The 144179-nt window shown below is 36.1% G+C and overlaps 3 protein-coding genes across 3 annotated transcripts; all 3 read left to right on the top strand.

The window, feature by feature from the left end:
* The first annotated feature begins 13053 nt into the window (after nucleotides 1-13053).
* Nucleotides 13054-13632, top strand: LOC148956555 (uncharacterized). The gene has a single exon (XM_089091188.1). The coding sequence runs from the start codon at nucleotides 13054-13056 to the stop codon at nucleotides 13630-13632; it is 579 nt and encodes a 192-aa protein (XP_088947314.1).
* Nucleotides 13633-79257: 65625 nt separating this feature from the next.
* On the top strand, nucleotides 79258-122908 carry LOC148956554 (uncharacterized). Its single transcript, XM_089095820.1, has 3 exons — nucleotides 79258-79476; nucleotides 107623-107710; nucleotides 122821-122908. Exons 1-3 carry the CDS (start codon nucleotides 79282-79284, stop codon nucleotides 122880-122882), a joined length of 345 nt encoding a protein of 114 aa, XP_088951946.1. The 5' UTR covers nucleotides 79258-79281; the 3' UTR covers nucleotides 122883-122908.
* A 1757-nt stretch (nucleotides 122909-124665) lies between these two features.
* On the top strand, nucleotides 124666-139195 carry LOC148956553 (growth factor receptor-bound protein 14-like). Its single transcript, XM_089091162.1, has 4 exons — nucleotides 124666-124768; nucleotides 129314-129482; nucleotides 133362-133455; nucleotides 138957-139195. The coding sequence occupies exons 1-4, from the start codon at nucleotides 124666-124668 to the stop codon at nucleotides 139128-139130; spliced, it is 540 nt and encodes a 179-aa protein (XP_088947288.1). The 3' UTR covers nucleotides 139131-139195.
* The last annotated feature ends 4984 nt before the right edge of the window (nucleotides 139196-144179 follow it).

Below are 144179 nucleotides of genomic sequence, written 5' to 3'. Positions count from 1 at the left end.
TTCAGCCGTATCGCTTGTTTTTTTATTGTTTTTTTTATTACACATATTCTATTACACATATGAGGGGGCTCTCCCCTTATTCAATACCACGTTCTTTACGCTAAAGTTAAAAATTTTTCTTAAATCACAAACTCCTGACTCGAAAAGGTTGTTTATTGAGAATAGATAGCTCTTTTGAAAGCACTATAAAAAACTGTAGCGTAAGGAGCGAGGTATTGACTTGGGGATGATCCCACTCATATACGTAATAATTTCTGTTCGTTTTAAGTTCTTATGTTGCTTCTTACTTTCAGTTGAAAAAACTTGTTTTTTTAAATTTAATTTCTGATCGTTTTTAAATAATGCTGGAAATCCGGCGCCCCTTCATAGAAATGTCCCTTACCCCAAGGAAACATCTGCCACGGAAAAATTTTCCCGAGTAACCCCTCCTCCTGCACCCCCCCACCAAAAAAAATCCTTTATGAAAATGTCTGTAAACTTCATAATAACCAAAAAATATCTAAACAATGGGCAAAGTTCATAAATTGCAGCCCTTCTCCTGGGAACAGTGGGGAATTCAGTCATCTTCAAAGACATATTTATTAGATATTCGACTATGTTGAACAAAATGGCTATTTCAGAATTTTAATTGGGTAACTTCGGGGAAAAAATGAGCCTGGGAGGGGCCAAGTTGCCCTCCAATTTTTTTGGTCACTTCAAAAGGGCACTAGAACTTTTAATTTCCATTCAAATTAGCCCACTTATGATATTCTAGGATTACAGGATTGATACGATCACCCCTGGGGAAATAAAAAAAATAAAATAAAATAAAAACGCAACCGTGATCTTTCTTATGACAAAAAATATAAAATTTCACATTTTTGAAGATAGGAGATTGAAACTTCTACAGTAGGGTTCTCTGATACGCAAAATCCCATGGTGCAATTTTCATTAAAGTTCTTTTACTTTTAAGGGTGTTTCCCTCTTTGTTCTTAAATAAGTCAAATTTTCTCAGGCACATAGATTTTAATGGGTAAGACTAAACTCGATGAAAGTTATATATCTTAAATCACTATAAAGGTTCGATTTATTTTACATATCTCGGGGCATCAAAATTCAGTTTTTTGGAGTTTTGGTTACTATTGAGCCAGGTCACTCATTTCTTACAATTCGTAACCACAAACTGTTTGAAAGAAAATACAAATGATTGCGGTTTTTCAGTTTAATATACATGTGCTAATAGTTATTCCTAAAAATGTTAGTAGTATCTGGTCGGCAGTCTCTGATATCATCATCTATGATTTTTTACTTGTGTCGACTTTTACCTTAGCAAAGAAAAAATGCTACAAACCTTGGAGCAAAGTCAAACGCTAACCAAAAGTTTCGTTTTAACATATGAATTGAAAGGAAAACTTTTCAACTCAAGCAAATTGAAAGAGTTTGCCGTCATAATTTGCGTAATTGGCTAATTTGGGATGGCCACGGCGTTTTTGAACCATAACTCAACATTTGATAATAAGCAGCTCTTACTAGTCTATCTTCATTACACCTAATGAGCTTCAACAAAAATATAAGCATCACAATAAACCTACGTAGTTTTAAAGAAAATAGGCCCATATCACCTTTCAGAATCTGTGAATGTGTTGTTTAAAAAAAAGCATATGCTATGCTTTACCCCCACCCCCTCCCCTAAAATATAAAAAAATAGACCAATTTTTTTTATAAACTAATATATAATTAAAAAATTAAATAAAAGAATTTACAACTTCTGATATTCCAAATTCTGAGGTAAAAACAAATTTTGACTTGCTTATAAAATATGTTGCTCGTTTTAGTTCTAGATTACAAAAGAATATTTTCACAGCCTTTGTCTGTGAAAGAAAAGGTTACAACGATACACCCTAGAGGCAATAAGCTAATCGATGCCAGAAGTTCGAAAACTCATGGAAACACAGTTATATAATTTTCGCTGAAGTTTCGAAACAGGTCTTACAGATCTTGATAATTAGTGTTTGAAACCTGGGTTTTAAACAATAAACAACTTTAGTTCAAAAAGCGAGGCGTTGAGGAGGGGACAGCCCCTTTTATATACGGAACAGTTTCTGTTCGTTTTAAGTTTTAACGTGGTTCCTTATCCTCAGTTAAAAAGCTTGTTTTTTTTTATTTATTTATTTAGGGACAGGTGAAATAATTCCCTAAGCCTAAAGGCACATTTCTATTGAGCTAGCAAAATATGCCACAAATACGTCTGGACATTCGAAGCTGTCCGCTAAATTTACCCCCCCCCTTGGAAAATACCCCCATCCCTCGGTGAAAAATATCCCCAGAAAATACCCCCTTCCCCGTAAGTAACCCACGGAAAAAGACCCCCCCCCCTCTATGGAAAAATAAGTCTTTCAAAATTTGGGAATTTTATATGACTTTTGTTTTTTATTTTCCGTGGGGGGAAGAAAATTTGGTACTTGTGTATTATACGCCACTAAATAAAGTCTACGCTCCCTAAAACATTTAAACTTGTAAAACTGTGTAAAATATGAATCGTAAACTTGAGTAAGTGGCGTATAGTACACGACGTTAACGATGTGTGAAACTCGAGAACTAACCAATTTCTTCTTGAGTTTCTTTGCTACTTTAGAAACAAATTTGGGTTATATATTTGCACATTAAGCGGGGGAGGGATAAAGTATAGCGGGTCTGCCTGTAAAATGTGTTAGGTATAATTATTCTGCATATTATGAAGCAAGGATTGTTTTCTGACTTCAAACTGTCCAAATACTTTACCCACCCCCTTTTTTGCAAATATATAGCCAAAATTTTATATAGTTCCCATCTATTCTGTCACTAGCCTCACGCTAAATTGAAAGAAATGAACTAAGAAACCAATTTGTTTTGGAGTTTTACAAAGTGTTAATTTGAGCGAGTGGCCTATATTATATAAGAAACAAAATTACTTTCCCCTAGGGAAAATTAAAAAACAAAACCAAAATAAAAATATCCAATTTGGAAAGTCTTATTTTCCACTCGGGGTATTTCGTCGGGGGAGGGGGTATTTTATTGGGGATATTTTCTAGTGAAGTATTTTCCACGGGAGTCTTTTTCATAGAGGGGGTAGAACTATCTTCTGTAGGGGGTATTTTTAGGGTTGTAAATGCTGGGAAGAAGGCGGGGGGATAAACACCTAGAACCAGGTGAACCAAGTGAAACATAATAAGTCTTCGACACCTGGGTTTTAAACAATAAAAAACTTTATCGCAAAGAGCGAGGCGTTGAGGAGGGGACAGCCCCTTTTATATACGGAATAGTTTCTGTTCGTTTTAAGTTTTAACATCGTTCCTTATTCTCAGTTAAAAAAACTTGTTTTTTTTATTTATTTATTTAGGGACAGGTGAAATAATTCCCTAAGCCTAAAGGCACATTGCAATTGAGCTAGCAAAATATGCCACAAATACGTCTGGACATTCGAAGCTCTCCGCTAAATTTACCCCCCTTGGAAAATACCCCCATCCCCCGGTGAAAAATATCCCCCAGAAAACACCCCCCTCCCCGTAAGTAACCCGCGGAAAAAGACCCCCCCCCCCTCTGTGGAAAAAAAGTCTTTCAAAATTTGGGAATTTTATGACTTTTGTTTTTTATTTTCCGTGGGGGGAAGAAATTTTGGTACTTGCACAAATGCATCTGGACATTCGAAGCTGTCCGCTAAATTTACCCCCCCTGGAAAATACCCTCATCCCCAGGAGAAAAATATCTCCCAGAAAATACCCCCCACAGAAAACACCCCCCTCCCCGTAAGTGATCAGCGGAAAAAGACCCCCCCCCTCTGTGGAAAAATAAGTCTTTCAAAATTTGGGAATTTTATATGACTTTTGTTTTTTATTTTCCATGGGGGGAAGAAATTTTGGTACTTGTGTATTATACGCCACTAAAAAAAGTTTTCACTCCCTAAAACATTTAAACTTGTAAAACTGTGTAAAATGTGAATCGTAAACTTGAGTAAGTGGCGTATAGTACACAACGTTAACGATGTGTGAAACTCGAGAACAAACCAATTTCTTCTTGAGTTTCTTTGCTACTTTAGAAACAAATTTGGGCTATATATTTGCACATTAAGCGGGGGAGGGATAAAGTAAAGCGGTTCTGCCTGAAAAATGTGTTAGGTATAATTATTCTGCATATTATGAAGCAAAGATTGTTTTCTGACTTCAAACTGTCATATACTTTACCCACCCTCTTTTTTGCAAATATATAGCCAAATTTTTATATTGTTCCCATCTATTATGTCACTTGTCTTTGTCTTGTCTCACGCTAAGTTGAAAGAAATGAACTTAGAAACCAATTTGTTTTCAAGTTTTACAAAGCGTTAATTTGAGTGAGTGGCCTATAATACACAAGAAACAAAATTGCTTTCCGCTAGGGAAAATAAAAAACAAAACCAAAATAAAAATATCAAATTTGGAAAGTCTTATTTCCCACTGGGGGTATTTTCTGGAGGGGGGGTATTTTCTTAGGGATATTTTCCACAGGGGTATTTTCCACGGGGCTATTTTCCGTGGAGGGGGGAGAACTATTTTCTTGAGGGGGTATTTTTTAGGGCAGTAAATGCTGGGAGGAGGGGGGGGGGTAAACTCCTTGAAACGTGGTAACCAAGTTTACTCTATCAAGGAAAAATTATAGTTATAATCAAACATTTAAAATTAATTTAATTTATTTTTACACATGTTTGGCTCAATGGAGCTCTTTAATTTTCTTTGAAAAATTTGTTTTGTGGAAAAAGTCTTTAAAATTAATTTGTGTTCGTTCTTTATTGACATTAAATAAAAAAACTTTTTTCACAAAATAATCTTTCAAAGGAAGGCCTCTCGATTACTTGGACTATCTGTCTTGGTTTTTCTCTGTCTACAATCACCCAGCGTCTTGATGCAACCTATGCAACATATTGCAAAATACTTGATAACTTCACTTCAAAATAAAAAAACTAGAAATGAACTTCGTTAAACTAAATATGAGCGAAATATAATCAAATGATCGGCCAAGCATAAAATTACTACCAATCATCCTCATTAAATAAATCAAATCCGAAACGAACCGAAATTAAAATAAATAGCCAAGTCAGAGTCAAAACGAGCAGAAATTAACATGAGTAGGGCTCAAAACCCAGGGCCGTAATTTGATGTGGGGCATGGAGGGCAACTACCTCTTCAGAACCAAAGCCCTCCCTCGACCTCAGTCTGCCCCTCACTCAAGCAGAAATGTAGATTCTGCAAAAAATCTTGTCAAAACTAAGATAAGCCTGCATAATTCAAGTATCCTGAGAAACGTCAACGGGAATCGGATATATAATAATTTTCTTCTCCACATTACTGAGAGAGGGGGAAACTGCCTCCACCAGGCCCCATCAAACGAAGCCCCTGGGAGAACCCCCTCTATATAAAACTAATATATGTTCGTATTGAGTTATAACGTTGCTCCTTGCTTTCAGTTGAAAAAAACTATTTTTAAATTTAATTTCTGATTGTTTTTCAAATAATGATGGTAAATGCTCTCCCTGCATGATAAAATTATATCCTTTTGCAGTAAAATCAACCGTAGAAAGGTTTTCCCTCAGAAAATACCCCCACTCCCTGCCGCAGCTCATTGGTCTACAATCCCTTTCGACTTATGAAAAAAAGGTACTTGAACTCTAAATTTCCGATCTAATGAGCACCCTCTGAAGCTTTTGCGACCATGAGGCAAAGGTTTGGATGAGGAAGGGATAGTCCTTTCCTATACGGAATAAATTCTGCTCATTTTAGGGTTTAATGTTACTCTTTAATTTCATAGCAACAGCTTACACCAGAAGTTTTCTCAGAAATCATTAGGGTTTAAATATAGATTTTGCATTTTTGTTTTTTTTCGTTTCCGTTGCACTCCCCCCCCCCCCCAAAAAAAAAAATATTCACTGTTATTTTCAATTAATGTGTATAAATTGGCTCCAGCTTTACCACCACCACCCCCCCCCCCCCTTCCCAGGATTTTGATAAATTACGGCACTGTCGAAACCCCGATGCATTCCAAAGGCCAAAACATATTTTGCACTTTACTAAAATTAAATTTAAAAAGAACAAGTTTTTTTTTACTGAAAGTAAGGAACGACGTTAAAACTTAAAATGAACAGAAATTACTCCGTATATGAAAGGGGCTGTGCCCTCCTCAACGCCTCGCTCTTTACGCTAAAGTTTGCTATTGTTTAAAAAAAATAAAGATCAGAGAAAGTCAAACTTTAGCGTAAAAAGCGAGGCGTTGAGGAGGGCACAGCCCCTTTCATATACGGAATAATTTCTGTTCGTTTTAAGTTTTAACATCGTTCCTTTCTTTCAGTTAAAAAATTGTTTTTTTTCATTTTTGAACGTTTTTGAATTTATGTAGGTTTTGATTTTGGCTCACCGTACATGAATAATAAAAAAAAAATGGCATATTAATTTTAATTTTTTCTATTAAATGGCTTTTTCAAAACTTGTTTGATTTTATTTACGAACGTTTTGATTAGTAATAAATATATGTAACTTACGAATTAACTTACGTCACGAACTTCTGTATACATTCATTTTAATACGTATATTGGGGGTTCGCCCCCTACTCAAGACCTTGCCCTTTAAGCTAAAGTTCAAATTTTGTTAAAATTCTTTAAAAATGACTCCTTAATCTTACAATCCGTCAATTAGAATAAATAGCTCTTTTGAAAGTTCTAAAATTCTTTGCCTTAAATAACAAGACCTGGACTAGAGTTTAAAATAAATCATATAAGTAATCTTTTCGGTCTGTTTTAAGTATTGATGGTGCTCCCTACTTTTATTTGAAAAACTTGTTTTTTTTTAAATATACTTTCTGATATTTTTCTTTAATAATGCTTGGAAATGCGGCACCCCCCACATAGCAATGTCACTTCCCCAATGAAAACTTACTTCATGGAAATATCCTCCCATATAACCCCCGACCCCCCCCCCCCCCCTTCCCACCTACCAGAAAAAATCCCCCTGAAAACGTCTGTATACTTACCAATAACCAATACTATATGTTAACATTTGGTAAATTTCATAACTTTCAGCCCTCTCCCCAGGGATTCCGGGGGATTAAGTCATCCTAAAAGACATAGTTATCATATTTTTGACCATGCTGAACAAAATGGCTATCTCAAAATTTTGATCAGGTGACTTTGGGAAAAAATGAGCCTGGGAGGGGGCCTAGTTGCCCTCCATTTTTTGTCACTTAAGAGGTTAATAGAACTTTTAATTTTCGTTCGAATGAGCCCTCCCTCGATATTCTAGGACCAATGGGTCGATACGATCACCCCTGGGAAAAAAATAAAATATAATAAAAATAAACACGCATCCGTGATCTTTCTTCTGGCAAAAAATGCAAAATTCCACATTTTTGTAGATAGGTGCTTGAAACCTCTACAGTAGGGTGTCTAGAACGCTGAATATGATGTTGTGATTTTTATTAAGCTTCTATAGCTTTTAGGGGGTCTTTCTGCCTTTTTTCAAAAATCAGCCAAATTTTCTCAGACGCTTAACTTTTGATGGGTAAAACTAAACTTGATGGAACTTATATACTTGAAATCAGAATTAAAATTTGATTCTTTTGATGTATCTATTGGTATCAAAAATCCGTTTTTTAGAGTTTCGGTTATAATTGAGCCGGGTCGCTCCTTACTTACAGTTCGTTACAACGAACTGTTTGATATATTTTTTGGGTTAAGAGACTAGGGTTAAGAGAATAAGAGATCCGAGTCTCATATGACATCTTCAATTCAAAGTAAAAATTCTATAACTCGTAATTAACAGACCCATATATACGATGGATATGTATTTTTATCTTTGGCAAAAGCCAAAACAAGAGATATTGAAGTTTTGTTATAAAAACCAGTTTTTTGACATGATGCCTATACAGCCCATATTTTGATAGAGTCGTTGTTGGTTTAGAATTGCCATGTCATCACCTTCGTATTAGCTTAAGAAACAAAACAAGTCTTGTGACGTCAGCTCTTAAACATGCCCCTTTTCGACAATAATTCATTTTTGTTTCTATGCGGCATGGCAGCATAGACACCTGTTTCAAACATGCCACAAAGCGGCTGATCCTGTTTTCGACCGACCCGAAAAAAGAGAAATTTTTCGGAATTCTTGAAAAAGTAAGTGCTTTAAATTATCTTTAAAAATCTGAATTTGAGGAAGAAGCTATGATTCTTGAAATTTTAAAACTCTAGTAATAAGATATGAAAATTCAAAGTGTTAGAAAAAGAAAATGTGAATTATCAAAACAAAACATATTGGAAAGTGATTTTGTCTAAAATCGTAATAAGAACATTAATATATGACACTTTAATAATAATAAATGAAAATTCAAAGGGTCAGAACTTGGAAATTATTAAGAAATTCAATTTTTTTAAATAAAAGGGTTTCAATTTTTAAGTTCAGAAATAAGAAGCGTAAATTATTGTTTTTTTTTAAACAACAAAGACCTTGCAGACGGAAAGACATTCTTAAATCGATGATTAGGAGCAAACTTGAGTGAACACCAAGAAAAACCTCTTTAATAGACTCATTAAAAGTATCAAATAAATGATAACAATCAAAATTAATTTAAGAATTGTCCTATAAAGACCTAATTCCATCTCATAAAACATAAAGAATATTTTATTGGGCCCATAAGTTCTGACAATAGTGGTATTATCAAAATATTAGTTAGATTAAACTTGAAGTGGTCAGATATTTTTAGTGTCAGTAGATGTAGTTTTTTTTTCTTTGACACGTGGAAGAGTGTTGTATATATCAAGCAAATGATACTTAAGTAAAAAAAGAGAATTAAATTTGATTCTCTAAAAAAGGGAGGGGTTTTAAACTTTTTTTCAAATCAAAATTTATTTCAACGCTCTATGATGATTAATAGTCGAGCAATAGTTCATAGAAGAAAAGATACTTAATTTATGAATTGCTTAGCCTAAGGTATTTTTCCATCTCCTTGGGTTGGGGGGGGGTACAGTTTTTAGGATAAGAACTGTCCACTCTTCCGTCAAAATCTGTTTTTGGGAGCAAATGCTTTCCATTGCCTTTGTGTACCTGTTGTTATATAGCTTAAAAGAATTTTATGGCCTGTTGATTGCGGTTATTAGTTTTTTAATTATTACTCTTCGAATTTGGAGAAAATAAAAATTCTGAATTGAATTGAATTGACAGGGTTTTTCATAAAATTTTACACATTTATGGGTGAAGTTTGAAAAGATTTGTTAGTCAGAAAAAGCTTTATTCTTAAGATTCTACTTAACGTGTGGGGCTGATCATTGCTGGGTGTTAAAGAATGCTTTAATATCTCAAGAGCAAAATTTGAAAGAACAAACTAGTCTTCAAAAAGTTTTTAAATAAAAAAAGAGCTGATCAAATTGTAGCAGGGGCGTGTGCAGATCTATGCGCTTGTTGCTAGGATTTTCTTCGATTACTACGTATTTAATTAAAAAACAAACTCAAATGAAAGGTAAAATTACCCTCGAAAGAAAATATACAAAAAATTATAAGGTAATTAGGTTGTAGCATGGGTTTGCGCAGATCTTACTCGCATTTTGCTAAGAGTAATTTTTTTGCAGTGAAATTAAAATCAAACTCAAAAACAGATAAAATCGGTCTTGAAATAAAATATAAACAAATAAGTGGTTATTCGATCGTATCAGGGATGTGCGGAGATCTTTCACGCATGTTGGTAGTTTTATGATAATCTACCAACTATTGTCAGAAAGTTCTGACAATAGTCGTATTATCAAAATATTAGTCAGAGTAAGCTGGAAGTAGTCAGATATTGTAAATTATCAATTTATGATAATCTGTTGAAATATGAACCAATAGTCAATACGGGAATTAAGATTTTAAGTAATCACCAGGGGACAATATTACCTACCAGACCAAAACGATTTGCTTCAGTAATAGCCAACAAGAGGATTATTTTGCAACATAATATTTTACCTTAATTGCAATTTCTTCTATTTTTACCTCAGATGCTTTGGTGTTCTCATCGAAGTAACTCTAATAGCTTCTTTTCCCTACGTGAATAAGTTGCGCCAATCGTATTTTATTGGTAGTGGTTTTATTTGTTTTAGTTTTAATTTGGTTTTTTATCTTGTGTTTCTCTTGTCACGAAGACGCCTAGTTTGATACAGGCAGGATATCCACATTATTTTAGTTTTTCATTTTTTTTTTCTCTACTCGCCGCAGTCTCGTTTGTCTTTTTTTCTATCTCTGTTAATTTCTTATCAAGAACGATTAGCAATATAAATAACAAGTTTTTTTTCTGTATTTGTTCAGTTCCCAATCCACAGGGTAAAAAGTGTGAGACCCATGTCACCTGTACAAGCTATGGGAAAGGAAAGTAAAGCAATGGAAACCAAGAAATTATCTGTTGCTGACAAGAAAACGCCTGGAGCTTGACTCTAAGATTAACAATTAAGAGTCAATATCAAAGGCTATTTAGACATTATTTTAGATTAAGGTAGTAATTCAGGAACATTGTCAAGATAAAAGAGGTGTAAAAATCTCCGGTTTGGGATTGGCAAATAAATATAAAAACAAAATGAAATTACTTATGCAATGGGCAATTAAATATAAAAAACAGCTACTAAAATAGGACTGGAAAATATTGTCTCGCAAACAAACAAAATATCCCCATGCCTCATAAATAAACAATTTAAGGCTCTGTGAGTTCTTTTATCATTCTTAGTTACTTTATAGTCCCTACCCTAAGCACCGTTTTGTTGTTATTAATTTTAAGGGAGTAACTATAGTACATATTAGGTTTCCTTCAGTTTTTGGATAGAAATATCTGATTTTCTCATGTTATTTTTTTAATTTTTGTTTCCTTTTTCCAATTTTTCTTTAAATCTTCATGCCTTTACTCCGCTTCATTAGTTTTTGGTTGTTTCTTTTCCCATTCTGTTTGGTTTTCATCTCTGCTGAAGACGCCTTATTTGATACTTGGAGAATGTTCCTGTTTTTTTTTTCTTTTTTCTTGTCTTCTTTACTGGCCTTAGGCCCAATGATTACATAATGGGTATTTTTTATTTATTTCGCATTCTACCTACTAGAAGGAAATTACCAATCAGAGTAGACTAGACAATGTATAGAAGAAGAATTAGAGCGTCTATACTCTTTTTTTTGTATATTAGAAGGATTTAAGCAGTCATCGCAATATGTTTCAATAATGTTCAATGACTCGTTTCAAATATTATGGCCCTTACGCTCGAACGGCTAAACAAATTGATATTGTTCTAAACAAATGAATTAAATGTTTCTTTCTGAAATGTAAAGTTTTGAAGGTTTTAATTAAATAGGATTTTCTATTTTGCAAGTCCAAGTTTTTGATGGTAGTAAATTAGAGTAAAGCTAAAACATTAATTAAAAATATATGTTGAGAAGAAAGTTAATGCAGCTGAGCTATCGTTCATCAAAAGGTACCATCTAACATCTAATAAAAACGAAATTATTAAGTTTTAGTTGATAATACAGCTTTGTTCTGTCATCTGTGAAGCAGCTCATGGCAAAAAAAGTAAGTAAGAAGGGACTTGTGCTAATAACAACCAAAAACTCTAAGAAAGTGAGCTTTAAAACAAATACATGCATCAAAAGAATTGGCTTTTATAGGTGATTCTAAATGAGTTCGAATAAATTTAAAGTTGTCCACTAAAAGTCACGAGCCTTAGAGGTTATCTCAAGTTTTCCAACAATGGAGAAAACACCCTCAAAAAGGGGATTGACTTTGATGAAATTACATCGTCAAATTCGGCCCATCAAAAAGCTCTCTTACATATGAGTTATCACATCTGACTACTGGTGTCAGAATATTCAAAGAGAGCTTAGTTGGATGAAATTTGAGAGATCTATTCACTCTTTAAATAGCACAAGAGGCTTAGCCATTTAAAGTAGTGATTTATGCAGTTTTGTGGCAAACAAAAAGCTACTTTGGCCGAAGGAAAGCCGAATTGGAACAGAATGAAAATTCTAGAATAACCAAACCTATTCGGAAATATCAAAACCATCTGTTGAGCTTTTGAAATTCACGGGATAAAATATCATACAGTGGTGAATATGCTCCTAAGAGATACAAGTAGTCCAGAAAAAATGAAATGGTTAACATAGACAATCAAAGCCGTAAATTAAAAGCTCTAGTGCTATTTTAAAGGTTCAATAGGGATTAGACGCAATTCCTACGCCCTTTTACGCTACATCTATCCCAAAGACACTAGACAAATTGTTTTAGATACATATTTAAGTGCCTTCTAAGTACCCGCTGAGTTACCTTCTTAGTAGGGGCCTACTCCAGGTCACTTAACGCGTCCTCAGGTGGCCGAAAGGGGAACATCCGACAAATATGTTAGGTACCTCCACTAGGAGATATAAAACCAAGGAAGGACCTAGTCTCTGAGGCTCCGTAATAGAAAATTTGGCACCTTCACCTAGGGGCCGTCAATACAGGCGGAGGACGTAGAAGGCCTCTCTAATGTACACTTGGCAGGGTCCACCGATGGACACGTCCCGTGAATTACAAATCTTCTCCCAGCAATGGTTTAAATTGCATAGTGAGGCAAAACACCATCGTGGGAGGATTCTCTACAGGGAGAAAACTGTAGCAGGGTGTAGGATCCATATTTATGGACAACGGCCCCTGAACGAGGTGAGTGGAGTTCGTCTGGCATGAGCCCGATTTTATCGGCTGACCAAATGCCTCTGGATACGGGATTTTCTCTGGCTAAGCGCTCCTTTACAAAAATCACCTCAACCTCATGAGATGGGTGAAGCCCACCTCAAGGACTTCAGTATCTAGTTTTCAACTAGCTCTAATCAAATCCTAATCCTAAATTGATTACATTGAAAATCAGAGTATCTGCCTTGGATGACTAACTTTTTTTAAACCCCAAGACCTTTGCCTGTCCTGGCACTGACAAAAGATGATCGTTTGAATCTCCTTGACCAAGGTGGCCTTTGTATTACCACCTGGAATATTTTGACGTTGAATTACCCCAGATCAAAGTAACTTTTGGAACTTAAATGTTTCCGGATGTTTTTTGCCAGAAAAATAGGAACCCATGTAGCTGGGGATAGATCTGAATCCATTGGCGAGGGATATTACCTTCTCTGGTCTGGTCAGCAAAATACCGGGAGGAGTGGGATATGGCAAGCACTTGATGGCAAGTCTAAGAAGTGTCTATTGCCATTCTGTCCTATCTCAGATAGAATTGCCTGGGCTAGTCTCATTTACAAGCAAGCTGATACGACAGTTCTTATCTGTTATGCTCCAACAAATATATTTGAAACTAAAACAAAAGATAATTTCTGTTTGGCCAATGAAATGTATAAAGTCTTACACAATGATGTTGTCATCAAGCCGGGCAACATCAATACCACCGTGTGCGATAGTCACAAGTGGTGGCCGCAAGTTATCGGACTTGCTACTACGGACCATCTAAATGACAACGGACTAAGACTCCTACAACTATGCAGCATTCACAACCTTGTCATCTCAAACATCCTGTTTTTCAAGAAAGACATCCACAAATATAAGTGGTACAGTAGTGATGACCGTACCAAAAAAGATGAATTATATCATCATCTCTCAGATATGGCGATCATGCATTAGCAATTGCAGCACTTACAGGGCACCGGATATCGGTAACACTGATTATCGCCTATTAGTCACAAATGTCCGTCTACGGCTCAAAGTGCTGCGCACAGAGCCTAGACCCCTAAAAATCTATGTTCTAAGGCTCTACAAAACTGAAGTATGCTCCAGATACGCTATTGATAGCTCGCACCGTTTTGACGCCCTCATACCATTTGTTGACTCAGAAGAGGCATGGTGTTTATTTTAAAGCAATATCTCTGAGTCAGCAACATGAATTTTTTGATAAAAGAAGCGTGGGAACAAGCCGTGGATCCAGGCGGACACAACCGGAATCATAGACCAGAGACAACAGACCAGGCTGCTTGGATTCCAATATTATCTTACTCCTCTAAATGCTGTTGAATAGATTTTTACAGTGCGGCAGTTGATGGAAAGGACAAACAAACTCCGTAGAAAAGCTTACACAACCGCTCTGGACTTTAAGGCTGCCTTCGATTTAGCCGACCGTAAATATCTATGGCTTATAGTCCACTCCCTCAGACTTCCATCCAAATACTGTATTACTCCTCAAAAAGCTATAAGAAGAAACTGAGAGTTCCATCCAAGAGAACAGTAAGTGAAGCGCGTCATTTACCATCAAAACTGGTGTGTGACAAGGGTGTGCTGTCGTCCCAGAATTTTTTAAGTGCGTCATAGACCACGTCATGAACTCGAATAACCGATCGATTGCCCTTTGGCCTCCAGTTTGGAGATCCAGTCCAGACCGACATTGACTTCGCAAACGACCTTGCACTCGTTACTTACACTATGCAACAGCTGATAGACACTCTGACTGTCCTACAAAAAGAGACTGCAAAAGTCAGGCTTAATGTAAATTGGCAAAAACAAAAATAATGGCAGTCGAGCCACTTGTCGCAGTTATGCCTTCAAAATTCATTACGGTTTGTGAACCCCGCGTTGAAGTTGTTACTAGCGTGACAAAGCTTGGCTCCAGATTTCGAATGATGGCTCCAGGGATGTTGAACTAGGCAGCCCAATTACGAATACTTCTTCTGTGGTCAGAAGACTCAATACCATCTGGAGATCGCCCCATATCTCTAGACACACAAAAATGAGCATATATAACTCATCAGTGAGCTCAGTCCTGCCATACGTGGCTTATGCATGACCTCTCAAATCCACCATCTTGAGCATGATAGACGCCTGCCAGACAAAACAACTCCGTCGATTCTAGGAGCTCCAATGGGATGATTTTGTGAGTTATGAAAGGCTCCCCCACTCATAGCAATAGATTGGTCCACCTGGGGGAGCAAAATTGGAATGCTCTCTACGCCACATATCATGCAGCAGGCACCAAGTCAAGTCAAGCCATTTTGTTCAAAGCAGTACAAAGGTCAAATAACTATGCCTCCAGTGTCGAAATAACTCCAGACAACCCCTAGGACAAGGGCTGTATGTTATGCAAGTTTCTAAATACCACCACTACTACTAACGACTCGCCGAAGCAAACTGAAGCACATTTTTCTTACAGCCTACTGTTTAAAATACGGTCAGTCAGCCGAATACCCAGAACAATCGTACGCAATTTCTCTGGAAAACATCTAGCAAATATCTGAAGCCCAAGCTTCAAAGCCATATTTGAATGCTATCATCACGGTAGCTTCCATTATTTTATCTTTTGGTTTTCAGACTTTTCTTCCTATCCATCCAAATTTTTTTTCAACTGTAAGAAAACACCCTGCGCTTTGGCTATTCAATTTTTAGCCTGATTAATCTTTTCGCTTTTCATCTTCACTTTATTACTGGCATTAGCGACTTAGCCTTCTTAACATTAACTTTGAAACGTATTCTAGCACACTGAACTCGCAAAGCCTCAAAAAGTTCATTTATGTTGCCCACACTTTCATTTTGGATGCTTAAATCATCAACCAGTATACTTAAATCATAAAGTCCATGAAACTTTTTCCTCCTGAATTAATTTTGTGTTCTCTTATTGACTTTCCTGTGCTTCTTAACTCAAAGTCCATCAAAGTGATCGGTCTAAAGGGGGATAGAACATAACCCTGTATACCTCCTGATTCAATCCGAAACTAGCTGTTAGCTTCATTTCCTACTTTAACTGCAGCACTGTTATCCTCGTATATAGTGGTAATCACTTTAATTTATTTGTTTGGTATACCCACAGTTTATATAATTATCCAGTCAGCTTATCGCAGATCATTTCTGGTCTTCGTTCTCGGTGCGAACAAAATGCTCCTCCCACTTCTTCGTGCAATTATGGATCAGTGTGTTTGCGTCTATCAATGAGAAATGGTTACTAAGTGCATTATTCGTAATAGCGGGTTTCCACTTGTTTCCGATTGTTTCGCGCCTGACTTGTCTACCCGTGAAAAGATCTGATGCCGCCTATGTTTCTTTGTTCTCTGGAGCACTCGCACCCCGTTCCGGGTTTTTATAATGGGTGAGACAGGGAATGATCATGCTGGATAATTATATAAACTGTGGGTATACTGTGCTAAGATAAAACGTTTTCTATACTTCTTCTATCAACAGAATAAACGCTTGCTTATAATCTATCAAACTTAGGACATATAGGTGTTTGATAACTCAGGCACTTCTCAATTATTAACCTAAGAGTGAAAATTTGGTTGACAAATCCTTTACTCTTTCTAAAACCACACTGTTTTTCTCTTATAATTTTGTTTACAGCATCTCTTAGTCTCATACTACTAAACAAATGTCATATTACTAAGTAATTTGCTACCTACAGAGAAAAGGCTAATGCCTCTATAATAACCACACTCACTCTTATCATCTTTCTTATACATGGGTTTAATTAGAGTTTTCCCAAAACCACTAGGCACTTCTTCTTTTTCAAAAATTATATTCATAGTCTTCAGTAGCTTATTTCTAACCTCAGTGCCACCCTAATTATGTATCTCATTTACCACGCTATCATTATCTGGGGCCCTATAATTTTTTTAATCTTTTAGTACTGTTGGTAACTCCTCCTTACAAAACAGCTCTTCCTTCACATCCAAGGAATCACGAGCTTTTTCATTTTCCTCTATTTTTTTCTGTTAAGTATTTCTCTTTAATTCTTTCCTTATCCCTAATTTATAACCCGTTCCTATCTTTAATGGAGACAAGTCCAGATTGACTACTCCCTCTCAGTTGTATTAGCATGCCAGTAAGATATTTTATTATTATGCCGTCTAGCTGCATCTCCCCTATCTAGAAGATGCTCAGATAATTCTTGTATCGACCCTCCTCCTTATTCTCTAACATAAAGCATTTTGACTAATATTTCAAGCTGCGTTCCTAACTTTCTTTTGTAACACACCGTCAGCAACTTCACAAACAATTTTCCTAAAATTATTCTATCCATATTTTAAAAATGTCAAATATTAAACTCTCAAGTTCCGATTTCTGTTCCTGGAAAATGTTCCGGAACTGTTCCTGGAAAGTTTCTCTCAATTCTTATCCTAGAGTCCACCAACGTCACAGCTTCCTGGAAGGTAGCTAACCCTCCTAAATTTCAGCTTTAAATTGACTTTAGACACTACTAGATGGTGATATTCAATTTTAACATCAATAACAGAATCCAAGTTATCCAAAGAGCGTGTCAACGGTCTTTAATGACGGTTCATTTCATATTAACTGCATATCTGTTAGCGACGAATGGTGAACCGTGCACCAATATGGTCACTGAAGCTATGATAGTTCTCGGTCGCTAAGATAGTTCTTTGAATTTTTTTTTTCGATGCACTTTGCAACCATTAGGGCCAAAGCCACTTGTTTGCTGTCGAAAATGTAAGAATTCTCGTCACTTGGTGTCTTTTGTTACTTAAAGGGAGCACTAGACCTATACATTTTCATTCGAATGAATCCTATTAGATAATCTAAGAACTAATGGGTCGGCACGGTTACTCCTGGGAAAAGGACAAACTTACATGCGTGACTTTCTTTCTCTGGAAAAATAAGAACTTATTATGTAGAACGTGATTTTAGGATTCTGATGCCTTTTTAATATTAGCGAACAGTTTTTCGTCTAATCGACACTGCTTTTCTGACATAACATGGGCCTCTTTTTTGTAATCGCTTAGAATTTGCATTTAATTGAAGTTTTGGATCAGAGGCTTCAAAATGAATAAGCATCGCATAACTAAATAGAGCAAAAACAACTTTGCTATTGTATATATTATAATCAAAACCCTGCTTTATAGAGGCTCGGGTCTACTGAAAAGGGTCACTTTATAGTAAAAGTGTGTTACACGAACTTCTACATTCAATGCTGTTATGCATTCTCAAGTTCAAGTTGATTTTCGTATAACTGTGTGTCTAAATAAATAATGAAAAATAATCAAGAATAAAGAATTCCCATGAAAGAGGATCAAATAATCCCCTTCAAGTATTACTGAAGAGGGTCGGGAATTTTAAGTTTAATTTGAGGGTCATCTTTTTCTCTTTTTTAAAGGAATTTTTCTGAACAAACATTTTTAAAGCTATTTCTACATAGGTATCAACAAGGATCAACAAGACCTACTTTCCCTAGGGAGAAACAGGAAAACAAAGATTTGTAAAGTGAAGAAGATCAGAGATATTTTTATTTTCATCTTGTTAAAAACAAAGCTCCAACTAGGAATTGCCCCCTCCCCCCGCTCCTGAAACATTTATGTGGTGGTCATGAGACCTTCCACCTCTACTTTTTTGTGTAGGTAAGTATGTGAGTGTAATCTCTTATGTTATGCTTAAGATATTTTTACAGAAGGAGGGTAGCTATCCCCCCACGTCACTATATTACAGGCTTTGTTCAAAAATATTTCTTAATATAAAGGGAGATTAGAGATTAAGTTATACCCTTCCAATATGTTTATCTGCTTGCCGCCTAAAACAATTTAAAATTAGTGCATAAAAACACAACGTTTTATGCTCTATAAAATTCTCAACCTTCTAGACCCACATACACAAAATACAATGACCCTCTTCTATAATCTCAACTCCACATTCCAAGCTTAAACTTAATGTCCCAACTGTTTTTTATATATTTCAAACATGTCCTTTTTATAACCTGGGTGCAAATATTTTCTTTTGGCTTATTCCAACATCCTCATCAATGGTCCCTGAAAATTTCAAATCGAGTGATATTAAAGTTGCAGGTGGCTGAAGAAGTCATAACAGGTAGTCCCAGTCTCAAGTAGTTGCAGTCCCAGTCACAAGTTGGCGTATTTCGCAGTACTTATTTGCAAGAATTCGCAAGTAGTTATAGTCGCATGAAGAGTCACAAGTAGTCTGGAGCTGCAATAGTAGTAGCAGTAGTGCATTTGAAAGTTACAAGTTATTGCTCTTAATCATTCCTAAGATATTGCAGATACGCTCTTTGGATAACTTGGATGCTGTTATTGATGTTAAAATTGAATATCACCATCTAGTAGTGTCTAAAGTCAATTTAAAGCTGAAATTTAGGAGGGTTAGCTACCTTCCAGGAAGCTGTGATGTTGGTAGACTCTAGGATAAGAATTGAGAGAAACTTTCCAGGAACAGTTCCGGAACAGTTTCCAGGAACAGAAACCGAAACTTGAGAGTTTAAGATTTGACATTTTAAAAGATGGATAGAACAATTTTAGGAAAACTGTTTGTGAAGTTGCTGACGGTGTGTTACAAAAGAAAGTTTGGAACGCAGGTTGAAAAATTAGTCAAAATGCTTTATGTTTGAGAATGAGGAGGAGGATCGATACAAGAATTATCTGAGCATCCTCCAGATAGGCAAGATGCAGCTAGACGGCACAATAATAAAATAACTTACTGGCATGCTAATACAACTGAGAGGGAGTAGTCAATCTGGACTTGTCTCCATTAAAGATAGGAACGGGTTATAAATTAGGGATAAGGAAAGAATTAAAGAGAAATACTTAACAGAAAAAAATAGAGGAAAATGAAAAAGCTTGTGATTCCTTGGATGTGAAGGAAGAGCTGTTTTGTAAGGAGGAGTTACCAACAGTACTAAAAGATTAAAAAAATTATAGGGCCCCAGATAATGATAGCGTGGTAAATGAGATACATAATTAGGGTGGCTATGAGGTTAGAAATAAGTTACTGAAGATTATAAATATAATTTTTGAAAAAGGAGAAGTACGTAGCGATTTTAGGGAAACTTTAATTAAACCAATGTATAAGAAAGATGATAAGAGCGAGCGTGGTCATTATCGAGGCATTAGCCTTTTATTTGTAGGTAGCAAATTACTTAGTAATATGAGATTTGTTTAGTAATATGAGACTAAGAGATGCTGTAAACAAAATTATAAGAGAAGAACAGTGTGGTTTTAGAGAGGGTAGAGGATTTGTCAACCAAATTTTCACTCTTAGGTTAATAATTGAGAAGTGCCTGAGTTATCAAACACCTATATGTCCTAAGTTTTATAGATTATGAGCAAGCGTTTATTCTGTTGATAGAAAAAGTATAGAAAAGGTCTTATCTTAGTACGGTATACCCACAGTTTATATAATTATCCAGTAGGATAAAACAATCTGTTGGTCAGCACCCTATTAAATAGTGTGTATTATGTGAAAATATAAAATAATTATTTTATTTAATACATATATATAATACACACTATTTAATAGGGTGCTTACCAACAGATTATTTTATAGGGATATAAAGTTTTTATATCCGATAGTTTCAAGCATTCTCTAAGAGGTACTTCAGACGAAAAAGATCATCGTTGAGGTTCATTACCCTTGACATTTCTGTTCGTCAACAAATGAAACAAATGTCTTTTCAACAAATGAAAAGACAACTTTTTTCAACTGAAAGTAAAGAGCAAGGTTTAAACTTAAAATGATCAGAAGTTTTTCCGTTACAGTCGCATTCTCAATTCTCGCTCTTTACTCTAATTAAATAAAAAAAACAAGTTTTTTAAACTGAAAGTAAGGAGCGACATTAAAACTTAAAACGAACAGAAATTATTCCGCATATGAAAGGGGCTGTGCCCTCCTCAACGCCTCGCTCTTCACGCTAAAGTTTGACTTTCTCACAACTCTTTTTTTTAAACAATAAAAACTGTAGCGTAAAGAGCGAGGTGTTGAGGAGGGCACAGCCCCTTTCATATACGGAATAATTTCTGTTCGTTTTAAGTTTCAATGTCACTCCTTTCTTTCAGTTTAAAAAACTTGTTTTTTTATTGAATTTCTGATCGTTTTTTAGTTAATGCAGCTTTTATTTTGGCTCGCCGACATTGAATAAGTAAGCAAAATTTGCATAAGAAATTTACTCTTCTTTTGCTAAATGGCTCTCTAAATTTGGTTCTGACGTAATTTACAAATTAACTTACGTAACGAACTTCTATATTCGTATATTTTTCCTCTGGCAAAAAATACACAGTTGCAGATTTTTGCAGATATGAGCTTGAAACCTATGTTATAGGGTTTTCTGATACGCTGAATCTAACGGTGTGATTTTCATTAATTTTCTTTCTCTTTTAGGGGATGTTTCCCCCCTCTTTAGAAAATCAGGTAAATTTTCTCAGGCTCGTAGCCTTTGATGAGTAATACTAAACTTAATAAAATTCATATATTTAGAATCAGCATTATAAGCCCATTTTTTATACATTTATTGACATCAAAGTTCCGTTTTTAAAGTTTTGATTACTATTGAGCCGTATCACTTGTTTTTTTTTTTTTTTTTTTTTTTTATTAAGTATATTTTATTAAGTATATTATTGGGTTATACCCTTATTCAATACCACGCTCTTTGAGTTAAAAGTTAAAAATTTTTTAATTCACAAATCCCTTAATCACAAAGTCCGTTTAATTAGAATAGATAGCCCCTCCTCCAGCCCCCCCCCACCAGAAAAAAATTAGGCCGGAAAATGTCTGTATAATTCCCCATAACCAAAACAATAGGTAATCAATGGGCAAAGGTCATAACTTGCAGCCCTTCCCCGGGGAACTGTGGGGGATCACGTCATCGTAAAAGACATATTTATTAGATTTTCGACTATGCTGGACAAAATGGCTATCTCAAAATTTTAATTGGGTGACTTTGAGAAAAAAATGAGCGTGGGAAGGGGCCTAGATGCCCTCCCATTTTTTTGGTCACTTAAAAAGGGAACTAGAACTTTTAATTTCCATTCCAATGAGCCCTCTTACGATATTCTAGGGCCACTGGGTCAATACGATTACCCCTGGGGGAAAAAAACAAATAAACACGCACCCGTGATCTTTCTTCTGGCAAAAAATGGAAAATTCCACATTTTTGTAGATAGGAGTTTGAAACCTCTACAGTAGGGTTCTCTGATACGCTGAATATGATGGTTTGATTTTAATTAAGGTCCCATAACTTTTAGGGGGTCTGTCCCCCTTTTTTCGAAAATGAGTCAAATTTTCTCAGGCACGTAACTTTTGATGGGTAATAGTAAACTTGATGAACCATATATTTGAAATTAAAATTAAAGTTTGATTCTTTTGATGTATCTATTGGTACCAAATTCCGATTTTTAGAGTTTCGGTTACCATTGAGCCGGGTCGCTCCTTACTTACAGTTCGTTACCACGAACTGTTTGAAAAGCAAGTTATTTAAAATACTTCAAATTCAACAGCCCTTGTGTTTTATGACTCATTCCTAAAGGAACGAGTCATAGAACGATAACGAAAACTGACTAGCTTAAAGAGCAAGGGTTGAGAAAGGAGCCGCTCCACTCATATTTAAAATGGCTCTTGTTTCTCTTAAGCTTAAAACTTGGTTTTATAAATGGATTTTCTGATTGTTTTTCAAAATTTGACAAGAAATCCTTTCCTGCTTTCTGTGTAAAATTTGCCACAGAAATTTCCCTGAATCTTACCATGGAAAATTATTCCCCCGGAAGGGCTTTATACCACTCAAGGACCCCCTTCCCACCAAAAAATACCACTTCCCATTATAATTTTTTCCTATTCTGCAATGAGAAATACTATATGTGAACGGTGGGCAACCTGCGTAACTTTTAGTTCCTTCTTCTTGGACTATAAGGGATTATTTCCTCCCCAAAGATAAATTATTGGACCTTTCTACTGTTTAAATCAAATTAATAATGCCAAATTTTGATATGTCATTATATGGGTAAAAAGAGGCGTGGGACAATTGCTAGCTACCCTCCAATCTTTGGTTATTCTCAAAGGTCAGTAATATTTGTGATTCACGATCAAATAAGCCCTCTTCTAATCTTCTAGGTTTGGTTTGCTACAATTGGGCATGGGGAACGAAACATATAAACCCGTATCTCTTCTAGTAAAAAGTACAAAATTCAAGATTTTAGATAGAAAATAGGAGTTAAAAACTTCTACACTTAGGCTCTCTAATATGCTGAATATTAACGTGCTTTACATTTCGATGCTGTTTCCTCCTTTGTCAAAAATCAGGTGAATTTCAACAGTCCCGTAGATTTTGAGGAATAAATTTTATTTTTATTTTGATTGTTGTTGGACCGAGTCGCTCTTTCCCTACAGATCACTAAAACGAAATAATTGATATTTAAATACGCTCTAAGATCACACAGGCTAAACATGACATATGGAACTCAGAGAGGAAAGAAAATAATAAAATAAAAAATAAAATCAAAACAGGTGAGAAAACAAGGATTTTGTCAGCCAGTGGCAAACCATTATGACAAAGAAACAAGCAAATATTTCTACAAGGACCTCCCTCAAGTTGTCCTCAGTGCTAAACAAAAAAGAAAGAAGAAAAAAAACAACGAAAATTTAACCTTTCGAAGTTTACCCGACAACGACAAAACAGACACTCAAAGTGTCTATGGATTTGATAGTGGAAGAAGACACAACCATGTATTTTATAAAATAATCTCTTATTTAAAATAAATTATTTATCGATTCAACGCTTCTTGTAATTTTTTTTCTATATGAATGAATACTAGATAGGAATGACACTAAAGGCTAAGTAGAAACAGAGTTGAAGGCATAGAGTGAAAGGATATAAGGATAAAACAATAGCTCCAGAGGGAGCTATTTAGAGGGTTAGAATCACCCCTTTCCAGTGAACATGGCCATTTAAATCCATTTTAACAAGAGTCCCACTTGATATGAAACCAGTGATAAACAATATTTCTTATTTGAACTAAAACCATCAAAAATTTTTAACTAAATGTTTTATAAAATCTCCTTCCAAAAATATAATTTATACATAAAGGAAACAAATATATTTGCAAATAAAATGTCTACTTTTATTTTTGTACATTCTACACCTTAGAAGTAGGTATTTATAAATCCTAAGTTGAAAAGACATCCCTTTTTTAAAAAAGGGTTTATCTCTCACTGCCATCTTTATTTCAAAGTACTTACTCTACCACTGAATTCCAGCAAACCCTTAATTATTCAATGCAAATGAACTTTTGCCATTGGTTTCATATTAGCTTATAGAACAAAAACCAGTTTTTTGACATGATGCCTATACGTGCCACATTTCGATAGAGTCGTTTTTGGTTTAGAATTGGCATGCCATCACCTTCGTATTAGCTTAAGAAACAAAACAAGTCTTGTGATGTCAGCTCTTAAACAAGCCCCATTTCGACAAGAATTCATTTTAGTTTCTATGCGGCCCTGCCACATCAAACCTGTTTCAAACATGCCCCAACGCGGCTGATCCTATTCTCAACCGACCCGAAAAAAGAGGAATTTTTCTGAATTCTTGAAAAAGCAAGTGCTTTAAATTATCGTTAAAAGCCTGAATTTGAGAAAAAAGCTATGATTATTTAAATTTGAAAACTCTGGTAATAAGATATGAAAATTCAAAGTGTTAGAAAAAAGAAAACGTGAATTATTAAAAAAAAACATATTGGAAAGTGTTTTTGTTTAAAATCTTAATAAGAACATTAATATATGACACTTTAATAATAATAAATGAAAATTCAAAGGGTCAGAACTTGGAAATTATTAAGAAATTCAATTTTTTTAAATAAAAGGGTTTCAATTTTTAAGTTCAGAAATAAGAAGCGTAAATTATTATTTTTTTTAACAATAAAGACCTTGCAGACGGAAAGACATTCTTAAATCGATGATTAGGGGCAAACTTGAGTGAACACCAAGAAAAACCTCTTTAATTGACTCATTAAAAGTATCAAATAAATGATAACAATTTTAATTAATTTAAAAATTGTCCTATAAAGACTGTTTTTGGGAGCAAATGCTTTCCATTGCCTTTGTGTACTTGTTGTTATATAGCTTAAAAGAATTTTATGGCCTGTTGATTGCGGTTATTATTTTTTTAATTATTACTCTTCGTATTGGGAGAAAATAAAAAGTTTGAATTGAATTGAATTGACAGGGTTTTTCATAAAATTTTACACATTTATGGGTGAAGTTTGAAGAGATTTGTTAGTCAGAAAAAGCTTTATTCTTAAGATTCTACTTAACGTGTGGGGCTGATCATTGCTGGGTGTTAAAGAATGCTTTAATATCTCAAGAGCAAAATTTGAAAGAACAAACTAGTCTTCAAAAAGTTTTTAAATAAAAAAAGAGCTGATCAAATCGTAGCAGGGACATGTGCAGATCTATGCGCTTGTTGCTAGGATTCTCTTCGATTAGTATTTAATTAAAAAACAAACTCAAATGAAAGGTAAAATTACCCTCGAAAGAAAATATACAAAAAATTATAAGGTAATTAGGTTGTAGCATGGGTTTACGCAGATCTTCCTCGCATTTTGCTAAGAGTCATTTTTTTTTTGCAGTGAAATAAAAATCAAACTCAAAAACAGATAAAATCAGTCTTGAAATAAAAAAATAAACAAATAATTGTATCAGGGATGTGCAGAGATCTTTCACGCATGTTGGTAGTTTTATGATAATCTACCAACTATTGTCAGAAAGTTCTGACAATAGTCGTATTATCAAAATATTAGTCAGAGTAAGCTGGAAGTAGTCAGATATTGTAAATTATCAATTTATGATATTCTGTTGAAATGTGAACCAATAGTCAATACGGGAATTAAGATTTTAAGTAATCACCTGGGGACAATATTACCTACCAGGCCAAAACGATTCGCTTCAGTAATAGCCAACAAGAGGATTATTTTGCAACATAATATTTTACCTTAATTTCAATTTGTTCTATTTTTACCTCAGATGCTTTGGTGTTCTCATCGAAGTAACTCTAATAGCTTCTTTTCCCTACGTGAATAAGTTGCGCCAATCGTATTTTATTGGTAGTGGTTTTATTTGTTTTATTTTTAATTTGGTTTTTTATCTTGTGTTTCTCTTGTCATGAAGACGCCTAGTTTGATACAGGCGAAATATCCGCATTGTTTTAGATTTTCATCTTTTTTCTCTACTCGCCGCAGTCTCGTTTGTCTTTTTTTCTATCTCTGTTAATTTCTTATCAAGAACGATAAGCAATATAAATAACAAGGTTTTTTTCTAGATTTGATCAGTTCCCAATCCAAGGGATAAAAAATGTGAGTCCCATGTCACATGTACAAGCTATGGGAAAGAAAACTGAGCAATGGAAACCAAGAAATTATCTGTTGCTGACAAGAAAACGCCTGGAGCTTGACTCTAAGATTAACAATTAAGAGTCAATATCAAAGGCTATTTAGACATTATTTTAGATTAAGGTAGTAATTCAGGAACATTGTCAAGATAAAAGAGGTGTAAAAATCTCCGGTTTGGGATTGGTAAATAAAATATAAAAACAAAATGAAATTACTTATGCTATGGGCAATTAAATATAAAAAACAGCTACTAAAATAGGACTGGAAAATATTGTCTCGCAAACAAACAAAATATCCCCATGCCTCTTAAATAAACAATTTAAGGCTCTGTGAGTTCCTTTATCATTCTTAGTTACTTTATAGTCCCTACCCTAAGCACCGTTTTGTTGTTATTAATTTTAAGGGAGTAACTATAGTACATATTAGGTTTCCTTCAGTTTTTGGATAGAAATATCTGATTTGCTCATGTTATGTTTTTAATTTTTGTTTCCTTTTTCCAATTTTTCTTTAAATCTTCATGCCTTTACTCCGCTTCATTAGTTTTTGGTTGTTTCTTTTCCCATTCTGGTTGGTTTTCATCTCTGCTGAAGACGCCTTATATGATACTTAGAGAATGTTCCTGTTTTTTTTTCTTTTTTCTTGTCTTCTTTACTGGCCTTAGGCCCAATGATTACATAATGGGTATTTTTTATTTATTTCGCATTCTACCTACTAGAAGGAAATTACCAATCAGAGTAGACTAGACAATGTATAAAAGAAGAATTAAAGCTTTTATACTCTTTTTTTTGTATATTAGAAGGATTTAAGCAGTCATCGCAATATGTTTCAATAATGTTCAATGACTCGTTTCAAATATTATGGCCCTTACGCTCGAACGGCTAAACAAATTGATATTATTCTAAACAAATGAATTAAATGTCTCCTTCTGAAATGTAAAGTTTCGAAGGTTTTAATTAAATAAAATTTCCTATTTTTGCAAGTCCACGTTTTTGATGGTAGTATATTAGAGTAAAGCTAAAACATTAATTAAAAATATATGTTGAGAAGAAAGTTAGTACAGCTGAGCTATCGTTCATCAAAAGGTACCATCTAACATCTAATAAAAACGAAATTATTAAGTTTTAGTTGATAATACAGCTTTGTTCTGTCATCTGTGTATCAACTCATGGCAAAAAAAGTAAGTAAGAAGAGACTTGTGCTAGTAACAACCAAAACTCTAAGAAAGTGAGCTTCAAAACAAATACATACATCAAAGAATTGGCTTTTATTGGTGATTCTAAATGAGTTCGAATAAATTTAAAGTAGTCAACTAAAAGTCAAGAGCCTTAGAGGTTATCTCAAGTTTTCCAACAATGGAGAAAACATCCTCAAAAAGGGAATTGACCTTGATGAAATTACATCGTCAAATTCAGCCCATCAAAAAGCTCTCTTACATACGAGTTATCAAATCTGACCATTGGTGTCAGAATATTCAGAGAGCTTAGTCGGATGAAATTTGAGAGATCTATTCACTCTGTAAGTAGCACAAGAGGCCAATAAAAGTAGTGATTTATGCCGTTTTATGGCAAAAAAAGCTACTTTGGCCGAAGGAACGCCGAATTGGAACAGAATGAAAATTCTAGAATAACCAAACCTATACAGAAACATCAAAATCATCTGTTGAGCTTTTGAAATTCACGGGATAAAATATCATACAGTAGTGAATATGCTCCTAAGAGATACAAGTAGTCCAGAAAAAATGAAATGGTTAACATAGACAATCAAAGCCGTAAATTAAAAGCTCTAGTGCTATTTTAAAGGTTCAATAGGGATTAGACGCAATTCCTACGCCCTTTTACGCTACATCTATCCCGAAGACACTAGACAAATTGTTTTAGATACATATTTAAGTGCCTTCTAAGTACCCGCTGAGTTACCTTCTCAGTAGGGGCCTACTCCAGGTCACTTAACGCGTCCTCAGGTGGTCGACAGGGGTACATCCGACAAATATGTTAGGTACCTCCACTAGGACATATAAGACCAAGGAAGGACCTAGTCTCTGGGGATCCGTAATAGAAAATTTGGCACCTTCATCTGGGGGCCGTAAATACAGGTGGAGGAGGTAGAAGGCCTCTCTAATGTACACTTGGCAGGGTCCACCGACGTGTGGACGCGTCTCGTGAGTTACAAACCTTCCCCCAGCAATGGTTTAAATTTCATGGTGAGGCAAAACACCATCGTGGGAGGATTCTCTACAGGGAGAAAATTGTAGCAGGGTGTAGGATCCATATTTATGGAAAACGGCCCCTGAACGAGGTGAGTGGAGTTCGTCTGGCACGAGCCCGATTTTATCGGCTGACCAAATGCCTCTGGATACGGGATTTTATCTGACTAAGCGCTCCTTTACAAGGATCACCTCAACCTCATGAGATGGGTGAAGCCCACCCCAAGGACTTCAGTATCTAGTTTTCAACTAGCTCTAATCAAATCCTAATCCTAAATTGATTACATTGAAAATCAGAGTATCTCCCTTGGATGACTAACTTTTCTTAAGCCCCAAGACCCTTGCCTGTCCTGGCGCCAAAAATCGATGATCGTTTGAATCTCCTTGACCAAGGTGGCCTCTGTATTGCCACCTGGAATATTTTGACGTTGAATTACTCCAGAGCAAAGTAACTTTTGGAACTGAAATATTTCCGGATGTGCATTGCCAGAATAATAGGAACCCATGTAGCTGGGGATAGATCTGAATCCATTGGCGAGGGATATTACCTTCTCTGGTCTGGTCAGCAAAATGCCAGGAGGAGTGGGATATAGCAAGCACTTGATGGCAAGTCTAAGAAGTGTATACTGTCATTCTGTCCTATCTCATATAAAATCGCCAGCACTCGTCTCAGTCATAAACAAGGCAAAGCGAAAGTTCTTATCTGTTATGCTCCAACGAATGTATCTGAAACTGAAACAAAAGATAATTTCTATTTGGCCAATGAACTGTATAAAGTCTTACACAATGATGTTGTCATCAAGCTGGGCAACATCAATACCATCGTTTGCGATAGTCACAAGTGGTGGCCGCAAGTTATAGGACCTGCTGCTCCAGACCATCTAAATGACAACGGACTAAGACTCCTACAACTTTGCAGCATTCACAACGTTGTCATCTCGAACACCCTGTTTTTCAGGGAAGACATACACAAATACACGTGGTACAGCGTACCAGTGATGACCATACCAAAAAAGATGAATTATATCATCATCTCTCAGATATGGCGATCATGCCTGAGCAATTGCAGCACTTACAGGGCACCGGATATCGGCAACACTGATTATCACCTATTATTCGCAAATGTCCGTCTACGGCTCAAAATACAGCGCACAGAGCCTAGATCCCTAAAAATCTATGTTCTAAGGCTCTACAAAACTGAAGTATGCTCCAGATACGCTATTGACAGCTCGCACCGTTTTGACGCCCTCATACCATTTGTTGACTCAGAAGAGGCATGGTGTTTATTTTGAAGCAATATCTCTGAGTCAGCAACATGAATTTTTTGATAAAAGAAGCGTGGGAACAAGCCGTGGATCCAGGCGGACACAACCGGAATCATAGACCAGAGACGCCAGACCAGGCTGCTTGGCGACATGCCAACCTACAGAAGACTCAGCGGTATCCGCAATAGGTTGATCCAGAGAGATATGAAACTCATTTTAGAAAAAAAGACAAGTGATCTGGAGGAAGCTGCCATTTTAGGGTGATGTTGGGAGTCTCTATAAACATTTTCGTGATCTTACAGGGCATTAAGCTACTTCGCTTGTACCATTTCTGTCTGTAGACAACCAGCAGCTCATAAAGCTGCTCAGTTAAATCTATGGAGGGACCACTTCTCTAGTTTCCTAAATGCCGATTTTGTCGTGCAGCCTATCAAGGACTTTGCAAGCTACGGAAAAGACAAAAAAACTCCGTAGAAAAGCTTACACAACCTTCATGGACTTTAAGGCTGCCTTCGATTTAGCCGACCGTAAATATCTATGGCTTATAGTCCCATCCCTCAGATTTCCAGCCCAATATTATCTTCCTCCTCTAAATGCTGTTGAATAGATTTTTACAGTGCGGCAGTTGATGGAAAGGACAAACAAACTCCGTAGAAAAGCTTACACAACTGCTCTGGACTTTAAGGCTGCCTTCGATTTAGCTGACCGTAAATATCTATGGCTTATAGTCCACTCCCTCGGATTTCCAGCCAAATACAGTCTTACTCCTCAAAAATCTATATGAAGAAACTGAGAGCTCCATGCAAGAGAACAGTATGCAAAGAGTGTCGTTGAACATCAAAACTGGTGTGTGACAAGGGTGTGCTGTCGTCGCAGAATTGTTTAGGTGCGTCATAGACCACGTCATGAACTCGAATAACCGATCGATTGCCCTTTGGCCTCCAGTTTGGAGATCCAGTCCAGACCGATGTTGACTTCGCAAACGACCTTGCACTCGTTACTGACACCATGCAACAGCTGATAGACACTCTCACTGTCCTATAAAAGGAGGCTGCAAAAGTCGGACTTAATGTAAATTGGCAAAAACAAAAATAATGACAGTCGAGCCACCTGCACCAGTTATGCCTTCAAAATCCATTACGGTTCGTGAACCCCGCGTTGAAGTCGTTACTAACTTGACAAAGCTTGGCTCCGAGATTTCGAATGATGGCTCCAGGGACGTTGAACTAGGCAGCCCAATTACGAATACTTCTTATGTGGTCAGAAGACTCAATACCATCTGGAGATCGCCCCATATCTCTAGACACACAAAAATGAGCATATATAACTCATCAGTGAGCTCAGTCCTGCCATACGTGGCTTATGCATGACCTCTCAAATCCACCATCTTGAGCATGATAGACGCCTACCAGACAAAACAACTCCGTCGATTCTAGGGGCACCGATGGGATGATTTTGTGAGTTATGAAAGGCTCCCCCACTCATAGCAATAGATTGGTCCACCTGGGGGAGCAAAATTGGAATGCTCTCTACGCCACATATCTTGCAGCAGGAACCAAGTCAAGTCAAGCCATTTTGTTCAAAGCAGTACAAAGGTCAAATAACTATGCTTCCAGTGTCGACATAACTCCAGACAACCCCTAGAACAAAGGCTGTATGTTATGCAGGTTTCCAAATACTACCACTACTACTAAAGACTCGCCGCAGCAAACTGAAGCACATTTTTCGTACAGCCTACTGTTTAAAATACGGTCAGTCAGCCGGATACCCAGAATAATCCAAAGGCCATTTCTCTGGAAAACATCTAGCAAATATCTGAAGCCCAAGCTTCAAAACCATATTTGAATGCTGTCATCACGGTAGCTTCCAATATTCTAATCTTTTGGTTTTCAGACTTTTCTTCCTATCCATCCAAATTTTTTTTCAACTGTAAGAAAACACCCTGCGCTTTGGCTATTCAATTTTTAGCCTGATTAATCTTTTCGCTTTTCATCTTCACTTTATTCCTGGCATTAGCGACTTAGCCTTCTTAACATTAACTTTGAAACGTATTCTAGCACACTGAACTCGCAAAGCCTCAAAAAGTTCATTTATGTTGCCCACACTTTCATTTTGGATGCTTAAATCATCAACCAGTATACTTAAATCATAAAGTCCATGAAACTTTTTCCTCCTGAATTAATTTTGTGTTCTCTTATTGAATTTCCTGTGCTTCTTAACTCAAAGTCCACCAAAATGATCCGTATAAAGGGGGATAGAACATAACCCTGTATAACTCCTGATTCAATCCGAAACTAGCTGTTAGCTTCATTTCCTACTTTAACTGCAGCACTGTTATCCTCGTATAACACCACAGTTACCCACAGTTTATATAATTATCCAGTCAGCTTATCGCAGATCATTTCTGGTCTTCGTTCTCGGTGCGAACAAAAAGCTTCTCCCACTTCTTTGTGCAATTATGGATCAGTTTGTTTGCGTCTATCAATGAGAAATGGTTACTAAGTGCATTATTCGTAATAGCGGGTTTCCACTTGTCTCCGATTGTTTCGCGTCTGACTTGTCTATCAGTGAGAAGATCTGATGCCGCCTAATGGGTGAGATAGGGAATGATCATACTGGATAATTATATAAACTGTGGGTATACTGTGCTAAGATAAAACGTTTTCTATACTTCTTCCATCAACGGAATAAACGCTTGCTCATAATTTATTAAACTTAGGACATATAGGTGTTTGATAACTCAGGCACTTCTCAATTATTAACCTAAGAGTGAAAATTTGGTTGACAAATCCTTTACTCTTTCTAAAACCACACTGTTTTTCTCTTATAATTTTGTTTACAGCATCTCTTAGTCTCATACTACTAAACAAATCTCATATTACTAAGTAATTTGCTACCTACAAATAAAAGGCTAATGCCTCGATAATAACCACGCTCACTCTTATTATCTTTCTTATACATTGGTTTAATTAAAGTTTCCCTAAAATCGCTACGTACTTCTCCTTTTTCAAAAATTATATTTATAATCTTCAGTAACTTATTTCTAACCTCAGAGCCACCCTACTTAAGTAGCTTATTTACCACACTATCGTTACCTGGGGCCCTATAATTTTTTTAAACCTTTAGTACTGTTGGTAACTCCTCCTTACAAAACAGCTCTTCCTTCACATCCAAGGAATCACGAGCTGTTTCATTTTCCTCTATTTTTTTCTGTTAAGTATTTCTCTTTAATTCTTTCCTTATCCCTAATTTATAACCCGTTCCTATCTTTAATGGAGACAAGTCCAGATTGACTACTCCCTCTCAGTTGTATTAGCATGCCAGTAAGATATTTTATTATTATGCCGTCTAGCTGCATCTTCCCTATCTAGAAGATGCTCAGATAATTCTTGTATCGATCCTCCTCCTTATTCTCTAACATAAAGCATTTTGACTAATATTTCAACCTGCGTTCCTAACTTTCTTTTGTAACACACCGTCAGCAACTTCACAAACAATTTTCCTAAAATTATTCTATCCATAATTTAAAAATGTCACATCTTAAACTCTCAAGTTCCGGTTTCTGTTCCTGGAAACTGTTCCGGAACTGTTCCTGGAAAGTTTCTCTCAATTCTTATCCTAGAGTCCACTAACGTCACAGCTTCCTGGAAGGTAGCTAACCCTCCTAAATTTCAGCTTTAAATTGACTTTAGACACTACTAGATGGTGATATTCAATTTTAACATCAATAACAGCATCCAAGTTATCCAAAGAGCGTGTCAACGGTCTTTAATGACGGTTCATTTCATATTAAGTGCATATCTGTTAGCGACGAATGGTGAACCGTGCACCAATATGGTCACTGAAACTATGATAGCTCTCGGTCGCTAAGATAGTTCTTTGAATTTTTTTTTTCGATGCACTTGGCAACCGTTAGGGCCAAAGCCACTTGTTTGCTGTCGAAAATGTAAGAATTCTTGTCACTTGGTGTCTTTTGTTACTTAAAGGGAGCACTAGACCTATACATTTTCATTCGAATGAATCCTCTTAGATAATCTAAGAACTAAGTGGTCGGCACGGTTACTCCTGGGAAAAGGAAAAAACTTACATGCGTGACTTTCTTTCTCTGGAAAAATAAGAACTTATTATCTAGAACGTGATTTTAGGGTTCTGATGTCTTTTGAATATTAGCGAACAGTTTTTCGTCTAATCGACACTGCTTTTCTGACATAACATGGGCCTCTTTTTTGTAATCGCTTAGAATTTGCATTTAATTGAAGTTTTGGATCAGAGGCTTCAAAATGAATAAGCATCACATAACTAAATAGAGCAAAAACAACTTTGCTATTGTATATATTGTAATCAAAACCCTGCTTTATAGAGGCTCGGGTCTACTGAAAAGGGTCAATACTAAAAGTGCGTTACACGAACTCTTACATTCAATGCTGTTATGCATTCTCAAGTTCAAGTTGATTTTCGTACAACTGTGTGTCTAAATAAATAATGAAAAATAATCAAGAAAAAAGAATTCCAATGAAAGAGGATCAAATATTACTGTATTTTATACTGTATTAATTCAAGTATTACTGAAGAGGGTCGGGAATTTTAAGTTGAATTTGAGGGTCATCTTTTTCTCTTTTTCAAAGGAATTTTTCTAAACAAACATTTTTAAAGCTATTTCTACGTAGGTATCAACAAGGATCAACAAGACCTACTTTCCCTAGGGAGAAACAGGAAAACAAAGATTTGTAAAGTTAAGAAGATCAGAGATGTTTTTATTTTCATCTTGTTAAAAACAAAGCCCCAACTAGGAATTGCCCCCTCCCCCCGCTCCTGAAACATTTCGGTGGTGCTCATGAGACCTTCCACCTCTACTTTTTTGTGTAAGTAAGTATGTGAGTGTAATCTCTTATATTAAGTTTAAGATATTTTTACAGAAGGAGGCGAGCTATCCCCCCACGTCACTATATTACAGGCTTTGTTCAAAAATATTTCTTAATATAAAGGGAGATTAGAGATTAAGTTATACCCTTCCAATATGTTTATCTGCTTCTCGCCTAAAACAATTTAAAATTAGTGCATAAAAACACAACGTTTTATGCTCTATAAAATTCTCCACTTTCTAGACCCACATGCACAAAATACAATGACCCTCTTCTATAATCTCAACTCCACATTCCAAGCTTAAACTTAATGTCCCAACTGTTTTTTATATATTTCAAACATGTCCTTTTGATAACCTGGGTGCAAATATTTTCTTTTGGCTTATTCCAACATCCTCATCAATGGTCCCTGAAAATTTCAAATCGAGTGATATTGAAGTTGCAAGTGGCTGAAGAAGTCATAACAGGTAGTCCCAGTCTCAAGTAGTTGCAGTCCCAGTCACAAGTTGGCGTATTTCTTAGTACTTATTTGCAAGAATTCGCCAGTAGTTATAGTCGCATGAAGAGTCACAAGTAGTCTGGAGCTGCAATAGTAGTAGCAGTTGTGCATCTGAAAGTTACAAGTTATTGCTCTTAATCATTCCTAAGATATTGCAGATACGCTCTTTGGATAACTTGGATGCTGTTATTGATGTTAAAATTGAATATCACCATCTAGTAGTGTCTAAAGTCAATTTAAAGCTGAAATTTAGGAGGGTTAGCTACCTTCCAGGAAGCTGTGACGTTGGTAGACTCTAGGATAAGAATTGAGAGAAACTTTCCAGGAACAGTTCCGGAACAGTTTCCAGGAACAGAAACCGAAACTTGAGAGTTTAAGATTTGACATTTTTAAAAGATAGATAGAACAAGTTTAGGAAAATTGCTTGTGAAGTTGCTGACGGTGTGTTACAAAAGAAAGTTAGGAACACAGGTTGAAAAATTAGTCAAAATGCTTTATGTTTGAGAATGAGGAGGAGGATCGATACAAGAATTATCTGAGCATCTTCCAGATAAGGAAGATGTAGCTAGACGGCACAATAATGAAATATCTTACTGGCATGCTAATACAACTGAGAGGGAGTAGTCAATCTGGACTTGTCTCCATTAAAGATAGGAACGGGTTATAAATTAGGGATAAGGAAAGAATTAAAGAGAAATACTTAACAGAAAAAAATAGAGGAAAATGAAAAAGCTTGTGATTCCTTGGATGTGAAGGAAGAGCTGTTTTGTAAGGAGGAGTTACCGACAGTACTAAAAGATTAAAAAAATTATAGGGCCCCAGATAATGATAGTGTGGTAAATGAGCTACTTAAGTAGGGTGGCTCTGAGGTTAGAAATAAGTTACTGAAGATTATAAATATAATTTTTGAAAAAGGAGAAGTACGTAGCGATTTTAGGGAAACTTTAATTAAACCAATGTATAAGAAAGATGATAAGAGCGAGCGTGGTCATTATCGAGGCATTAGCCTTTTATTTGTAGGTAGCAAATTACTTAGTAATATGAGATTTGTTTAGTAATATGAGATTAAGAGATGCTGTAAACAAAATTATAAGAGAAGAACAGTGTGGTTTTAGAAAGAGTAAATTATTTGTCAACCAAATTTTCACTCTTAGGTTAATAATTGAGAAGTGCCTGAGTTATCAAACACCTATATGTCCTAAGTTTTATAGATTATGAGCAAGCGTTTATTTTGTTGATAGAAAAAGTATAGAAAACGTTTTATCTTAGTACGGTATACCCACAGTTTATATAATTATCCAGTAGGATAAAACAATCTGTTGGTCAGCACCCTATTAAATAGTGTGTATTATGTGAAACTATACATTCATTATTTTATTGAAGAAATATATATAATACACACTATTTAATAGGGTGCTGACCAACAGATTATTTTATAGGGGTATAAAGTTTTTATATCCGATAGTTTCAAGCATTCTCCAAGAGGTACTTCAGATGAAAAAGATCGTCGTTGAGGTTCATAACCGTTGACATTTCAATTTCGTTGATCCATTTTGTTTTGGGAATCTTGTTAATGTCTATTTGATTTTATTGATTTTTAATGTGATTCTAATTTAATCTTTAAATCTTATTACAATCCTGTATAGTATGATATTTGCAAGATAAATAATGATATTCCGAGACAAAAGCCTATTAGTTAAATAAATATAGGCAGTAATAATCAGTAATTAAAAAAAAGTACTATGTAGTAATTTATAAATGCGTAAATAGGATAAAAATGAATAATTCTTACAACAATATTGACTCCTGGCAGATTAAATCCTTTAGTGCGATCAGTTAGAAGTTCTTCTCCAGGGATAAATCTAAAAATTTCTTCATATCCTTTGTACCATTTAAGTGAATACAGAGCCTCATCATCCAAGTCATACTGACATTCAAGAAGAGCATCTTTTCCATTTAAAACGATAGAAGGGACTATAATATCCACTAGCAATTTCATAGCATTTGTCAAAAGAACTGAAAAGTAAAGTAGGCTTGAGGATTTCTGTTGATAGTTCATCTATCACTTTCTTTTTTTTTAGCAAATGAAGTCGTTCATCGTAAAAATAAATAGTACAAAATTGATAATTTTGATAAGACTGTCGAAGGGACTACAGTTTCCATCAGCAATTTTACAGCTTTTGTGGAAATATATAATACTGATTAAAAATAAAAATTCCAAAAAAGACAAAATTAATCAACCTAAACAGTCTTTTTTGACAAACAGTGACAATCAACTTCTAATATCAACTTGCAATTACATAGCATTCACGAAAAAAAAAACTAAAAAAAGCAGTAATAAGGGTGTCTTTTAATTTTTTCCATAAAAGTGACATATTCAGCATAGTCTCTTATTGACCGGTATTCCAGAACATACAATTTGCTCAGGGCAACAAAAACAGTAACATTAGAGCAAACATCGTGGATAGAGACAATAACAGTAAAAATAAGGTAATTTTGATAAACAAACCGATAATTTTCATAAAACAATTAAAGGAAAAAAAAAAAAACACTAGAAATTTCTTAGCATCCAAGAAAAAGACTGAAAAAGAACAAAAGTATTAGGGATTCTGTAACATTCTGAATTTAAGAGATATATTAATCAATCAATTTAATCAATTAATAAACACAACAAAATACACTTCAATATAAACTCCCCCGTAAGGCTCTATGGCCAGGAAAAAAAAACAGGGGAGAAACAAAAATGAAACAAACACAAGTATTTTCAATATAATGTATTGCATTTCAACCTTTCAAAGACAACCTTTCAAACACACACATCTGTGTGTGTTTCGTATCTGTGTGACGTCTTTTTGTGTTTGTCGTCTCTATGTGTGTTTGTCATTTCTGTGTGTGTGTTTCGTCTCTCTGTGTGTGTTGACTCTGTGTGTGTGTATCGTCTCTGTGCATGTGTCGTCTCTATGTGTCGTTTCTGTGTGCGTTGTCCTCTCTGTGTGTGATTTGTCTCTTTGTGTCTGTCGTCTCTGTGTGTTTGTCCTCTCTGTGTGTGAGTGGACTCTGTGTTTGTGTCTCTCGTCTCTGTGTATGTGTCGTCTCCGTGGGTGTTTTGTATCTTTGTGTATGTTGTCTCTGTGTGTTTGCCGTCTCTCTGTGCGTGTCCTCTCTATGTGTTGTCGTCTCTGTGTGTGTGGGTGTCGTCTCTGTGTCTGTTTTGTCTCTATGTGTGTGTTGTCTCTGTGTGTGTGTGTTTCGTTTCTGTGTGTTAGGTTGTCTCTGTGTGTGTGTGTCGTCTCTATGTGTAAGTCATCGTTTTGAGTGTGTTGTCTCTGTGTGTGTGTCGTTTCTGTGTATGCGTATCGTCTCTGTGTGGATGTTGTCTCTGTATGTGTGTGTGTGTTGTCTCTATGTGTGTGTCGTCTCTATGTGTGTTTTGTATCTGTGTGTGTGTGATGTCTCTTTGTGTGTTTCATTTCTATGTGCGTTTGTCATTTCTGTGTGTGTGTCTCGTCTCTCTGTGTGTGTTGACTCTGTGTGTGTGTAGAATCTCTGTGCATATGTCGTCTCTATGTGTCGTTTCTGTGTGTTTGTCCTCTCTGTGTGTGATTCGTCTCTTTGTGTCTTTCGTCTCTGTGTGTTTGTCCCCTCTGTGTTTGAGCGGACTCTGTGTGTATGTGTGTCGTCTCTGTGCATGCGTCGTCTCTGTGGGTGTTTTATATCTGTGTGTGTGTTGTCTCTGTGTGTTTGTCGTCTCTGTGTGCGTGTCGTCTCTCTATGTGTTGTCGTCTGTGTGTGTGTGTGTGTCGTGTCTGTGTCTATGTTGCCTCTATGTGTGTGTCGTCTCTGTGTGTGTGTGTCGTTTCTGTGTGTCTGTCGTCTCTGTGTGTGTGTCATCTCTATGTGTAAGTCGTCGCTTTGAGTGAGTCATCTCTGTGTGTGTGTCGTCTCTGTGTGGATGTTGTCTATGTGTGTGTGTTGTCTCTATGTGTGTGTCGTCTCTATGTGTGTTTCATATCTCTGTGTGTGTGTGACGTCTCTTTGTGTGTGTCGTATCTATGTGTGTTTGTCCTTTCTGTGTGTGTGTCTCGTCTCTCTGTGTGTGTTGGACTCTGTGTGTGTATAGTCTCTGTGCATGTGTCGTCTCTATATGTCGTTTTCTGTGTGTTTGTCCTCTCTGTGTGTGATTCGTCTCTTTGTGTCTGTCGTCTCTGTGTGTTTTTTAAATTTTTGGGTCACCTGCCGGAGACTCTGGGCGGGTGGGCACCCCCAAATATTGTCCCAAATTCCTCTATCAATTTAGCACTTGTTCAAGGATGCGTCTCCAATCACTTTCCCAATTGTATCTATTCATTGTCTCAGCTCAGTTTAGAAAATCTGAGCCAATTTCCACTTTTTCAAATTTAGGGTCACTTGCCTGAGACTCTGAGCAGGTGAGGTGGGCACCTCCAAAAATTTGTCCCAACTTCTACTCTCGCCTTACAACTTATTCACGGATACCTGAAACCGTCAACGGCTAGACCGTTGCCCTAACGGTAACCATGCCATGCTCTACACACATACCAACAATATAATTTTGTTTTTTGTTTTGCATTATTAAAATGGAGTCCCAATCTAGCTCATGTCCATTGCTTAGCATTCAGGCCTTGACAAATCAAGCCCAAATAGTCGGACCCTAACGCTCCAATCTGAACACTGACTAAGACCCCAATTCTGAGCTAGTGAATTTCAACCGTTCAGGCAGGTGGACTAAGACCCCAATCCTGAGCTAGTGAATTTCCACCATTGAGGCTGGTGGACTAAGACCCCAATTCTAAGCTAGGGAATTTCCACCATTCAGGCTGGTGGACTGAAACCCCAATACTGAGCAAGTGGATTTTCACCATTCAGGCTGGTGGACTGAGACCCCAATACTGAGCTAGTGGATTTCCACCATTCAGGCTGGTGGACTAAGACCCCAATTCTGAGCTAGTGAATTTTCACCATTCAGGCTGGTTGACTGGGATCCCAAGTCTCAGCTAGTGGATTTAAACCATTCAAACTAGTGGACTAAGACCCCACTTCTGAGCTAGTGGATTTCAACCATTTTGGCTGGTGGACTGAGACCCCACATCTGAGCTAGTGGATTTCATCCATTCTGACACTTTGACTTTTCATTCCCAATTAAATTGAAAAATAAGCATTTTGAAGTAGAAATAAGGAGCATCGTTAAAAACTAAGATCTATCCCGTATATGAGGTGAGCTACCCCCTCCGAAATACCTTGTTCTTTATCTTAGAATTTGACTTTTCATTCCCAATTAAATTAAAAAAATAAGCATTTTCAACTAGAAATAAGGAGCATCGTTAAAAACTAAGACGAATGGAAATTATCCCGTATACGAAGATAGCTATACCCTCCAAAATACTTTGTTCTTTGTGTTAGAATTTGACTTTTCATTCCCAATTAAATTAAAAAATAAGCATTTTCAACTAGAAATAAGGAGCATCTTTAAAAACTAAGACGAATGGAAATTATCCCGTATATGAAGTTAGCTACCCCCTCCGAAATACCTTGTTCTTTATGTTAGACTTTGAATTTTCATTCCCAACTAAATTAAAAAAATAAGCATTTTCAACTAGAAATAAGGAGCATCGTTAAAAACTAAGACGAATGGAAATTACCCCGTAAATGAAGTTAGCTACCCCCTCCAAAATACCTTGTTCTTTATGTTAGACTTTGACTTTTCATTCCCAATTAAATTAAAAAAATAAGCATTTTCAACTAGAAATAAGGAGCATCGTTAAAAACTAAGACGAATGGAAATTATCCCGTAGATGAAGTTAGCTACCCCCTCCGAAATACCTTGTTCTTTATGTTAGACTTTGACTTTTCATTCCCAATTAAATTAAGAAATAAGCATTTTCAACTAGAAATAAGGAGCATCGTTAAAAACTAAGACGAATGGAAATTATCCCGTATATGAAGTTAACTACCCACTCCAGAATACCTTGTTCTTTATGTTAGAGTTTGACTTTTCATTCCCAATTAAATTAAAAAATAAGCATTTTCAACTAGAAATAAGAAGCATCGTTAAAAAACTAAGACGAATGGAAATTATCTTCGATTCTAAGCATTTTGTTTCCCCTCCAAAATTGACCCTCCCTCCCTTGCCCTCAGAAATGGGGGAAGGAGGGGCCTCTGAGCCTTGCCCTTGAGGCAGATCCTGTTTATTTTGGATTCTGAGTATTTTTGGTTTTCCCGCCAAAATTGACCCCCCTCCCCTGCCCTCAAAAATGGAGGAAGGAGGGGCCTCTGAGCCTTCCCCTTGAGGCTGATCCCATTTATTTTCGATTCTGAGTATTTTTGATTTTCCCCCCAAAATTGCCCCCCCCCCTCCCCTGTGCTCAGAAATGGGGGAACGAAGGGCCTCTGGGCCTTCTCCTTGAGGCAGATCCCATTTATTTTCAATTCTGAGTATTTTTAGTTTTCCCTCCAAAATTGACCCCCCCCTCCATCCCCTGCCCTCAGAAATGGGGGAACGAAGGGTCTATGAGCCTTCCCCTTGAGGCAGATCATGCTGTATTTTTGATTCTGAGAATTTTTTTTTTCCCCCCAAAAGTGACCCCCCCCCCTCCCCTGCCCTCAGAAATGGGGTAACGAGGGGCCTCTGAGCCTTCCCCTTGAGGCAGATCCCATTTATTTTTGATTCTGAGCATTTTTGATTTTCCCTCCAAAATTCACCCCCCCCCCTCCCCTGCTGTCAGAAATGGGGGAAGGAGGGGGCACTGAGCCTTCCCCTTGAGGCTGATCACGCTGTATTTTCGATTCTGAGCGTGTTTTTTTCCCTCCAAAATTGACCCCCCCCCCCTCCCCTGCCCTCAGAAATGGGGGAACGAAGGGCCTCTGAGACTTCCCCTTGAGGCAGATCCCATTTATTTTCTATTCTGAGTATTTTTGGTTTTCCCTCCAAAATTGACCCCCCTCCCTTGCCCTCAGAAATGGGGCAACAAAGGGCCTCTGAGCATTCCCCTTGAGGCAGATCCCATTTATTTTCGATTCTGAGTATTTTTGGTTTTACCTCCAAAATTAACCCCCCCCCTCCCCTGCCCTCAGAAATGGGGGAAGGAGGGAACGTTAAACTATTTTAAATTGACAACACTGTTCAACATCACTTGTGTATTATATAGTACACAATCAACCCATCTCCCCCAAAAAATATTTCATTCAGAGATTTCATGTTAAAAAATTATCCAATCACTAATTAGAATCAATCACACTCCTATTATTCAAAACATTAATTAATATCGTTCATAGTGTCCAATTTGCGAATTCCTAATCCCTTTTTGCAAAAAATTCAATCAAAACAATTACTAAATATGCAATTTGATAATCTCTAGTATTCGATTTAAAAAAAAAACAGCGGGGAATCCCCGCTCGTAATTGCTAATCCCCTTAACCCTTTTTCTCCATCGTCAAGTACATGCTCCAAAAATATTTTATTCAGAGATTTCATGTTAAAGAATTATCCTATCACTAATTACCCCTTTTTTGCAAATGTCAATCAAACGCCAAGGATCGTAATTTCCCCGAACACATCAAACTGTTTCCAGGGCAGATTATCTTTTTCAAATGTTCACGCGTAAGTGTAATGTCTCACATCTGTTTACATGTATGTATGAATTGTAATGAAAATCAGTCCTTTTATTCAAATCCCAACCACAAATCAAGTTATCGTATATGAAGTAACCTCCGCTCTCTGATTGGCTCCTAGGAAACGGATGTTGCCTCAAAAACCGGTTCGGTTGAGTTATATAATTACGAGCATACTCTCAAAACATGTTTGACTACATTAGACCTTACCAACTAACCAGTCAGGTAATCTACCTTGGAATTGTGCCATGGAACGTGCTGTATGCAAATAACATGGGAATTCCTATTGCTGTACGCAAATCCAGACGAAGCATTCTACTTTTGTATAAAACCAATTGTTTAATAATATCGAGGAAAGGGCTCATTCTAATGGAAATTAAAATTTCTAGTGCTTTTTCAAAGAGATAAGAAAATGGGGTGATTTTCTCCGAAGTTGCCCGATATAATTTTGAGATAGCGATTTTGTTTAGCCTAGTTGAAAGGTCCAATAACTATACCTTTGGAGAAAATATAACCCCCGCGAATTTTCTGAAATTCCTGCACGAAATTCTTTTTTTTTCGTCATACTCTCTCTTTGCCGACTCAATTTTACATCTGGAAATGTTAAAAATTATGTCCAGAGTAAATTTTCACCAGGATTGAATAATCTAGAGAATCTTTCCATGGGCAAAGGGGGGGGGGATATTTTTTGGTGAAGGGGTTGAAAAGTTTCTCGGAATTCTTTAAAAAAAGGTCAGTATTTCTATTTCTTGCACAAATCGCTTACGATTCTAAAGATAAGAGAAAAAACAGACAAATCTAAAAGACTTAAGAACAGGGTTTAGAAAAATAAGCTGTGTATTTACAGACATAATGAAGTAACTGGTAAGATTCTGGATATCTAAAATCATCCAGAGGATTGGTACACTGAAAGAATATAATATATTCATTCACTACAATAGCTGGAGCTAACATGAGCATGTCATGACACAAAGAAAGAAGACACAAAAGAAAGATCAGAGACAAAAGCAAATAAATAGCAACCCAAAAAATTAAAGCAGCAACTGCTGCTTTAAGGTCAATAAATTGAAATTAGTCATAAATAAAATTAATATATGTCAAGAGTCAGTTTTCACGTTTAAAATAGTGACCGTTTATACAGAATATATCAGAAGAAAAAAAATATAAATGGTTTGTGCATTCAAAAACAGTTACAGGTAAATACCTGAAATAAACTGCATCAAACATTAAATATTTGTCAAGGTAATATTATTAAAATACCGAGTAAAATAAAGGACAAATGAACTGTAATATTTCTTAGTAATAGAGGCTGTTTAAGTCCTTAACTGTAAACAATTATTTTTTATTTGTCGGAGTCTAGTGACTGGTCCTTCAGTAGGGGGGCTCTCAAGCTTGGATAGTAGAACACGATGAGTTGGGGAATTCAAACAATCTAGCCCAAATCAATATGTCAACTAATGTGTACGACTATCAAGTGAATTCAAGTTGACTTGTTTCAGTGCATCATCATATGTTGAGTAGTTGTGTCCAAGTATAATTTTTACAGCTCTTTTTTGTATCATCTCAATTCTATCTAATTGACCTTTCGTCAAGACCAGATGTCAAGCTAGACATGCATACCTAAAAAAAAGGCCAGCGTATCTTAAGAATACAGACTTTAAAACTTCAGTTGACATACCAAATCTCTTCAGGTTGAAAAATGAATATAACAGTAAGGCGCCTCTTTAGTCAGATAGTCAACGTGCGAGTTCCATCTTATGCTTCGTTGAGTTAAAAACTTAGTTCCAAAGGAAATTGTTAGATTACTTTATTTTGCTATTTTTTACCCGTATTTGTTCTATATTTTTTGCTCTGTGTGGGCAGGTAATTTAGTGTCATGTTAAAAAAAAAAAAATCCGAAAATTGAGCATATTTAGTTGCTTGTGGTGGACCACCAAATTTATCCAAAAATTCAGATGGCTCATGATCAGGGAGTTCGACACACTGATATCTTTTAAACCGAAAATTTTTGATCCCCCTTGCCCTATTAATTAAAATTGGAGCAGCCCCGTTTCATATATGACTGGTGAGTATTTCTAAGTCTATGTCATGGAAGATCTTAGCCCTCTTAATAACTTTTCAGAAAATTGGACCTCTTCTAGGGCTAATTATAACCCAATTTACAAGCTCCTTTTTTTTAAGGTTGTTTTTTCTCACTTGGCGGAGGTCCTTGCTGCTTATTCCGTATTTCTATCTCACTGGTTGAGATTTATCCTTGGCATTGCTCTGTCCTTTTGTTTTTTTCGTTTTTACTTCTTCATTTTTCATATTTTCCCTTACCTTGACAGAAGTGCGGATGGAAGACCGTGAACTTCCTAAAGAAAAATCAGCTAAGAAGTACACTATGGGCATTCTGGATGAAATATACATTATATTATTGAAAGCAGAACTCTTTGAAGTCTTCCAAGAAAATGTTTCGAAATAAAGCAGACTCCTCTTTCTGCTACTTTTAACAACTTCTTGCAAAAAAAAAGATAATAAGCCGTGTCCGTTTCATGGCTTGATTTGCCCAAAGCGTCACGATTCCTTGAGAAAGAAGGGCTCGCGATAGGCGGATTTGGAAAACAGGGCCCAGAGTTTCTAATCACGGCTTTATAAACTGCGACATAAATACCTATCTAAAACGAATAACAATTACTAGTACTAGAAACTTTACTAGCAAATAAACAGTAAGCTTTTATATATTTTAAGCACAATTTTGCCAGTCAAAGAATCAAATTTATCGATTCCAATCTGAAACAAAAGCAGACCGAATATTCGCCCTCGTGAAGATATGTATTTTTTCATTGAACGACGTGAAAATTGACTGCTTGCCTTCTGTCAAGACCTAGTGTAAGTACCAGAAGCAATAAAATTTTATCATATAGAACAAATGCAGATAGAGTTTATTTTGAGAGTGCTCAAAGTAGGCTAAGAATCTTCAGGTAAAAATTTCTAGCTTTACTCTTCAACCTTTGTCTACTTTGGATGGGATGCTGGGAATTTAGCGCAATTTTAATCACTTTTTTATAATGAGAGCGATGCACGATACAAAAAATTGTTCTGTGAAAAACAGACGCTGAAGAAAATAGTGCGCACTGTAAAAGACCTACTACTTGAAAGGTGCGAGCGGTTAGTATTCCAAGTGCGTTTGGAGCTTGTACTTTAATTGAGCTACAGTCAACTTCAAGCGTTTTACCCTCGTTGTTACAGCTATTCTGCTCGTTTTACTCTCGAACTCTAATTGACTTTTCATAACGCCCGTCACTAAGTAGAGTCAGAGCGTGGTCACTGACTACGCTCTGGAAGCTAGGAAGCTGAAAATTCCGCTTATGGGTTTCATTATTTTCAACATAAGTTGTCTTAGTATATTTAAAAGGACTCAATTTCAGTTCATCCGAGAATTTTGCCTGCATATCTAGCAATTGTCTTACTGGCAAAGAAATCAAAAATTCAAAGTTCGGATCTTGTCGAAACTACAGTCAGAACTACGGTTGGACTGACTTAAGTCAAGTCGACTACAGTAAACCACCGTAGTTATTGGTGGTAAAGCATTAAACTCACTTAATGAGTATTCATCAGCGAACAAAGGATTAAATCCAAGTCTTTATGTGGAGCGATAAAAATCACTCTAACACTGCTCCAACATGAGATATATTAGAAATAAAAGTTCCTAAATACTCAACTCTCAAATTTTATTAAAGAAAATCCAAACAAATAAAGATTCCATCAAACTTGAAAACCAATGCATAAAGATTTCTTTCAGAAATATATAATTAGAAGAATGAGAAAAACTAAAACAGGAATGCAGCCAACGAAAAAAATTGTCATGTCCCGATCTCTTCTCTTTTTTATTAATATAATTACGGTAGACCCCATTCCAATGGAATAGGCAGCATCTAGGGCACTTCCCTTGATCCCTGCAAAATTATAGGTTTCTAATAAAATCAAAAGAGTACAACTGCAATCTAGAATAACGATGAAATTTGCCACTAATTGAAAGATAGCGCTGATAGGATTACGGGGATGGGTTGAATTTCCTGGCATGATTATATTTTTATTAGATCTATTTCCTTTTCAGGAGAGGGAGGAGGTAGTTTATCTTAAATTGTACAAACTTTCTTATGAAAATTGTTTTATTTTGGTGTAACCCAATCTTAACTAGTATTTATACATTTGGCATAATCGTGAGACATGACCTCCCCAAGCGTCCTTTTCTAAGTTCAGCATATTATTCAACCAGCATCGCTTTCACGTAACCTCACGAGTCAAATGGTTCGTGTGTAAGTAAGGAGCGACTCGTACTAATAATCCTTTAAGTTTAAAGCTACCCACCAAAAGTTGTAACTTATTCCCCCCTGAAAAAATCCTTTTGTACCCCCCCTCCCCATAAAGATCCTAGATACGACCCTTGGCATAGAACAAGCGGAAAAGGCTCATTTAAAAAGAAAAAATTCTAGTTCCTCTTAAGCAGCAAAAAATATTGTGCCACAGCAAATTGCTGTTTTGTGGTGCAAAACTGCAATTTTACCCCAAAGAGAGAGGTCAAGCTTTTGAGTGAGAATGCTGAGACAGCCAATCTATTTTAAACTATTGAAAAGTTATTTACTGACAATTTATTTCTATTCTCAGCTAGTTCTAGAAGTGTGGTCTCACTTTGTTGCTTGCAAATGCAATTTAAGCTTCAGCCACAAAAACTGTGTAAGTTGCTCAGAAGCTTCTGCTAAGTTTCTGTCACCGTTAAGAATAATACTTAAATGTGTATGGTTCTCGACGTAGAAGGGACTATAAAAAAAAGGGTGGAGTTCAGAAAGTAGAGATTTTTGGATATAATCAGTCAAATACTTCTAAATAATTTTCCGATAACAAATACTACTCAGGTCCGCTCTATTAAACATATATATATTTGAAACTTGCACATCTACGTTAAAAGATAATTTTATTTTGTTGCAAGTTTATATCGCAGAGCAGTCTGAAAAACGGGGAGTACTCATAAGCCAGGGCTCCGGTTAACCTTAGTTGCTATTACTTGCGAGATACCAGTAAATCTTAGACCTTAGTTCCTCCAGGGTCAGGTGTGGCACATAGCCTCGCCATCAACGAAGCCTCGCCAGACGTCCCGGAGTGGAGCAACAGCCGTGACGTCCTCCCACTGTGGTTGTAACGACAGCTCAGCACTCCGCAGGTCTCGGTCGTACTGTCATCAGAGGGTGTGTTTCAGTCACCCCTTTTTCACCCACCCACGGGTTGCCACTCCTAGACGACATTCAGAAGATGGTCTCCTGACATTCGAATGACATGACCAAGATGGGTTCATCTTCTCTGCTTCAAAAGATCAGTGACTGGTGGTTGACCTGTTCGTCTGTAAACCACTACGTGACCCTGTCCTGCCACAAAACGTTCAGGATTCTTTTGAGGTAGACACTTTCAAATGCTAGGATACATTTTTCCAGCCGGACATTCAGCTTCCAGCCTTCACTTGAATGAAGGAGAACGGACATTTCGTTGCTATTCAATAGCAATAGCAATGTTCGGATGTTTTTCCGTTGCACATAAGGATCAAAGGTGAGTTGGATGTGGCCATGCTCTTTGATCTACGTACGTTTACTATTAGTCCCACTTTATCAGCCTTGTCCGTTATGGTGTCAAGTAGTAGCTGCAAACGTTGCTTCACCTCTTCTAGAAGTACTACGTCGTCTGCAAATTCTAAGTCTGTAAGCTGCTCACCACTGACTTTTAGACCAAAACCTGATGTTTGCCATAAGACATAATGCATTACTAGGACAAATAGGAACGGGAATAATGCACGTACTTATTTCACCCCAGAGAGAATCTTGAAAGATCGCGTCTCCCCATATTTCGTTCGGACACAACATTTGCTCTCTTCATAGAGGGCCATTATTATATGGACTTCTTTATTGGGTACTCTATAAAATTTCAAAATCTTTCATAAAACATCAGGATCGATGAAGTCGAACGCTTTTTTGAAATCAATGAAGAGCAGATGAAGATGGGCAGACAACTGATACTAGATACCAATTATTTTCAGGAGCATTTTGCTATGATAAGTCGTTGTTGAATTACTCAGCACTATTACTTGGTAATTAAGTCATGAGATACTATGAGGCACTTCCTCATTTGTGAATATTTGTATTTTCGATAAGCATTGAAATTTCCAAATTTGAACCTTGTTGTTAAAATTTACAGAAAAAGACAATATTGCTTTTGGCAACTTTGGCACCAGTTTCAAATACAAGGGTCATTAAAAAATTAAAAGGCTTTTTTGATAGACATGTTTGGTAAAGACTGTCCATATAAAACGTTTGTGCTGAAACTACCAGCGAAACTTATTCGTCTATATTGATTCGATTATCAAAGATTAAGATAGAACAATTTAGCAGTACTTAAGCATCATATGCATTTTTAATCTTCTTTATAATTTTGTTTAGATGATTTTGTCCTTATACTTAATGAAAGCAGAACCATGAAACATTTTTTTTTATCCCATCGTGCGGTTTATTATGACTGAGGAAAAGATCATTAAAAAAATTTTCTTTCTATAAATATTTTTTTTAGTTTCTCCTTATCACACAGACAGGAAGATACAAAAGGAACGATAAAACTCAGTTAGTTATAAGAATAATTTCCTAGTAATACATAGTTTAAATTGATCTCAGGTGGTTCCTCTGAAATTTTCAAAACACCCCAAAAACCGTGAATATTCTTAAAATCCAACTAGGCATAAGTTTGGTGGAAAGAGGGCAAATATTTTTTCAATTTTTCACAAAAAGGCATACGCCACGTCTTATTTTCCAACAAGCTATTTTAATAGATATTGACTTTATTTTGCGCAATTCCTTAAAAATAAATTTATTTTTTTGTTGAAATTTTAAGCGACTCGGTTATCGCACAGTAGTCTTAAAAAAAGAGAAAAAACTCCATTTCGATTAATATAGGAATTGAGTGTTTCCTACTAGGTATAACTGGGTATTGTACCTAGTTGTTTATACGAAATAGGTATAATTTTCATATTTTGTAGGTTTTAGCACCTAAGCATTAGAATCACTATTGACTTTATACAGTCATAAGGATATTCTCTAAAAATAAGGATTAATGCCCAAAAAGGACAAAAAACTTTTTACCTTTTAATAATAAACCCTTTTTTCACGAGCCGAATTCGATCAACTCCATCTAAAAAGCACTTACGAACATTCTCGATATCAAACAAATAACCACAAATTCTAGATATTGGTTTTGTTATTTGAAATCAGTTTTTGAAATTCTAGTAAACATAGATTTTGGGTGTCCCAGTCCAAGAAGGATGAAATATAATCTTCCCCTATATGTCTATTTCTTACACAAATTGCTTACGATTCTAAAGATAAGAGAAAAAACACACAAATCTAAAAGACTTAGGAACAGGGTTTAGAAAAATAAGCTGTGTATTTACAGACATATTTAAGTAACAGGTAAGACTCTGGACATCTAAAATCATCCAGAGGATTGGTAAACAGAAAGAATAGAATATAATATATTCATTCAATACAATAGCTGGAGCTAACATGAGCATGTCATGACACAAAGAAAGAAAACACAAAACGAAGATCAGAGACAAAAGCAAATAAATAGCAACCCAAAAAATTAAAGCAGCAACTGCTGATTCAAGGTCAATAAATTGAAATTAGTCATAAATAAAATTAATATATGTCAAGAGTCAGTTTTCTGCTGACCTTGAAGCAGCAACTGCTGATTCAAGGTCAATAAATTGAAATGAGTCATTAATATATGTCAAGAATCAATTGTCACGGTTAAAATAGTGACCGCTTATACAGAATACATCAGAATATAAAAAATATAAATGATTTGTGCATTCAAACATACTAACAGGTAAATAACAGAAATAAACTGCATCAAACATTAAATGTTTGTCAATGTAATATCATTAAAATACCGACTAAAATAAGGGACAAATGAACTGCAATATTTCTCGGTAATAGAGGCTGTTTAAGTCCTTAACTGTAATTAATTCTTTTTTATTTGTCAGAGTCTAGTGACTGGTCCTTCAGAAGGGGGGCTCTCAAGGCCGGGTAGTAGACCACGATGAGTTGGGGAATTCAAACAATTTAGTACAAATCGATATGTCAACTCATATCTACGACTATCAAGTGAATTTAAGTTTAGTTGCTTCAGTGCATCATCATATGTTGAGTAGTTGCGTAAAAATATAATTTTTACAGGTCCTTTTTGCATCATCTCAATCCTATCTGACTGATTTTCCGTCAAACCCAGAGGTCAAGCTGGACATACATACCTAAAAGAAGGGATAACGTAGCTTCAGTATACAAACTTTAAAACTTCAGTTGACAAACCAAATCTCTTCAGGTTGAAAAATGAATATAAAAGTAAGGCGCCTCTTTAGTAGGATAGTCAACGTGCGAGTTCCATCTTATGCTTCGTCGAGTTAAAAACTTAGTTCCAAAGAAAATTGTTAGATTACTTTATTTTGCTATTTTTTACCCGTATTTGCTCTATATATTTTGCTCTATATGGGCAGGTAATTTAGTGTCATGTTATAAAAAAAAAAATCAGAAAATTGAGCATATTTAGTTGCTTGTGGTGGACCACCAAATATATTCAAAAATTCAGATGGCTCATGATCAGGGAGTTGGACCCACCGATATCTTTTAAACAGAAAATTTTTGATCCCCCTTGCCCTATTAATTAAAATTGGAGCAGCCCCGTTTCATATATGACTGGTGAGTATTTCTAAGTCTATGTCATGGAAGATCTTAGCCCTCTAAATAACTTTTCAAAAAATTGGACTTCTTCTAGGGCTAATTATAACCCAATTTACAAGCTCCTTTTTTATCCTTGTCAGAGCAATTATTGGAGGGCTAGGAAGGATCAGCCAATCCAATCTCCGCCTAATTATAGCTTTTTTCCTCTATTAGACATTTATCCTGGCTTGTGATTAATACAACCAGATTTTTTCTAGTATCAACTTATTACGTCACTTACTTAATTATTCTTTATCTTTTAGTAGACCTATTACAACAGAAGGTTTTGTTTTCTCTACATCACATCAGTGATAAAAATAGACTTACCGATAAGAATTCAATTTAAGTTGGCCTAATCTATGTATCAGTACTCTCCCATTTCCTAGTGTTTTTAATAAAATTAGTCTATATAGACCACAATTTAAACAAACTTTATTATATATTCTCGGGTTTAAACTGCATGTCTCTCAGTCTATTTTTATTTCAAGATTGCTATGAGCTCTCTTTTGTTTTCCTCAGAAATAAAATCTAAAAACATAGATACTTCCCCTGTTATTTCTGTAAAGCTTTAAGTTAACTAAACTACCAGCCTTCAAAGCCGGAAATAAGAGATTCTTAAGCTTCAATTCTTTTGCGTCTTGCCCAGACGAGGGTATTATCTACATAAATACAGTATCAACGTAATCCTTTTTATCAGGCACCTCGTCCCTATATTTATTAGATACGAAATGTAAATTCCTCTTTAGGAATCAAAATCCTCCGTTCACAAAACACCTATATATTTGCATTTATGTCTTACTGTTTAATAAGAATTGAAAAATCAAAACTATTAAGCCTAAGGATTGACCATCTTAAGATGTGCAATCTTACTTTTTTAAACTACTAATCACGGAAATAATTATAGTAAAAGGAAGTTTTCTTAACTAAATTTACAATTTAGCACCTTTTATCGGACACCTTACTTATGCAACGGTGATTTTATTCTACAGATCACAAAGATATATCGGAACTTTATACTTTATTTTCGGAGCTTGAGCAGGGATAGTGGGGACTTCTTTAAGCATACTTATCCGGGCGGAAATGGGTAAACCCGGCTCCCTAATCGGAGATGAGCAGGTTCATAATTTCATTGTGACGGCTCCTTCATTTATTATAATCTTTTTCATAGTTATGTCTATCCTGATTGGAGGATTTGTTAACTGACTAGTACTTGTTATATTAGGGGCCCCTGATATAGCTTTTCCCTGTCTAAACAACTTGAGATTTTGAATACTCCCACCTTCCCTAACTCTCCTTTTAGCTAGATCTATGGTTGAAAGAGGAGCTGGAACCGGATGAACAGTCTACCCTCTCCTATCCTCCGTCATTGCCCATGCCAGACCTTTTTTAGATTTAGCTATCTTCTCCCTACACTTAGCTGGGGCCTCAATCTTAGGAGCTGTAAACTTCATTACTACTATTATCAATATACGACCTCAGTTAATATCTATTGACCGTATGCCGCTCTTGGTATGGGCCGTAGGAATCACAGCCGTCCTCTTACTTTTATCCCTGCCTGTACTGGCAGGAGCTATTACCATGTTGTTGACTGATCGTAATTTAAAAACTTCTTTCTTTGATCCTAGCAGGTGGTGGAGATCCCATTCTTTATCAACATCTATTTTGGTTCTTTGGTCACCCTGAAGTATATATTCTAATCTTAACCGGATTTGGTATGGTATCTCATATTATTAGTCAAGAAAGAGGGAAAAAGGAAGCATTTGGCTCGTTAAGTATAATTTATGCTATACTTGCTATCGGGATTCTTGGTTTTGTTGTCTGAGCCCACCATATATTTACTGTAGGTATAGATGTGGATACTCGAGCCTATTTCACTGCTGCAACCATAATTATTGCAATCCTTACTGGAACTAATGTTTTTAGATGGATCAGGTCTCTCCCTGGAACACGACTCACTATAACCCCTTCTATACTATGGGCCCTGGGGTTTGTCTTCTTATTTACTATGGGGGGTCTTACTTGGGTTGTCCCTTCGAACTCTAGAATTGATATCGTACTCCATGATACTTACTACGTTGTTGCTCACTTCCACTACGTCTTGTCAATAGGAACTGTATTTGCTGTTATAGGGGGATTCATACATTGATTCCCTCTTATAACCGGGCTAAGAATGAATCAGTTCCTTCTTAAGGTTCATTTTTTATTATATTTTTAGGGGTAAACTTAACCTTTTTCCCACAACATTTTTCATGTCTCGCAGGGATACCGCGCCGCTATGCAGATTATTCCGACACATATACCTCATGGAATGTAGTTTCTTCATTAGGAAGAATTATATCTATAGTTGCCACACTTATATTTATTTTTTGCATCTGGGAAGCTATGGTTACCAAACGAATTAATCTTTTTTCACTAAACTTAAGATCAAGTGTAGAGTGGAATCACCCCCACCCACCTGCTGACCACTCTTACGAAGAGATTACTATAATTTCTACATTTTAAAGTGGCAGAAATGCATATGCATTGGATTTAAGCTCCAAAGATGGGGGACCCCTTTAAAAATGTCTCAATGGTTTCAACTGGGTCTGCAAAACAGAACTTCACCTCTCATATAACAACTTAGTTTTTTTCATGATAATGCCTTGTTTGTAGTAAGTCTTATGACCTCACTCGTTGGGTTTTTATTAGCCGCATTATTTTCAAATAAGTTTATTAATCGTTATCTCCTTGACGGACAATCAATCGAAACAGATTGAACTGTTACCCCTGCTGTTATTCTACTAGCTATTGCCCTCCCCTCTATTCGTCTTCTTTACTTAATTGATGAAATTCATAACCCCGCCTTAACTATTAAAGTAACGGGACACCAATGGTATTGATCTTATGAGTACTCTGATTTTGATGATATTCAATTTGACTCCTACATAATCCCTTCAAATGAGCTCTCTTCTGGTATATACCGTCTGCTTGATATGGATAACCGCCTCCCTGTTCCCTATAATCAAGCTATTCGTATGATAATTACCTCAGATGATATCCTTCATTCCTGAGCTGTACCATCCGTAGGCATTAAAATAAATGCAATCCCGGGACGACTTAATCAATCTAAACTCTTAGTAAATATACTCGGGGTCTTTTACGGACAGTGCTGTGAGATTTGCGGCTCTGGACATAGTTTTATGCCTATCGTAATTGAGGCTCTTAGAGAAAGAGATTTCCTGAAATGACTTGAATTAGAAATGTCTCAGGATGGCTGAAATTTAAGCGGTAGCCTTGTAAGCTTTCTTATGGTAATTACCCCTTATGAAAATAGAGATTTAGTTTAATGATAAATATAAGGTTGTCAACTTTAAGAAGCCAATGGCAGTCTCTCATCCCCCAAATACTCCCACTTACTAGAATTATAATCTTTTTTGCCTCCATGCTCCTCCAATGAACTCTTGTAGATCTGGTCTTTTTCCTCTATCAGCCGCAACCGATATATCCTACTAGGACGCTATTAAATAAATTTGTTTACCCGAATTGAAAATAATAACGAATCTATTCTCAGTATTTGATCCGACTTCCTCTTTTTTATCTAATTGATTGAGAGTGCTCACCCCACTTTTATTTATAGCGATGGCTTTTTGATTAGTCCCCTCACGAGCTCACTTTTTGGCTAGAAGAATCTTAAATGGGTTAAACCGAGAAATGTCCCTGCTTATAGGGACAGCTAAAATCGGAGCCAACATTCTAGTAATTGCTCTTTTTTTGTTTATTCTATTAAATAATTTTGTCGGCTTGTTTCCGTATATTGTTACTGCTACCAGACATTTAGCAGTTACCTTAAGATTGGCGGTACCCCTGTGGGCCACTTTTGTTATTTACGCTTGGTTTAAGGAGACTCTAAGTGCCTTGGCCCACCTTGTCCCCCTAAGGACACCGGCACCCCTCATGCTCTTTATGGTACTAATTGAAATTATTAGAAACCTAGTTCGGCCTATTACTCTCTCAGTGCGACTCGCAGCCAACATAATTGCCGACCACCTCCTTCTAACTCTTCTAGGAAGCCAGGGAACCATAGAAAATATTTATGTCACTGTGGTCGTTGTCCTTGCGCAAATTGTTCTTGTAGTACTATAACTTTCTTTCGCTGTCATCCAATCCTATGTCTTTATGAATTTAATAACTTTCTATGCAAGAGAAGAATGAATTAATCAAATCATCCCTATCATTTAGTTAATGTTAGACCATGGCCCTTGTTAGACCTATCATTTCTGAGGTTTTCTTTTTTGTATCCTTCTTTTGAGCGTTTTTTCATAGAAGTTTGTAACCGAATATTAAAGTTGGAGCTCTATGGCCACCAATTGGGGTAGAAAGATTTAACCCATTTCAAGTACCTTTGCTTAATACAAGAATTCTTTTAGCTTCAGGAGTGACGGTAACTTAAGCCCACCATGCACTCATGGAAAAAAATTTTGATCAATGTCTCCAATGGATTTTGGTTACTGTTCTTCTGGTAGTATACCTCTCGTTTATACAGGTGTAAGAGTACATAGAATCCTCTGTCACTATTGCAGATATACTTTACGGATCTCCGTTTTTTCTAGAAAAAGTCGGTCATGTACTTCATTTACTTATTTTCTTATAGTTTGTGCAATGCGTCATGCTAAGTGTTATTTCTCCCCTCAGCCTCAAGTTGTTATTGTAGCTGAGTACTGTTACAGACTGTTTGGAGATGTATTGTGATTGGGCCTCTCTATCTCTATCGAATGGTGGGGGGACTAGTATATTTATAGCATCTATATTATAAACTACTTCAAATCAAGAGAAAATTATCGGGACAGATAATTGTTTTAGTTTGATTGACAATTTTAATTATTATTTTTGTCATGTTAGTCCTAGGAGTCCTAGTAAATAAAAAAACCTCTCTTGATCGTGAAAAGAACTCTCCTTTTGAATGTAGATTTGACCCGTTAAATTCTTCTCGCACCCCCTTTTCCATTTGATTCTTCGTAATTACCTTAGTTTTTCTTATTTTTGATGTAGAAATTACCCTTCTTCTGCCCGTAGTATTTCTAAATGTCTCAATTATAGGAACCTACCTAGTTGTTTTCTTTTCTTTTGTCCTCACCATCGGACTGCTTTATGAAGGAAAAGAAGGAGCCTTAGATGAATTAAATAAGTAATGGCCCTATGAGACTCCCCTATAAGGAGAATAGTTTAGGTAGAACATTGGGTTTGCACTCTAAAAGAGGATATTCCTTCTCTCGGAGTAAGAATTGATATATAACGGCCATGGTTAACAAGTCTTGATTACTAGTGGCCTCACTATTTATCATAATAGTAAGTCGCTATAGGCAGGTTGAAGGAAGATCATAGTATGATAACAGAGACGTGTATAGACGAGGTACGGGAGATACTAACTAGTCAACTTAGTCGTTGGATTAGCATCGCTGCCTCTTTATATAGTATAGATACTACAATACATTTTCAATGTATAGACAGACATATGTCTTTAAAATAATTACCTTATATGCAGAGGATGACAAGAATGAAAAAAGACATGACCCCCACAATCTATTCTCATAAACTAGGGATGGGCCTATTTCTTCTACCCACCCCTGGTCCCCCTTATAGAAAAGAAGTTCCCCCACACGCAAGGGGGTTTAACTCATGTATCCTGTGATGAATGGCAAAAAAATATGCTCCCTAGACAATATCTTAAATTGAAACTGTATAATTTAATAAGTAAGGTAATATGACTCCCACCCCTACGAAAGATAAAAGTATAATTTTTTCAAATCCCCCTAAAATAGTTCTTATGTACCCTAAAAACCCCCAATAAAACAAATAACCCCCTACAACGGCCACCCCCCAATAAAGAATAAAGAGAGGGATTAAACAATCCCCCTCTTAATCCCTGTATTGACAACTCAGATTGTAATTATGTGAGCAAAGACATATTAGGGCAATTCGAGATGAAAAAACTCTTGTCAAGAGACATGAAATTAGTATAAGGATACTGGGAATAATTATGAATGATTCTTCTGAAGATTTAATGATTAAGTACTTTGAGAAAAGCCTGATAAGAACGGGAATCCTATTAGTCTTAAAGAGCATACCAAGATAATATGGCTTGTGTATCAAATTATTTTAGAACCCCTCCCCCCCATCCGACATATGTCCTGTACACCTAATGAATGAATTGCCACCTTGAAAAACACAAAGAGAAGGCCCTTGAAGAGTGCTTGAGCAAATATATGAAAATAACAGAATAATGTTAGCCCCAACCGTAGCGAGAATATCATCACCCCTAAATTGACTCAACGTAGATAATACAATTACTCGTTTTAAATCATTCTCCCCAAATGCAGCCAGTCCCGAAAAAAATGAAGTCACGGCTCCTGCAATGATAAGCAAGAGACATCCACCTCTTTCGAACGAAGGTGATTGACAGATTGTTAAGTAAATCCCAGCGGTTACTAATGTAGAGGAATGAACCAACAAGGAAACGGGTGTAGGAGCTGCCGTGGCTGCAGGTAATCATGCAGAAAAGGGAAGCTGAGCTCTCTTAGTAAAAGAAGACACAATAAAAAAACTATGATTGATGAAGAAAAGTATCTTAAAAATATATATTCCCTACTTTTTGAATAAAATATTAACCCCAATGATCATAAAATTAATACGTCTCCTACCCGGTTTCTTAGAACTCTGATTATTCCTTTAGAAGAGGAAGCATAATTTTTGTAAAATATAATTAGAAGGGAAGAAGTAATACCAAGCCCGTCCCAACCTAGTATTAATCTCAGTCCGTCCGATGAAACAACCAACAAAATCATGGATAAAATAAATCCTAACAATATATATATAAAACGACCTATAAAAACCTCCTCGTTCATATAATAAGACGAATGAATTACTACTTGAGAAGAAATAAGGAGCACTAAAAAGATGAATGATATACCCAATCAGTCTGAACACATTTGGTAATCTAAATATAATAAAGATATCTTTAATAGATAGACCTCATCTAATGTGAATAATGCAAATGAACAACACATAGCCGCCGCTCTAATAACAAGTAACATTTAACCTAATTCAGAATATAGCAATACTCTCATAAACGCTCTCTCTTAGCTCCACAAACTAATATTCTTTTATACTATATCAGTAAAGAAACATCATTCCCAATAAGGGAATGAAATGAGCTCTTCTGATTAAATATTCTCGTAAACTATAATCTAACCAGCTAGAAATATAAAGACTCTCTCCGTGGCTGGTACTCGAGTAAAGGTAAATGAAATAGAAATAAGAAAAAAAACATAGAATTCCGGATAAAGCCACTATCAACCAATCTAAACTAAAAACGCCAATAAAGAAATATATTTCGGAAAAAAAATTACCCAACGGGGGAGTCCCATGTTGAAGAATCTGAGACCGAGCCACCAAAAACATAAATACGAAAGGAGTGAAATTGTACTACGAGTCAACAATAAACTACGACGTCAAATGCGTGTATAGAATAAATAACTAAAAAAAAACCCAGAAAAACAGATCCCGTGAGAAACCATCATTAAAATTGATCTAGTATTAAGGTGGTAACCAGATGTTAATATGGCTGAAATAACAAATGACAAATGAGCTACGGAAGAATAAGAAATTAAGGATTTAACATAAGATTGTCGAAGACAAATTAAACAGCCATAAATTCCCCCTAACATGCAAATTCTTATTACTACGCTTTCACTGTGTACGTTTAATCCTTGAATTAAGTAAAGATCTTAACCACCTAATTTCAAAGGGATAGCAGCTAACACCATAGAGCCAGTAACGGGTGCCTCCACATGAGCCCTAGGCAGTCAAATATGAGTAAAATAAATAGGGAGCTTGACCAAGAATGACAGAATTACTAGCAAAAAAATTGAATTATCTCTAAAGTCCCCCCAGAATTGCAAAATAGATGATGAGTAAACACTTGTGTGGGTAACTTTTTTTCCCAGTCGGCTAATTTTTTTCCGAAATATATTTCTTTATTGGCATTTTTAGTTTAGATTGGTTGATGGTGGCTTTATCCGGAATTCTATGTTTTTTATCATCTTGCGAGTTAATTTGCCATGACTAGCTCGATATCAACGGTGAGATTATATATATTTATAAATTATTAGAGTGTAGCTTGTAATAATATCTCATACGAAGAGCCCACTACATCAACGGCGTGTGACTGGTGTTCTTCTAATGACATATTATAAAAGAACATTAGTTTGTGGAGCTAAAGGAGAGCGTTTCTGACAGTATTGTTATATTTTGTATTAGGTTACATATTACTAAGCATTAGAGCGGTGGCTATATGTTGTTCATTTGCGCTATTTACATTAGATGAGGTCTATTTATTAAAGATATCTTTATTATATTTAGATTACCAAATGTGTTCAGACTGATTGGGTATATCATTCATCTTTTTAGTGCTCCTTATTTCTTCTCAAGTAGTAATTTATTCTTCCTATTATATGAATGAGGAGGTTTTTATAGGTCGTTTCATATATATATATATATATATATATATATATATATATATATATATATATATATATATATATATATATATATATATATATATATATATTGTTTGGATTTATTTTATCCGTGATTTTGTTTATTGTTTCATCCGAAGGACTGAGATTAATACTAGGTTGGGATGGGCTTGGTATTACTTCTTCCCTTCTAATTATATTTTACAAAAATTATGCTTCCTCTTCTAAAGGAATAATCAGAGTTCTAAGAAACCGGGTAGGAGACGTATTAATTTTATGTTCATTGGGGTTAATATTTTATTCAAAAAGTTGGGACTATGTATTTTTGAGATACTTTTCTTCACCAATCATAGTTTTTTTATTGTGTCTTCCTTTAACAAGAGAACTCAGCTTCCCTCTCCTGCATGATTACCTGCAGCCACGGCAGCTCCTACACCCATTTCCTCGTTGGTTCATTCCTCTACATTAGTAGCCGCTGGGATTTACTTAATAATCCGTCTATCACCTTCGTTCGAGAGAGTGGGATGTCTCTTGCTTCTCAGTGCAGGAGCTGTGACCTCATTTTTTTCGGGACTGGCTGCATTTGGGGAGAATGATTTAAAACGAGCAATTGAATTATCTACGCTAAGTCAATTAGGGGTGATGATATTCTCTCTAGGGTTGGGGCTAACATTGTTCTGTTACTTCCATATATTTGCTCACGCACTTTTCAAGGCTCTTCTTTTATATATGTTCGGGGGTAGTAATTCATTCATTAGGCGTACAGGATATGCGTCGGATGGGGAGGGGGGTTCTAAAATAATTCCATATACAAGTCATACTACCTTGGTATGCTCTTTAAGACTAATAGGATTCCCGTTCTTATCAGGCTTTTTCTCAAAGGACTTAATCATTCAATCTTCAGAAAAATCATTCATAATTATTCCCAGTATTCTGATACTAATTTCATGTCTTTTGACGAGAGTTTATTCGTCTCGAATTGCCCTAATATGTCTTTGTTCATATAATTACAATCTGAATTGTCAATATAGGGATTAAGAGGGGGATTGTTTAATCCCCCTCTTTATTCTTTATTGGGGGCCGTTATAGGGGGTTATTTGTTTTACTGGGTGTTTTTAGGGTACATAAGACTTATTTTAGGGGGATTTGAAAAATTATACTTTTATCTTTCGTAGGGGTGGGAGTCATATTACCTTGACTTATCGAATTACACAGTTTCAATTTAAGATATTGTCTAGGAAGCATATTTTTTTTGCCACTCATTACAGGATATATGAGTTCAACTCTCTTGCGTGTGGGGGAACTTCTTTTCTATAGGGAAGACCAAGGGTGGGTAGAAGAAATAGGTCCATCCCTAGTTTATGAGAATAGATTGTGGGGGTCATCTCTATTTTCATTCTTGTCATCCTCTGCATATAAGGTAATTATTTTAGGTTCTTTGCTGTCTTTACTAGTCATCTATTTCCATAGCTTAGCAAGAGCACAACACTGAAGATGTTGAGGTGGATTATTCCTGGAAATATTTAAAAGACATATGTCTGTCTATACATTGAAAATGTATTGTATTATCTATACTACATAAATAGGCAACGAGTAGAATTTAACTACCCGGTCGGAGAGTTCGCAGCAGTAGAGATGCCTCATTGACTCCGACGATTCTCCCCTGCTGCCACCTGCAACTTTTTTTACATAATTTATGTCTGTTTGTTGTCACTGAGAATGAAAAAACAGTATTTTTCTCACTTGGAAAAACAGGACTTTTCTCACTTTTATGGATGTTTTTATGGTTTTTGTCAGTGAGAATGAAAAAACAGGAACTTTCTCATATTTATGTCTGTTTTATGGTTTTTGTCAGTGAGAATGGAAAAAAAGTATTTTTGTCACTTTCATGGATTATTGAGTCTAATATCACCGGTGCTGTCAGTCATTAATCAAATTGTCTCCGGGGAAGTTAATTAATGTCTGAAAGATGACGTCAAGTTAATTAATGTCTTTGGAGTTCGACCAGAATTGTTTCCGAGGCAAAGTTTAGATCACACCTGACAGATGATGTCATGATTGATTGATTTGACATGAAAGGGGAATTAATTTGTTTTTCTAAGGGACATTATTGATTCAAGAAAGGGGAATTGATTTGTTGTTTCTAAAGAGAATCGTTTCCGAGCGAATGTTTTGATCTTAGCGATGAAGTGATTAGCGTGCGAAAGAATTTAATTGTAATTTGAAATGTGTCAGTACAGAGATGCCAAAAACAAAAGGATGCTGAAATTACGTTTATGGATTATTTGGGTGAAACTGTTTTAGACATTCTATGGAATTATTTTGGTGAAACAGTTAGACACATTTTAAAAGATGATTTTAGAAAAGGTTTTAGAAGAGAATTTGAGGGTAAAACTCTGTGGTCATTATAATACACAAGTTGTATTTTAACAGTGTCGTGAGGTCCTCTACCCCAACCCCAAAGGGTTTCGATCCCCCTACCCAAACCCCAAAGGGTTCCAATCCTATTACCCCAACCCCGAAGGAATCCCTCGGTCTTCAAAGGTTTCCCAAGCTCCCAAAGGGCCCCCGGACCCCCAAAGGCCCTTACCCGGTTCCCAAAGGTCCACCAGGCTCCCAAAGGACAAATCGGCGCTCAAGAGCCCCCCAGACCCCCAAAGGCCCTCCCCCGGTCCTCGAAGGTCCCCGAGGCTCCCAAAGGGCCCCCAGACCTCCAAATGCCCTCCCCCGGTCCCCAAAGTTCCACCAGGCTCGCAAAGGACCAATTGGCACTCAAGAGCCCCCCAGACCCCCAAAGGCCCTCCCTGGGCCCCCAAAGGCCCTCTCCCGGTCCCCAAAGGTCCCCCGGGCTCCCAAAGGACCACCCAGCCTTCAAGGGCCCCCAGATCCCAAAACACCCTCCCAAGGCCCCCAAAAGAGTCCCCTCTCCATTTTTAATACTTTTTTGTGGCTTTATTATACCTTTTCAGAGCAATTTACTCTCTTAATGTTCATCCTAAACCCATTTTTCAACTTGAAGTACTTATCTTTTTCACCCACAACTATACTTTACAGCTTTTTGGATACCTCAACACCAAGAAATACTTTTCAAAGACCATTTCAGAGCAAGTTACTTTCATACTGACCATCCTAAACCCATTTTCAAACTTGAAGTACTTATCTTTTTCACCCACAACTATACTTTACAGCTTTTTGGATGCCTCAACACCAAGAAATACTTTTTCAAAGACCATTTCAGAGCAAGTTACTTTCTTAGTGTCCCTCCTAAACCAATTTTCCTACTTTAAGTACTTATCGTTGCCGCCCACAACTCTACGCTACAGCATTTTGGATACCTCAACCCCAAGAAATACTTTTCAACGCCAATTTCAGAACAAACTGGTTTCTTAATATCCCACCTAAACCCAGTTTCCACCTTGAAGTACTAATCTTTTTCACCACAACTATACTTTACAGCTTTTTGGATACCTCAACACCAAGAAATACTTTTCAACGACCATTTCAGAGCAAGTTTCTTTCTTAATGTCCCTCCTAAACCCATTTTCCAACTTGAAGTACTTATCTTTTTCACTCACAACTATACTTTACAGCTTTTAGGATACCTCAACACCAAGAAATACTTTTCAAAGACCATTTCAGAGCAAGTTACTTTCTTAATGACCATCCTAAACCCATTTTCCAACTTGAAGTACTTATCTTTTTCACCCACAACCATACTCTACAGCTTTTTGGATGCCTCAACATCAAGAAATACTTTTCAAAGACCATTTCAGAGCACGTTACTTTCTTAATGTCACTCCCAAATCCATTTTCCAACTTGAAGTACTTATCTTTTTTACTCAAAACTATACTTTACAGCTTTTTGGATACCTCAACACAAAGAAATACTTTTCAAAGACCATTTCAGAGCAAGTTACTTTCTTAATGTCCCTCCTAAACCTATTTTCCAACTTGAAGTACTTATCTTTTTCACCCACAACTATACTTTACAGATTTTGAGATACCTCAACACAAAGAAATACATTTCAAAGACCATTTCAGAGCAAGTTACTTTCTGAATGTCTCTTCTAGACCCATTTTCCAACTTGAAGTACTTATCTTTTTCACCCACAACTATACTTTACAGCTTTTTGGATACCTCAACACCAAGAAATACTTTTCAAAGACCATTTCAGAGCAAGTTACTTTCTTAATGTCCCTCCTAAACCAGTTTTACAACTTGAAGTACTTATCTTTTTCACTCACAACTATACTTTACAGCTTTATGGATACCTCAACACCAAGAAATACTTTTCAAAGGCCATTTCAGAGCAAGTTACTTTCTTAATGACCATCCTAAACCCATTTTCCAACTTTAAGTAATTACCTTGGTCTCACAAAACTATACTCTACATATTTTTGGATAACTCAGCACCAAGAAATACATTTCAAAGACTATTTCAGAGAATGTTAATTTCTTAATATCCCTACTAAATTCTTTTTCCAACTTGAAGTAGTTATCTTTTCAGTCATAGCTATGCTTTACAGCTTTTTAGATACCTCAACACCAAGAAATACTTTTCAAAGACCATTTCAGAGCAAGTTACAATCTTAATGTCCCTCCTAAAACCATTTTCAAACTTAAAGTAATTATGTTTTTCTCCCTACAATATAAATCACATCTTTTTGTATCCCTCAAAACCAATAAATACTTTTCAAGGACCATTTCTCAGCGTGTTAATTTCTTATTTTCCCTAATAAAATCATTTTACAACTTGAAGTACTTATGTTTTTCACCACAACTATACTTTACAGCTTTTTGGATACCTCAACACCAAGAAATAGAACTTTTTATCTTCCGTGAAAATATTCACAAGTATGGTATTGCTTTTTCTATCTTCCACCGAAAAATTTAGAATTATACTTTAAATTTCTTTATGTCTTTGTGAAATATAGAACTTAAGTGGAGGATTTTTATTTTCTCTGGAGAAATTAGAGTTGTATTGTGTTCTTTAGTAAAATTCAGTAGAGAACTTGAACTTTTCTTCACTTCATTGAGAAAATTTAAAATTGAACTAGAACTTTTTATTTTCCGTGAAAATATTCACAAGTATGGTATTACTTTTTTTATCTTCAATCGAAAAATTAGAATTGAACTTTAAATTTCTTTATGTCTTTGTGAAATAAGGAACTGAAGTGGAAGATTTTTGTTTTCTCTGGAGAAATTAGAATTGAAGTGTGTTCTTTGGTAAAGTTCAGAAGAGAACTTGAACTTTTCTTCACTTCGTTGAGAAAATTTTAAATTGAACTAGAAACTTTTATCTTCCATGAAAATATTAAGAAGTATGGTATTACTTTTTCTATCTTCCACCGAAAAATTAGAATTGAACTTAAAATTTCTTTATGTCTTAGTGAAATAAAGAACTGAAGTGGAAGATTTTGTTTTCTATGGAGAAATTAGAATTGAAGCGTGTTCTTTGGTAAATTTCAGAAGAGAACTTGAACTTTTCTATCTTCTATGAAAAATTTGGAACATTATTTAAAATTTTTTCATCCCTTTGAGAAAAATCTGAACCGAAGTGGAAAATTTTTATATTATTTGGAAAAATAGAATTGATTAAAAACTAATTTCTTTTTCATTGAGAAAGTGGCAGTTGAAAAAAAAAACTGCCTAGTGGAAACAGATTGCCATCTGACACAGGAATGGTAATTATTATTTCGATTCGTCATAATAGTAAAAGTTTAATGCGAAAAGAAATTTATAGTAATTTCAAAAAAAAGCCTCAACCTCCTCGAAAAAGGTGTCAGATCAAAATGAAAAATATAACATTAGAATCAGTAAGGTCGAAAACCTTGTACAGGAAAATTACAGTCCCCCTCCTTGAACAACAAGGAAAATCACTTTTTTGCATCGGTAGCACTGATGCACTTTGGATTGCACATCGGTAGCACTTTTTGTGCCTGTCTCCCATTTTTTTTCAACAGGCCTAGCGGGCTACCAGAACATCATAGAGAGATGCTTAATGGGTCATTCGAAACCTATTTCTCATATATACGTCCTTGTTATAAATTACCCCATCTGCAAGTACCATATGACACTAAAATAACACTTTTTGTGCCATTTCTCAAGGGATGGCACTAGCAGGCTGCCGTAATATCATAGACTGATCTTTTACAGCTCATATAAAAGATATTGCTCATATCTACGTCATTTATATCAATTTCACCATCAGTAAGTTCCAGATGGCAGTAAAAACGGTACTTTTGGTGTCGTGTCTCAAGTGGAAAAGCTGGGGTTATTGAGCTAGCAGAACTTATAAGAATGATATTTAATGGCTCATTTAAAAGCTATTGCTCATATATACATGTTTTTTTTTTTTTTTTTTTTTTTTTTTTTTGTTTTTTTTTTACCTATTTTACTATTCGTAAATGGAACATAGCTCTGAAAACAACACTTTTGGCTCCATTTCTTCAGTGGATAAGATCTGAAGTACAAAATAGGTACTATTGTAATAGCTAGGTTCCACAACCCTTAACTGGAGGTTTACAAAACCTCTCATACACCCCCCTCCCAGCCCCCTTAGTATGTTTCATAAATCGTCTACTCATCAGTAAGCTACTGAAACCTTAGCAGGCTACAACACCATCATAGATAGATGTTTAATGGCTCAATTAAAAGCCGTTGCTTTTATTTACTAGGTTTTTAAAAATTCTATCATCTATTAGATCTCACATATTTCAATGTTAACTAGTTTCTGAGGAGAATTTTCAATGAACTCGTTGTCATGGTTGGAGCATTAGCTGCAACCTAGTAAAGAGCAAACCACAGCCCATAGTAACTAAAAGTTAAAAAATGTCAAAACTTTAGTTTCATCCAGGCCTAGCAGGTTACTAAAACATCAGAGAGAGAGAGATGCTTAAGAGCTCATTCAAAAACTATGTCTCGTATGTACAAGGTTTATATAAATTACGCCCTTTGCAAGTGCCATATGGCACGAAATAAGGCATAGTTTATGCTGTTTCTCGAGGGGTGGGGCTAGCGGGATACCAGAATATCTTAGATAGATTTTTGATAGCTCATAAAAAAAATATTGCTCATATCTACGTTCTTCCTATAAATTCCACCATTCGCAAATTTCAAATGGCACTTAAAACGGCACTTTTGGTGCCATTTCTCAAGTGAAAAAGCTGGGGCTAGTGGGCTACCAGTACTTTTTAGAGTGTCGTTTAAGGGCTCATTTGAAAACTTCTTGTCATATCTACCTGCTTTTCTTCAATTCTACCACTCTTAAGTGAGATATAGCACTGAAAACAACACTTCCGATGCCACTTCTTAAGTGGAAAATCTTGAAAGAATAAAACGGTTGGAGTGTAATAATTATGGTCCAAACCCATAACTGAAGGTTTGCAAGAACACCTACCACAAATCCCTCCTCCAGGCCCCCTTAATAAGCTACGTAATTAAAGTCCTGCAAACACCAATGTATTAAAATACATTACTAGAGGCGTGGTTTTGTTGGTACAGCGCTGGACTTCAAATTAGACTATCATGCTGTCGATTTCAGCTTAGATTTTTTTTTGTTAATCGCAGTTTTTCCCTTCTTATGATTACTATTCAGATAATTTTTGCAAATATGATGTACTCATTTTTTAAAGCATACCCTGGGAAGGCTCATTTTAAAGCTATTACTCATATCTACGCGCTTTTTATCAATTTTACCATTCAAAAGTGCCACAGCACTAAAAACGGTGCTTTTGATACCACTTATTAAGTGGAAGAGTTTGGAAGCATAAAACGGTACCGTTGCAATAATTACGGTCCAGTCTTTAACTGGAGGTTTATAAAACCCCTCATATATACTCCCCTCCCTACCCCTCTTAGTAAGTTTCATAAATCGCCCGTTCATCTTAAAAGTAAAAGGAAATTGCAAAAAAAATAAACTAAAATTAAAACTTTTCAACTGAAAATCTACCAAAAATTAAGCTTGAATGATGAACAGTTTGAATTGAACCTTCAAACTTCACTCTTCGATGAAGCCTGTATTCTATTTCTAACGGCGGTAATTGAGGGGAAGGAACGTCCTTGCCCCCTTAGTTTGTTGCTCCTGCCTAGGTTTTGAAAAGCACCTTTTTTGGTCATTTCATTGGAAAAGGCACTTTTTTTATTAAAAAAAGGGGGAAAACAACCGAAAGTGCAGTTTGTGGGAATGTGGTTGTCAAATTTTTAAAAAGCGATTTGGTATAAATATAAGCTTTTAAATGAACCATTAAGCAGCTCTCTTTTGTTACAGTAGTCTTCTAGTTTCTGCTAGGTAGTAGGTGATATATATAGCCCTGTCTTCATTATGGCTCATTCAGGGGAAGTCGGCCGAGTACAACAGTTTTTGCTCATCAAAAAACAAACGTTCCTGAAAAACATGTATTGTTTTGTAAAGCATGGATAATGAACTTTATGATATAGACTGAAAGTTTATCGTAGCTGTCAAGGTTGTTTGGAGTATTTTCTAGAGGTGTCTTATCTCCCCTAGATCGGTGATAATAAGAAATTATATCAAAAATAAGTTTTCAACTGAAACTAAGGAGTGGCAATAAAACTTAAAACGAACATACATTATTCCGTATAAATAAAAAAGATCATGGCGGCGTTGTTTCTACATTAAATTTTAATTAAAAGCGAACAAAGATTAATTTAAAAAACAAAGTTTTTCCGAGGGAAGTAAAGAGCGAAGTTGAAACTTAAAACGGACAAAAATTATTACTTCACAGCCTATCTAGTATATATCAATACAACTAGTAAAAATAAACCAACCAAGTATGTTTCCCTGCGCTTTTAGGATTATAAAAACTAGCACTTTACTGAAAACACAAAATAATATAGGATTTTTGGTACAGCAAAAGCAAACCAATTAAGGGCATTTTTTACATAATAACAATATTATCAATCCCTTTTAGGATCAATCCCTTTTAAGATAAAGTAACAATCCAATTTAGGATCGTTCCTTTTTTTACGTTTAATATGGGATTACTTCGTCACAATGATTCTTGTGAGTAATTGTGATTCACCTCGCTCTTTACGCTAAAGTTTGAATTTCTCACAACTATTATTTTTTTTAAACAATAAAAACTTTAGCGTAAAGAGCGAAGCGTTGAGGAGGGGACAGCCCCTTTCATATACGGAATAATTTCTGTTCGTTTTAAGTTTTAACGTCGTTCCTTACTTTCAGTTAAAAAAAAACTTGTTTTTTATTTAATTTTTTAACGTTTTTGAATTAATGCAGGTTTTGATATTGGCTCACCGTACATGAATAATTAAAACAAAATTTGCATATTAGTCTTACTTTTATTTGGTTAAATAGCTTTCTCGAAACTTGTTTAATTTTATTTACGAACGTTTTTATTAGTAATAAGTATACGTAGCTTACGAATTAACTTACGTAACGAACTTCTATGTTCATAGATTTTTAATACGTATATTAGGGGGGTTCGCCCCCTAGTCAATACCTTGCTCTTAAAGCTAAAGTTTGAATTTTGTTCCATTTCTTTAAAAATGACCCCTTAATCACAAAGGCCTTGAGTTAGAATAAACTTATGAAAGTACTAAAAAAATCTTTGGCTTAAAGAGCGAGGTATTGACTAGGGGGGTGAACCCAATCATATACGTAATAATTCCTGTTCGTTTTTAGTTTTCATGTTGCTCCATACTTTCATTTGAAAAATTTGTTTTTATATTTAATTTCTGATCTTTTTCTTTAATAATGATGAGAAATCCGGCGTCCCTTACATAGCAGTGTCCCTTTCCCCACAAAAACTTTCTTCATAGAAAAATCCTCCCATATAACCCCCCCCCCCCCCACCTACCAGAAGAAATCCCCACTGAAAACGTCTGTATGCTTCCCAATAACCAATACTATATGTTAACATTGGGTAAAGTTCATGACTTTTAGCCCTCCCCCGGGGACTTTGGGGGATTAAGTCATCCTATAAGACATAGTTATAATATTTTCGACCATGCTGAACAAAATGGCTATCTCAAAATTTTGATCGGGTGACTTTGGGAAAAAAATGAATGTGGGAGGGGGCCTAGTTGCCCTCCATTTTTTGGGTCACTTAAAAAGGACACTAGAACTTTTAATTTCCGTTCCAATGAGCCCTCTCACGATATTCTAGGACCACTGGGTCAATATGGTCACCCCTGGGAAAATAAAACAAACAAAAAAACAAATAAACACGCATCCGTGATCATTCTTCTGGCCAAAAATACAAAATTCCACATTTTTGTAGATAGGTGATTGATACCCCAACAGTAGGGTTCTCTTATACGCTGAATATGATGGTGTGATTTTCATTAAGGTTCTATAAATTTTAGGGGGTCTTTTGCTCTTTTTTCGAAAACCAGCCAAATTTTGTCAGGTGCATAAATTTTGAAGGGTAAAACTAAACTCGAATAAACTTATATATTTGAAATCAGTATTAAAATCTGATTCTTTAGATGTATCTATTGGTATCAAAGCTCTGTTTTTTAGAGTTTCGGTTACCATTGAGCCGGGTCGCTCCTTACTTACAGTTCATTACGACGAACAGTTTGATATAAGTAATACAAAATATTTATCAGTTTTATTTCCGGAGCTGATCTGAGAGAAGTTAATTACTTCTATATTGACACGTGATTTAGTAGAAATATGGTTTTCTATTTTACCAAAACCATATATTAAATATAGTTTTGGGCATGAATATTAAATGCTGCATCTGTTTTTGTTTTTGTTTTTTTTGTTGGTTTTGTTGTGATTATTCGGGCATTATAAAGATTGTGCGAGACCAGCTTAGGTCGTTATCAAATGAAAATTCAAGTATATTTAGCGCTGCATCTTAGCTCAGGCAATTTCACTTGTCTACGATATCTTCAAATGGAAAGTTGCCGGAGATCCAGTGCTAAAGGTACACTCTTGTCTCTTAAAACAATATTATGGGCATATAATGTAGAACTGATTAATCCCTTTTCACTGTAATTGGAAGAAAATTTACGAAAAATATAGGATCTGTTAAAAAAAGAAAAAAAAAGATTGAATCCGTCACGTATGTTGGAATTTATTCCTAGGGTGGATGGGGGATTCGTCAAAACAGCAAACTTCATAAGTATCAGATCTTTTTTAAAATTGAGACTTCAGGGGCCATGCCCAGAAGGGAGGGGAGGATTAAATTAATAAAAAGTGAAAAAATAGGTGAATTGTTAAATCAATTTTTCTTTTTTTAATCACATGGCCTTGAAAGAGACTCGCCCAGGCCCTCTCCTAACACCCGTACTATATACGTGCATGATTTAAACATATAAATTACTTTAGTGATTTCGTGCGAAGAAACTAATATTCTAACCAATTATGTGTGGTTCTATGTGTGTTTGTCTATGATTGCAGATGTTTTCTAATTATTTGGATGCACTTGTCGTGGTTTCTTTACAGCTGTAGGACTTGTCATTTGATTGGTTACTGTCGTAAACTATATCAAGTTTAATTTTGGTATTAAATCAAAGTAGATATTGTATAATCGTAATGACAATGCAAAGGGGTAAGTATGGAGTAAACCACAGTTGTAAATATATATAGCTATGGAAGCTTTTTTTTCTCAATCAAAAGATTTTTGGACACAATGAAGCCTTTATTATTGTATTTGAAAGGAGAACGTATTCTTGACTCCGCCTTCGCACGCTGGCAATAATGAATTTTTTTGTGAATGGCTGTCGCATATGCGTCAATCCAACTATTTTCGCTCCAACCACCTCCCTCTATGGCGCTAATAGTGCCGTGTGCCATTTTCAAAACTTGAACATCAGCTAGCAAACTGCTTGATGATTCGCTAAATAAAAGTATTTCTCAAAAAAACTAAATGGATTGCCTCGAAATTTACCCATGCTTGTTTAAAAATTTTGACTTGGCATCCATTTCTTACATGTTTTAATGGAATTTTGTTAAAAGGATAAGTTTTGACCAAAAGTGTATCCTTTTAATATAGCTAACATTGACAGTTAAATTGACAGTCAAAAATATATTTTTTTTTAGAAATATTTCTTCCCTCTGATTTTCTTCTTTTTCATTGCTGAAGTGTGGGCAAACTAAAACCATAATGTCCCAAATATATGTCGTCCATCAGAGCGCAAATAAAAAATCAAGTTTTTTTGAGGGATTGTGAGAGGGGTAGCCCTGTTTTTATTAATAATCCCTAATTGTAATTTTATTATTTTGTTTTGTTGTTTTTACTACTGCTACTACTAACAACAAAGTCACCACAGCACCTAACTTAGTTTCTGCCTTTAGGTTTGAATACGGCACTCTACTTCTCTTTGAAAATATTTTTTTTTACAAAACGGTAAAAAAATAGCGATGCCGAAACTGTTAAAAAAAAGGAATCCAAATTTTAACCAAGAAAGTCAGTCAATGATGTATATTTTTTAATTTTTTTCCAACTCATAACAGTTGTTTCGTTGTCATTCCCGTTCAGAAGATACGATCATGTTTCCTTCTAACTTCCTCTGCCTCATGGCACTGAAGAAAAGGTAATTGTCGTACCGAAATATTTGTTTTCCTCATCCAGAATTTCATTGACCTTTAAAAACTCCATTCCCGATCTCCATTTCTTTTATTTTCTTTTGTTATGGCAGACCAATATCATTTACGAAATTATTTTCACGCACACCATGATTTTCTTTTTTTATCTGTGCCCAAATATTTGCTATAACCAAGATTGTTCATAGTGTTGGTACATTCTGGACAAAATTGACATTGTTGGGTCAGTTGCGGGGTTTGTCAATTGCATTGAGGTCAGGGTTGGGTCAGTTTTTTTTGGGGGGGGGGGGGGGTTGCCCCTTCCTCAATACCTTCGCTCTTTACGCTAAAGTTTTCTTTAGAACTTTTAAAAAGGCTTATTATCCTAATTAAACGGCCCTTGTGTTTCAGGAGTCGTTGTTAAAGAATTGGGACAAACCGTGAAACTTTAGCGTGAAGACCGAGGTACTGAGGAGGGGGTAACCCCTTCATAGGGGGAATAATTTCTGCTCGTTTTGAGTTTTAATTTTGGTCCTTTTTTTCCTCTCTCGTGGTGGCAGTTCTGACCTCTCTTGTGCCCGGGCCAAAACCTTGAATAGCCCCCCCCCCCTACCTCCCAAAAATTTTCAGTCCAAATTATATTGGAATTTCTATTTATTAAGCAAATTTTCATTTATTAACACAATTTGAATGCAAAACATGAAAAAAAACATCAAAATTAATTAAAGTCGGTCTACTTAGTTTTATTTTCAAGGAAGAGTGACGCAGCTATTGAAAAATGAAAGGTACATTTCTGTTAAACGAAACACTCAAGAATTACGCTGTGTAAGATCTGACAGAAACTGGTTTCCTAGCTGGGATCGGTTATGATTTGCTTATTTTGAGTGAGAACAACTACAATTTATGTATAAATTAATTAAATATTTAATAGATAGAGGTGGTTAGGGGTTAGGTTATGTTAAATTAGGTTAGGTATTTAATATAATGCGTTCTGTACCACCTGCTTTCCATAATTCTTTGTCGTAGTTTCCATAATTTTGTTTCTACAGCATTAGGTACTTGTCTAGAATCCGGTAAGCACGTGAGAAGTCAAGTTTCGTTAATTCTAATCAAATAAAACAATATTCTTTTCGGCCAACCGTCTAGGGCTAAACGGAAAGCAGGTCGTCCTCGTCTGGGGTGGGAGGACGTCATAAAGAAAGATTTAAAGGAAATGGGAGTTTCGTGGGCGGGTATAAAAAGGGGTTGCTTTGAATAGATTTCGGTGGAGGAGGAGCGTGCGTAGCTGTGTTGGCCTCAGGCGGCTTGGTGCTGCGGTGAGTTGTTAGTGGTAGAAGTAGTATAATAGTTTATGAACAAATTTGGGCTATGTATTTGCACTTAAGGGGGGGGATTAAAGCATAGCATATGTTAAAGATGCAACCTAACCTAACCCAACCTAGGTACCTTTTAGTCCCCCCTAAACCCCAAAAAATTAAAGATTAAACCGTTGTCACGGAGTAAGCAACACCTCACAAGGCATAGAAAACCTGTTTTTCATGTAGCACCTCGGTCTTTCTGATTGCGGTCTTTCTCGCGTGTGTACCGTATTCTAGACAAGTACCCATCATTATATTATCATCACGTTTGGTATATTTCATTAGGATTAATCAAACTTCACTTCTTAAGTGTGTTTTGTTTAACAGACCAATACCAAATGAAAATTTCTGATTCAATTTGCTTATACATACTGCCAACTTCTAGTTTATTTAAAAAAAAAAAACATTTCAAAATTATAAAATGATTATAACCCTTACATTATTTTTTTGAAATTTTGCGCCCCTAAAATTTTTGCGCCAGGGGCAATTGCCCCCTCTCTAAAACTGCCTCGACAGGGCAATTGCCCCTTCCCTAAAACTGCCTCTGGTCTCTCAATCTATTTTTGGGAAGTTGCAATTTTATTGTAAATATAGATAATATTTATTTCCCAGTTCAAGTCTTATTAACTAGGTTCAGCTCAACAAATTTTGCAAAAAACAGAAATCCAAGACGAGTCGCATGTGCACAAGATGAGTCACATGGAGTGGATCTCACGAAAAAAGTCCGTAGTTTTATTTCAGTTCAGTGGCTGATCTGAGAGATATTACCTTAAATTACCTTACCTTAAATCGCACTTGCCAGCGATAAGGACGAATCCTGTAGAAGCCGGTCAATGATGATGGTGGCTCAGCTCATCGGGCGCATCCCAAACTGTGCGCCATGGCTTGCTGCACCAATCTCTGTCAACAGCTGACTTGAAGGCTTCAGTGTTAGGGGACATGACTGCATTCTGGCTAAGGGAATTCCATAAGCCAACCACACGCTTGGAGAAAAATTTATTTCGCAGCCTGGCATTGGCGCGTTTCCGGTAGAGCTTTAGGGGGTGCCCTCTTGTTCTTGACTCACTATCTAACTGGAATAAGTCAGGGATGATATCGTGGTTGCAGATCAATTTGAATGTCATCAATACATCTCCTCGCTTACGTCAGTATGTGAGAGATGGTATTTTGAGCCTCTGGAGTCTGGTAGAATATGGCAAATTTTGAAAACCCCTTATGCATTTCGTTGCTCTCCGCTGCACCGATTCCAGAATCGATTGGTCAAGCTTGTTAACTGGCGTGGCAATGGACACCCCAAATTCTAATTTTGGTCGGATCAGGCCCTTTAGGAGCTTAGTAATCACTGCTGGAGATCTACTGCAGAACGTTTTCTTTATTATACCGAGAGTTTGGTTGGCTTTGGCTACTGCGGACTGCGTGTGTAAGTTGAATTTGAGCTTGTTATCAATCAAGACTCCCAGATCTTTTTACAGTGACTGGTTGTAAGTGGCTGTTTAGAACCACAATTGGATTCCATAAAATACTGGCTGAGAGGGTTGTTTGCTCCAAAGTGTATGACCTTGCATTTCTGGATACTAAATTCTAGTCGCCAGGTTTTCGCCCACGTTGAGAGTGCGTCGAGATCTGCTTGGATGTTTTTGGTAGTTTGGGGGTCATAAATCAGACCTATTATTTTGGAATCATCAGCACATAAGCAAATCTTATTCTTTATGATTGAAGATGCATCATTAATATAGATGTTGAATAGAGTTGGGCCCAAAACCGTGCATTGGGGTACTCTGCTTTCCACATCTGCTGATTCTGAGAAGAAAATTGATCCACCATCCCCAAATACTCTTACCACCTGCTTCCTGTTGGTAAGAAATTGCATCGTCTAATTTATGACTTCATCGTGGAGGCCTATTGCGTGGAGTTTAGAATTTAGCCTCCTATGACATACTTTATCAAACGCTTTCGCTAAGTCTAATAATATCATATCAACTGGGGATCCCGTGTCCATAAGTTCTGCGACATACTCGTAAGCATCAATGAGGTTAGTTTCAACTGATCGACTGGGGCGGAAGCCATGCTGGCTAGGAGATAGTAGCTTGTTCGCATTTAGATGTTCAATAATGGCTGAATTAACTATGCCTTCAAGAAGTTTTCCCCCTCCCGAGGTGAGACTAAATGGTCGATAGTTGCTGGCTTCATCTCTGCTGCTTCCTTTATGAACAGGTGTAATGTAAGCTTCCTTCCAGTCTTGTGGAATAGATTTAGTATTTATGGACTTTTGGAATAGTAGGGTGAAAGGATGTGATAGTACTGCATACGTCTCCTTTAAGAGCCGAGGGGGCACTCCGTCAGGTCCTGTTGATCTATTTGGGTTAATCTTCTTTAGTCGAGTCTCTACATCTACTTTAGTAATATTAATGGGCGGCATACTTTTTTGAATATCGTACTGTGGGGGGTCTGGAAATGGGGCATTATCTGCAACTGTGAATACTGAAATAAACTGCTTATTTAATGCATTAGCCATCTCCCTTGGGTCGCAGATTTTAGATTCATCTTGTACAAGTTAAGCGACAGAATGCCTTCCAGGCTTACCCGATGACGCATACCTCCAAAATTTCCTAGGGTTAGTTTTTGTTGCAGCTGCCGCTAATTCCACATACTTCTCGGTGATATTTCTAGAGAGACTTCTAAGCTGGTTACGCGCCTGCTTATATTTTGTGTAATAGTCAGCCTGGCTTTGATTCTTTGTGTACAGCTTCCAGTATTTCTTTTTTCTGTTCCTAGCCGTTTTTATTTCTTTTGTAATATATGGGAGGGCTTTTGGTTTCCTTTTCCATTTTGTAGAAGAGTGATTTTCAATAGCCTTCAGTAATATTCTTTTCGTAGTTGTCCATGACTCTTCCACATCTGTATTCTCAATGAAAGACCAATCACATTGAGTCAGTTCCTGACGAATTAAACTGTAATCAGTGTACACTTTTTTTGTAAATTCTAGTCTTTGGGGATACAGTCTAAAACTGCAACTTATGACAATGTGGTCACTAGCTCCAAATGATGGTAGGGGCGCGACGCTTATTATAGACTCTTGGTCTTTTGCTAGTTGTAGATCAAGTAGCGAAGGGTTCTGGCTATTTCTATATCTTGTCGGGAAGTTAACTGCTTGGTACAAAGAATGAATAAATAGGCACTCCAGGAATGGTCTTATTAAACTATTTTCAGAAAAACTGAATCCGTTGACCCATTGAATATTTGGGAGATTGAAATCACCAACAATAATTATGTTTCCTCGTAGCTTCATTTTAATATCAATTGAAGTACTCATAGCAAGTAAGAGGATTCAAGGCTAGGGGAACTGGGGCTTCTATACATGCAACCAATGTTAAATGGCCCACAAGGCAGGAGGACAGATATCCACACTTGTTCAATATATGGTTCATAATTTTTATTAATATCTATGCTTCCTACCTTCACAGAGTTTCGGATGTACACGGCTATTCCTCTTCCTCCTTCTCTAGATAAGTTGGTGACCAAGGTATAGTCGGGTATCTGGATTTGGGTATCTCCAAGAGGAGTGTTGGTCCATTTAGATTTAATCTCGCAAAAAGCGTAAACGTCTGCTTTTTCCGTCGAAACGGCATATTTTATCTCATGGAGCTTTGACGTTAAACAATCTACGTTACAGAAGACAACTTTCAGACCATTGTTCATCCAATGCGTGCAACTTTTATTCAGGCTATTATCCAGATCATTACATTCCCCAAACTCTATGCTGCTGTGGTTTGAAACATAACGCATGAAAACAGTCTGCTCGGAAAGAATACAGCTTACTGATCTCGCACTGTAAAAAGATTCACTTGATTCATCAATAGTACTTATTTCAACATTAGAAGACACAGGGCTATTTACACTACTATCTATATTTCTTTGAGAATCATCTAGTTCGTGTCCATTGCAGCTGGTGCTGCGGAGGTGGGCACGTTTTTTGGAACAATTCTGTTGCCTCGAATGACTAGGTTTTCTTCACCATTAGCTTGTCGCGCATGAAGTACTTCATACAGCTTTGTTCTCTTTATACGGTCGGCTTTTGAAACATCATTTCTAAACTGAATTTGGCTTGTTCCTTTTCTCTCATATGACTTTTGGAGGATCACTTTCTTAATTTTTAATTCATCAACCGAAAAAATAATGGAGCTCGCCTTACGCGAATCATTTTCATTCCTGGAGTTATTGGGAATGACGAGGCGGCAAACATTTTTTACAGCTATCCGTTGTAGGCCGTATTCGTTATGTAAGAAGTCACGAATGAATGTCTCATCATTGGGTTGCGGCCATACTCCGAATGCTAGGATATTTAATTTGCGTCTTTGTTTGTCTCTATCTTCAGCAATCAATTTTTTCACGTGGCTCTCGAGTTGCTGGTTAATTTCATCTTTAAGAGATTCTTCTTGAGATTTGATTAGCTTTTGTAATAGATCAGGATTACTAGCAGCCCCCAGTGCTTGCTCAAACGAAGTAATACGAGTCTCAACATCCTTGAACTTGGCATCAATGTATTTCTTGAACTCTTTTTTAAATTCACTAAATGACTGTTTAACTGCATTCTTTATTTTAATATCTAGGTCCTGTTTAGCAGTTATTGCAGGTTCAAGTGGTTCAAGCATTTTGTTAACTATGGTTTGTACTTCAGCTGCACTAGCACCACTGTGGGCGTTACCTTTACAAACAGGACACTTCCATTCGCAGCCTAATCTCCTTGTCATTTTTGTCAGAAGATTATACTCGGGTCTGCTAATTTCAAGGCAATCGATGCAAAGCAGTTGTTTACAAATGTTACTGTTCATTGCACTAGATTCTTCATCCAGACTCTCATTACAAGCAGTGCAAATGTCTTTGCCTTTTTTAGGGCTTTCTCGAAGTCTTTTTGGTGGCATTCTGCAACTCTCAAGCACTGACATCAAAGCGACACCAAATAAAACGCAACTCAGGTAACAGGTAATATAACACAACTTGGATAACTAAATGCAACCAGGAACATGAGAATGCAGCGCCGCTAGGTAGCGTTAGTGTAAAGTCTAAACTTTAGGATAAATTAGTGACAAAAATCGAAATAAACTTGACACAATTTGCTGCAAATGATTTGGTCTTGGACGAATTACTCTCGGCAGATACCACTAGAGCACTTGCCACAGTTACTTTCGCCTCTTCTGCTAGCTTTTCCTCTCCTGGCGCTCAAATGATAGTATTGTATCTCGTCGATGCTCAGAACGCTAAATTTATTGCCTTGACAATTTTCAAGGTAGAGAGAATATGGGAAGTGTAAAACTCAAATCACCTATTCCCAGCAGTTTAAGGATTAAAATCCCGCTGGTACCTATTTGGCCTCTTGCTTGTTTGCTATTGCTCCCTTTTGCACAAATTATCCACCGAAAATACGCAAAAACAGACGAGCCAACGTAATCAATGGTGTTTTTAGTGTTTAGCATTTGCCAACTGCGTATTATTGCTGGCTGCAAATTCGGAAGAAACAGAAGGATTGACAGTTGACGTGGTTTGATTCAAATATGGTTTTATCTGACAGTGAATATAGATTAGCTGTCAGGTGTCAGATGCATGATATGAAAATTCGACAACTTTTATACTATAGAAAAAAAGTCACTACTTTTTATAAGCAATGTGGAGTTGACCGAGAAATACAATATCTTCTGAGGTCATGGACTAGAGAACAGGATTATAACAATTTCATTATTCATCATCCAGTAAGTACTTAATCAATTTTATACACATGTACACCTACACCCTAGAAAATTAATAATTGGGGTGAGAGGATAGACAAATGAACCTTTCCCTTCTCCTCCAAGGCTGCAAATTTAGAAGAAATTTGGATGACTTTTAATTCTAGAAACACAAATTTGGTTCTTAAAAGTTTTTTTTCTGTTGATAGATCCATGTTTGTCAAAAAAACAAAAAAAATAAGTTTAATAATGTATTTAGCTGCAGAAACAATTTTAATGTTAAGGCTTTAGTTTTCATAACTTTGAAAGTGACTGAGTCTATGTCATAATTGCTGCAAGATTTGGTTTATTCTCTTTTAAACAGGGTAAAAGACCAGTTTCCGGATGAGCAAAATTATGTTAAACTAAAACCCTCGCATCTTGTTTCCAAAGAGGAATTGAGAAGAATTGTATATATCAATGAATAGCTATGAATCTAAGCTCTGCATTGATATAGTTATTACTAAAATTATTCTAAATTGTATTTTTATTCTTCTAAAAGAATAAAAATTCTAAAATTATTCTAAAAACGCTTGAAATTATTAGTTTACTGACTTACCTCCAAGAACCTCTTTTTGGAAATACCAATTATCCTATTTTGATGTATATATCCTTTCAGTGTTTAAGTTTTTTTTACATATTAGCATAATCCTGATTATCTTCTGATTCTAAAAATATAACTTTTATTTCTTTATATTGGCTCTATAAATCTCAAATATTATATATAATTTTTCCTTTTTAATTTCATGTCAAAGCAGACCACATCCACATTTCGAATTATGACAACAAATTTCTCCCACTAGGTTGAACCAAGAAGGTAGTTATGTCCTTCCACCCCCTGAGTAGGTGGCTGACAAAAGCTCCCTAAAGACATAAAATAAAAAGTATTCTTTCCCCATGAAAAATAAAGGATTTCCGGTAATTATGTTGACAAACATTTATGTAACAGGAAGTAATGCATAACATACTAGCTACCCTCTTCATTTATTGATTTTTCTCTTGTCTTGTGATGCTGAAGACACTCATTTCAATTACATTAATATATTACAGGGCAGGTTAGAGTTGAGATAAACAGGCCAGACAGCATTTAGATCTATACAGTATATTCAGTTTTAGCCATAAGTAGAATAATCATTCAGATAGACCAAATACAGGTAAATATTATTTGAAAATTAATAGGCTATAACGATTATAAGAAATTATCTTAAAATAAGATATTATAACGTAGGTAATTCAATATTTAAATACAGGGGGGGGGGCACTCTCTTCCTGAAATCTGGAAGCCCCTGACAGGTCAGTCAACACCAGAAAAGATGGTAGATTTGGTAGTCTGTCTGCCAGTACGGCTAAGCTAAAGCAGAGTTTCTAGTTTTGCCTTTAAAAAGAATGAGAGGTTGTGGATACTCCCCTTTTGCATTAAAACAATGGAGGAGTTTGACCCCACTTTTTTTGTTATTTGCCTGAAGGTAGACAACTTGGCTACCTTTTTTAGCAAGCACTCTGGTTTTTTTGGCGGCATCAGGGTTAAAATATAACATGGTTTTGTCTAAGTTAAACCACTGACTTGGGTTATCAAACACTTCTCAGGGAAGTACACCTTTCAATTGCAATTTGGCATTTACATGCCAATTCCTTAAATTTGACTCGCTCACAGCAGTTGCACCAGCATGAATTATTTCGATGGATCTTTCAGAAATAGTCTGGCTGTGCCTTTTCTTGAACCACCAAGCCCACGTTTGGCTTGGGATTCCGCAGTTCGAAAATCTGGCTGATACATCAGTACCAGCCATACTAGCAAGCCAAGTGGCAGTCTTCTGTAAGTTTAGTGTAGTTATTGCAAACCCCCTTACCTGGCTTGAATGAATGAAGTTTATAAGAGCTTCTTCGATTTCTACTCCCAGTGCTGGATGAGGCCCTTTGTTTTGAGCCTCCAGGGGTGCCAGGTGATAAGCATCATATAATGTTGATTTTGGGATCCCATATTTGATGGATGTTGCTTTAATGGTTTGGCCTTGGCGTATCTCCGCCATAGCTTGCTCCTTTTGCAAAGGATTCATAATGAAAAAAAGAAAAGAATAAATTTCTGCTATAAAGACTAAACTGAAATGAAAAAAGACACTGTCTTTACATTAATTAGATTAATTATGTGCAGTAATGGCAATTTTACACTAAATTGTATACCCTTTTACAGTAGTTTAATGCTAAGAAATTCAAAGTTTTGGAAAGAAGTGTGTCCCTAACATACTCAACCAAGCCAACGATTCTTGTTTAGGGAGGGGAAGGGGTACTAAGATTTTTTTTAAGTTCGGGTGAAGTTTTGAGAATTTTTGACCCATTAATTACTTGGCATAGTGTTTTCTGAAAACCCTTCTCCAGCTCTACAAATAAATTTTGCACTACATTATTTACCCTTTAGTTTATAATGCAGGGTTTTTAAAAAGCCTGCAATGGGAACAAGAAAACTGCTTATTATATTTGAGTGATTTTTTTTCACATCATAGACCGCTAAAATCTCAGTTTGAAAAAATGATTTGTTTTCTGTTTACAAACTGTTAGTTTAATAAACAATGTTATTGACTGGAAACAGTTTAGCTACCAAGGCTGTGTTACTTGTGAATGGAAGTGGCCTAAACATTGATTTTTGGTCAGACACGTGTCTAGACATGACATTTTAGCTAGATATGCATGTTAATGCCATTTGATAGTAACCAAAGCTCTAATAAAAATAAGTTTTGATTGAAATATATACATAAAAGATCTAGTTTTATGTCAACGCTAATATATAAAAGTCAGTAAGTTTAAGGTTGCATGTCGAAAATAATGATCCTCATAAAATTTGCTTTATTTACTGGAAAAGGGAAAACATCACTAAGTATATAAGATTAATGAAAAAAAAAAACCAGATCATATTCAGCTCATCAGAGAACCTTGATTGGGGAATTTCAAGTTCTCATCTACCATAATACCAAATTTTGCATTATTTTTCTTGACTTTTTGAGAAGACAATTTATAAGAGTATGCATTCGTTTTTATTTTTATCCCAGAGCCTATCGCAATAAACCACTGGTCTTAGAAAATTAAGAAAAGGTTCATCTGAATAGAAAACAAAAGTTCTAGTATCTTTCTAAGTATACCTAGTTTAGGCAAAAAGATTGTACCTCAGTAAATTGGCGTGTTATGTCTTTTTTTTGTACCGAACTAAACATTTGTCCCAAATAGGGAAAAGGTGATACTAGAGGTCCCAGATGCTTTAGTCCTTATACCGTTTGGTCTAAACACCTTCTTCTTCCATTTTACAGCAGGCGGGCTTTTCAGTAACACTCTTTAGCCCTTTTCCTTTTGCTTCACTCTGTGGGCTACAGAGCTACTGACTTGATTGCCTCATATTTATTAGATATATTCAGATATCTTTAAGCAGATCTTTTGACTCTAGGAGTTCAAATATAAGATGATAGATGTCGATTTCTATGCTCTGTGTGCAGGTATAGTTGGCTAGGCTCTTGGCTGATAGTGGGATTTTGTGGTGTTTGAAGCACTTTAACAGTTTAGAAAGCAAGGTATGTTGTGCAGACGTCAGCATATTACATTCAAATAGGCAATGGTCAATTGTTTCATTATTCATATTACAATGCCTGCAAAGAGGGGACAGGGGAATTGATCCACTTGAATTAGAAAACTTATATGAGAATGCAAGGAAATTTAGTCCATTTGTTCCAGAACGAATTCTATGATAAATTTTAGAAAGATATTTATTGGGAAAGGGGGACAGGATAGGATTAATCTTATTAAAATTAATATCTGATAGCCTCCATCGGTAAATATCTCTAATTGGGATTGGTCTCCCACTTGGCTGGTCAATATTTATAGCATTTTTTGCTATTTCATCAACCTGATGATTACCACTTATGCCAGAGTGGCTAGGAATGTACTGAAAGTAAGTTTTTACGCCACTAGAAGCAAGATTATCAATAATACTGAGACAATGATAGGTGTCAATGTCCAACTTATATTGAGGAGCTGAGGCCAGCAACTCAAGGCTTGATAAAGAGTCGGAATAGATGATCATATTATTCAAATTTTCAATCAAAGATTGGTTTTGCTTAAGGTGTTCTAATCCCATGATTATGGCATTTAACTCAGCAGACATTATAGATAAATTATTAAATAACCTCTCGCCCATTGCAATTTTCAGGTGAGGAAGGAAAACACCACTTGCAACCTTCTCATTCCTTTTTGACCCATCAACAAACACTTGGAAGTGATTTTTATAGGTAATTGTATTAAACTCTGCAAATTTTTTCTGGACAAAAGCAATGGGGGTTAAATCTTTATTCCATTTTGAAAATTCAGTATTTATTATAGGAGATGACCAATTCCATGGAGGGGATTGGGGGAAAGTAGGTGCAATAGACTTTGATGGTACAGGGAACTTCTTTTGAATATTGGCATACTCATCTGCAATACCTCTATACATGGCTGGATTTCTTAACCAATTATGTAATGTGTGTGAGCTATTTGATTCAATTTTTGTAAGATATTTTATCAAGAGAAACCTACGTCTCTCCCTTATTGTTGTTAATCCACTCTCCATAAGCAGAAACTTGGTGCTTGTGGGTTTCCTAAGACCAAATATGAGACGCATTATATCATTTTGTGTTTTTTCAATTTTTTGCATCTGGGTCTTTGCACATGCACCATAGACAATGAGCCCATAGTCAATATGGGGTCTTATATGTGATTTATAAAACTGGAATAAGGTTTTCAGCTTACAACCCCAGGGTGTGGAAAGAAGTCTTTTTAGTATATTTGCTTTTCTATAACATTTTGTTATTGTGTTTGAAATGTGGAGGTGGAAATTAAAATTTTGGTCAAGCATGAGACCTAGGTAATTAAAATTATTATCTTCTGGAATAGTTGTTTTATTTAGAGATAGTTTTGCATTAACATGGTTTCGCTTCCTGTGAAATTGGATTATTTTTGACTTGGTGGGTGCAATGGGTAAATCTGAATGTTGAGAGAATTTTTCAAACTGGAAAAGTGACTTTTGCAGATTTGACTGTGCTATCTGAAAGGTTTTGCCAGATGACTATAGCACCAGATCATCAGCATATTGTAGATTCGTGTGGGGTAGGTTCATGTCCCAGAGATATAGAGCAAATAGGAGGCAACTGAGGACTGCTCCCTGAGGTAGGCCTTTGGATATTGTCTTTTGGGGTGAAGAGGCTGAACCAACACAAACAATGAAACTTCGCACTTCTATGAAGGATTTAATAAAGGATACTAGCTTAGGAGGTACTCCAATGTTTGCAAGTTTATTTAAAAGGATTTGGTGGTTCACATTGTCATATGCTCCTTTAAAATCAAGGAAAGCTGCCACTAGGATCTTATTTTTTGAGAAAGATTCATTTATTGCATTTGTTAGCAAAATGAAAGCACCTGTTGAGGAGTGGTATTTCCTGAATCCAGTTTGAGTGTGTGGGATCATGTTATTTTTCTCAACAAACCAGAGGAGTCTGTGATAAATCATTTTCTCCATTATTTTCCCCATCACAGGTGTAATCATTATGGGCCTATAAGACTCAGGGTTATTACACCTATTACACCTATTGTTACACCTATTACAATATAAGGAATGGAAGCTTCTCAACAATTGACCTACAAATAGGACCAGCATATCTACTTCCACATGTAACAATACGCAATGTACAGCACCTACAGACAGATCATTTGGCAATTCTGACCACAATAAATGATACGAGCTGTGAAACTGTGCCACCTACCTTTAGATTTAATCATAAGAAAGCTGATTGGCAAAGGTTCAAATATATCTTAAGTAATACAAATTATGAAACAGTTTTTCAAGCTCTGGGGGTTGACCAAAAGGCTGAAATCCTAACAGGTGTTCAAAAAAAGCTGCTTTAGAATCCATTCCAAGATCCTCCAACCACCATATACTACGCCATCCTAAAAAGTCAAACAAAATGTGGTGGAATGATGATTGTAAAAAGGTTGTTAATGAAAAACAGGAACTTAGAAACAGGTTTAAGAAATTCCCCAGCACTGAAAATGTTATACATCTCCGTAGAGCCGAAACTAAAGTAAAAAAAGTAGCCCTAAATGCAAAGAGATCAATATGAAAAATTTTCTCAAATAAAATAGACTTGAATAGCCCACTGTCAAATGTCCATAGCTTCATCAATTGATTGGTGGGAAAAACCCCAAAAATGGTGTTATACCGACATTGCAGCATAACAGCATTCTCCTTACCAGTAACCAACAAACAGCGGAAGCCTTTTCCAAATATTTCGAACATCAAGCCCCCACTACATTTCCTCATCTAACCCCACATGTCTGCATACTCTACAACAAAGCAAAGGCCAAGGAGGAACTCCTGGAACTATTTACAGAGCAAGAGCTTCTCGAAGTTCTGGAGGAAGTGAATGTGGACTCAGCATCTGGAGAGGAGGAAATAAGTTACTTGATATTAACCAATTCAGAGCCAAGATTAAGAAAAGCTCTAATTAATGTATATAACGAATTGTGGAAGCAAAGTACCTTTCCCAAAATTTGGAAGAAGTCAATAATTACTCCTGTGAATAAACCAAACAAACCACCAGAAAGGCTGTCTTCTTACAGGCCTATATCACTCTTACCCGTCCTTGGAAAAATTATTGAAAAGATAATAAAGAAAAGGCATGAATGGTTTTGGGAATATAATGGCCTTTTTTTGCAAAAGCAGTGTGGTTTTAGGAAAGGTTTCAACCCAATTGATTGTATTCTCATGCTGGAGGAGGCTGTTAAAAATGCTAAAAGTCAAAAGAAGGTCCTCGTAGCAGCATTTGTTGACTTCGAATCTGCTTTTGACAAAATATTAGAGAAGAAACTATGTCAGATTTTAAAAACAGTGGACTTCCCAGATAAATTCATCTATTTCATCTCTGATTTCCTTAATAATAGAACATTCAAAGTGAAGATCAATGAAGCTACATCCCCTACTCGTAGACTACATCAGGGTTTACCGTAAGGATTGCCACTTGCCCACTTTTTTTCCTCCTCTTTCTATCCGAGCTCTAATTTTCAAATAAGACTTTAGGGCTAGCAGTCTTTGCAGATGACATCACCAGTTGAGAAGTAGGATACAGCAACAATGAAGCAATTGGGAAGTTAAACGCTGCTCTGAATGAATTAGTTCGATTCTCCAAAGCATTTGGAATGAGTGTATCAGCCCAAAAACAAAAGCGATGATGTTCAATAACAAAAACATTTCCACTCCAATGGCTCAAATAAGTATTGGAGGACAGAGACTTGATCTAGTCAAAGAATGCAGATTACTGGGATTAACAATCGACCATCAATGAATTTGGAATAAACAAGCAGATGCGACGAAAGAGGTCTGCCTGAAAAGGATTGCAATTCTAAAAAGACTTGCCTCTACCAAATGGGGAAACTCACCAACTGTATTAGGAACTTTTTACAAACAATATATAAGGCCAAAAATGGAGTATGGGATAGTTGCTTATGGCCATACAAATAAAAAAAACATGATGAAACTGGAAACTATCCAGAACATGGCACTGCGACTGGCTCTTGGCTTGCACCCACACACTTCTAGTGATTGCACTAGGAAACTAGCAGGAGTTGTCCCTATAAGCGAGAGAATAGCCAAAGCCACTGTTAAATATTATACCAGGATCCAAGCCTATGGGGAGCGGCACCCCATTTTCACTCTTTGTCTTGGGAGTGCTAGGTAGCAGAATAAAATCAGGATTGCATCATGGCAAGCTTTTTCAGCACTCTGTCCAAACTGGTCATTGATAAAATTCAGGTTGATTCTTTTAAATTTCCTCCTCCATGGAAGTTTTGCCAACCAAACGTCAGCCTAAAGCTTATACAAGACAAAAAGGAGAATACCCCACACCAACTAATTAGGGCTGTATTTTTAAGAAAAAAGGCTACAGAGTTTAAAGATGATCTGCACATTTATACTGATGGATCCCTAGTAGGGAATAAATCTACTACAGCAGCAGTAATTCCACAGACCTCTGTCCATTCAAAAGCATCTCCCACTGAACTCCTCAGTTTTGACGGCTGAACTGGCAGCAATAGTTGAATCACTAGAGGCGGTCAAAAATATTCCTCTCCATTTCAGCAAAGTAGCAATCTTCTCGGATTCTCAGACTGCTCTTAAACTAATCCAAACCTGGAACGCAAAGGACACTGATTTGCAGGAGATAAGAGAACAGCTTGATTCTCTATACAAGATTGACAAAGCAGTGGCTTTCCAGCATATTCCTAGCCATGTAGGGATCTATTATAACGAAAAAGTGGAAATTCTTGCCACAGAGACTGCAAAGTCGATCAACCCACAGCTCGCTCAAAATTATGCAATCGCACTTAGAGATGCAATTAGAAACCGCCATCCTTATAGAAAGCCTCCTCCTGCTTTGGCTCCAATTTTCAAAGAGCCTGAATTAAATTGTGCGTACTTTAAAATTAAAAGCTTAGCAGTAATACTTAAAAGAGAAGAATTCAGATGGAAGCAGTTTAGTGACCCAAATTGTAGACTCTGCAACCTGACTGAAGAAACTTTTCAACATCTTTTCTTTGAATGCTCTGCAAATACTCCTGGAATTTATAAACTTCTTACTCTATCTCAAAATTTTTAACGTCCACTAAATATTAACCTGATTGTGGATGCTTCCTTGCCAGCCTCTATTGAAAAGAAGTTTTACAGAGAGGCAATTGATGTTTTAATGAATTTAGATGTTCTTTGACCTAGTAATATCTTCCGAAGTATCGTAACTTTTAATGATGAGGGGTCGACAAGCAGAAGAAGGGGAGGGTCCTGTCGCAAGAGCCGTAGAGGTACCTGCCGAGTTTTCTCTTAAATTGCGGGGAAATGGTAGCAGGACCCTACGCTTCCCTTGTTTGGCCCTTATGAAAATGTCAATTTAGTTTCCCCCCCCCTTGGAAGATTTTAAACTTAATGATGTGGAGGAGAATCCATCAACTTGGAGGCCAGAAAGACACCAAATGTTGGAGCCCAAGTGATTTCTAACAGAGAAGAAAAAAAGTGCAGTTGGAAGCCAAAAGGAGTCCGTTTAGGATTCCAGGTGCTTATTTTTGAAGAAGAAGAGATTTCTTGTTTCCGGTTACGTATGTACTTAGCGTATAAACTTAGCCCATAACTTATAAACTTATGTAGTTATGAACTTAGACCGATGAATTGAATAGGCCTAGTCCATTCAACAATTATTCAAGATTAAACACTTGATATTATTTGTTTGTTAATATACTAATAAACTTACTGAGAGACTTGCGTGTCTTACATGGAACAGTACCAGGTCTTTAAAGTTTTAATGTCACTCTTTAATTAAAAAAAAAGGAAATAGATAGATTTATCAGACATCCTAATAACAAGCGTATTTTTGCGAAGGTCGTGAGCAAAGGCAATTTAAGTATTCCAGGCCTCTTTTGTTGGAAGGGGGACCTCAGAGGTCGATTCTTTGGGCTTCACTAAATTCCGCCAAAGGAGTTTGGGATCGGACTTGCTTTTCTTGCTGTATTCGTCAATTATGTCTCTACGGTGCTTAGACAAGGCTTTGGCAAAGGCACGTTTAGTATGATTCTTCACTTTCCAGACTTGCCCAGATCTTGGCTTTCCACTGTCACACCATAGGCAAAACCAGAACTTTGCAGTCTTGCATGCTTCTGTTAAATTTAGGTTAGTGGACCATCCTCTAATTTCAGTGTTTACTGGAACTTTTCGAGATGGTACGGCTGCTGATTCGGCACACCAAAGGGCATGGCATATTGAGGCAGAGTAAATGTTCAACAGAAGTTTCTGCTCTTCAGCCGGGAGGTCACTGTTGGACATCAGTAGCGGGAAAGGGACTTGGCTCTTTTCAAGAATGCTATTACACACTAGTTGATACTGTTGGATAGCAGCATCATAGAGCTTCCAATCTTGCACAACTTTGAGCTTTGGAACTGCGCTTTTTTTTACTTCAGAGAATGGGCAAGCGAAACTCAAGGATATAGGTGATTGATCACTAAGTGTACCACCCATTAGTACCGACACAGATTCGTTCTGGACATTGAATGATGTAACAACATGGTCGAGATTAGATACAGAGCCACTGTTATGACAATAACTGAAGTTTTTATCTTTATCCACAACCTTGGAGCCGTCTGGTAAGACTCCTAAAGCTATTTGTGTTCTGGGACTTTCAGTGTCAGTAAGGTCGCAGTTGAAGTCGCTAATAATTAAATATTCATAACCCGACTGCTTTATTCTCAACACACATTTAGCAAGTTTCTCGCAGGATAGGTTGAATTTTCTCTCTGATCGATCATTCTTGTAATTAGTAGGAAGGTAAACACAGATCAGAACAATACCATAGACGTCCACTGCGATAAAACTGTCTTGCTGCTCGACAAGTTTGGCGGAGATGTGATCTTTAATTACAATAGCAATGCCTCCAAATGGCCTTCCTCTACAGCTTGATTTTGCTTCTCTAATAAAGAATCGATGCTTGTCAGAGAACTTGATACAATCCAAGCTATCCTTGCTTAAGAAGTGTTCTTGTATGCAAACTATGTTATGATCCTTGGCAAATTGTTTTATAATTGACATCTTATCACGCAGATTTCCGTTCATATTCCAAGATATTACTTTAAGAGATGAAATGGTGGCTCTTGTCATTGCGGTTTCTTCATTGCTTTCAGGACTTCGGGACAACGGATGCTATAACAGGGGTGCTTATCGGATTTGCAAAGCGCGCACCGAATAGGATTTTCGCAAGGATGCTCCTTTTTTGAAGCATGTCCTTCTTCGCCACATCTAGCGCATTGTTTAGAGTTTTCACATTTCGACGCTAGGTGTCCATAGTTTTGACAGTTGAAGCACCGGCGTGGGACATTAATAAACTCATCAATATGAATTCTTTCGTATCCTATCAAGGGCGGGTTCCGCATTGCATGTTGCAGATCACTTTTAAGGGAAAACTGCAGTTTGAAGGACCTGGTTGCTCGGATTTGCTCTGCTTTAACACAATTCGGGACCACGGCTAATAGAGCATCAGCATCAATTTCTGTGGGTACAAGTCTAGCTATACCAGAAAAGGTAGGAGTTTTCATTTTGGGGTCCAAAGTCGCATTATCACCATTTAGAATAGCAACACTCAGTTTTTCTGCCGCTTGTTTGTCTTTCAGGTTTATACGCCATTCAGTTTAGGTTTGCTTACGCTCACCAACATGATCTGTTATCCACATGATTCTTCACTTTCCAGACTTGCCCAGATCTTGGCTTACCACTGTCACACCATAGGCGAAACCAGAACTTAAGGATATAGGTAAGTGATCACTAAGTGTACCACCCATTAGTACTGACACAGATTCGTTCTGGACATTGAATGATGTAACAACATGGTCGAGATTAGATACAGAGCCACTGTTATGACAATAACTGAAGTTTTTATCTTTATCCACAACCTTGGAGCCATCTGGTAAGACTCCTAAAGCTATTTGTGTCCTGGGACTGTCAGTGTCAGTAAGGTCGCAGTTGAAGTCGCCAATAATTAAATATTCATAACCCGACTGCTTTATTCTCAACACACATTTAGCAAGTTTCTCGCAGGATAGGTTGAATTTTCTCTCTGATCGATCATTCTTGTAATTAGTAGGAAGGTAAACACAGATCAGAACAATACCATAGACGTCCACTGCGATAAAACTGTCTTGCTGCTCGACAAGTTTGGCGGAGATGTAATCTTTAATTACAATAGCAATGCCTCCAAATGGCCTTCCTCTACAGCTTGATTTTGCTTCTCTAATAAAGAATCGATGCTTGTCAGAGAACTTGATACAATCCAAGCTATCCTTGCTTAAGAAGTGTTCTTGTATGCAAACTATGTTATGATCCTTGGCAAATTGTTTTATAATTGACATCTTATCACGCAGATTTCCGTTCATATTCCAAGATATTACTTTAAGAGATGAAATGGTGGCTCTTGTTATTGCTGTTTATTCATTGCTTTGAGGACTTCGGGACAATGGATGCTATAACAGGAGTGCTTATCGGATTTGCAAAGCGCGCACCGAATAGGATTTTTGCAAGGATTCTCCTTTTTTGAAGTATGCCCTTCTTCGCCATATCTAGCGCAATGTTTAGAGTTTTCACATTTCGACGCTAGGTGTCCATAGTTTTGACAGTTGAAGCACCGGCGTGGGACATTAATAAACTCATCAATATGAATTCTTTCGTATCCTATCAAGGGCGGGTTCCGCAGTGCATGTTGCAGATCACTTTTAAGTGAAAACTGCAGTTTGAAGAACCTGGTTGCTCGGATTTGCTCTGCTTTAACACAATTCGGGACCACGGCTAATAGAGCATCAGCATCAATTTCTGTGGGTACAAGTCTAGCTATACCAGAAAAGGTAGGAGTTTTCATTTTGGGGTCCAAAGTCGCATTATCACCGTTTAGAATAGCAACACTCAGTTTTTCGGCCGCTTGTTTGTCTTTCAGGTTTATACGCCATTCAGTTTGGGTTTGCTTCAGCTCACCAACATGATCTGTTGTCCTTGAATCGTTGTTACATAGTTTGTCAATAAAAGCTTTTCTCCCAGCAGCGGAAGGTGGTGGGTTTGCCGGCTTCTTAAGAATGACAGCATAGGTGGAACTTGTCGGTGCTTGTGTTGGCAGGCTATGCGTTGTTCAGTCCTTATTTCGGGCAATCAGTGAATCTAACTTCGTATTTATCTCGTTAATATTTCTATTAACAAATCCGCTGATTCGGCTACCGCAAGAGGGGACTTCTTGGGGCACGGCAATAACAAAAGTCGGTAGCTCCACACTTTTCAGATCACATTCTTTTAAGATTTTCATTATGTCGAGAACATTTTCACTTTCAATATGTTTTATGGAGGGGCGTATGTTTGGATGAACAATAGAATAGATGAGGATTTTAGCCTCCTTGATCGATTCTTTCCCAAAGAAGTCGGTGCACGTCCTAGCTATCTCATCTTTCGGTACACCACTGAGCATTGATCTTAGCACATAGTTCAGTACAGCATTCCAGACCAATTTTTTTGGAGTGGTCATCTTGGCCAAGGAAGAAGTCGCTCGTAAAATATTCAACCGGCAACGTCGCTCGGCAAAAATTTCAAAATGGTCGCTGGCAACCCTGCGCACGGGAGAAATTCTTTGTAGCTTTTACGTCGAGGAAAACGAGGGAAGCGTAGCTCCCCGCTACCTAGTCTCCGCAGTTTAAGAGTCAAAGGACCCGGCAGGTACCTCTACGGCCGTTGCAACAGGTGTTCTCCCCTCTTCTGCTCGTTTTCCTCCCAAAAAAAAACCCCAAATCCCGCTAATACAATAAAATATTGGTTTGTGCCTTGACCTCTAGATGGCACTCCGATGTAGGCCTTTGTAGGAGCGGTGTACCTTAGGTGAATGAAACAGGAATGATTTCGATGTGGAAGCAATATATATATATATATATATATATATATATATATATATATATATATATATATATATATATATATATATATATATATATATATATATATATATATATATATATATATATATATATATATATATATATATATATATATATATATATATATATATATATATATATATATATATATATATCATAATATGAACGCACTCTTAAATCCGCTATTAAGAATTATTATAGATGACGCTGTTTTGCTTCCAAGCAAGGAGCATAAATTAGTAATAATGTTATAAGGCAACTCCAATTAAATAAATCTATTCTTCAACACAAATTATATGAGAAGAATTGAAAAACTATGTTTCCTTACTGTTCCTGGGATCACAGATTCCAAATCGAGCACAACCTTGGTGAAAGAATCAAAGTATTTCCATATAAAATTAACTTATTTCAAACTTGGTAATTTATTTGCTTCCACTAATTAGGAAGTTACTCTACAAGGTTAAAGTTACTTTACAAGGAAACCAGTCACGAAAAACCCGTTTTTTACGGGTTAATTCAAGAGACCGCTATTGAATAATGCAATGCATAGCGTGGTTTTCATTGCGTTACGATATTTAAACTGTTGTTTTTTGGGAGTTTGGGGGGGGGGAGAGAAGATACCTAGGTTAGGTTACTTATTTAGTATATGCTATGCTTCCCCCCCCCCTCCTCCAATGTGCAAAGATATAGTCCAATTTTCTTCCTATTTTATTTTATTTCATTAGCATTAACCAAACTTGACTTTTTAGAAAGGCCCATATAATGCACAAGTACCGAGTAAATTCATAAAGTGTAATGCTGGTAAAAGAATGAGCCATACCGTAAAGAACAGATGGTTCAATTAAATAGCGTTGACTTAGTAAAGAGCAATATGTCTGCCATGTTTTCAAGTTTATTTTTTCTTGCACCTGCATACATAACAGATTAAGAGTTCTAGTGTCGTCTTAGAGCCAATGATGATAAAAGGGGTAACCATTCCGTGCTCCCGGACATCCTCAAAGCTCAACATATCACCAGATCAAAATTGCAAGATACTATATTAATATTAATAGAACAATATAAATATCCCTAGAATATACGTCCAGAGGGTACATACCCTTTTCATCCCACGGCCAGGGGTCTTAAGTATTGCATAAGGCCCATTAAAAAGAAAATCCCCGTTGTTCCATAAATAATGCTCCACCTCCCCCAAGTTATCATGAAGTTATCTAAAATTATTAAGAACTGCTCCCCTCCTCCTCCCCCAAGTTATCAGAATTAATCTGGCTAAAAAACTGCTCAAATTAAATCAAATAATATTTTGGTAAATCACGCACTCGATCACATATGAAGATAAATTCCAGTCTAAGAAGAGAACTGGTTTAATATGGGAGCTAAAATATAGAACTTGATTGATCTAATTAAGAAATATATTATTAGGACTATATATGGGGCCACCATGAGAGGGGAAGTGTGAGTGAATTGATTAGTCTATTTAACAAGAGCATAAAAAGACGAATCGAATAGTTTTTTTCACCTTGCCCCTGTGTCAGTTATGGAATCTCGTAAACGTTTACCGAAGGTCCGAACATACTGACATTGATCAACTGAGAAGGAAAAACAACAATAACTGCCCTGGAATAATGTTTTCCACTCAGCCAAAGCTAACTGTCTGTTTACAGACAGCAATAAACCGGTTTATTGTCAGATCTTTGAGATTCAAATTCTTGGTGTGAGCTGAATAATGGATAAGTACCCTCTTTTTTGTTATCCGACCCCCCCTGCAATCCCAAGACATCTGCTCAAAATGTTGGGGAAGCTATTTTTCTCAGAATATCCGATAGGTCCTATAAATAAACTTTCGGGTATGAGATGACCCCTACAGCCTTGGAGCAAGGGTCGTAAATTATGCAACTTGTTCGAAGGTAGGTTTTATAGGGGAAAAAGAGAGGGAGCATGGTTGACCTTGGGTGTCCAACTGCCACAAAACTATCTAGATTATCCTCTGAGCAAGAAGATCACATATTTTTATAAGGAAGGGGTTTAAGGGGCCTAAAAATATTTACGTTGATCAGTATGAACTTTATATTATTAATTGCTCCGGCTAAAATAATCACAATACAGAAGAGAGAAAAAATAAGGGTTCTTCCGAAACAAAGACTCGACAAAAGACCAAAAACTTTTTTTTTCAAAACGACTTGAGATTCAACCACATGTCCCACGACCAAGGGGTTTCTAATGTAAAAAAAAAAAAAAATTTGGTTTGCGAGCATGAGGCTTTAATGGCTTGAAACTTAAACCCGTAATTTCCTTGGCCAATTGGAACTCATGTACGCTAAAAAAATCTTTTGTCCTGTTAAAGATATTACTTTGAAATGTACAGCAGAATCAAATTTTAAATCGTTTTATTTGTCAATTCCAAATATTGCTTCAACCAACTTGACTGGTTTCTTCAAGAATTGCCAGTCTTCATTTTAAAAGTTTTGTTTAGGCATCCATTTTTCATATGTTTGAATAAGTCAAAAGGAAAAGTTTTCACAAAAAAACATTTTTTTGGAACGGATTTTTATTTCTTTTCTTTTCTATTATCTTGATTTTTACCATGAAATTTTGTTGTTCCTGTTAAAGTTTTGACCACACTGTTCAAAATACATATCGTTTGTAGCAAAGTGCAAATGCAAACTCAAGCCTTATAGATGTTTTCAGAAGAAGGGGTAGGGAAGGGTAGTCCTGCTCTTTTTTAAGATATCTCTTGTATGTAAACTTGGTTAGTATTGCCCTTGAATCCCTAGTGAATGTCCTAACCTTTGTGAATATTTCTTATTCATAAGGGGTAAACAAACCTAATTCCCGACAATTCGAGAACTTACCAGTAGACCAAATTTCATTAAAAATTAAAGACAAAAATTTGAACGATTTTGTTCTATTAGAATTTCTAGTGAGCGAATGCTGCACTTTTTTACGCTCTAAGTTTAAGGGCGAAATAACGAAAAAATATCAAGTGTCTAGACAGAAGGAGGAGGCTCTGCATTACAGAGAAGAATTTTTTTCAGATTAATGTAAAAATCTTTTCCCACAAAACAAGTTTTTCAAAGAAAAGTGAAGAGCCTCACTAAGTCAAAAATGAGTAGAAATAAAGTCAACTAACCTTCTAAGCTTAAAACTACCACAAATCACCATCAATAAATAAATGAAATTCAAAACAAACAAAATTACAATAAATAACTGAGTCGAACTCAAAACGAACAAAAATCAACTTGAGTAGGGCTGCAAACCCCCATGCTTCTCAAGACTAGAACTTAATTTGCACTTTACTAAAAATATCACATGACCATGTCATCAGTGACCATGATTATCAGTTTAATATACATATACTGATATTCATTCCTTAAAGTTTTAATTATTTTTTATTTTTGAAAATAAAAAAAGCGAAAACATTTTAAACGTATTTTGTTTTAATAAAGTTCAAATTGGCCAAGGGACTTATGGTTGTAGCAACCTTATAAGAAAATCGAAATATATTTTCTTGTGATTATTATCACTTCTAATCAGCAGTTGTACCAAACCAATCCTGCTCAGGTCATCCTCAGGGCTATACTGTGTTTTTTACCCTCCCCATAGTATAGCGCAGACGGTTTGATATCATCTATTTTCCCTTCTTGTTTTAGTTTTATTTTGTGTTTAAAGCTTTTTCCAATAGGCATTGTTTAGAAGTCCCCCCCCCCCCAAAAAAACGTCCCCTCAGATCCCAAATCAAATTCCAGTGAAAGTGTCATAGTAAAAGATACCCATCCTGGCTGGTCAAGCACATTATCTGAAAGTTATAATGATAGCTCCAATTTGGAGAATATGACAATGATAACTGTAGGTCCTAATGTAACCATAAATGTTGATAATGGGTTTCAAGAGGTCCTCTCTAGAAGCTCTAAAAAAAGGAAAAAAATCTCCCCAATTAAAAGCATTTCCCCTCTCCCCGCCCAAGATCCTCCCTCCAAAAACTTAGGAATTTACCTTAAAATTACTCCCACTACCCCCTTTGAAATAAAAATAATCATTGCAATAAGAGTTGCAATTTTTAAATTGCTAAAATCAATGTTCTCTCTTAACATTAACCGTGATGGATCTCTGCTAATAGCTGTAGAAGATCAGAAATCAGCAGATACAATAATTATCCTAAAATCCCTTCTGAATACCCCAATTATTGCATCTAATTGGAACCCAAAACAATCACCAACAAAAATAGTAGTTTATAATGTTCCCCCAGAGATATCTACTCAGGAGTTAAAAGAAAGCCTCTCAGATAGGGCTGAAACACAATCCCAGTTGAGGATGTTACCCAACTTGGAAAACCTAACTCTAATGGCCTAAAAACTAGTAGATCCTTCTTATTCACACTGAAGGATAAAATTGATATCCCAGAAAAAATATTCCTATCTGGGCAAATCAAACCACGCAAGGAATACAAACCTAAGCCTATTCAGTTTCAGAAGTGTTTCAAACTAAGACACACGACAAACAAATGCAATGAAATTCTCCAAGAGTGTAGTAATTGTAAATCTTTCCATCCTAAAGAGCTGACAACTTGCAACAGCACCCAGCCTACATGCATCAATTGCAAAGGCCCACATGAATCTACAAATAAATCATTATGCCCTTAATACAAGAAAAGAGCTCTAACACTCCAAATATCAACAGAGAAGGCCATCCCATACCCCTTTGCAGCAATGGAAGCAAATGCTGCCCAACAATACCAAATAAAGCCTGTAATGAAACCAACCAAAACCCCCAAGTCAAATGCCCCCAATGCATCAAGCACCCCATATAAAACACCATCTTCTAATCCCCCTAGCTCAAATCCCTATCAGAAGGAATCACCAAGCCAACAAGCCTCCTTGTCCGGTGAGATGAGGTCAGCCTGGCCCCCCCTCACTAGAAGAAACAAACCAGAAACACTACCAGGAATCAATCCCTTAACCAACAAACAGGATGCACTACCAAAAATGCAATCCCCAAATATATGCCTATTCATTCTAAACTGTAATGCAATTCAGGCCATGAACATACATCAACTACAGAAAACGAAAATTATTGCAGAATTGGCAAAAATCTACATCCCACATGATATGATCATTCAAGCAAAAAAAGATCTTGCTTTAATTTTAACAAAGCTGAACATTTATACACAGTCCTATGAAGAATAAATCAACAACACAACATTTATCAATACTCCAATGGAATGTAAGAACACTCACTGAAAATAACCTAAATGAACTAATATCATTTATGAATAATAATTCCATTAATATTGCTTGCCTCCAGGAAACTTATTTAATCCAAAATCAACAAATTAAGTCTCTTGGATATACTATCCTGAGAAAGGATAGATCTTCAGAGAGAAAAGGAGGTGGTGTAGCTTTAATAGTTAATAATAATATAAAATTTTGTGGCATCAATTTTCTAGATTTTGAAAATAATGTTGATGTAATTGGTATAAGTGTTAGGCTGAACAATTTAAAAACCTACATAATAAGCTTTTATAACCCTAATGGCCAAACTACAGATGCCAAGGATTTCTTTAATTATATAAATAATTCTAATATGTTAAAAAATATCATTATTTGTGGTGATTTCAATGCCCACAGCCTTTTGGCGGGGGAATAAACCAGCAAATAAAGCTGGTAAATTCATTGAGCATATGACTTCAAATAATAATGAATTAGCTGTTGCTACCCCTCTAAACCTGAATACATATTTTAACCCCAAAAGTGGCAAATTCTCCACAATTGACCTACAAATTGTGTCATTAAATTTTTTGAGCAAAATTTACATAAATAAAATTGATAGTCTATGTACAGACCACTTTACTATAGTTTGCTCCCTAAATGAACCTGCTGAAACTTCATCTCATACCTCCAAATATATCAACACTAAAGCAAATTGGTCTATGTTCCAAAATAAGCTAAATGATGAAATTACAAGTTTCACCCAAAGTTCATGCATTTCTAACACAACAGTTGACACACATGCTGAAGCCTTGACATCTTTACTAATAAATACAGCTAATCATGCTATCCCCAGGACAACACCTAAGAAAACATTTCCTAAACAAATTCCTAAAGCATGGTAGACAAATGAGTGCCTAAATAAATGGAGTATAAAAAAGGCAGCTAGGACAGAATTCATAAAAAAACAAACACCTACTACATATTTAAAAAAATTACAAGCAGAATCTAACCTAAAAAGGACTATAATAGATGCTAAATATAAATACTGGAATAACTTTGCAAATAATCTCTCCAGAGAAACGCATGAGCCAATTATACATAAAGTCATAAGCCAAATATGTGGGAAAAAGACTTCCCCCAACCCACTCCTGTATGAGCTTATACATAATAATACCCATTATGACAATGATAATGAAAAGGCTAACCTATTTGCAACTCTTTTTGTTAATAAGCTAACATCAAATAATCAAAGCAAACTTTCCACAATTCCTATGAAGCCAAGTTACCAACCACGCCCAGGATCCGAGTGCATAACTAATCCATTTTCAATCCACGAATTGAATAATGCAATACATCATATTAGGACCAATACTAGCAGCAGCTATGACAATATACACCCTACATGGATAAAGAATCTCACAATTTCATACAAACAAGAACTGCTAAATTGTTATAATCACGCTTGGGCATCTTCTAGGTTCCCCAATATATGGAAATGTTCGTCCCTCCTACCAATCCTAAAGAAAAATAAACCAAAAGATAACCCTGAGTCTTATAGGCCCATAATGATTACACCTGTGATGGGGAAAATAATGGAGAAAATGATTTATCACAGACTCCTCTGGTTTGTTGAGAAAAATAACATGATCCCACACACTCAAACTGGATTCAGGAAATACCACTCCTCAACAGATGCTTTCATTTTGCTAACAAATGCAATAAATGAATCTTTCTCAAAAAATAATATCCTAGTGGCAGCTTTCCTAGATTTTGAAGGGGCTTATGACAATGTGAACCACCAAATCCTTTTAAACAAACTTGCAAACCTTGGACCACCCCCCAAGCTATTATCATTCATAAAATCCTTCATAGAAGTGCGAAGTTTCATTGTTTGTGTTGGTTCAGCCTCTTCACCCCAAAAGACAACAACCAAAGGCCTACCTCAGGGAGTAGTCCTCAGTTGCCTCCTGTTTGCTCTATATCTCTGGGACATGAACCTACCCCACACGAATCTACAATATGCTGATGATCTGGTGCTATGGTCATCTGGCAACACCTTTTACGGTCCCATACTCCCATCTGACATCGACTCAACCAGTTTTAATCTTACTTTTATTGATAGAAATTCCATGTTAGTTTTCGTTCACTAGTACTTTCGAAATCTGATTTGTAGGAGTTTGATAAGGTACGCGTTCTCGCCCCAGTGGTCGGCCCCCTAAGAGATGGAAAGACAACTTACCACAACTTCTCTACACTCAACCTACCACAACTTCTACGCCTGTCTGAAGATAGATGCCCATACAGACGCCACATCAATAACATAGTGAATGAAGAGGCCCCAAAACAGCCTTCGAGGATGGATGGGACTAGAGTCTTAAGTCAGGTCTATATCTTAAGGGCGGCTCTTTCCGACTCAAACATAAAAAAAATATTTTATGCAATCCCTAAGTTCTTCATTCATTTATCAATCAAATCAAGCATTTTCTTTTCTAATTATGTTATTCACTTTTCACATTTGTCTTTTTTTGTAGAATGGACGGGTGGTGAAAATTGGCTAAATTAGTGCACTCCTTTGTTTTTCGAATATTCGAAAGGCTCAATGGTAAGTAGCGACCCGGCTCAATAGTAATCAAAACTCGAAAAAACGGAATTTTGCAGCAGATACATCAAACAACCGGATTTTTATGCTGATTTCAAATATTTAATCAAGTTTAGTCTTGCCCATCAAAAGTTGCGAGGCTGAAAAAATTTGTCTTATTTTCGAAAAAAGAGGGAACATCCCCTAAAAGTGACAGAATTTTAATGAAAATCAAACCATCATATTCAGCTTATCAGAAAACCCTATTGTAGATGTTTCAAGCTCCTATCTGCAAAAATGTGGAATTTTGTATTTTTTTCCCAGAAGAAAGATCACGGATGAGTGTGTTTTTAAGTGACCAAAAAGATTGGAAGGCAGCTAGGCCCCCTCCCCCGCTCATTTTTTCCCAATTTCACCCGATAAAAATTTGAGATTGCCATTTTGTTCAGAATAGGCGAAAATCTAATAAATGTGTCTTCTGAGGATGACGTAATCCCCCACAGTCCCCAGGGAAAGGGCTGCAAGTTATGAACTATGCACATTGTATATGTATAGTATTGGTTATTGGGAAGTATAGATACATTATCAGGAGGGATTTTTTCTGGTGGGGGAGGGTCAAGAGGAGGGGCTACGTGGGAGTATCTTTCCATGGAGGATGTTTTCATAGAGGAAGGGACATTTCTATGAGGGAGTCGCCGGATTTCCCAACATTATTTTAAAAACTATCAGAAATTAAACAAAAAAAAACAAAACAGTTTTTTCAATAGAAATTAAAGAGCAGCATCAAAACTTAAAACGAACAGAAATTAGTATGAGGGGGTTTGCTCCCTAGTCAATGCCTCACTCTTTACGCTAAATTTTTCTTTAGTACTTTCAAAAAAGCTATCTATCATAGGCAGCGCAATATCGCTGCCAAAGTAAAGAACGATGTTGGCACAATGTATTATTATTTTTTGGTTTCTTGGTTTTAGACCCGGACACTTCGAACCGAAAAAGTTGTCGTAGAAACTTCGAGAAGGGCTCATTCGATTAGAAATTGGAGTGGCTCGTGCCCTTTTTAATAGTCGAAAGAGATTGAACGGCAACTAACACCCCTTCTACGCCCACCATTTCCCAAACACATTCAACCAAATTTTGATATAGCCGTTTTTTTCTGTGTATTTGATTTCCAGATAGAAATTATGTCTTTGAAAAGGAAACAACCATCAGGGCAAGGGTTGTAAGTTATGACCTAGGGGTATATAAGGTTTTTATAGAAAGTATTGTCGTAGAAACTTAAAAAAAGGCTCATTCGATTGGAAATTCAAAGGGCTAGTGCCCTTTTTATTAGTCAAAAGTGATTAGAGGGCAACTAACCCCCCTCTCACGCCCACCTTTTCCCAAAACACATCCAATCAAAATTTTTGAGATAGCCATTTTGTACAACGTAGTTGATACTTATGGAAATTAGGTATTTGAGGATGACAACCCCCACAGCCCTCAGGGCAAGGTTGTAAATTATGTCCTGGGGGAATATAAGGTTTTTTATAGAAAGCGTTGTCGCATTTGATTGGAAATTGAAATAGCTAGTGCCTTTTTTAATAGTCAAAAGTGATTGGAAGGCAACTAACACCCCTTCAACGCCCACCATTTATCCAAACACATCCAATCAAAATTTTGAGATAACCATTTTGTTCAAAGAAGTTGAAAGGTCCGGAAACTGTATCTAAGAGGATGACACTCCCCTCACAACCCTCAGGGCAAGGGTTGTAAGTTATGCCCTGGGGGCATAAAACGCTTTAAAAACTTTCTCGTCAAAACTTGAAAAGGGGCTCATTCAATTGGAAATTCAAAGGGCTAGTGCCCTATTTAATAGTCGAAAGTAATTTGAGGGCAATAAACCCCCCTCTTACGCCCACCTTTTCTCCAAAAACATCCAATCCAAATGTTTAGATAGCCATTTTGCTCAAAGTAGTTAAAAGTTTTAGAAATTAGGTCTTTGAGGATGATAACCCCCTCAAAGCCCTCGGGGTAAGGGTTGTAAGTTGTGCCCTGGGGGCATATAAGGTTTTTATAGATAGTGATGTTGTAACTACAAAAAGGGCTCATTCGATTGGAAATTAGAAGGGCTTGTACCCTTTTCAATAGTCGACAGTGATTGGATGATAACTAACACCTCTCTCACACCCACCATTCCCCCAAAGACATCCAATCAAAATTTTGACATTTTGTTCGACGTAGTTAAAAAGTCTGGAAATTATGTTTTTGAGGATTACACTCCCTCCATAGCTCTTAAGATAAGGTCTGTAAGTAGTGCCGCTGGGGTGTATAAGTTGTTTTTCTTATAGAAAATATTATCGTAGATAATTCAAAAAGGAATCTTTCGATTGTAAATTGAAACGGATAATGTCCTGTCTATCAGTCAAAAGCGATTGGTTTGTAAGTAACCCCCCTTTGACGCCCACCATTTCCCCAAACACATCCAATGAAAATTGTGAGATAGCCATTTTGTTCAACGTAGTTGAAAAGTCCGGAAATTATGTCTTTGAGGATGACACCCCTTCGCCCCAGAGCCTCAGGGCAATGGTTGTAAGTTATACCCTGGGGCATATAAGGTTTAAATAGAAAGGGTTGTCGTAGAAAGTTCAAAAAGGCCTCATTCGATTGGAAATTGAAAGGGTTAGTGCCTTTTTTAGTAGATGAAAGTAATTGGGGAGCAACTAACGCCCCTCTCCCGCCCACCATGTCCCCAAGCACATCCAATCAAAATTTTGAGATAGCCATTTTGTTTTGGGGAAGGCATAGGGGTTTTGAGCCCTACTCATGTTAATTTCTGATCGTTTTGAGTTTGATTCAGTTATTTATTGTAATTCCTGTTCGTTCTGAGTTTCATTTATTTTTCGATCCTGATTTGTTTTATTTTCACGCTTGGTAGATTCTTGTATTTGATTTGATTTTTGCTCATTTTCGGTTTAATGGAGTTCTTTACTTTTCTTTGAAAAACTTATTTTGTGGAAAAAGATTTTTTTATAATTCTAATTAAATGGCCTTTGTGATTCAGTCAATCTTAAAGAACTGGAACAAAATTCGAACTTTAGCGTAAAGAGCGAGGTATTGGCTAGGGGGCGGACCCCCTCATATACGTAGTAATTTCTGATCGTTTTATGTTTTAATGTTGCTCCGTACTTTCAGTTGAAAAAACTTTTTTTATGTAATTTCTTTACAGGCCATACCATCTACGATGGTTTTTACTCTTGTAGATTATATTTATTTTTCATAACAGAACTGATTCTTACAATTTCGTTAAACCCAGGGGGATATCTCCAAATAGGAGAAGGAAAAAAGGGTGTGCATCCCCCTTCAGGAGTACCAGAGGACAACCCAAATTTCAAATGACAAAACCTCTCCTAAAAATATTACGCAGTTGGAGCATGTAAGAAAAACAAATTGTTCTTGTAAAAAAAAGAAGAAATTTTGGAATTTTGTCAGATTAGAAGTTACACTGGAATTCAACCAAGGCAAACTCTAAAAGCCGAGAATTGAATAAAAAGGAATTGAACAAAAAAATCCAAGGCGAGGTTTTACACAACTTTCAGATGAGCACATCCTCTCTAAGGATGCAACTTAAAACTTTGAATTATGTCCCCCTATAAACGATTGACATTTCACGCCTACAAGAAAAAAAGAGTAAAATTTGTCTCAAAAAGGTTATCAGGAAGAAAGTTGACTTTTGTCATGACGCATAAATGCTTTTTGGTGTTTATGATTTTTTGGAGGGAGCGTTTTTTCTCAAAATTATGTTTAAAACCAAAGCTACTTCTTTCTGATTGTAGGAACTTTTAAAAGGGAGTGTAATTTGATATTTCAAAGCTATCTTTCGATAGAATTTTTATTTTTGTTGTGTTGTTGTTGCTTTTATGGCAAATAAAAACACACTGCTCCTAAACGAACCGTTTTCAGTAAAGCGTGGACCACACTTTAACCTTTAGAAGGTTTAGGGAGCGGTAACTTTGATGTTGTTTGTCTAAAGTTCGATTTGATTACTGATTTTAGTTTTTGATCTTTATAGGTTTCATCTATTAGCTGCATCTCTTATCTGCATGTTTGATGTGATTATTCATTTTAATTCCAGTTCGTTTTGGGTTTTACTTATTTATTTATGGTCGTTCTTTTTTATTTTAAGTTATAATTATTCCATGAACCTACTTCTGCTCGTTTTGTGTTTTAATGTAGCTTTTTACTTCTCTTCGAAAAACCTTTTTTTGGGAAAACGTTTTTTAAATTCATCTCGAAGAACATCCTTTCCTCGTAGAGAAGCTATAGAACTTGTTTGAGTCAGGAAAGAAGTACAATTCGCTAAGAAGTAATGAAACACAATGATCTTGGTTCATTTTCAGGAGAAAGAGAGAGACCACCAAATAAAGAAATTAAATGGAATTTCACTAATCTGCATTACTTCGAATATTTTTAACTAATCTGCATCACGTCAAATTGTTTTACAATAATCCTTCTATGCCAGTTTAGCCCTCACCGTAATAAAATAACCAGGCCAAACCAAGCTGGTTTCTGGCCTGGAATGATATGCGTTGACCAGTTATTTACGCTTAGGGAAATTTTATTCCATCGAGTAAAACATCAGCAGCTCATAATTGGCGTGATTATAGACCTCGTAATGACATTTGACTCAGTCCTAAAGTGCGGCGATTGGTTGGTTTCGAATGAAGATAATGTTCGTAGCAAGCTAATAAGGCTGAAAGCATATTATGATGCTACGCCTGCCTAACTCCAGGCTAACAGCTAGCTATCTGCAAAGTTTATCAATGAGCATGGTGTAAGAAAGGGTTACACCCTCTGATTCATACCTTTTGATTCTACAAAATGTCCTGAGCCATTCTGAGTTTTAATAACACGTATGCCGGCCTCGAACTCAACCTCAATGTATTTTTTTTACAGACCATATTGTACTTCCGCCTCAAAGTGAGACAAAAGCCCAAGAAATGGTCAGCTTACCAAAGTGGCATAGATCACTTAACCGTTGTGACTAAAAATCAGTATTCCTAAGCTTGTAATCCTCAAATTCGGTTTAGCCTGTTTATATCACAAAAAAAAGAAATCGAAGTTCTGAGAAAACTTAAGTACCATCTATGTCTGAATGACGCTACTGGAAACAGCTCGAACGAAGTTCGGAATAGGATCTCATCTGCCTCCAAAATATTTGCCTAGCTCAGTTCTACCTTTGAATTAATCCAGGCAATTTAATTGAGCTGAAGCATCAAATTTAGCTTTCAACAAAGATTGAAATCTACAAGACACTCGTCAGATCCGTTCCACCCATATGACTATGAGTCTTGGATATCAGAAGCGCCTGAAATAAATGATCTAAAAGTATTCAACCCCTTTTCGTCCGAAGAATCATCAACGTCAGACTAACTGAAATAGTTACTACTGCAGATCTTCTTCAATCATTCTTGCAACCCCATTGGACCTGCACAATAAAAAAAACCCAACTACGCAAGTATGAGCACATTCAACGCCAATCCCCATGAGATTCTGATAAATAAGACCTCATTGTCAACCTTTCCTCGGATGGAAAAACTGAGCGACAATGCAATACTTAATCCTCTAGCGCCAAAGCCCTCAACCGAAAAGAGGAATCTATCACCTTGGTTGATGGAATAAAACCTGACTTGAAATCACAATGCTTTAAACCCAAGACTGCCAAATTTGAACTCAGTAACGTAACAATTATTGAGTCCAGGGACGGATCAATGACGCTTTTCTCAATCGTAGCTATATTAGTTAATTAAAACGTTCCTGCCAGGCGCAGCAAAACAAATGTGTATAAAGCAGCTGTTGGATCTGTTCTCTTCTATGCAGTCGGGACCCGGCAATTGAAGGCGCTTCATCTTCAGGATATGTAGGTCTCTGACCATCGCTGTCTACTTAAAAGTCAGAGGATTCGATATTCAGATAGAATCTCAAATATTGATGTGCACAACCGTTGCAGTAACATTGAGCTAACCACCATGATGATCAAACCAAGAAAACTGCGCTGGCTCGGCCGTGTCATGAGAAGATCAGATGACCGCATCATCTAGCAAGTGCTTCTAGCTGCTCTTTTTCCAGATTGAAGAATTGGTGGACAACTGCTAAAAATGACCTTGACCCCGTTGGCAGATTTCGAAATTTTGGCGGAAAGTGGCAGAGCTGCTGGCTCAGGTTTGCTGAAAAGCTGGCACAAGATTGCGGCAAATGGGAGTCAACTATAGCCTATAGAGTCTTCTAGATGCCGGGTGAGGCATCCGCATCTGGTCCCGCAGCAAGTACAATTAAGTGCAGTAAAACATATGGAATCAAACTTTTACGGGTGATTCCAGCTGTTTAACTTCGGCTCTTTTTCTTTATTATCAGGAATTAGTATATAATTCTATAGACGTTTTTAGAGTCTTATCGCGCCAGTAAAACTTGTTCCCACTGTTAGCTTAGCCTTTAGAGGTCAGCTTAACAGTCACTTTAATCTCTAAAAAAAAAAAATTATAATGATATCCTTTTAGATCGTTTTAATCCTCTATGGATTAAATGATAATCATCTTCATTCTCCCAATAAATCTGGTATCTGGTATTCTGGTATTACGGAGGAAATTGTGGTTTCCCACCAGACAATATTCACACACAAAAACTTTTCAAATGTTGCATTAGACACGACGAATGAATCACTAAAGCTAATGATAAGCTGTTAGGGGAGGCAACCCCTTTAAATTACTGGTCAGATAGGTAGGGGCATCCCGTTTCTTTTTATTCTTAGTGACATTTTATTTCTCAATTTGCATGGCCAGCTACTTTTATCAAATCATTTATCTTTAGGACCCGTCGGAGGAGCAACGTCCTGTCGCAGGACCAGGAAGTGAAATCATACCACCAGATTATGTACCCAAACACGAGTTGGATAAATGTATGTATATATATATATATATATTATCAGCGTTCAAATTTTTTTATATATTGCACTAAAATGTAGGGAAAAATGTTTGTATAGCCTTCGGGAGAAAAAAATTGTTGATAATTAAATTATAATAAAAAATTAAAAAATAATTTTTAAATAATAAAAAATTTATAATGATAATAATAATAATAAAAATGCATTTTTATTGCTAGTCTTATGTATAGAATGGGAAGACGCTTGGACATAAGACAGAATTGAAGGCTCGACTCAAATAATTGAAAAAAAAATGAATTATTGCAAATATATGTTACTGAAATAATGGAAAATATTTCTTCATTTTTGTAATTATTATTTTGTTCTTTTATTCCAAAACTCATGAAGTTATTAGTTTTTAAAATTTACTATATATATGTCTTGAAGCTGCCTTGCTGTAGCATACAACAAAAGTACGAAGAACAAAAGGGAAAATCTTTTTGTAAGACAGTGGAAATAATTTGAATGAATATTTCGGCCCTATGTCCAAGGGCCGTCCTCAGCAAGACAAAAATATATGAAAGAAAAAAGACTCACAACAACATGCGACCAATAAAACCAAAAATGAAAAAAAATTTCAAAGCAGTCCTAGTATCCTTACTTCAGCGAAGTTCAACCAGGACTGATAAAAAGTAAGTTAAAACAAGGCGCTTCAATAATATGAAAGAAAAATAATTTAAAAACACTTGCCTCTTGCTAATCTAGCATTTTTGGCAGCTAACATCAAAGGTCTTTTTGTGACCGGTTCTGTGTTAATGTCTATTGGATTTTTAAAATATTTTGTAAGATCATTTTTAATTAAATTTGTGTATAGAGCATTTATTGTATATTCTCCCATGTCCCTATTTAAGGAAATATTATTATTAATCTTAAGTTTGATTTCAATTGATTCTCGGACTACCTGCTTTATGCCTAGGTCATCAAACAGTTCGTGGTAACGAACTGTAAGTAAGGAGCGACCCGGCTCAATGGTAACCGAAACTCTAGAAAACGAGTTTTTGATACCAATAGATATATCAAAAGAATCAGATTTCAATGCTGATTTCAAATATATAACTTTCATCAAGTTTAGAGCTACCCATCAAAAGTTACGCGCCTGAGAAAATTTGGCTGATTTTCAAAAAAAGGGGAAAAGACCCCCTAAAAGTTATAGAACCTTAATGAAAATCACACCATCATATTCAGCGTATCAGAGAACCCTACTGTAGAGGTTTCAAGCTCCTATCTACAAAAATGTGGATTTTTGCATTTTTTGCCAGAAGAAAGATCACGGATGCGTGTTTATTTGGTTGTTTGTTTGTGTGTTTGTTTGTTTTTTTTTTTTTTTTTCCCAGGGGTGATTGTATCGACCCAGTGGTTCTAGAATATCGTGGGAGGCCTCATTGGAACGGAAATTAAAAGTTCTATTGCTATTTTTAATTAACCAAAAAAAATTGATGGCAACTAGGCCCCCTCCCACGCTCATTTTTTTCCCAAAGTCACCCGATCAAAATTTTGAGATAGCCATTTTGTTCAGCATGGTCGAAAATATGATAAAAATGTCTTTTAGGATGACTTGATCCCCCAAAGTCCCCAGGGGAGGGCTGAAAGTTATGAACTTTACTCAATGTTAACATATAGTATTGGTTATTGGGAAGTATACAGACTTTTTCAGAGGAGATTTTTTCTGGTAGGTGGGGGAAGGAGAGGGTCGGGGGCTATATGGAAGGATCTTTCCATGAAGGAAGTTTTCATGGGGGAAGGGACATTGCTATGAAGGGGGCGCCGGATTTCCCAGCATTATTAAAGAAAAAGATCAGGAATTAAATAAAAAAAACAAGTTTTTCAACTGATCAACTGATTGTGATTAAGAGGTCATTTTTAAAGAACTGGAAAAAAAATTCGAACTATAGTTTAAAGAGCAGGGTATTGACTAGGGGCGAACCCCCTAATATACGTGTTAAAAATTTATGAATATAGAAGTTCGTTACGTAAGTTAATTCTAAGTTACGTATATTTATTACTAATAAAAACGTTCGTAAATAAAATTAAACAAGTTTCGAGAAAGCCATTTAACCAAATATAATATGCAAATTTTGTTTTAATTATTCATGTACGGTGAGCCAAAATCAAAACCTGCATTAATTCAAAAACGTTCAAAAATTAAATAAAAAAAACAAGTTTTTTTAACTGAAAGTAAGGAACGACGTTAAAACTTAAAACGAACAGAAATTATTCCGTATATGAAGGGGCTGTCCCCTCCTCAACGCCTCGCTCTTTACGCTAAAGTTTGACTTTCTCACAACTCTATTTTTTTAAACAATAAAAAAACTTTAGCGTAAAGAGCGAGGCGTTGAGGAGGGGACAGCCCCTTTCATATACAGAATAATTTCTGTTTGTTTTAAGTTTTAATGTCGCTCCTTACTTTCAGTTTAAAAAACTTGTTTTTTTTATTTAATTGCTAATAAGGGCAGATTCATCAAAAAGTATATTGTGGATAGCATTTTCAAAAATATGGCTGCCTAATGCAGAATCAAATGAAACAGTGGAAATATTAGAATTTAGAGCTTTGACAATATCATCTTTATGCTGTTGTATGCGCTTTTCTAAATTCTGGTGTATTCTACCTATATAATATTTGCTACAATCATATGGTATTTGATAGACCCCTCCTTGGAGAGTAACTGTGGTTTTATCTTTACCAGAATTTAGAAAATTTATGAATTTAAGATTAATTGTGAAAACTACATAAAGATTATTTTTTGTGCAAACTTTTTTAAGATTTGTAGTGATTTTTGGGATATAGGGGAGGTAAATTATGTCTAAGGGCTTGTCAGACACCTCACTTCGTAAACTATCATTAATTTTACGGGAATGTCTTTTCAGTCTACAGTTAATTACACTATTAATAAATAACATAGGATACCCATTTCCAAAAAGTATGTCCTTGATAAAGTTTAATTCTGCTGTGATGTGGGAATCAGAACAAATATTTAGGGCACGATCAACGAGGGATTACGACTGCTCTTTTAACTTGGGGGGGGTGGTTTGATTTAAAATGCAAATATCTATTATTTTGTGTTGGTTTTCTATAAATAGTAAAATTGAGTTTATCGAACCTATGAGTAATTAAAACATCTGGAATAGGATTTCATTTGCGATTTCGATTTCTAAAGTAAAACTGGAAATTTCTATTATATTTATTAAGGTGATATAAAAAACCCTTAAGTTCATATTCCCCGTAATTAAAGGGTAAAATTGCATCATCTATGTAGCGTCCCCAAAAGATTTTTTTCAAAAAATACGAATCTAATGCCCAATTTTCAATATGTTCCACATAAACATTTGCCAATAACCAGTAGAGGGGGGCGCCCATCGCTAAGCCATTAATTTGCTGGTAAAAAGAATTACGGAATTGGAAATACATTGAGTATTTGTTACAGAGTTTAACCAAGGTCATTAAAACATCACAATCTATTCCTGCTGCTGAAGCTTCTATTAAGTGATAATTTTCTTTGATTTTATCTTCTAATAACTGTTCAGATGCTGTGACATCAATGTTTGTATACATTGAAACAATGTCAAAGCTATTTATAATTGTATTTTCGGAGATATTTACATTTGCGAGGTTTTAAACTAAATTTACCGAATTACATATATATGATCTTTGAGAGTAAAGCAAAGGTTTAAAGGCTTTACATAACCATTTCCCAATGTTGGATGTGGGGCTTTCGTACAAGCTACTATGGGCCTTAAAGGAATGCCTTTCTTATGTAATTTTGGTAGACCATGAAACTTTGGGCAAAAGCTACCGCGGGGGAAAAATTTATTGTATAGCCGTGAAGTAATTTTACCATTCCTCTCACCTGTTTTTTTATTCCGTCCAGAGATTTTCTTGATAATAGAAATGTAAAGAAAAAAAAAGACATTTACAGTTCATAAGAATATTATTAATAAAATAAATAAAAAAAGCATTAAACCTAATTAAAGAAACGGATTCTTTATGTTCTCTAGATAGTTTGGAAGTGTTTAATTGTTCAGTTTCTGTTTAGAAACATTTTCATTCTCTATTACCAAAAAGCTTTTCATGAGTTTTTCCAGAAGTTGAAACACGTCAGGGAAGATCACGGGATAGCCTGTTGGTTGTTCCATTTACGCCATGCGTTTGGTCTGATTTTTCTTTGGATATTTTATGTTCACGAATATGGAATGGTCTACCACAGGAATTAAGACGAAAACCTAGTCTTGCTTCATTCAAATTGATTTTTTTTTAATATCTGAGTAAGAAGCCTTAATAATAGTAAATAATTTAATATGATTTTTTATAATTAAAAATAAATGAAAATTGATAAAAAAAATTATAATGTTAAATTAATAATTTTATTTTTGTAACAAAATTATAAGCTATATCAGATCTTGTACTATCCCGTTGAATTTAAAATTTCAGTTAAGTTTTATTATTGGTATTTGTTAAGTATGGAGGTAATTTGAGTTCATGCTGGTAGGCATAGGGAGGAGCCCGACTATGTGATATACATAACAGTGTGATATAATGTTTCCTCAACAGGATTGACCTAGAGTGGCAATTATTATGGATTATGGCCCAGAATTTGTTTGTTAAATGTATTTGTGAGTATTTGTAATTTAAGTGTAAAGTATTAATAAAACCGATCTGAATCTGATAAAGAGACTTGGACAGGGAATTGTAAGCTAGAAATCCTCCTCGTTCTATTCTATAATAGTACACTTGGCCCTAGAAAAATGGTTCACCCCCTCAAATCTCCCTAAAAAATGAACGCGCATTTATGTATCTATTTACATTGTTCACATAAGTTTTGTTAATTTTTAGGTGATGGAGTCTATGTGCCCCCTTCAAGGAGAATCAAAGGTGATGGAGACCGTGACATGTACGTTTATGTGTATGTTCATTTATTTCAAGTTTTTTTAACAGAGAAGTATTAAGTTTGGAAATTTGCTGACTAGATATAATTCTTAAGCATTTTCAAACACCAATAGATAAAGCTGAAGAAAATTCAGTAAACTCTCCGTATACTTTAATTGTTTACGTTTTCTGAGATTTTAGTGTCGTAGTATTTTATTTAATCTTAATTTTTTGCGTTCTAAAGAATATTCCCTAAAAATGGCGCTCGATATAAAAAAAAAAGCTAACCTCTTCGCTGTCAAACGCTAATTAATTTTTAAAGAAGTTTAAAATTGGATCAAGTTTATACCGGAATAAACCAAGTCGTGTCCTTTTTTTTACAAATTGAATAGGGAAGAAAAAAGGGTGAACTCTTTTTTATTATTTTTAGTTGTTTCCATAATTTTCTTTTGCTTAAGGAGCTTATTTAATTTACTGATTTATTTTTTTTTTTTTTTTTTTTTTTTTTTTACTACTAATTTATAGAAGTAATTCTGCAAGAATTGTTCTTTTATGGCTATAAATTTCAAGAGACCTTGGTTAAAACTTCAATAATATAGAACTATAATTAAACTAAAGAAACATGTACCGTACATATTTTTATTTAGACTATTTTCATTTAGTTAAACATATATGTTTCTATAGCTTATTCAATTCAAACTATCAGGTTTCACTGTCCATGGTATTCTAGTAAAAGTTGATAGAGGAAGCCAGTTGATCAATGACGATATGGTATTAATATTAAAACATTGCAAAATCCATAAGATTGAACAATAATATATATAGCGTATGTTAACCAAGAAAAAGAAAAACGTTTGCAAATTTGCCCTTAAGCTAGATAACCAATTTCATTTAGAATTCTTGGAAAAGAGATATGATACTTGTACTCTATCTTTTCGTCTGTGTAGGTACGGTAGCTCCATTTAGGGAACTCTCGTAGGTCCGCAAGATCTCTTTAGGGATCTCCTGATATTTTGTCATAGGTGGTCCGGGTCTGAATTGGAAAACTGTCGTAGGGGAAAATAGTAAACTTACGATGGTTTTCAATTAGGTTTTAGCACGTTTTGGACTACCAGTCCTGGGTTGGCAATTATCATTTTGTGATTCGGGTATTTTTCACCATGGATGTCTGATCATGATTATTGCTTCATAAAATTTTGGTATTAGTTATAAATGTGTTACTAGTTAAGATTATAAAATTAAATTCATTATTTTAAATATAGTGGAAATGTACTGCTCTTTAATGTTTTATTATTCTATCTTAAGAAAGGGGGTTAATTTGGATATTGAGCCAGAGAATGCCCTGGATGTTTTTTTATTAAGGGAAGTGCTCTTACATTTTCTTCTAAACATTCTCTAGTGACGGGGCTGTTTTCATATTTCGATGCTGATTATCCAAATAACGGGCCATTGAGCCCTTTGGGATATTGTCTTTGTTATTGCTCTTTTATTGAAATAAACGGAACTTGAACTTGATTATTGCTAATTTCTGCTCTATCATCGTTCCTTATCTTCTTGTTTTCAGGGGTCATGGTGATGACACGTCAAGTTCTGAGCAGAAGCAGAAAGAAGTGGGAGACGTTGAAGAGAATGAAAGAGGTAGGAGTGGCAAACTTGAATATTTTGTGTAAAAGCGTCCGTAATTGCCAGTGTCTCATTGCTAAAAAAAAATGAAAAAAATACGTTCAAGTATACCGAAAATTGACATTTAACGTCTTGGATCTCATGTCTGGCAACATTGACTTCCAACAAATTTTGGATCAAAAAAATATTAGTAGTCGCGAGAATTTAATTTGAGGCCGGCGGCTTAAGTCGGTATTTTTGTTTTTTTCTGTTTCAAGTAAAAAAAAAAAAAGATCCATGCCTATCGGGAAATAATTAATCGAGGATTATGGGAAGAGACGAGAGATCTCAAGGTGTTCTTTTGTCGCAAATTAATCTGCAATTATTTTTTATAGCAGTGTCTGTTATTGCCAGTGTTTCAGCGCTAAAAAATGGGTTTTTGAAATTTATAAAAAATCTTTGGAAAAGATATTAAATGCATTTCAAAAATTGTGGTTTTCATCAATTTCGTACGTGTAAGCACGTCATTTAAGCTTATGTTGAATAATATATTTATTGAAATCTATAGCTGATAACATAAGTACGTCAACACTGAAAATGATAAAAAATGATTAAATGATACAAGGCGGTAGCCTACTAAAAATAGCAACGACAAAAAACCAACAAAAATTCAAGGTCAATGCGATTAAATAAATGCAGCACATCAAGCAATAAAACAAACACGAACTGTTTGAGAATAGACATATTAGGTTGATATTATGAATTACATATACAAATATTAAAAAGAAAAAAAAACCTCTTGTAGCTCTTTTCACATGTTTTGTTGTCTCCATTGAGATTTGCTCGGCTGAGCATAAACTTAGCTAGGGTTTTATTTTTAGCTTAACTTAGTGTCGCAAGTACTCATGATGATACTAAGCAATTATTTAAAGAGGGCAGGTAGTCTCGTTGAAACTGTGAAAAAAGATGAACTGTTTGAAAATTGGTGCTGTTATTGGTATCCCTCTTGCAGTAACTATGTAGTCGCATATCCATTCTGCGTGCTATTACTCCACTACATAAAAACTATTTTGAAGTGAGCATAAAGAAACGGTGAAGAGAATTAAATAAAAGATGTTTTTCCAAAAAATTCTTCAAAGCAAAGCAAAGAGCCAGGTTTAAACCTAAAACGAGCGGAACTAGTGTCATAACAGTCAGGGGAGAAGCTCCAGTATTTTTAATGAGGGGGGGGGGGGGGGTGCAAGAGGGTTCCTTATCAGGATAGTCGAGGAGCATGGGCTATATAATAGTTATTTTCTATAAAGTATTTGGAGGGGCAACTGCCCCCCCCCCTCTTGCCTCCCCCCCCCCGAAACAATACCCCTGATAAATCTCAAAACGAACAGAAATAATTATTGAAAATAAATTAAGATTTTTAGGATAAAGCATATTCTGCGACGTCATGGCGAAAATTTTACATTCTAAGATAATGACTAAATTAATTCATAGTCGGAAATATAAAGAATTTCTGACTGTAAGAACTGGATATATTCCCCGATTGGTCAGCAGCAGCTGTAATTCCTCAATTTTCGTTAAACATAGGCTAGTCAAATCAATTGCTGGTGGCCCTTCAATTCTCACTGCCAATGTAGTAGCCATAAATAAAGCTTTAGAACCATTGAGCAGGCCAATTCTATACAAACTGGCATTGTTGTTTTCAAACATTCAAGATACTCACTAGAAATCACTAGTAAATTCATTTCGCAATTCCAGACAACAAAATAGTATTTCCCTAGAGAACTTTACTTAGTTTTCAATTAAGCAAGGTCTTACCCTCACTTTGCTTAGTTGACATTCCACTTCCAACATATGCCGAGCCATCAAGGGGATTAGAGCTAGTCAATCTTTTAGCAACAAAAACAACCCGACCAACCAGCGACCAAAACCTTTTCGCACAAAGAGACAGCCTGAGAGCAAGGCTCTCAAAGCTTGCTTGGGCCTTACGGCCTGCATTCCCTATTCTGATGCCGCAAATAAAGCAGATTATACGGTACGCCACATGATAAAATGCTAAGCAATTTTCACTCCCGAAATAGAATGGAAGGTGGGTCTCATATCTTCTTTAAATTGCTAAAAATGCTTGAATCCATTCAGCACCTCATACTTGGCTGCAAGAATTTACATAGCAAAGCTGCTTGGCCGTTGTCACTTGACATGGAGTTTCACAATTGGGTTTCGTTTAAGAACAGTTTTCAAGATATAGAAAAAGAACACACCCAATAGCTTATCTTCCATTAAGAGCTCCAATTTCGAAATAGTTTTTGAAATGAAGTTGATTGATTAATATGCAAACTAATTTTTTACCCCTACTTGAAGACGAACCTTGCGGCAAAAATGCTCAGTCCCTTGTAGCAAAAATGCTCAGGGGAACAATTTCACCCGTTGGAAGTAGTTGGCAGGAGATACTTTATACAACTGCTTACTACTGCTTTGCTTAAAATAATATCGGGGCATAGAAGCAATAAAGCTCTGCTCCGGGGGGAGGGGATTGATAGTTTTACCAGAGATTAGAGACCGAAAATATCGCCCTTGACTCACAGAGTCTTGATTATGATACATAGCTTTCCTAATATTTATTTGTTTTGAAATACCAGCTTGAAATTTCATCCCGTTGGTGCAGTCTACAAAAAGATATCCAGAGAGAAGAACAATCCATCCCAACTGCACTAGGCGATGATTTAAATGCAGAATATTACGAATTTAAAGATAATTTCGAAGAATGTAGAAGGTTAAAGATCCCAGGCCTAAGTTATAATAGATTATTGTTCCGACTAATTATACTTATTAATCTCGAAAAAAGTGGGTTTAGCTTCGGAGTAAGATTTAGAAAGTTGTTCTTATAGAAAACAACGTTGTCAAAAATAAGTTTTAAAAATGCTCAGAAGCTTTAACTTCTCGCCCTTCTCTTTAAAATGGGGAATATGAGAGCAGCTTTGAAGCATTTTTGTACAATATGATTCCAGTAGCCCACAGTAAACATACCCAAGAGACATTTACTGCCTAATAAACGTCTTTTCCAGTTAAGACCTTCTGCCGCAGCTACGTGAGGCGCTTCTTGCTCATCTTCAACGATACGACCAGGTCTACCCGTAAAATCCATAGGAACTCTCCATCGTATGCTTTCCTAAAAGTGAAAAAAATAAATTGATCTGTCTAAACGTAATCTGTCTAAAAAGGTGATTTTTAAGCCTAATAAAGCCTTTTCTCAAGTGTACAGAAAAGATAGGACGAAATTTCAGAGAAGAGGAAATGAAAATATGTCCTGAGACTTCGCACCTGAAATCAGCGAATTCTTTCTTTTACATTTTTAGATTTTAGCGTCAACGCAATAGATCCACTAGTGCTTAATTCTCAAAACACTAGCTGTTGGCTTTCCACACTTATTAAAATATTTTATAAAAATCAGGATGTGCGCACGAACAAAACAAAATCATGAAAATACTTTGGTTATCCAACTTTCTATTCTTTTTTAGTCAATTGGAATAAGCTCATATTCAAATATACTTGGCCACGTTTTCCATGCTGAAAACATAAAATAAACTAAGCCCAGGACATTTCTTTCCGACAGATTAGTGTCCCACTGAAGTAGAAGAAAAATCAACAATACAATACAAAACAACAATTCATTTAGTAAAAACGAATACATATTGCAAAACATGACAAAAAAAGAGAAAACAGCAGACAACTAGTTTAGTAATTTTCAAAAAGATTTTAGAAGTTCTTCCAAATCGGAACTGAAATCTATACATTGAACACATAAATCAGCAATCAACTCTATCAGAAGAATTGGGTCTTCGAACGTACGGAAATACAGAAGCATCACAGAGCTCATGAAACATAGGCTGATGGAGATTCAGACATGTCAGTAGTGCTACCATAGCAAGGCATTTTATGCTTATAAATAAGAAAACAAAACAAAATTAATGGTAAAATGGGAGCAGAAAAGAAACTTTTCGACATATAATAACCAAACAGACGCAGGAGCTAAAAAGACTTCAACTTTCAAGCTACCTAAGCTAGGATACCATCTACCCCTATTTATATCAACCTGGGCATTAAAATCCCCTGATAGAAATACCTTATCTTTTGCTGGGATGTATTTGTTCTCGATTCTGTATGTTTCTGTAGCTGTACAAACAGATGTTCCCCCTCTTGCCTCCCCCCCCCCGAAACAATGCCCCTGATAAATCTTAAAACGAACATAAATAATTATTGAAAATAAATTAAGCTTTTTACGATAAAGCATATTCTGCGACGTCATGGCGAAAATTTTACATTTTAAGATAATTACTAGATAAATTAATTTAGGATAAAGCTCCTAACGTTATTGTCGAATAATTAATGACTTAGTTAATTTTTTTTTTTTTTTTTTTTTTTTTTTTTGTTTTTTTTACTGATTTTTTCTATTAGTTTATACGGAAACAGGATTCTATTTTTTTAGTTTTGGTTTATTTTTTATATTAAAAATTTTTTACATTATATGATGATGTATAAATTAATTCCTTTTAGATTAAGCTCTTGACGTTATTTTCAAATAATAAATGACGTATTGGTAATTTATTTTTTTACAGTTCTACAATTTTTTTTTAACACTAATAAAGAGGGGAATACTGATTGATGCACAATGTTTGATTTTACTAAAGTAAAGGGTCTGTTTACCTTTAATCTTATTAAGTCTGACAGCAAATTTTTAATTAACGACCAGAAATTCTTCTTTGAATCAATTGACTGTTTGTAAATGACACAGCAGGGTAGTTGGAGGCAGATATATATTGAGAAACAGTGTGTATTCGACAAAATGAATAAGGACACCCGGGAGTGCGACGGATGAAAAGTTTGTAGAAGATGAGTCGAATAGTGTGTGTGTTGTAATACGGAGGGAAGATAAAAAACAAGGCAGGTTGAAGAAGATCCAGCGGAAAGGGACCAAACTTCGGTCGATCTGTTCTAGATTAAAACCACAAAAAGAAACCCAGTATTTGAATTTGGTAAAAGATGTAGGTAGCTGTGTCAAGCTACTTGATGTCTACATGATAGAAGATGAATGGTGGATTATTACGGAATCGCTTGGGGATTCTGTGACGTTGAAAAAATTCATTGGTAGCCAGAATTCCTTGAGTGAACTTATGGTTGAAGAATGAGTTTGCAAAAGAACGAGTATTGGTCGTTCCCAGTCTTACACCATTCGCCAATCTTTCTACCGCTGCAATCCGTCTTAGTAAGCCATCAACTATTGAACTTGGTAAGCCCCATAGTTAATTACCAAGTATCACCTGCAAAATTGCATCCCGCGATTAAAAGGCCATAAAAAGAAAAAATATGGATATATCCGAAACTGGGCCGTATTCGCATCAGCTTTTTATAGCGTTCAGCCAGGAAACACATAAGTCACAAGAACTCACAGTCTCATTAAGCAGAGACTGCTAGCCTACATACTGATCTTTGCTCATTTCGGACAGGCCCAACATGACAAAAAAAAAAAAAAAACATAGGCTACTAAGTCAACACAACAGCATAGCCCAGGCAGAAGCAGCTTACTAATCCCAACCCAAAGCATTAGTTAAGTTCAAACAGCTCAAAAGTTGTAATTAATTATCGATCTACACCGAAAGACAGCACAGTCTACAAGCAGATTCAAAAGCAAAGAAAAACACATCTTGGCTTACTTAACGAGCAGTGAAAATTGCAATGTTCTAGCCTCAGCAGAACTGTTCATGAGTTTCACCTAACTGTTCCGGAAAGAAGAGCTTCTCAATCATGTTCTGCACTCAGAGATCAAAAGACTAGTTGTGATGATTTTCGGACGGGTCTTTGCTTCAGATTTCGTGACAGAGACTGAAAATTTCTCATAAGAAATATTAAACCTTGCTGAAAAATTTGCAAAACAGCTCATTATTTCAAAAAATTTGGAACAAGCTTTCGGTTAGAAAGCAACACTGAAAGACCATGACATTTTCTATGTCAATGTGTGAAAACATTTTATTGCGGTTATTCGCCATATTTGAAAGAAATGTCCTCGGGAAAAGGATGGTTTTCTAGAGGCTTTAGGCTGTTTGAGTCCGATCAACATGAAGGATTCAAGAAGCATTCCAGACATAGCGGTTTTGGCACGTGAGATTGCGATTGGAGTAAGCTCAGACTTTGCCCAGGCTGAGTGGCTCCTTTTGCAAACGGAAACTGGACCCCGTGAGGACATTACTCGGATCGATAATTTTTGGAGCCATTATTTTGGACTGGTGAATGAGCGCGGGGACAGCAAGTACCTGGAACTTGCCAAGCTTATCAAAGCGGTGCTGACGTTGTCGCATGGCAGCGTAGATGTTGAGCGTGGGTTCTTGCGTTCTGGTAGGATTCTCGGTGAAGACCAGGCCTTGATGTCTGAACACGTTCTGGATGCGAGACTCATGGTATATGACACGTTGTGGCTTTATGAAGGAAAACCAGAACGGGTTGTTATTACAAAAGAGCTGTTGAATCTTGCACATTACGTACGGTCTCGGTATCAACAATATCTAGATGAAAAGAAAAAAGAAGAGCTATCCGAGAAGGAGAAAGCAGCTTTCGAAGAGGAAAGCAAGCGGAAGTTGCAGGAGGTCCACGAAAAAAGAAAGAAATAGAAGACCTGGAAAGCAAAAGGAAAAAACTTAGAGCATCAGAGAAAGAAAAGAGAACAGTAGCAGATACTCTACTTCAGGAAGCGACCGACAGAAGGAAGAAGGCTGCCGACTCCAAGAGTTCCATAGACATTGATCTAGCTGTTTCTTTGCTCGAAGGAGCTGTGAAGTCCAGAACAAGTGAAAGAGAGCAGATGGTGGAATCTGCGAGAATGGAGCAGTCTCTTGCAAAGAGAAAAACTTACCTCATATCGAAATTGAGGCACAAGATGCAGCAAGATTGATTCCAAATATTTTACCTGTATCAGTCAATCGTTGGCACAGTTTGTGTATCTGATTTTTTACTGTTTTTTACTATTTGTATAGTTTGTATTTGAAAAAAAAAAAAAAAAAAAAAAAAAAAAAAAAAAAATGCAAAAACTCGTTAAATGACGAATTTATGTGACCAGGCATCCCACGCCATCTACCACAGATCTGATCCCGAGGACTTCCGAATCCTATATTTGGCCTGTATTTGGGCCCAGGAAATCCTATAAAAATAGGACAAAGCCTATAATTTGAATATTTTTTTATATATTGCACTAAAATGTAGGGAAAAATGTTTGTATAGCCTTCGGAAGAAAAAAATTGTTGATAATTAAATTATAATAAAAAATAATAAAAAAAAAAAAATTTTTAAATAATAAAAAATTGATAATGATAATAATAATAATAAAAATGCATTTTTATTACTAAAGTCTTCTATATACAATGGGAAAACGCTCGGACAAAAGACAGGATTGAAAGCTCGACTCTAATAATTAAAAAAAAAATGAATTAATGCAAAGATATGTTACTGAAACAATGGAAAATATTTCTTCATTTTTGTAATTATTATTTTGTTCTTTTATTTCGAAACTCATGAAGTTATTAGTTTTTAAAATTTACTATATATATCTCTTGAAGCTGCCTTGCTGTAGCATTTTCCATGAAATATTTCCTCTCACCCGTTTTTTTATTCCGTCCAGAGATTTTCTTGATAATAGAAATGTAAAGAAAAAAAAAGACATTTACAGTTCATAAGAATATTATTAATAAAATAAATACAAAAAGTATTAAACCTAATTAAAGAAATCGATTCTTTATATTCTCTAGATAGTTTGGAACTGTTTAATTGTTCAGTTTCTGTTTACAAATATTTTCATTCTCTATTACCAAAATGATTTTCATGAGTTTTTTTAGAAGTAGAAATACGTCAGGGGAGATCACTGGATAGCCTGTTGGTTTTTCCGTTTTCGCCATGCGTTTGGTCTTATTTTTCTTTGAATATTTTATGTTCACGAATATGGAACGGTCTACCACAGAAATTAAGACGAAAACCTAGTCTTGCTTCATTCAAATTGATTTTTTTTTAATATCTGAGCAAGAAGCCTTAATAATAGTAAATAATTTAATATTATTTTTTATAATTAAAAATAAATGAAAATTGATATAAAAAAATTATAATATTAAATTAATCATTTTATTTTTGTAACAAAATTATAAGCTATATCAGATCTTGTACTATCCCGTTGAATTTGAAATTTAAGTTAAGTTTTATTATTGGTATTTTTTAAGTATGGAGGTAATTTGAGTTCATGCTGGTAGGCATAGGGAGGACCCCGACTTCCTGATATACATAACAGTATGATACAATGTTTCATCAACAAGATTGACCTAGAGGGCTAATTATTATTGATTATGGCCCAGAATTTGTTTGTTAAATGTCTTTGTGAGTATTTGTAATTTAAGTGTAAAGTATTAATAAAACCGATCTGAATCTGATAAAGAGACTTGGACAGGGAATTGTAAGTTAGAAAACCTCCTCGTTCTATTCTATAATAGTACACTTGGCCCTAGAAAAATGGTTGACCCCCTCACATCTCCCTAAAAAATGGACGCGCATTTATGTATCTATTTACATTCTTCGCATAAGTTTTGTTAATTTTTAGGTGTTGGACTCTATGTGCCCCCTTCAAGAAGAATCAAAGGTGATGGAGACCGTGACATGTAAGTTTCTTTGTATGTTCATTTATTTTAAGTTTTTTTTAACGGAGAAGAATCAAGTTTGGAAATTTGCTGACTAGATATAATTCTTAAGCATTTTCTAACACCAATAGATAAAGCTGAAGAAAATTCAGTAAACTCTCCTTATACTTTATCTGTTTACGTTTTCTGAGAATTTAGTGTCGTAGAATTTTATTGAATCTTAATTTTTTGCGTTCTAAAGAATAGTCCCTAAAAATGGCGCTCGATATAAAAAAAAGCTAACCTCTTCGCTGTCAAACGCTGATTAATTTTTAAATAAGTTTAAAATTGGATAAAGTTTATACCGGAATAAACTTCAAGTAGTGTCCTTTTTTTACAAATTTAATAGGTAAGAAAAAAGGGTGAACTCTTTTTTATTATTTTTAGTTTTTTCCAGAATTTTTTTTTGCTTAAGGTGCTTTTTTAAGTTACTGATTTTTTTTTTTCTTACTAATTTATAGAAGTAATTCTACAAGAATTCTTCTTTTATGACTATAAATTTCAAGAGACCTTGGTTAAAACTTCAATAATATAGAACTATAATTAAACTAAAAAAACATGTACCGTACATATTTTTATTTAGTAACTTAAAGTAAATATTAAGTAAATATTAAAACATTGCAAAAAAATCCATAAAGATTGAACAATAATATATATAGCGTATGTTAACCAAGAAAAAGAAAAGCGTTTGCAAATTTGCCCTTAAGCTAGATAAGCAATTTCATTTAGAATTCTTGGAAAAGAGATATGATACTTGTACTCTATCTTTTCGTCTGTGTAGGTACGGTAGCTCCATTTAGGGAACTCTCGTAGGTCCGCAAGATCTCTTTAGGGATCTCCTGATATTTTGTCATAGGTGGTCCGGGTCTGAATTGGAAAACTGTCGTAGGGGAAAATAGTAAACATACGATGGTTTTCAATTAGGTTTTAGCACGTTTTGGACTACCAGTCCTGGGTTAGCAATTATCATTTTGTGATTCAGGTATTTTTCACCATGGATGTCTGATCATGATTATTGCTTCATAAAATTTTGGTATTAGTTATAAATGTGTTACTAGTTAAGATTATAAAATTAAATTCATTATTTTAAATATAGTGGAAATGTACTGCTCTTTAATGTTTTATTATTCTATCTTAAGAAAGGGGGTTAATTTGGCTATTAAGCCAGAGAATGCTCTGGATGTTTTTTTATTAAGGGAAGTGCTCTTACATTTTATTCTAAACATTCTCTAGGGACGGGGCTGTTTTCATATTTCGATGCTGATTATCCAAATAACGGGCCATTGAGCCCTTTGGGATATTGTCTTTGTTATTGCTCTTTTATTGAAATAAACGGAACTTTGAACTTGATTATTGCAAATTTCTGCTCTACCATCGTTCCTTATCTTCTTGTTTTCAGGGGTCGTGGTGATAACACGTCAATTTCTGAGGAAAAGCAGAGATAAGTGGGAGACGTTGAAGAGAATGAAAGAGGTAGGAGTGGCAAACTTGAATATTTTGTGTAAAAGTATCCGTAATTGCCAGTGTCTCATTGCTAAAAAAAAAATGAAAAAAATACGTTCAAGTATACCGAAAATTGACATTTAACGTCTTGGATCTTATGTCTGGCAACATTGACTTCCAACACATTTTTGGATCACAAAAATACTATTATTCGCTACAATTTAATTTGAGGCCGGAGGCTTAAGTCGGTATTTTTGTTGTTTTATGTTTCAAGTAAAAAAAAAAAAAAAGATCCATGCCTATCTGTAAAGAATTAATAGTGGATGATGGGAAGAGACGAGAGATCTCAAGGTGTTCTTGTGTCGCTAATTAATCTGCAATTATTTTTTATAGCAGTTCCCGTTATTGCCAGTGTTTCAGCTCTAAAAAGTAGGTTTTTGAAATTTATAAAAAATATTTCGAAAACATATTAAATGCATTTCAAAAATTGTGGTTTTCATCAATTTCGTACGCGTAAGCACGTTATTTAAGCGTATTTTGAATAATATATTTATTGAAATCCATAGCTGATAACATAAGTACGTCAACACTGAAAAAGATAAAAAATGATTAAATGATACAAGGCGGTAGCCTACTAAAAACAGCAACGACAAAAAACCAACAAAAATTCAAGGTCAATGCGATTAAATATATGCAGCACATCAAGCAATAAAACAAACACGAACTGTTTGAGAATAGACTTATTATGTTTATATTATGAATTACATATACAAATATTAAAAAGAAAAAAAAACCTCTTGCAGCTCTTTTCACATGTTTTGGTGTCTCCATTGAGATTTGCTCGGCTGAACATAAACTTAGCTAGGGTTTTATTTTTAGCTTAACTTAGTGTCGCAAGTGCTCATGATCATACTGAGCAATTATTTAAAGAGGGCAGGTAGTTTCGTTGAAACGGCGAAAAAAGATAATCGCAAATTAATCTGCAATCGCAAATTAATCTGCAATTATTTTTTATAGCAGTGTCTGTTATCGCCAGTGTTTCAGCGCTAAAAAATGGGTTTTTAAAATTTATAAAAAATCTTTGGAAAAGATATTAAATGCATTTCAAAAATTGTGGTTTTCATCAATTAATATATTTGTTGAAATCCATAGCTGATAACATAAGTATGTCAACACTGAAAAAGAACAAAAAATTATTAAATGATACAAGTCGGTAGACTACTAAAAATACCAACGACAAAAAACAAACAAAAATTCAATGTCAATGCTATTATATAAATGCAGCACAACACCAGCTGTCTGATACTAGACATATTAGTCTGGTATTATAAATTAAATTTAAAAATATTAAAAAGAAAAAAAAACCTCTTGTATGTCTTCACATGTTTTGTTGTCTCGAGAGAGATTTGCACGGTTGAGCATGAACTTAGCTAGGGTTTTATTTTTAGCTTAAATTAGTGTAACAAGTGCTTATGATAAAACTGAGAAATTGTTTAAAGAGGGCAGGTAGTCTCGTTGAAACTGTGAAAAAAGATGAATTGTTTGAAAATTGGTGCTGTTATTGGAATCCCTCTTGCAGTAACTATGTAGTCGCATATCCATTCTGCGTGCTATTACTCCACTACATAAAAACTATTTATTTTGAAGTGAGCATAAAGAAACGGTGAAGAGAATTAAATAAAAGATGTTTTTCCAAAAAATTCTTCAAAGCAAAGAGCCAGGTTTAAACCTAACACGAGCAGAAAGATTGTCATAAGAGACAGGGGAGTAGCTCCAGTATTTTTAATGAGGGGGGGGCAAGAGGGGTCCATATAAGGAGAGTCGAGGCGCATGGGCTATATAGTAGTTATTTTCTATAAAGTATTTGGAGGGGCAACTGCCCCCCCCCTCTTGCCCCCCCCCCGAAACAATACCCCTGATAAATCTCAAAACGAACAGAAATAATTATTGAAAATAAATTAAGATTTTTAGGATAAAGTATATTCTGCGAAGTCGTGGCGAAAATTTTACATTCTAAGATAATGACTAAATTAATTCATAGTCGGAAATATAAAGAATTTCTGACTGTAAGAACTGGATATATTCTCCGATTGGTCAGCAGCAGCTGTAATAAATTGTTTGAAAATTGGTGCTGTTATTGGAATCCCTCTTGCAGTAACTATGTAGTCGCATATATCCATTCTATGTAGTCGCATATTAATGGTATCAAGGGCGAACATCCTTTCGTCCTACATAATCTGTTTCTCTTACATTAACATAAGCAATCTGGTCTTTCTTTGTTGTCTTACTGGTCTTTTGCCGAACTAAAACTAAACTACCATAATGTTCCAAAAAATAATCGTTTCTTCTGGGTCCTCAAATTCTAATTAGGAGTCGTGATAGTCACTGTGATTTTATTAAGCTCAAAAGCCAAGAAAATGTATTCTATTGAAATACTTTTTTTTTTGTTTTTTAGGACATAATCTGGAATCTTTCGAAGTTTTATCAAATTAAAAACATTATAAATTACTTTCTATTAATTGGCGTAATTAGAGGAGCCCAAAAATTATGAAACCGTGCTCATTAACAAAATTTTCAATCTGAAGATTTAAAACGTTTTCATTTTGTTTTCAACGTTTTCATGTTTGAAAACAACAATGCCAGTTTGTATAGAATTGGCCTGCTCAATGGTTCTAAAGCTTTATTTATGGCTACTACATTGGCAGTGAGAATTGAAGGGCCACCAGCAATTGATTTGACTAGCCTATCTTTAACGAAAATTGAGGAATTACAGCTGCTGCTGACCAGTCGGAATATATATCCAGTTCTTACAGTCAGAAATTCTTTATATATCCGACTGGAGTCATTTTGAGTTCTTATTTTTCATCTCGCTAGACATAAGTCAGGACTGGGATCATTTCACATGGAGAAGTTTCAGGAGTTACACTGAAGTATGACGGAATTTTTGTATAGTACTGAAGGATGATTTTGTTGCGTTTATCGGCTGTAGTTATAATTCCCGATAATTTTCTTGCCTTTCCAGAGGATATGAAGTAATGTAAGACAATCCTAAGAGTGATGTTTTAAGCTTGCTTTAGATTTACAGCTGATCTTATGCAGAGATTTCGTATGCTACTATTCCGTGTCCGTTTTGGCTTTTGTGTACTGGAAGTAAAATTGTAAAAGAATCTTAGACGGTTTCGCCAGTCTATGCCACCCATTCTCTTTATAATATTAACTTTCTGTCAGCAATTTTTTTTACCCTCCCTCACATGTGGCCTTCAAGTTAATCTTGGGTCAATTGTGATTCCGAGAAGCTTTCTTTGAGTTTTATAATCTGAAATATATCTGTATATTCTTGTCGCAGGTAAGGTGATATACTTTTTTCTGTGGAATGCTATTAGCTTTGATTTTTCATGTGACATTTTATGCCTATTCCTTTGAAAAAATGGTAAGGTTCATCTAGTGCTTTTTGCACTGAGTCTGCAGGTCGTCATTGTTGCTTTTTGCACGCCAAAGATGAAGATTACCTACATAGGCACCCTTTCTTATTAAATTCTCAAAAAAAAAAAAAACAAGTTTACTAACAAGAATCTGAATAGGAGAGGAGTTGACGGGATCCCTGTGGGACACCCATGGTTTCTTCTTTTTCCGTTGATAGTTAATCTTGTTACGCACGCTGTTATATTTTCGTAGGAGAAAGTTCACGATGAAGTATATAGAATTTTGAAGAAAGTCCATAGAATGCATTACATCGACTCCTTTTGTACATGGTCAAGTGCCAGTACGACAAGAAGGATTTACCTTTCCATGAGGACACGTTTGATTTTGCTCTCTGGGATAAGTAAGCTATCATTTGTGCCTAGGTCTTTACGGAAGCCAGCTTGAAAATGTGGGATTATTTGTTGGTCTATAGGACAGCACTGACTCTGCAGATTATCTGTGTTCTCTTTTTCGGTTCATTACCAACTGTTTCCTAATCCCTGAAGCCGCATTGTGACTTCAAGCTGCGTTATATACTTTAGTTATGCTTTCACGTCCTGTCATCTGCCTCAGCTAACTATTTGTAAGTTATTTCGTCTTGTCCTGGTGTGGATTTTGAATTCACCCTTTTGGTGCAGATTTGAAGTTCTTCAGAAGTGAACGGAGTTATCAAGCTGTTTTTAAAAAATCGTCTCGTCATAGAGTTTGTAAATTTTCAGTGGTCTACTGTCAAGTTGTTAGGGAGTTATCTCAGAGGTTTTTGACAGGGTTTCTTTCCCCTCACTGTTTTTAATTGTCTTTTCGTTTGCCATCAAAATGAGTGTCTATTGGATTTGTCCAACACTTCTATGTATTGGGAATGCTAAACCGGTGGACTTTAGAGAGTGAAACATTCCGGTCTTTCTCTTGGGAAAAATCTGACCAGATTTCTTTTTTTTACTTTTGAACATTTTTTTAAGATTTTTTTAGAAGTTTTTTAAGATTTTACTTTGCCTCATTCTTTTAAATTTTGTTCCTTGCAGCTTTCTTAACGCTCATTGATTCTGCTCAATCTTTTTCACACCACATTTTTTGTGTCTGTTTCCCGCGATGGCCCGGGTTAATGCTAATGAGCTTAGATATTAGCTTTTCAGAATTGTTTTGCTGATTTCTTGTAGCCATTTGTTCTGAATCAATTACACATGTTACTATGTTGAAATTTTTATATGCTAAACATCCTGTGAAGAGATCTCAATTCCCTAGTCTGGTTTTAGATTGGTATAAAGATGGATTCTAGTGTCAAGACCATCCTTGTTTTCTTGTTAGAACCACTGTGTGGCCGGATTCAACTATGTCCACTCTGCGTATCTTTATTTTAGCATATAGCTATGGGGAGACCAAATGAAGATATGACTAGTTTTCTATTCCATGAAAAAAGAAAAAAATAACAACTAATTTAAATTGGAATTAGGTCGTGCCGTTTTTATGTTCGCTAAATACTGTTTTAATTTAAAACGTACGTTACAATTTTAGGTCAGAGTGCACCCACTTCCTCTACTCCTCGATCTCCAAACGTCATCCGTATTAAACAAGCCACTACTGGTCTTGAAGCAGCTATTCACATGAAACAGCCCTGGTTTCACAGTGGGATGTCTAGGGAAGAAGCGGCACATCTATTAACTACATCAGGTCTCGTCGACGGGTAAGTAAAGAACTCATTTCTTAAGCTTGACAGTTTTCATGTCTGAACGAATTTTCAGTTATTATGTAATTATTATGCATCCTTCTTTGAAGATAAGCGAGCAACTTAATTATTCGCTTAATTTAAATCGAAATCGGTAATTTTGAGGATTAACCTTGATAGATCCCATGAATTGAGAAAAGGGAATAAATTATCAAATAGGATGATATTGGGTAATAGGCTTTCATAATAGGCTTTCTGCTTGGGTAATTTAAGATACTGCGGTACAAGACAACTACTTTGGCATCTTTTTTATGGTATGTTTATTCTGGAAATTCTGGAAGGGGGTCGTGAAACGGAAGAAGAGTTCTGCTGAAGGCTGCAAAATTCCTCTTTTTTCCAGGACATTTTTTTAGCCAATTAAGTTAAAGACAACCTTATCGTGTTGCCTTAATAAAGAGCTATGCGCCTCCTGAGTATGTTTATTTTTTTGTCTTTCAACGGAATAAATGCATTGGAAAATTTTGTATATTGAAAACTTTTATCATTTTGTACACTAATGGAAATATCTGCATGTCGAATCCTCATGTCTTATTGACATGAACTAATTTTCCGTCCCAAGATAAGGGTTTTTAAAACAAGATATGGACGTATTCAAATGAAAAACAGAGGCACCACAGAGCGGTTTCTTATGTAATAAAAAAGGCAATATCTTTTTTACAAATACATATTACAACGATTTAACCCTTCCTGAGCATATTTGGCTTTATAGGTTGTAATCTGGCCAAAAATAAATTTTGTCGTGTCAACAGAGGTCGTTTTCGAAAGAAAACTAAAAACTAAGTTTTTGAATAAATCAGGTGAGATAAATAAAATCCGATTCCAACGTTTAATTTAGATAACTAAGCTGTTTCAAACTATATGCCATTCATATTTTTATTTATTTCTATGATCTTATAATAGGACTCTTTAGAAAATAGAGTGGGTGTGACAGTTTATTTTTTATTTACCAATATGTATTTTTTGGAAAAATACTTCATGCATATATTTGGCCATGCTTAGGAAAATAAACATGGAATTTATCACTTATAAATACCAATTCCTGAGAAAGATATTGAGAATTCTTTAAGATAGGAAAATAGCATTAGATCAAAACGGATGATTCGATGATTCTATTCTGCCACTTTTCAATTCGTGCATCAGACCTGTCATGGAATATGCATGTCCTCTCTTCGCTGGTGCTCCAAAAAGCCACATCGCTCCACTCCAACATATTCAAAATAGAGCAGCAACCTCTGGCAACACGAAAGCTAAAACCCCACAGCTGATCCAGGAACGTTTCAATGTGGTTTCCATGTCGGTTTTCTATAAGTACTTGTATAACCCTCCATCGGAGGAGCTATCGACGCTCGTTCCTGATAAAGCAAAGCCCTTGCAATCAACTCGCCGAAGTACAACTCGTCAAGACTACGATGAGCAGGGTACTCCCCGCCAAGAATATATCAAAACGATTTTCACCCGGCGATCGGTTGCCACATGGAATAGATTGCAGGCAGAGGTAATCACGAAAAATTCTTCCCTGGACGCATCCAAGAGAAGGTATAACAAGTACGTCAGTGCTACAAAAAGAGGTAACTACCAGGACTAGCGGCAAATCATCATTTGTGATGGAGCCGTGAAACCTGTAATAATTAAAAAAAAAAGAGATACGCCCTAATGTTGGAGGTTTTTTATTACTATTATTATTATTATTATAAATACACCGAGTTGGACACTTAAACGAATTGCAATAAATTGGTATGTTACATAAAGTTACTGGAAATGTGATATGGTTTTCCTTTTTTTATCACTTCTGCCATACCAGATATTATATCCCGGAGTGTTCTTCTAAATGCGGCCTTAGTTCGTACTATTTTTCACCAAAGCATTGAAAATTAAAAACTTAAATAACATGGCATTCACAATAATAACGACAGTACAGAAATGAAAACATTTTCAATCTTCAGATTGAAAATTTTGTTAATGAGCACGGTTTTATAATTTTTGGGCTCCTCTAATTACGCCAATTAATAGAAAGTAATTTCTAATTTTTTGAATTTGATAAAACTTCGAAAGATTCCAGATTATGTCCTAAAATACAAAAAAAAAGTATTTCAATAGAATACATTTTCTTGGCTTTTGAGCTTAATAAAATCACAGTGACTATCACGACTCCTAATTAGAATTTGAGGACCCAGAAGAAACGATTATTTTTTGGATCATTATGGTAGTTTAGTTTTAGTTCGGCAAAAGACCAGTAAGACAAAAAGAAAGACCAGATTGCTTATGTTAATGTAAGAGAAACAGATTATGTAGGACGAAAGGATGTTCGCCCTTGATACCATTAAATAAAAAAAAAACAAGTTTTTTCAACCGAAAGTAGGGAGCAACATTAAAACTTAAAATGAACAGAAATTACTACGTATATAAAGGCCGTTGCCCCCTCCTCAACACCTCGCTCTTTACGCTGAAGTCTTTTAGTACTTTTAAAAAGCGTCTTATTGTTCTAATTACACGGACCTTGTGTTTCAGGAGTCATTCTTAAAGGATTGGGAGAAAATACAAACTTTAGCGTAAAGGGCGAGATGTTGAGGAGGGGGCAGCCGCTTTTATGTGTGTAATATTTTCTGTTCATTTTAAGTTTTAATGTTGTTCCTTACTTTCAGATGAAAAAACTTGTTTTTTTAAATTTAATTTCTGATAGTTTTTAAATAATGCCATTAAATCTGGCCCTACTTCCACGGAGAAACCTCCTCCCCACGGAAGTATCCTCTAGACAATTCAATCCTGGTGAAAATTTACCCCGGAAAATTATTCTTAACCACTCCGCGCGTAAAAGTAAGACAGAAAAGAGAAAGCAAGACATATAAAAATAATTTTGTATAAGAATTCTGACAAATTCCCCCACTGTATAATTTCCCCTGGCAAGTTCACTCCATGGAAACTTCCCTCCCCATAGAAACTTCCCCCGTGGAAAAACCCCCAGAAGAAAATTCCCTCCCCCCACACACCCACAGATCTATGCATAAATCCCAAAAATAAATATTATGCGCAAACAATTGGCAAATTTTGTAATTTAAAGACCTTTCTCCTGGGGCTTTAGGGGGGGGGGTCATGTAATACCCAAAGACATGGTTATTGGGCCTTTCAACTATGATGAATAAAATGACTGTCTCAAAATTTAAATCGGACGATTTTGGGAAAAAAAGGATGGGGAAGGGGCCTAGTTGCCCTCCAATTTTTGGTCACTTAAAAATGGCGGTAGAATTTCTAGTTTCCGTTTGAATGAGCCCTCTCCCAATATTCTAGGACCACTGGATTGATACGATCACCCCTGGGAAAAAAAGAAAAAAAAACAACAAATAAACACGCATCCGTGATCTTTCTTTTGGCAAAAAAATAGAAAATTCCACATTTTTGCCAATAGGATCTTGAAACCTATACAGTAGGGTTTTCTGATACGCTGAATCTGATGTTGTGATTTTCAATAAGATCACTTGACTTTAAGGGGGTGTTTCTTTCTTTTTTCCAAAATCAGGAAAAATTTTTCAGGCTCATAAACTTTGATGTTCAAGACTAAACTTAATGAAATTTATCTATTTGAAATCAGCATAAAAAAGGCAATTCTTTTGATGTATCTATTGGTATCAAAATTCTTTAGAACTTAGGTGACTGTTGAGTCGGGTCGCTCCTTACTTACAGTTCGTTACCACGAAGTGTTTGAAAAGATTTTTTTTCTATCTTAATAATAGGCGCCAATGAAGACGGGTATAACATATTGTATACCTTATATGTATTGAAGTTTCTAGTTGTTTTTCGTTTTTTCTTCTGTTTTATTTAAATTTTGTATTATTTTCTTAGGGCTTTCGTTGTCAGAGAACATCGGAGCAAAGCTGGAATTTACGTCCTATCCTATGTATATGGTTTCGGAGTTCATCATGCCCAAGTAACCCAGGTAAGAAAAAGTTTCAGCCTCAAAATACAAAAAGAAACATATGGATTTCAAAATTTCATAACATAAAATTGATTCAAAGTAAAATATAGTGTTTCAGTTTTATATTGCTAGGCAATATGTATGTCGCATTAATATATGCAAGTATCTCAAATTACGTAAATTAGCTTTATAAGGTGAGCGTTACTTAATCTTTTGGGCTATTTGTTCAATATAAGTATATAAGTTGGCCAGGTGGCCAGGGTGGGAGGCTGAGACGATATTTAGCATACCGGTAATAAATTCGTATCCAGAGTTGCTTTAGTTCCATTGGCGAGAAGCTACGCCAAAAAGTTGCAAGGTACTTTGAAGTGCATTTTGAAGTGCAATGTGAAATATACAATTTAGCTATTAGCCGATGATTAAAACGAAGTTTATTAGATACTAAGCTACCATAGGCACTGGAAATGACGGATGAGGAGCTCATCGCCGATTGGGAGGTCAAGATATTTCATATCTGGTTTAGGAGCAACGGGTACTTCATCAAGATCAACTTTATATCATTTGGGAACTGGGTTCCAGTTGAATAGCACCACTTCTGACTTTTCAATGTTAGACTTAAGAATTATCATGAAATATTCTCGATTCAAAATGGAAATTCTTTTCTCAAATGCCAGTACCGTTTGGCTGGGGTTGAAGTCATTGTCTGCGTAAACAATAAGAGATACAAATATACCTTCTAAAATACAAGGGGTAGCCGCTTGGGATTGTACGTCCGGAATACAGTTATTAAGCGCGACTGGGGATGTAAGGGCGCACCTTGCTTTACTCCACGGCTATCAGGCATGACTATCTCTGTAATCATTATGTCAAGCAAATTAACTACGACAATTAAACGAGTATACATATCATACAAAATACGAATAATACAAGTACTGACCCAGCGCTTGTACAGTTCAGTGAGGATATGGGCATGAATTAACGAATTATCGAACCTGACATCATGGCTCCCTAGAACAAATGACTCCCGATTTTTCAACATCAATCAAAACTGACGACAGAGCTGTCAGTGCATGAACGCACCCTATTCCTTTCTGGAACCAAAATTGATGTTGTGGCATATAACATTTATCAATCAATTCAGGCATTATCAACTTCCCAAAAATTTTACAAAAGTTGGAGCTACCGCTATTAGCCCGTATGATGAACATTCATTTAAGCGTTTTTTCGTTTTAAGGAGAGGAGTAAAACGGGCAGTTGAAAACTAAGAAGAAACTATTCCTTTTGTGAACACCATTTGGAAAAGTAGAGCAACGCAGGAAAGAAGTGAAGGGGTTCCATATAGGACGTGTTTAGCGCAAACGTGATTTATACCTCTCGAGAGAGACTTGTTGATTTTACGGATTATATTCCGTCTGAAATATATACAGTAAGCGGAACTACCTATTATGTTGAACTACCTATTCTTACTAGCGTAACTCGGGATTAGTAACCTTTCTATGTGAAATACGTATTCGAGCGTTAAATTTGAAGCTTCTTCCTTGTTTAAATGCCAAAATGATTAATTAAAGCTCTCGCCTTTACATTTATAAAAATAAATAATTCTATTTTAGCTACTTCTTGCTGTTATTAAAATTTAGTTTCGGTTGTTAAAGTTGAGTTTTCTTTAAGCGGCAGTAAACACTCAAACTGCTTTAAATTGAAATTTTGTTCTTTTGTTTTTGGCTGTAGGTTATGGCGTTTGGGTATCTTATTTTCTATATTTATTCGACCGTTAAAATGTTTTATGGGGAATTGTAGTTAAATGACCTACAGGAAAATGAAAGCGATAATTGAAGGTTAAATGACTTTTCTAAAATATTTGCGGGGGCGGATGCTACATAATATTTTATTCGCTGAATGTTACTTGACCAGCACTAATTAATTTATCCGTGTAATATTATTCCGCGGTATACACATTATAGTTATTGAAGGTGTCAGACAGTTACGCGACTTAGAGTCTTATCCTTTGTGATTTATTATCATGTCTGAGCGACACTATAGTGGTATCTGTTAATTAAAAGCTAAGATTTTCGATGATCCTAGTGGTGTCAATTGACGGAAATGTAGAGGGTGGAGAAAACCATACTTTTTAAAACACTACGGAGGGGGGGGCAATTTTTTCGCTAAAAATACCCAAAAAAAACTATTTTCAGTGAAGATATAAAAAAAGCCATTTCCAATGAAAATACCAAAAAAGTAGGTATTTTTCAAAATCTAGAGAGAGTAAAAAATTGTGGAGGGGGCCAATGCCCCCGCCACGATCCCCAATTGACGCCAGTATATGATTCAGCTTCATCGTCGATTTTAAAGTCACGCTTGCGTTACAGAAATGGACGATATAAATAGCGAGAGCTCTGTTTGAGAAGCGGTAGATGAACTTTAGCTTGTTCTCAAATATTATCTGCTAATGCTATTCATTAGTACATTTTTTTCGATTCAGCATAGCATTGGGAAAACCACTGATACGAGCTTTCATTTCTCCAAGTTTCAAATAATACGCCTTCAATCTTTGCTCTAATTAGACTTATTTATTTAGACTTAAATTTAGTTCCTTCCATGCCGGCTGGTGCATAAGGCAACAAAGGTGCCTCTCAATGATCACCTCTAAAGAGCTTTCGACCGCAGGGCCACAAAATATGTTCCCGCCTGGTTAGTATTGGTCAAGCGTCGCTTTCTGCCGTCAGCGTATTATATTACCAGGGGGGGGCAATATCATACATCGCTGGGGAGCCTGCCATCGCCTGTACGAACCATGTGAACTTGAAGTTGGAGCAGGCCTCACCTGGCCTCACCTGGCATCTAGAATTCAGATGTTACGTGCCGTGTTGCTTTAATACCTCTCTCTACTGCTCTGGATTTCCTGAACCAACAATGGTTCTTTTGTTGTTTTTTTGTTTTTTTGTTTTTTTCATATACGAAAGCGTTCATAATTCTGCATGACCAGTGTATTCCCAGGACGTATTGGAGGTAGTTATTTTCAAAACCTTGTATACGTTTCTCAAGCTGTTGTAAGTGCCCAAGCCTCGCATCCATACATTAGTGCAAATTAGACATAACTATTTTGGAGCTTGAGCTTCAGAGGGTATGCAGGGCTTTCTTCAGACCATACATAACTTGTTAAAACTATTACCTGCATAAGAAATAGGTATAGTAAATTTGTGCTCCAGACTTCCTTCAGAATTTGTGATGCTTCCAAGATACTTAAATTCTGCAACTTCCTTTAATTCATTGGAACCAATAGTCAATGGCCAGTCTGTATTTGCATTGACGTTGTTGCGCATGACTTTAGTACTGATTGACAATCCAACTTGTGCAGCTGTGTTTAAGAGTTCTGAGCTGTTCGGCTGTATGTCTTCTCGAAGACGATAAAGGAGCGCAATGTCATCAGTAAAATCACCATCAAAGACAGTGTGGCTCTTATTCAACTGAATCCCTCCACAAAATGACTTACCGGAAGCGTGTAAGTCGATAAGAATCGTGAACAGAACAGGAGAGAGGATACAGCCTTGTCACCGGAAATGACCTGGAACCATTCTGTCAGGTCTCCATCGTCATTAAATAATCTTGTCCAGGAGACAAAAGTGTCGTAATGTTCTCGAAAGTAATTTTCTATGGACATAATCAAAAGTCTTTGGAAGTAAATAAACACATACTATTCTATCTGTCTGCCATTCCTTTAATTCTTCAACCGGTATTTTTAAACTCAATATTAGATTAGCAAACGATCTGTCAGTCGAAAACTGTGCTGCTCCTCTCTCAGGATCACGTCAATTTTTGACTGAATACGACCTTTCTTAAAAAGTTAAACAATGACACCTTTCTTCCAGTCATTGGGAACACTGTCAGTTTCTCAAATCTGATTCGATATTTCATGAATAGGCTTCGCTAAGGTCGTGATTATATCTCAATAAATTAGGTTGTAGGTCGTCAACTCCGGCAACCTTGCCATTCTTCAGCTTTCGTAGTACGGACTTGACTTCAAGGAGACTTACGGGTTCAGCGTTGGTATCAAGTTGATAGAGTGGCAATCGGGACGGAGGTACTATGGGATTTGGGCTAGGGAGGGAGAGAAACGTTGAGTACTTCGTTGAAGTAATCTCTCCATCTGCTATCAATATCTTCTTTTCTCATAAATAATTTACCCATTTAACTTTCAACAGCACTTGCAGACTTGCGAAAGTCACCACTAGTTCTCTTTTTGATGCGTTACACTGTTCTACTATCACCTTTACTGGCAGCTGCCTCAGCTTCAGCTGCCTTTATCCCCAATTAAATTGAAAAATTTTTTTTTACTGAAAGTAAGGAGCGACATTAAAACTTAAAACGAACAGAAATTATTCCATATATGAAAGGGGCTGTACCCTCCTCAACGCCTCGCTCTTTACGCTAAAGTTAGACTCTTTCTCACAACTCTATTTTTTAAAACACTAAAAGACTTACTCCTTACCACGAACTGTTACAACGTCTGTCACTCTTATTGGACCACTTCACAGCTTTCTAGATTTCTTTTTGCTTGGCCTTGAGGTGATTCTTATAGTAAGAATTGGCATTACTATCACAATAAAGCTTGATCCAGCTTGATCTTATTTCTTCCCTGTCTTGCATGGGTTTCACCATACCCCCTTGATTTGCCCCCCCCCTCCACAAATGGAAATAACGCACATGCCTATAATGTATACGTATACATTGCTTCTATTTTAAATGCAGGTCTCTAGGAGTTCTGGTGCATAGCTATTATCACTACCAACTTTGGCATTAAGATCACCTTTCTTCTTCAAGCATAAACTCGAGCATCGAATTTTTCACTTAATCACTTAAAGCTAGGGCGACTCCAGCTTCATGCTTCCTCTCATTTCCAGAGAAGAAGACTTCATGTCCATCTGCATGCATAGATCCAAAACCTGAAAATGTGGCTTCCGATAGAGCTTCTTTTTCCAAGGTTATATGAATCGGAAGTCTTAATTACTCCCTGTCTGCGACCAGGTTGAGTACATGCATTAATAGTCCTGGCACTCCGGAACACAAGGCAAATGGGTTGTTTTGTTGTCAGAAGACGTATCCGTTAATGGTCTGTGGTCATCATCTGTAAAGTCAAATCAGACCCGAGGTAGCATATTGTTGATTCGAAATCATCGTTTTTACGGAGATAGGCGATTAGTCCACCGCCCAACACTCTTCATTTCCTGGCTTGGGACACGCTGTTCTCCAATACCCCGAGAGTTATGAATCGCTACAGGCGCAGTTAATCAATCATAAAAGTTGCTTCGAAAGCTGGACAATACTCAACTCAAAAAATTACGCTGAAAAATATAACATAAAAAATCACCTCGTATTTTTTAACTACCCTTCCCCTCCTCTAGAAAAATACCCCTAATTTCCTGAACCCACGAAATTTAAACTTACTTATCATGTAATTCGCTAGAAATATCTCATGACATTAGTTTTTCCCAGGTAACTTATTTAATGGCTAATTTAATTTACAGGTAATGGATCAGACACGCAATACTTCATGCTTTAGTTTGGACGGTGAAACAACCAAGTTTTATGATCTGCTTCAACTAATAGAATTTCATCAATTGAACAGCCTATCATTGCCAACTCAACTGACTCACTATGTCATGCGTCCTTCAACAAAACCCTTCATATCCATGCGATGACTTGCTTCCAATTTTTGACTATTTTCTTTCTCGTTTTGTATAGTCATAGGTGAAACCAAGGTCTGGTTGGTTTATTGTCTTCAATATGTTTTACCAATGCACTTAAAGCACATTGAAGTCTATTCACATGTGCTATATCAACTTTAGCGGCAAAACATAATTGATCCTCCATTTTAAATTTGCTCAAGGATATCACATATCTTGCATATACTGCATCCCATTCCAGACAAAGCCGCAATCCTTTCGTAATTTCCACCGCAATGTTTGGTGCTCTTGTACTATTATCATCAACTCCACTATCAACTTCTAATAGGGTAAACATTCCACTCATCGCCATCACAAATATATATCCAAATGAGTAAAGTCAAACTGTTCTTCTTCTCACTCCTTGAATTCTATTCACAGACTAATAAAACTATAGCAAAAATCCTTTCTTTATATTCACTCCGCCGCTACTATGTAAACAAGCCCTCTGATTGGCTGAGAAGGGAAACATGTGATCTAACTGTTTCCGGGAAACTCATAACATTTGGCTTGAACAACAACATCAAATAAATCGACCTTGACATTCGCTGAGAGCGTGCAGTTACAACAACAACAACATCGACCTTGGAAAAAGAGGTCATTGACCCCATTAACCACGTGTTCTCCCTAATGACTCTATGCCCTTATTTGGAGTCCCGTCAGTATTCTATGCCCATATAAGGAGTCCCGTTCGGACTCAATAAGGCCCTTCTACTAATATCATGCTTATCAATTGGTATAATATGTCTTTGAGCAGCTGACGTAGGAAAAACGTTACACAATAACTTCGAAAAACTTTGATGAACATAAAAATTAACACTGTATTTTTTTGTAATAATGATCTATCCATGAGAGCCTAGATATAGTATCACTCAGGGTAGTCTCTTAAAGCTTGTTTGAATTAATCACATTTTTCCAGTTTCTCTTATCCTTTGGGAACTCGGCATCCGAAAATCAAACGCTACAAAGATGTCACTTGAAAGCTAATTCTGTTTCCTGCTTTAGTGAGAACACTTGACCACTATCAGGACGTTCACACGCAATCCAAGTTCTAAGCCATAATTTGACCTGATTTTTCAACATTTTGAGGGTCGGTCACTCTTTCATAGGGCTTTACGGGTACCACAATGATCTGAATAATGGGCACCGCTGTAGCTTCAGCTTTTTCAGGCACGAAATAATTTTCCAATAATAGGAATTTAATTCTCTGTCGACCTCAGGAGAAAAAACACTTGTACAAAAAATTTGGTAAGGCACGTGAATATGAGATTATAAAGTATTAAGAGTAACAAAATATAGATCCTAATTAGCAGTATTCCAGTCACTTATTGTATTCTATCTCCATTTCTGAAAAAGGGGAGCAAGTGGCAAATCTTTTGTAATAACAAAATTTGAATTAAGTTACAGGTGGTCATATTCCCTTTCTGCTTCATCAACGTGGACAGCAGTAGTAAAGAAAGAGAAATACAATGTTTAGAAGACTGATAGTACATGGAGACAAAGTCAATAGGCCTCGTCTGAGAATAACCGCCAGCCCTCGAGGTGGCATTGCGTCTGTGCGTCTTGCTGCAATACTAAAAGCTGTATGGTCTTTACTGTGAGACAAAGAATTCAAACTAAGGCAAACAAGCTCTTGCGAAATCAGAATATCATTTTTTTTCAAGTTTTTCATTAATATTATGATATTTGTCCTTAGTTCCATTTATATAGAATGAGCATGAAGAAATGGTATTGTCTGTCATTTATTGGATTGATTTGCAGCCTGAGAATTCGCAATTTGTAGTAATTTTGGACAGCACAAACTGTATGACTCATTATTCCCATTGCAATTGGCACAATTAAGATCATTTGAATAGGAGGAATTTCTAGTCAAAATATGAAGAATAGAGCATCAAGCACATTTAGAAGCAGGGCCTGGGCAATTAGCTTCAATATGATTTGGTGATTTGCATTTGTGGCAGCAATGGGAGATCTTTTTAAACTCGAATTTGCGTATGATTTAGTAGTCAAATTTTATCCCATATTTGATAGCTCACAAAAGGGTCTGCTGGTCTTCAAATTGGAAGAGAATTTCCAATACGCATAACATCACGAACACAAGGAGAAGCCTTCAGAAGCGTCGGATCAAAATCATTCCCAAGTCCTTTGGCAATCCCACAGAATTTAGTCACAATAACATCTGCTTCAGAACTCACAAACACTGATCACGTTGATCATAGGCAGCGTGATAGCGCTGCCTAAGTAAAGAACGATGTGGGCACAATGTTTTTTTTTCCTCCATACCCGGGCACTTCGTATCGAAGCAGTTGTCGTAGAAACTTCGAAAAGAGCTCAATCGATTGGAAATTGGAGTGGCTAGTACCCTTTTTAATAGTCGAAAGTGATTGGAGGGCAACTAGCCCTCCCCCCCCATGCCCATCATTCTCCCAAGCACATATAATCAAAATTTTGACATAGCCATTTTGTTCAGCGTAGTTGATTTCCAGATAGAAAATATGTTTTTGAAGAGAACACTCCCCCAAAACCCACGGGGCAAGGGTTTTAAGTTATGCCCTGAAGGCATATAAGAACAATGTTGGCACAATGTATCATTTATTATTTTTTACTTAGAGCAGGGCACTTCATATGGAAGGGGCCGTCGAAGAAACTTCAAAAGGGGCTCATTTGATTGGAATTTTGAGATAGCCATTTTGCTCAGCGTAGTTGATTTCCAGATATAAAATATGTTATTGAGGAGGACACTCCCCCAAAACCCTCAGGGCAAGGGTTTTAACTTATGCCCTGGGGGCATATAAGGTCTTTATAGAAGGTTTTGTCGTAGAAACTTCAAAAAAGTCTCATTCGATGGGAAATTCAAAGGGCTAGTGCCCTTTTTAATAGTCGAAAGTGATTGGAGGGTAACTAGCCCCCCCCCCCCGTCAATCATTCCCCCAAATACATCCAATCAAAATTTTGAGATAGCCATTTTGTTCAGCGTAGTAGATTTCCACATAGAAATTATGTTTTTGAGCAGTAGACTCTCCCAAAACCCTCAGGGCAAGGGTTTTAAGTTATGCCCTGGGGGCATATATGGTTTTTATTGAAGACGTTGTCGTAGAAACTTCAAAACATGCTCATTCGATTGGAAATTCAAAGGGCTAGTGCCCTTTTTAATATTCAAAAGTGATTGGAGGGCAACTAGCCCCCCCACGCCCATCATTCCCCACCCCCCCCCCCACGCCCATCATTCCCTCCCCCCCCACATCCAATCAAAATTTTGAGATAGCCCATTTTGCTCAGCGTAGTTTATTTCCAGATATAAAATATGTTTTTAAAAAGGACACTCCCCCCAATTCCTCAGGGCAAGAGTTTTAAGTTATGCCTTGGGGGCATATAAGCTTTTTATAGAAGACGTTGTCGTAAAAACTTCAAAAATGGCTCATTCGATTGGATGTCCAAAGGGCTAGTTCCCTTTTTAAAAGTCGAAAGTGATTGGAAGGCAACTAGCCCCCCCGTCAATCATTCCCCCAAACACATCCAATCAAAATTTTGAGATAGCCATTTTGTTCACCGTAGTGGATTTCCACATAGAAAATAAGTTTTTGAGGAGGACACTTGAACACTGCCCCCAGGGTGAGGGTTTTAAGTTATGCCCTGGGGGCATATAAGGTTTTTTATGGAAGACTTTGTCGTAGAAACTTCAAAAAAAGCTCATTCTATAGGATACTTAAAGGGCTAGTGCCCTTTTCAATAGTTGAAAGTGATTGGAGGACAACTAGCCCCCTCCCCCACCCATCATTCCGCCAAGCACATCCAATAAAAATTTAAAAATTTTGAAATAGTCATTTTGTTCAGCGTAGTTGATTTCCAGATAGAAAATATGTTTTTGAGGAGGACACTCCCCCACAGCCCTCAGAGCAATATAATTTATGCCCTGGGGGTATATAAGGTTTTTATTGAAATCTTTGTCGTAGAAACTTGAAAAAGGGCTCATTCGATTTGAAATTCAAAGGGCTGGTATCCTTTTTAATAGTCGAAAGTGATTTGAGGGCAACTAACCCCCCTCTCACGCCCACCTTCTCCCTAAACTTATCCAATCAACATTTTTAGATAACATTTTATTCAACGTATTTGAAAGTTTTGGAAATAAGGTCTTTAAGGATGACAACCCCTTCCCGCAGAACCCTCAGGGCAAGCGTGGTAAATAAAGCCCTGGGGGCATATAAGGTTTTTATTGAAGGCGTTGTCATAGAAACTTCAAAGGGGCTCATTCAATTGGAAATTGAAAGGGCTAGTGTCTTTTTTAATAGTTGAAAGTAATTGGATAGCGACTAACGCCCCTCTTACGCCCACCATTTTCCCAAACACATCCAATCAAAATTTTGAGATATCTATTTTGTTCAACGTAGTTGAAAGTTCTGGAAATTAGGTCTTTTAGGATGACAACCCCCTCAAAGCCCTCAGTGCGAGGGTTGTAAGCTATGCCCAGGTGGCATATAAAGTTTTTATTGAAAGCGCTGCCGTAGAAACTTCAAAAGGGCTCATTCAATCGGAAAGTGAAGGGCTAGTGCCTTTTTTAATAGTTGAAATTGATTGGATAGTCACTAACGCCCCTCTCACGCCCACCATTCTCCAAAACACATCCAATAAAAATTTTGAGACATCCATTTTGTTCACCGTAGTTGAACTTTCTGGTAAATAAGTCTTTTAGGATGATAGCCCTCTGAGAGGCCTCTGTGCAAGAGTTTTAAGTTATGACCTAGGGGCATATAAGGTTTATATAGAGAGTTGTTGTATAAATCATAGGCAGCGTGATTGCGCTGCCTAAGTAAAGAACGGGGACACTCGAGAACGAGACAAGAAACGGGGACTAAGTAAAGAGGAGGACAATTCCCCGCATGTCTCAGGGCAAGGGTTTTAAGTTATGCCCTGGGGGCATATAAGAACGATGTTGGACAAATGTATTATATATTAATTTTTTCCTTAAGAGCATTGCACTTTGTATCGAAGAAGTTGTCGTAGAAACTTCAAAAAGGGCTCATTCAA

Source organism: Artemia sp. Qi Xiang Cuo, chromosome 1, assembly GCF_049724085.1.
Source record: "Artemia sp. Qi Xiang Cuo chromosome 1, ASM4972408v1, whole genome shotgun sequence".
NCBI lineage: Eukaryota > Metazoa > Arthropoda > Branchiopoda > Anostraca > Artemiidae > Artemia > Artemia sp. Qi Xiang Cuo.
The sequence above is the reverse complement of the archived record's forward strand: the minus strand, read 5'-3'. Positions and strand labels throughout refer to the sequence as shown.

Coding starts and splice junctions, on each gene's coding strand:
- LOC148956555 (XM_089091188.1), top strand. CDS start 13,054: ATGTTTTTTGCCAGAAAAATAGGAACCCATGTAGCTGGGGATAGATCT.
- LOC148956554 (XM_089095820.1), top strand. CDS start 79,282: ATGGTTTTATCTGACAGTGAATATAGATTAGCTGTCAGGTGTCAGATG. Junction 79,477..107,622: donor ATTTCATTATTCATCATCCA/GTAAGTACTTAA, acceptor ATTTATCTTTAG/GACCCGTCGGAGGAGCAACG. Junction 107,711..122,820: donor CAAACACGAGTTGGATAAAT/GTATGTATATAT, acceptor GTTAATTTTTAG/GTGTTGGACTCTATGTGCCC.
- LOC148956553 (XM_089091162.1), top strand. CDS start 124,666: ATGGGAAGAGACGAGAGATCTCAAGGTGTTCTTGTGTCGCTAATTAAT. Junction 129,483..133,361: donor ACATCAGGTCTCGTCGACGG/GTAAGTAAAGAA, acceptor TTATTTTCTTAG/GGCTTTCGTTGTCAGAGAAC. Junction 133,456..138,956: donor ATCATGCCCAAGTAACCCAG/GTAAGAAAAAGT, acceptor TTTAATTTACAG/GTAATGGATCAGACACGCAA.